Source organism: Urocitellus parryii, chromosome 4 (assembly GCF_045843805.1).
Source record: "Urocitellus parryii isolate mUroPar1 chromosome 4, mUroPar1.hap1, whole genome shotgun sequence".
Lineage (NCBI taxonomy): Eukaryota > Metazoa > Chordata > Mammalia > Rodentia > Sciuridae > Urocitellus > Urocitellus parryii.
Window position 1 is genome coordinate 8,497,381 of NC_135534.1, and position 120,700 is coordinate 8,618,080.

The 120,700-nt window shown below is 57.2% G+C and overlaps 7 protein-coding genes across 8 annotated transcripts; 1 reads left to right on the forward strand and 6 right to left on the reverse strand.

Annotated features, from left to right (window-relative positions):
- Positions 1 to 56,526: 56,526 nt before the first annotated feature.
- On the reverse strand, positions 56,527 to 67,008 carry Rps6ka4 (ribosomal protein S6 kinase A4). 2 transcript variants are annotated; one of them, XM_026414441.2, is made up of 17 exons: positions 66,883 to 67,008; positions 66,724 to 66,795; positions 65,832 to 66,050; positions 65,626 to 65,741; positions 64,946 to 65,053; positions 64,640 to 64,720; positions 64,443 to 64,546; positions 64,187 to 64,337; positions 61,507 to 61,671; positions 59,860 to 59,988; positions 59,538 to 59,671; positions 59,344 to 59,437; positions 58,715 to 58,888; positions 58,444 to 58,638; positions 57,945 to 58,104; positions 57,590 to 57,753; positions 56,527 to 57,377 (listed from the first exon to the last, which is right to left on the reverse strand). In XM_026414441.2, the coding sequence occupies exons 1-17, from the start codon at positions 66,935 to 66,937 to the stop codon at positions 57,183 to 57,185; spliced, it is 2,316 nt and encodes a 771-aa protein (XP_026270226.2). In that variant the 5' UTR covers positions 66,938 to 67,008; the 3' UTR covers positions 56,527 to 57,182. The 2 variants fall into 2 exon arrangements, with proteins under 2 accessions (XP_026270226.2, XP_026270227.2); XM_026414442.2 differs by having other exon boundaries at positions 66,770 to 66,795; positions 66,883 to 66,941.
- A 1,634-nt stretch (positions 67,009 to 68,642) lies between these two features.
- Positions 68,643 to 82,168, reverse strand: Ccdc88b (coiled-coil and HOOK domain protein 88B). The gene is made up of 27 exons (XM_026414467.2): positions 82,109 to 82,168; positions 81,677 to 81,837; positions 81,395 to 81,506; positions 81,243 to 81,312; positions 81,106 to 81,164; positions 80,935 to 81,018; positions 80,700 to 80,843; positions 80,359 to 80,504; positions 80,125 to 80,206; positions 79,844 to 80,002; positions 79,161 to 79,307; positions 78,881 to 78,989; positions 78,580 to 78,716; positions 77,349 to 78,503; positions 74,295 to 74,422; positions 74,089 to 74,206; positions 73,745 to 73,840; positions 73,533 to 73,673; positions 72,804 to 73,060; positions 72,326 to 72,469; positions 71,977 to 72,163; positions 71,719 to 71,864; positions 71,428 to 71,526; positions 71,073 to 71,239; positions 70,377 to 70,583; positions 70,180 to 70,248; positions 68,643 to 69,091 (listed from the first exon to the last, which is right to left on the reverse strand). Exons 1-27 carry the CDS (start codon positions 82,166 to 82,168, stop codon positions 69,036 to 69,038), a joined length of 4,440 nt encoding a protein of 1,479 aa, XP_026270252.2. The 3' UTR covers positions 68,643 to 69,035.
- A 13,495-nt stretch (positions 82,169 to 95,663) lies between these two features.
- On the reverse strand, positions 95,664 to 98,407 carry Prdx5 (peroxiredoxin 5). The gene is made up of 6 exons (XM_026414400.1): positions 98,137 to 98,407; positions 96,892 to 97,026; positions 96,309 to 96,440; positions 96,191 to 96,229; positions 96,004 to 96,065; positions 95,664 to 95,895 (listed from the first exon to the last, which is right to left on the reverse strand). Exons 1-6 carry the CDS (start codon positions 98,308 to 98,310, stop codon positions 95,790 to 95,792), a joined length of 648 nt encoding a protein of 215 aa, XP_026270185.1. The 5' UTR covers positions 98,311 to 98,407; the 3' UTR covers positions 95,664 to 95,789.
- A 358-nt stretch (positions 98,408 to 98,765) lies between these two features.
- Trmt112 (tRNA methyltransferase activator subunit 11-2) lies at positions 98,766 to 100,217 on the forward strand. Its single transcript, XM_026414401.2, has 4 exons — positions 98,766 to 99,086; positions 99,174 to 99,275; positions 99,415 to 99,504; positions 99,584 to 100,217. Exons 1-4 carry the CDS (start codon positions 99,009 to 99,011, stop codon positions 99,689 to 99,691), a joined length of 378 nt encoding a protein of 125 aa, XP_026270186.1. The 5' UTR covers positions 98,766 to 99,008; the 3' UTR covers positions 99,692 to 100,217.
- Positions 99,799 to 107,767, reverse strand: Esrra (estrogen related receptor alpha). The gene is made up of 7 exons (XM_026414399.2): positions 107,565 to 107,767; positions 105,843 to 106,179; positions 102,456 to 102,572; positions 102,185 to 102,313; positions 101,640 to 101,807; positions 101,275 to 101,544; positions 99,799 to 100,845 (listed from the first exon to the last, which is right to left on the reverse strand). Exons 2-7 carry the CDS (start codon positions 106,165 to 106,167, stop codon positions 100,586 to 100,588), a joined length of 1,269 nt encoding a protein of 422 aa, XP_026270184.1. The 5' UTR covers positions 106,168 to 106,179; positions 107,565 to 107,767; the 3' UTR covers positions 99,799 to 100,585.
- Positions 107,768 to 108,118: 351 nt separating this feature from the next.
- Positions 108,119 to 111,659, reverse strand: Catsperz (catsper channel auxiliary subunit zeta). The gene is made up of 5 exons (XM_026414468.2): positions 111,639 to 111,659; positions 111,094 to 111,412; positions 109,632 to 109,711; positions 109,371 to 109,437; positions 108,119 to 108,723 (listed from the first exon to the last, which is right to left on the reverse strand). The coding sequence occupies exons 1-5, from the start codon at positions 111,657 to 111,659 to the stop codon at positions 108,614 to 108,616; spliced, it is 597 nt and encodes a 198-aa protein (XP_026270253.1). The 3' UTR covers positions 108,119 to 108,613.
- A 660-nt stretch (positions 111,660 to 112,319) lies between these two features.
- Kcnk4 (potassium two pore domain channel subfamily K member 4) lies at positions 112,320 to 118,158 on the reverse strand. The gene is made up of 6 exons (XM_026414464.2): positions 117,955 to 118,158; positions 115,006 to 115,129; positions 114,718 to 114,878; positions 114,359 to 114,545; positions 113,618 to 113,757; positions 112,320 to 112,700 (listed from the first exon to the last, which is right to left on the reverse strand). Exons 1-6 carry the CDS (start codon positions 118,141 to 118,143, stop codon positions 112,320 to 112,322), a joined length of 1,182 nt encoding a protein of 393 aa, XP_026270249.2. The 5' UTR covers positions 118,144 to 118,158.
- Positions 118,159 to 120,700: the final 2,542 nt, after the last annotated feature.

A 120,700-nucleotide genomic window follows, 5' to 3' on the forward strand; every position in this document is an offset into this window, starting at 1 on the left:
TCCCGATGGGCCAGTGCCCTTCCTGGACCTCCTTGTTCCCAAGCCCCCAATCGTGCCCTTTCTGGACTGACTGATGGAGGGACGGAGCACTGCCCGAGAGCCCTGTGTATCCTGACTCAGGTCAGTTCTCTCTTCTCACAGAGCAGATGGCAGGTGTCCCACCCAAAGCTACGCCCACGGCTTTTAGGACCCCCCACGATGCCCCAGCAAATTCAATTCAGCTCCCGGCAGCTTACCAAGGCGACAGGAGGCACCAACGCTGTCAGCTGGTCGCAGGGAAACCCCACGGTGGCGGGAGCTGAGGAGAGGCCTTCGCGTGACAGTGGCCCTGATCTGTTCAGGCCTCTGGCTCATGCCCTTGACCTCTGGGGCCCGTCCCTGACGTGCTGGTTCCGTCTTGTGACGAGAGCCCGGTCCTGTGATTTGGTGGGTAGCTTATGGGTTCATGATGTGAAGTTGTGGCCACTTGGCCACTCAGTGTCCCCTGGGCCGGTCAGGAGTCCTCGGCTGCAGATGGCATGGCCTTGCTCCAGCACCCTCTGGACTCCGCCTGGTGGCTTTCCTGTTGGCGCTTGCCAAAGACGCCACATGGTGACCTTTCAGCTACAGGAACCCCCAGCACCATCGGGCCTGGCCGGTCACGTGTCCCAAGCTGTCACTTATGTGACTGCGGCTCCACATGAGCGGCCTTCTGTCCTGCCCAGTGAGTGGCCAAAGCAGGTCCCAGGTGCGGACAGCGCTGCTGCTCCCCCAAAGACACCCGCCCCTCAGAAGTGGTGGGTCACGCCCCCCTCTCGTCGTGGGAGAAGGGACGAGGGGTGCGGCCCACCCTTATGTTGGAGGGGAGGGTCGGATGTGCCAGGCCACTGGACCCTTCAAGGAAACCCCAGCAGGCAGCTGCTGAGCCTTTCCCTTACCTCCCACCTCTGGGCCTCAGGGTCTCCGGAAGCTCCCATGTGCCTGCTCCTTCCTGCTCTAGGGGTCTGTACCACGAGGCTGCGGCCAGAGCCGGCCAGTGCGGGGGACCAGACTGACCAGATGGGCTGGATTGTACTTTGGATTATTCTGAGATAGAAAGCAACAAAATCAGCCCAGCCCCGGGGGAAGGCCAGGAATTGCATGTGGCCAGGCCAAGGGCCAGCAGAGAGGCTAACTGGCTCTGGCCCGGACGCCCTGCCCTTCCCAGAAGCCACACCTGGGGCTCCTTGGTTGAGGTCAGTACAGCGATGGTAAAGGACTTGACCCCAGCATCCCCAAGTCTCTGCAGGTGACACTAGACTGTCACTGCTCCAGACATTCCACACGGGTTTTCTTTTTAGATGACATGACAGCAGGCTGTATTTGGACACACTCTACACACACGGAGTAGGACTCCCCGTTCTGTGGTGGACATGATGTGGAGTGTCCCTGGTGGTGGACTCATCTATGAGCCCAGGAAAGTCATGTCCGACTCCTTCTACTGTCTTTCCCACTCCCGTCCCCTCTCCCTTCCTTCATGCCCTTCGTCTCACCCAGTGGACTTCTGCTCCCCCCCTATTGGGTGTCAGCACCCACACATCAGAGAGAACACTCAGCCTCTGGATTGGGGACTGGCTTATTTCACTTAGCACCATGGTCTCCAGTTCCATCCATTCACCAGCAAACGCCACCGTTTCCTTGTCTTTATCAACACTGAGTTCGACTGACCCTCTTAGCAGAGTCAGGACAGCGGGGAGGGGGATGGAGGCCAGGTGACAGTGTCAGGGTCTTCCACTGGCCTTCCCTCACACAACGGCTCTGACTGCGCGCATGTCGAGGAACTGACACAAGGTCCTACTAAGTGCCAAGCACCTGGTTCCTCCTGTGTCCTCAGGAACTGGTAGAAGGACAGCCAGCAAGGCCCTGGACACAACAGTCCTATTGTAGGGCAGATCTAGGCCAGGACTCCATTGATGACCCGGTCCCCAGACATCCTCATTCCACTGTCACAGAATGGCCCCGGGGCCTGGGGATCGGTGTCAACGTGGCCTCTGTCACCAAGGGCCTCAAAAGATCTGGGTGAAGCCATGTGGCAGCTCTGGAGACCTGCCACTCAGCTCCCCCTTCCAGAGAGCGCCTGCCAAGGGGCAGTGGGTGGACGGCCTCCAGGGTGGGCCAGTGCTGAGCCAAGGCCGGGCCTCCTGAGCAGCTCCAGTGACCACACGCAGCAGGGACGGCCACATTTCCTTCCAGCGTGGGACTCCTCTGATGGACCGTCTTTGCTCTAGAGCCCCCTACCCCCCACCCGCCCACCCCAGGCTGCCCAAGACTCCTACCCACCCTCCTTCCTTCCCACTCTCCTTTTGTGGAGGGCAGACCCGCTTCAGGCCTGGAATCTTCGCCACCCCCCTCCGGATCCTTCTCCCCTTTATCTTTCCCAGGTGTGACCCTGATAAATCCCTCCTGACTCCACCTGCCCACTTTCCCGGGGACCTGAACCCACACACACCTTTTCCTGCTGTGGGTGACGAGAGCCAGTAGCCGAGGCTCCCTGTTCTGGGTTGAATTGTGTGTCCCTGGTAGATGTGGAGAGCCTCCCCCCTCCCCCTGTACCTGTGAATGCCACCTTCTTTGGGACTACGGTCTTTGGAGATGATAGAGCTGCAAGGAGGTCCTCAGGGTGGGCTCTAGTCCCACCCGACTGTGCCCTGATACAAAGAGGACATTTGGACAAGCTCACAGGGTGAACGTGGGAGAAGATGAAGGCGGAGGTCAAGGCCATGCCTGCAGGGGTCAAGGGTCAACCCAGATTCCAGGCAACTTCCAGCAGCTGCGCAGGAGCCTGGATCCCATCTTCCTCACTGTCCTCAGGAGCCACCCTGGGGACACCTTAATTTTGGACTTCTGGCTTCCAGGGCGGTGAGGCAGTGAATTCCTGCTTAGGCCACCCCACCTGTGGCCCTTTGTGTGGCGCCCCAGGAAACCCACGCGGTCCCTCTCAGGAAGGACGGAGGTTGCTCATGGGACCGGCCCTTGTTCAGCCGGTGGGCGCTGAGGCTGAGGTCAGGCTCCAGTTTGGAAACCAGGCGAGAGATCATCCATTCCGTTGGGGCAGCTGACCTTGGCTTCCTGCTTATCCATTCCTGACCACTGTCCATGACCTTGGCCTGGGAGCTGCCACGTCCTGTCAGCCACGGCCATGGGCTGTACACGTGGTGACCCCTGCCTGCAGTCCCCAGCTCATGTCCACTCCAGAGCCCTGTTGTCAGCCTCAGAGAAAAGAGGTCTGTTGTGGCTTAGGGTCATGGTCCAGGGGTAAAGGGGCCACATCTGGGGATGGCCTTCTGGTCAGTGCCAAGGCAGCGGAGGGCATCACATGGCGAGAGACGGGGAGATGGAGTGTAAGAGGCACCTAACCAACTGGCTTGAGCAGAACCACTTTCGGGGGAGGAGGAGTGTGGGGAGGGAACCCGGAGCTTTGCCCCGAGCTGCATCCAGGCTTCTTCTTTTTTTTTTTTTTTAATTCTAGGACAGACTCTCACTAAGCTGCTGAGGCTGGCCTCCGCCTCCCAGTCAGAGAGTACAGGTGTGTGCCGTGGTGCCCGCTCCTGTTTTGTTTCTGATTTTTCTGGACCAGGGATCAAACCCAGAGTTCACTCACGCTGGCCATGCGCTCGGCCACTGAGCTACATCCCAGCCCCAGCCGACCCGCCCTTGAGGTAACCCACTAACCCACATGAAGGGATTAATCCACTCGTGAGGGCAGAGCTCTGCTCACCTCTTAAGGGTCGCACTTCCTAACAGCTCATGACGGGGATTAGATTTCCACGTGAGTCTGGAGGGAACAAGCCACATTCGGACCGTGGCACCTGTCCTACCCTGGCTATGAGAGCGCTCAGTTCTATAGCAGGGTCGGGTCTCAAGCATCCCACCCTCCCCATCCTCCCTCTGCCAGGCCCTGCCCACCCAAGACAGCCACCCTGGGCTCCTGAACCACGCTGAAGGGTCCCCCAGAGTCCAGCCCTAATGCGGAAAGGCCTCAGTTCCTGGGAGTGGAGGCCTACCTACAAGCAAAGATGCACCCTGGCTAACCTACTTCTCTGAGTCCCTGAGTACCTTCCCCCAGCCTTGCTGACCTGCACACTGGCACTTTTTCCAAGCTTCCAGAACCCTCCAGCAACGCAGCAGAACCATCTCCCTGGGGTATTTTCAGGTGTCAAATCTGAGTCTTTCCACCCTGACAAATTCTCCACATGCAGCTCCTGTGTCAGCCTCCCTGGATCCGAAACCTTCGGCTGCATGCCTGGGAATAGCCTCCGGGTCCCCACCAGCCCCTGCTGGCCCGCCCTGCAGCTCCTTTGACACTGGGCTCCTCTCATCCCCTAGCACAAAGCACATCCCTGGTCAGGTCCTGCTGAGAGGGGGTCCTGGCTTTGAGTCTGGCAGCCAAGAGGGGAGAAAGGGACAGATTCTACGAGGGGAAGCCTTGTCTGAAAAGGCACCTTGCTTATTTGAAGCTTTGCAGTCTTTAAGCAAGATGGGGGAGGGGCTCTCTCAACAGAGGGGAGAGGACACCCCTGCAAACCAGTGGCTAGAGTCTGGGGGTTCAAGGTCCCCAAGAGCATCTTTCCAGATACCTCTATCTCAGGTCTCAAGGATCCCACCCTCCCCCATCTAGCCCCTCCCCATCTAGACCCTGATTCTGGGGTGGGGGGAGATGCCACTAATTGACTATGGTTTAATCCTCCCCCTAGTTTCATGTGTCAGGGCAAGAGACCATCCATTCCACTGGGGCACCTGAATGGTCCCCAGAGTGGTGACAAGAGAGGTGGTGGGACTGTTTAGAGGTGGGGTCTAATGGGAAGTCCTTAAGTCACTGGGACATGCCTTCAGAAGGGATTCATTTTTATTTTTATTTATTTTATTTATCTATTTTGGAATGCTGGGAATCGAACCCAGGGCCTCATTCACGCCAGGCAGGAACTCTTCCACCCAGGCTGCTCCTTGGTAATTTTCAAGAAGGGTTCTAATAGCCTGAGCTCACCCAGCTCGCTGGCTTCCGTGCGGGATGTGATCAGTTGCTCCCATGCATGATCCTGCCACTGCCTTCCACCAGGAGGTGACCCAGCCAAGGGGGCGCCTACCAGAGCCCACGCCATGATCTTTGGACTCTCAGCCTCCAGAACTCTTTGTTGTTGTTGTTGTTGTTTAATGTGTGATGGGGATTGAACCCAGGGCCACGAGCATGCTAGCAAGTACTTTACCACTGAGCTCTCTCCCCAGCCCACCGGAACTCTTTTCCTAATAGAGAAAGTTAACATGCTTCAGGTATTTCATTATGGTAACAGAAAACCCACTAATCCAGTACACTTCCCAAGGCTGGGAATTCAATCTTTGCTGAAATGCTGTGTCTTGTACAGGCAAGTCCTACACGGAGTCTTCAATCATCTGCCCCCTGGCTATAGAGAAGAAGGACTTCCTTAAAAGCTGCCAAGGAATCCTGATGGTGCTTTAAGTTGCTGATCTGTGACCTTGAACTTGTCATTTTCTCCCTTCAAAGCAACAGTGGTGTTCAGCAAGGACCTTCCCATTCTGCTGCCTTTATAACTGGTTTCCCCAACAGCACTCAAACACAGGGATGTCGCATGAGCCACGGAACCCCTGTCCACCTCAACCCTGTCTCCAGAGGGGCAGGTCCAAGCAGCTGCTCTGCCATCTCATGCCAGGAACTGCCAGCAATAGGTTCCTCATCACCAGCCGCTAGCCAGCAACTCAGAATCCCAGCCTTGGGTCAGCTTCCTGGGACTGCTCTGTGCTCCCCCCTCAGGTGGTCAGGAAGCAATAAGGACTTACTAGAGGAAGTGTGGTCCTGACCAGGGAGGGGCCACGGAGCAGAGCAGGGAAAGGAGAGGGTTCAGGAAATACTATGATTGATACATGGCTTGCCCCTTCCAGAACTCATGCTGAAATTTAATCCCCATTATGAGCTATTATGGGACCCTTAAGAGGTGAGAATTAATCCCTTCGTGTGATTAATGGACTCATGGGTTAATGGGTTATCTCAAGAGTGAATCTGCTATAAAAGCCAGTTTGGCTTTTAGATCTCAAACACTCCCCGGGTCTTGCTATATGATGCTCTGTCCACTTCAGGACTTTGCCAGCAAAAAGGCCATCATCAGATGAGGCCCCTTGACCTTGGACTGGAACCATGAGCCAAAAAAAAACCCTCTTTTCTCTATGGCTTGCCAAGCCTGGGGAACTGTATTATTAGCAACAGAAAATGGACAGAGACAGTAAGGACGTGGTCTCAGGGTAAGTGCAGCCCTGGCTAGACCCACAGAAGCTCTGGGGCATCAACATACCCTAGATTCACCATCTTGAGGTGAGGAGGAAACCTTTTGTAGCATGGGCTATGGGTTGTCCCCCCAAATTAGCAAGACATTGCAGCTCTGTCACCCTCAGGCAATTCTCCAGAGGGGGGGACAGGATGCCAGCAAGGGGGATGTGGTGAGGAGTGTGACAACAGCTGCCAGACAAGGCACGTATGTCCCGAACCACAGCCGTCTCCTCCGCTACCTCGGGCTGATCCACTAATCAATCACCATTCCACTGTCTCTGGTGCGTGTCAGTCACCATCCAGCGCGTCCCCCAAGCTACAGAGACAAAAATCAAGCTCTCGGAGCAGCTCGGTAGATGCCTCTCCATTATCTTGACATCAAAAGGGTGGGGGCACCGCAGACACCTCCACCTCCCCCAGAAGAGAATCCTGCAAATCCCAGTGCCACCTCTGGCGTCCCTGATAGGCTAGAGGTGGGTGGTCGTCCAGGAGCCCCGCGCCTGGTCCTGATGACCTGGTTTACAAGCCTCCTCGTGGGGATGTGGGGCTGGGGGCACCCGCTTCCTTAAAGACTCGGTCAAACAGCAGGCAGTGGAGTCTGAGGCGCATAAGACGCGTCTGATCTTGGCTCCCACGCCCTCCTGGGCCCTGCGCGGTGGCCCTCGGTCGGCCCCGCCCCGCGCAGCACAGCTCCGGCCCCGCCCCAGCCAGGAGGGAGGAACAGAGCGTGGACAGCGCCATCTAGCGGGCACCGGGCAAGCCGCTGGAAGGGTCTAGAGGGCCTGACAGCTGGTCCTGCAGGATGCATGACAAGCGAGGACTGGGCACGGTACCATCAAGGTACAGGGCAGCAAAGGACATGAAAGGAGAACTGGGAAGGCGGAGAGGCCGGGTGCTCCAGGGAGCCGCCTGGAGTCTCTCCCAAGCCTGCCTCTGCCCGCCGTGAGAGGCTGGTGGGGTCACCGGGGATGCATGATGTCCCATCTCTCCCCCCTCCTGACTCTTAGGGGGAAGTTCCTGTACCTTCTAAGAAACAGTCACTGAAAATCCATTTGAGTCTGGTGTCTACGTTACTCCAAGAAAAGGGGTAAGGAAAATTTCAGAGAGGGAAGGAGGTGTGCCCGCCTCCCTAGGGGCAGGGGGCCAGCGACCCACCCTCTGACCTTCAGGCTGTGAGGGGGGTTAGTGGGCGCCAGCTCTTACAGCATATTCCCAGAACACGTCTGCAGGAAGCTGCACCCAGCTGGTTCTCACTTCCCAGTTCATACACTTCCCCAAAATGTGGTGGGACCAGGAGTGAACGGCTCTTTCGGTTTTGACCTCTTTTGTGCCTTTTTAAGTTAAAATGCAATCAAGAAAGACTGGGCATGAAGTGCCTCCAAATGGAAGCTCACAGCATTGCTCCTGAAGAGCCATTCCAACACAGCAGGATGCAGCTCAGGGGCCACCGCGCAGGGCAATATACTTTTGAACCTTTTTTTCTTTGTTCAGTACTGAGATGGAATCCAGGGGAGCTCTGCACTGAGCTACAATCTCAGCCCTTTTAATGTTTTATTTTGAGACCAGGTTTCACTAAGTTGCCCAGCTGGCCTCAAACTTGCCATCCTCCTGCCTCAGCTTCCTGAGTAGCTGGGATGACTGCCGCATGGCCACGCCCAGCTTTTCTGAACATTTTTGATCTGTGGTTGGTAGAATGCCTGGGTGCAGAACCCGTGGACACAGAGGGCGGACTGTACGCAGTTTAAAAATCCAAACACTTGCACTATGACCTTTTTAATAGATGTTCCCTCTTTTTTAATTTTCTTTTTTTTTTTTCATTTTTAAATGAAATGGTTTACACTGTTCATTGCTGGTTTGGAGTTTCAGGCACCTCTTTACTGGTTACCAGGGAAAAGGAGGTTTTATTTTCTTACCATCTACTTCTGTCACCTGTCACTGCCAGCTCTTTTGTTGTGTGTAGGTCCCCTCGGTTTTTTTTCTTGGTTGTTGCAGATTATGTGTCAAGGAGACAGCTGGCCTGCTCAGCACCTAGTTTCCTGCAGTCTGGATTTTGCTGGCTGCATCCCCTTGACGTTGTTGGACATGCTCCTCTGTCCCCTGTATTTCCTGTAATTGGTGGTTGGATGGAGAACAGGGATCAGCAGGCATCTTCTGTAAAGAGCTGACATTAAGCTGGACGCTCTGGTGCAACCTGTTGTCCCAGGTGCATCTGACTTGAACATAAACAGACTTTTTCTCACAACAATGAGACAACTATTTACATTATACTAGGTATTATTAGGAACCTAGAGCTGATTTGGTGGGGGGGTACCAGGGATGGAATGCAGGGGCACTCAATCCTAGAGCCACATCTCCAGCCCTAATTTGTATTTTATTTAGAGACAGGGTCTCACTGAGTTGCTTAGGGCCTCGCTTTTGCCGAGGCTGGCTTTGAACTCGCAATCTTCCCACCTCAGCCTCCTGAGCCACTGGGATTACAGGCATGTGCCACTACACCAAGCCTAGAGCTGCTTTTTAACTATACAAGAGAATGTGCTAATTTTTGTGCAAATACCGTGACATTTTATATAACGGACTTAAAAAGCTGTGGATTTGGGTCTCTGTACCCCTCCTCCTGCAGATACCCTCCATCACTCCCCCACAGATAGACAGGGATGACTGTATATGTTTAAATAGGATATTTAAGTATAAATATTTAAGTCAAGTAATAACTTTAAAATGTTTAATTTAATATACAGGAGAACATTCTTATAATCCTGGATTATAGAAGGCCTTTCTGAACATGACCCGAACGTCAGATATAACAGAACAGTTGATCTACTTGGCCACATGAGAATCTAAAACTTCTCTGTAGGGAAGTTGCTATATATAGAAAGAGAGGTTGAAAGAAAAACTGATTTGTAACAGATGACACAAAAAGTTAACAATAGACTTTTTACTGCAAGCAAGAGAACAGAAACTGACCTTAGAGGATTTAATCCCCCACCTACTGTCCTATATGTAGGATACCTATAAAAACTTAAACTGAGAAATTTTACAGGTGTCCTATAGGCTTTTAAAGGTGTCCTATATGTAGGATGATGGAACATAATGGGTTAAGCAGAAAAGAGATTGATATCGAGTACCAGCCAGCTTTCAGGAAGGGCTGCAGAACCCCTGTAGATCTCCCAGACAGCGACAGCAACTGTGCCTCATCTGGTCCAGAAAAGACCCCACCCGCGCCTCCATGCTGGGTGCTGGGCACTGCCACAGATTGCCTACCGTGGCTTCCGTGCTTTCCAGAAGGGCTGCCAGTCCCCGCTGGCTCTGCTCATTGGCGTCCCTCATTTGAGGGCCTGCACCCTTGCTGCAAGGGAGGCTGGGAAAGCCACCTCCTAACATTTTCCACTATGCCTCAAACAGGAAGGGGATTCAGGTGCTGGGTAGACAACAATAACGGCAGCTGTACTTCACAATCCCCAACACATTAGAAGACCTTATAAGTCATTAAACAAAAGATGAAAAGCATGACCGATAACCAAGAACACAAAAGCAACCAAGGGAGCAGGTGGAATTAGCCAATAAATATATAAACTCTCCCACTAATAGAACAGCTGCTGGTGGTCGCCCACCCCAGCTCAACTCCTGCCTTCTTCCTTGTTAGCAGAATGCTGACGATTTCTGGATATCATTCCTACCTGCAAAGTACTCAGGGGAAACCGTGTGATTCAATAAATGAGCTATGAACAGGACAACCAGGCAATTCCTGGGAAGGACTTCTGTGTTAGCATAGGCTAGCTGCTGTAACAAACATGCCCAAATCTCTATAGCCTAATACAAGTTTATTTCTTTTTCCTGGGAGTCCAACATATTATTTCTTGGGAGTCCAACATATTATTTCTCTTGCAGACAGTCCCTCCCTTCCATCAAGGAGCTCTGCCATCCTCACCCGGTACCCCAGATTACCAGACACAGGAGAGTCAGGTAAAAGACATTGATTTTCTACTCTAACCTGATTGGACAAATCAGATCACATGGTCAGGAGGCCCACCAGCTGCAGGGGAAGCTGGGAAATGTAGTCCAGCTATGTGCCAGAAAGAAAATGAGCCAAATTTAATGACCACTGGGCACCGCCTTGCCAGAAAGCCCCTCTGGTCTATTCGTCCCACACAGAGGACACTCTCCTCGATTGGGTTCTGTTCTGTTAGCAAAATTACTTTTCGTTGCTCCTTGGACCACCAAGCAACGTGGCCACATCTGATGGGTCCTGGGGGTCAGACCCTCTCTGGAGTCTGGATGGCATTTCTGCTGTTTTTCTGCTTCCTGTTAAACCTGGGAGTACAAATTGCCCTCCTGAGACCCTCCTGAGGGTCCTCCGGGAAGACAAAGAAGAGCAGCAGCCCAGGGGGACCAGGGCCACCTCTGCTTTCAGGGTGAAGGGAAGAGGCCTGTATGACACAGGGCCTGTACCCTGCAGGGGACACCTGCGACACACAAAAAGAAGGCTTGCAAAAACTCAAACACAGAGACCAAATTTCCAGAATTCAAAATTCCATCGAGCCCGTGAAGGAAGGTGCATTCTGGAAGGTCACAGGGGAGAGCGGCTCAGAGTGAAGAGCAGAACACCAGGAAGGAGGGAAGGTCCCCTGAAAAGATAAAGGGCCGGGGACCCATCCTAGGGCCCTGCACTCTGGGCAGTCGCTTTCCTAAAGGAGAAGCGGTCGAGAGATGTGGATCCGGGCCTGAGAGGGCTCGGCCGGGGGAGTTGAGACTCGGACACTGCCAGCCTCCGGCCGCCCGCCCTGCCCGGTGGCCCTCCAGGAGGAAGACCAAGCCCCCGTGGGAGCTTCCAGAAAGCTCCCTGCCACAACACGGGCAGCTTCTCATTTGCATCCCTGGAAGTGAGAAGGGAGGAAACCAATTTGCAGACTGGAGAGAAGGCAGCGGAGCGAGAAGAGGAACTGAGGGAAACAGACCAGAAAACGCTCTTGCAAGTTGAAGATCAAATTGGAACAGAAGTCTCCGAAGAACGGGAGACAGCGAAGAGGAGAAGTTACAGCGGCAACAAAGCTCATTTACAGCTCCATTGTAATGGAGAATACCGCGCACCACGAGGAATGCAGTGTAATTAGGAGGGATTCTTCAGACTCTACGATCAGATCCGGAGACTGAAACTAACCGCTCTGACTACATCTGCGAGCCTCAGGGGTTGTCGGGGAGCGGCACCCCAGCAACAAAGGGGAAGTCAAAGTGTCTGGACTTCTCTTCTCGGGGAGGTGAAGCAGAAAGTAAGACCTCGGGGGTGGAATGCTTTTTAATATTTAACTTTGGATATGGCAAGAGAGAATCAAAGGCTTCAATAAGGTTCAGAGGCCAACGTTCAGCATCCTTCACTGGTCAAACCATGACTGGGACGTGCAGTCCTGGAGCCCCTGGCCAGGGCAGCTACACTGACCCCTGTGTCCAGCAGGGATGGTGTGGCCCTGGGCCAGTAGCTGGGGTGGGTGGCAGCTGAGTCCTCCACTTCCTGGTTGTGCTAGAAATAGTGGCTCCCTTTTGGGTCAGCTCCGTGGGTGGCTTGGACAGTCACTCCCAAAAGCTCAGCCCAAACCTGCTCCCTCAGCTTCTCTGACAATTTTGTAGGCACTGAACCTCTTGTATAAATTTCTCTCTGATTAAACCTGGGTTCTGTTACTTGCAAATGAACCGTAATCAATACAAAGTAAACGTAAATAAGATGGAAAGGAGAAAAACAAATACATCATTTGTCACAATAAATGGGAATGAGCTGCTGTGCATGGTGGGCATATGCCTGAAATCCCAGAGGCTCAGGAGGCTGAAGCAGGAGGATCGCCAGTTCAAAGCCAGCCTCAGGGGCTGGGGATATAGCTCAGTGGGTAGAGTGCTGGCCTTGCATGCACAACCCTGGGTTCAATCCCCAGCACCACAAAGACAGCACAAGTGAGGCACTAAGCAACTCAGCAAGACCATGTCTCTAAATAAAACCAAAATAGGGCCAGGGGATATGCCAGTCTAGTGCCACTGAGTTCAATCCCCAGTACCCCCCCCCCAAAAAAAATGTGAATTCCCCTATTATTTTTGAAGTTTCAATTGAGTGAGAGAGAAGGGGGAAAAAGAAAGAGAGGAAGGGCAGAGGAGAGAGAGAGAGAATCCCATCATATGTAATGACTCTGGAAAGCCATTTGGCCCTTTCTAGCCATTAGAGCTAAACATAGGTCCACCCTGTGATCCAGTCATTCCACTCCTAGGTAAATACCCAAGCAAAACGAATGTGTATCTCCACCAAAAAACACAATTGAGAACATTCATGGCAGCACTATTCAGTATAGCCCCAAACTAGAAACAACCCCATGTCCATCAACAGTAGAGCAGATAAATGATGGTCTTTTCATGTAATGGATGACTATAGAACCAAGAAATTGTCCCACACCACCACAGAGTCAAGAAATAAAATCAAAATGACTGTTACACACGAGATAGGGATGACGCTCACAGACATGCAGGAGAAAAAACTCCAGACCTGAAACAGCACATGTGATGGGATTTCATGTACATGATGTCTAAGAACCAACAATGACAATAGGAGTCAGAATAGGGGCTGGGGTGGTGGCTCAGGGGTACAGTGCCCACCTAGCACACGTGAGGCACGGGGTTCGATCCTCAGCACCACATAAAATAAATAAATAAAATGAAGTTATTTAAAAATGTATATCAGTTCTAAAAAAAAAAAAAAAAAAGTCAGAATGCAAGTTCCCAAGGGCCTCCCTGGGGACACAAGGTGCCCTGTCTTGGCCCGGGTGTGGGTTAAAAATAGATGTTTCTAGGGCTGGGGTGGTGGCTCAGTGGTGGAGCGTTTGCCTAGCATGTGGGAGGCACTGGGTTCAATTCTCAGCAACACCTATAAATTAATAAATAAGTAAAAGGTCCATCAACAACTAAAAAATATCTTTTTAAAATAGATGTGTCTAAAACAAAATGGAAACAAATGCTAAAAACAGATGAACTTGCTCTAGGAGAAAGAAAACTGAAGAAATACATTTTGAGGCCACTGATAGACCCCTTTTGTTACCAGCTCTTTTGGACAGGACCTGCAGTCTCTTGGGTAACCAGCACTTCCCTAAAAGATGGGGTGTCAAAGCCCCCAGGCCTCCACCCCCAGGCTTCTCCTTGCCAGGGAAAATTTCCTTCCCACAATCTTGGACAGAAGACACAATATAAGTTCCTTTATTGAGCACTGAGTAGGCACCTACTGCATGCACCACACTGCCTTAGTGTGTCCTCTCCTCTCCCCACCCCTCTACACGGAAACGCCAGCCCTAACCCTGGCTAATACACTATACTAGGGCTGCTTGGACCCCCGACCAGTGTCAGCTCTCTGCAGAGTGCCAGGATCATTAAGAAAGATCCTGCTCTGTGAGTCAGCCACTGCAGAGAGGCACTGGCCCAGAACAGACTGTGCCAGTCAACAGGGGATGTGCATCAGCCAGTTCTCCATCCCTTGCTGCATCCACTCCCTTGCTACTGCCTCCTTGCAGGTGAAGGGTCACTTCCTGCTCTTGACTCTGAAGTTGCCCATGGGATTGGCTTTGGCCAATGGTACCCAGCCAATGGCTACTTACTGAGTCCCAAGAAGCCTCACACCTCCCCCTCACTCACTGGTGTCTCTATCATTGCTGTAAGAGAAATGGGTCTCAATTCACCCACTTGTCCAAGGAGGGTGAGAGACACATGGAGCTGAGCTGCCCCAGCCACAGACCTGCAGTGAGAGACAAAGCAGCCCAAGCCCACTGCAGCCTGCAGCCCTGCCTGGATCAACTGAGCCCCAACCAAGCCACAAAATCATAGAATATATCATTATTCTTCTAAGTCACTGAGTTGTGAGATAATTTGTTACACGGCACCATTGGGCAATAGCTGACTGATACATCCTACCAACCAAGAATGTGTCAGGACTACATGAGGAGCACAATAGCCATTCAGAGGAGGGAGAGATCCATGTGGACAAATACAAGCCCCCATTGCTCCACAGTAGCAGGAGAATGGAAGGTCCCACCCACTTTTGTATTGGCCTCTGATATCCCACACTGGTTGCCAAGTTGTATCATTTAGGATACTCTCAAAAAATGGAAAAATGCAACCAAAAAGCCAGAGGTTCGTCGTAATCAATGTCACCAAAAGCCCCGCTATTTCTATCTCCCTGCTCTGTCTTGCAAGACATTGACTTCATCCGCCTCTCAGCCCTCCATGGTCAGAGGGTGGCCTGCAGCAGCTGGACTGTCAGGCTCCCAATCGTGGTTAGTGGGAGGGGACAGTGGTGCTCTGGAGAGCCAGCACCCTGGCGGGAGAAAAGCCCTGACGTGCAGCATCTGCCGATCCCTGTGGTGTAGATCCCCTGATATCCCACACCAGCTGCCAGTCAGCCTGGTGGCTGGTTCCAGGCTCCCACATGCTCAGCTGGAGAAGGATGCACACAGGGGACCCTGGAGCCAGCTCCAGCAAACCTCCAGGAGCACCCTCTCCGTGCTGGAAAAATCCCCAGGGAATGAAGGGGGAAGACCTGGATGTTGAGACCAATCAGGGCCCAGCCCTGAGCCGGTCAATGCCACAGACCCTGTGGCCGCTGCCCGGCAGGGGTGGGAGGAGGAGCCGTCGGAAGGCAGCCATGGAGGGGCGTGGGGCCCCTGCAGCCCCCTGGAGCTCCCTTCCCAATGGCCCTGCCCGGCCAGTGTCCTGGGGCTTCCAGCAACAATCCCAGGGCCCGTGTGACCCTAAGAGCAGGTCCCACCTGGAGGGTGAGTGGCCATGGCTCTTGGCTGCTCTGGGAGAAATGAGCCCTGAGCCTGGCAGCCAGGAGGACCTCAGGGGACATCAGGGGCAGCAAAATCCCTCATCTCATTACAAGTCCCAGTGACCAGTCCACAGGCCTTCGGCTCAGCTTGGTGGCAAGAGCCGCGCCTGGCGCCATCGCAGGCAAAGGGGGACAGGCAGGAACTTCACTCCCCAGTCTGGGTCCCCCGGTCCATCTCTGGGTCCCTTGGAGCAGGAGGCCAAGAGCTGCCTGTGTTCCTGAGCACCCCTGCCACACTTCTCATTTTCCTGACCAGCTGAGCCGGCGGCTTTGGGGAGACAGACAGCTTCATAAGACAGGCCACTGGCACCCAAGTGGGAGGTTCCCGCACCTGCGCTGAGGCCCGTGGCTTTGACAGGCCGCCTCCATCACCCGTACCCGGCCCAGAGCCACGCGGTGGGCACTGAGACACGCTTCCCGCATCATCTGTGCAGAAAGCCTGCTTCTTTTTGCTGCCAGCAGAGCTAATTGCCCAGTTAATTGGCCATGTGCTGTCAGGTGGGAAAGAGCAAGTTAGAAACCTGCGTGGATTGACATTCTTCTTGAGGAAATGGAAATAGGTGCATGAATGGCGGGGGAGGGGGTCTCTCTGTGAGAATGTCAAGGGACATAGAAGACAAGAAGAGCAGGGGAACTTGCTGGGCACAGTCCCCTCCCCCCAGGGACATTTGGAAACGTCTGGAGACATTTTTGGTTGTTGCATCTGAGGAGGAGCGAGCCACGGACACCCAGCAGATCAGGGGTGCTGTTGAACACCCTCTGTGGCACGGGACAGCCCCACACCAGACTCTCCCCTGGCCCCAACCTCAGCAGTGCGGGGGCTGAGGACCCTGACCTAAGCAGTGCTCCCAAAGCGGGGTCCTCAAACCAGCAGCAGCAGCAGCATCACCCCAGAAATGCATGAGAATGTAGATCTTAGCCTCCCCCAACCTGCTGACTCAGACACTCTGGGGGTGGGGCCCGGAAATGTGTCTTGCTAGAGCCACCAGCTAAGAATACCCACGTTCCATCTCTGGATGGGGAGACGGTGACTTTCGTGTTTTTCTTCTCTGTTTTCTAAAACCTCTGATTTAACTAGCTGTTACCTCTGTGATCAAAGTAGAATCCAAGGTCTTCATCCACCAGCCAAAGTCAGATTCCCCCACCAGCTGGGAAAAGGTCCTGGGGCTCCCAGACCAGAAAGTCAGTCCCGGCTTAGGGTCGGAAACCTGCCGTGTGACCTGCAATGTGAGCCCAGACCTGAGCCTCGGCTTTCTTTCCTGTGAAATGGGTGTCACGAGGGTCCCTGTCACTTGAGCCTACTGGGAGATGAAATGAAATCCCAGGCGAAAGTTCCCAGACCTCGGTGGGTTTGGGGGAGGCGGTCAGGAAGGGCCTGCAGCCTGCGGCAGGAAGAGGGCAGCTCCGAGGCTGCTGCTCGCAGGGAGGCTGGGAGCCAGAGGTGGCCCCAGGGCAGCTCTACAGTCCCCGCAGGCTGTGACGGAGGCTGGTGTCTGGTGCAGGAAACAGCACATCAAAAGTGGCAGGAAAGGGCCCTGGACCTCCCTCCCCAGGCCTGACCTGAGCCTGGCTCCCTTGGAGCTGAGGTGTGCAGCCACCAGCGCTGAGCACCGGGAGCCAGACAGCTCCCCGGCCACCAATGCAGGTCAGAAGAGCTTCCTCCTGGGTTTCCAGTTCCTGGGTCCCTTGGGGACAGCTGCGATTGGGCTGAAGTTTCCCTGGAGCTTCTCTCTTCCTGTCAAAACCCAAAGGAGTTGGGGCGGGGGACTGGGGCTCAGGGGTAGAGCACTTGCCTGGCAGGCGTGAGGGACCGGGTTCGATCCCCAGCACCAGGAACAATAAAATAAAATAAAGGTCCTGTGTCCATGAACAATTAAAAAAACATTTAAAAAAAAACACCTAAAGGCGTGGGGAGACGCTGGAGTCCTGGAGGAGAGAGGAGAGGAAAGGAAAGGTCCCCGGAGCCAGAGACGGGCAGCGTCCCCAGGGCCTCTGGGGAATGAGGTCCCAAAGTCCCTGACCCACCAAACCCAAAGAGGAGCCAGCCACGGCATCTCTAAAGAGGCGGGACTCTGCCCATGGGAGCCAGGAAACTGCACGGCAAAGGGCATCTCCGTGGAGACCACGGAGACCAGGGAATGGTCCAGAATGGCCCCAAAGCTGGGAGCTGGGCCTGGGGCCGCGGACTTGGGAGGAGAGCCCCCAGGTGACTGGGCTCAGTGCCCCCTCCCTGGAGTCGGACTGAACTGAACAGCAATTTAAGTTCAGGAAAATAAACGATACCTGTCAGCAAGCCAAGTAGGAATTCTTGTCCCCTTTCTACACATGACAAAGCGAACTCACACAGGCCGGTGACTTGCCTGAGCTCACACTTCAGACAGAGCAGCCTCCAGCCTCCAGGAGGCTCCACCTGGGGTGAGGCCTCATATTCCTGCCCCTCCGAACCCTGCCCACCCCAGGAGGCTCCCCACCAGTCCCCCCAGGAGCTCCATGCAGAGACGCGAAGACACAAAGGTGGTTCCGTAGGACTGCTCGGCCACACTCAGACTGCGTCCCCAGAAGAAAAACAGTGAAATCAGGAATTTCTGGGCACCAGAAGACATCCGTCCACCTTAAAGGAGAAGGGAGCGGGGAAGGTGGAGAACTAGCAGGATCAACCAGGTAGACCTTCCAAGGGAAGAAGGCACTAGGCAGGCCCAGGACCCCTTGTCCACCCTGTCCACCCCTTGTCCACCAGAAAAGCCCCCGCCTAATGCTAACCAGGCCACACACCGACTAGAACTCCCAGGCCACACAGCACTGACCCATGGCCTTCTAAAGAGGGCTCAGACATTGCCAGGGGTCAAGATGCCCACCCGCCCCCCGCGGGGTTGTTTGCTCAGGCAACACCGCACACATGTTCCCGTGTGTTCCGCCATTTCTTCTGATGAGGGCACATGGTGTTCAGGGGCATTTCCTACACGAGTCCTTTGAGGATTCCCTCAGACACTCATCTAGAACTAATGAGACCTGGCCCACACCAGGGGAAACGGGAAGACCCAGCCCCACCCACCACCTGAGCCGTTACTGCACCAGCACCCACCTGAGCCTGCACTATGTCGGACCAGTCCACCCAAGGCCGCCCAGCCCAGCAGAGCACAGGAATGCCTGTTCCACTGGCCCTCCCACCCAGAGGTCCAATGGAGTCAATGGTGGGTCACGGTTGGAGAGGTCGAGAATAAAAAAGGTTATGTCCATCGCAGCGGGAACAGACGTGGCCAGGACAGGCCTGAATCCCATCCTACAAGTGGAGAGCGGGGGGTGCCTTGGGTGACCTTGGACAAGTGACTTCAGCCTGCTGGGCCCCATTTCTGAATCTGTACAATACACACCCAGATCAGTGCTCGTTCCTTGCTGGCTCTCAACGGCCCCCACGAAGATCCTGCACTGCAGACATCAGAGCTCCAGGGTCACCTCTGATCACTAGACACACAGTCATTTCCTTCTTCAGGACTCCGAGATGCCACCCCTCCATCCCAGTACCTCCACCTTGACATTGTCACAGATGGAGGCCCAGGACAGAACTCCAAGCAAAGACGTCGTCTCAGTCCGTTTTCTGCAACTATAACGCAATACCCCAGACTGGGTACATGATAAACAATAGAAGCTTATTTGGCTAATGGCTCTAGAGGCTGGGAAGGCCAAGATCAAGGGGCCACGTCTGGTGCTGCATCACCACAGGACAGGTGGGCAAAAGGCGGACGAGACAGAGAGGAAAACCCGTCCAGACCCCTCACCTTTATCAGGAACGCCCACGATGGCAGCCGTAATCCATTTGTGACCTGATCACCTCTCAGAGGCCCCACCCCTTAACACTGTCCCAGGGATGAACTGGGATGGCACATCCAAACCACAGCAGATGCCCCGTCCCTTAGAGCTCCTGGGAAGAAACTTCTGTGTGCCCCTCTTTTCCCAGAACGAGGTGATTCTAGGAGCTTTGAGGAGAAGGGAGGCTGACAGGCCTGAGAGAGAGGAAGGGGCCCAGGGAGGGGGGACCGCCACCCCACGGGCTCCCAAGCCTTGTCTCCCCTGCTGGCCCAGGTCATTCGAGCTGGCTTAGAAGGTGACAGCATCTGGCTTTTAGCGGGACAAAGAACCAACGATCCTCAGAGGGGCCTGGTGACGGCTCTGTTTCCTAGGAAACCGAGTTCCCGGCTCACCTCGCCCGGCGTCTTCTCAGCCTCCATCTCCCTCTCCCGCCTTGATCTGGACCCGGGATGCAGATCAAGAAGGGCCAGGTCACTGCTTTAAACAGGGGTGGGGGGGGCATCAATGAGAAGGAAAGAAGCCCGCAGTGCCCCTTTCCTGCAGAGTAACCAGGAGGGAAAGGGTGCCTGGGAAGAAGTGTGGGGGGAAAGGCAGGATCAGAAGCCACCGCACCTGTAATACATGATTGGTTCCGTCAATGGTGGAAACATTTAGAGGCAAAGTTGATGCATGTCCAGTCAGTAGCCAGCCCCCCCCGAATGTGGTGACCAGACAATGATTTTGTTCAGAGTTGGCTGGGCTCAGCCTGCCGATCTCACTGGGCTCTCTCTGACAGGTGGGGTCAGATGGCAGCTGGGCTTGGAGTCCCTCCTGCAGGAGGGATAGCCTTGGTGGCACCATCACTCTCCAGGCTCCTGCCTCACCTGAGATGGCAGGGACAGTGGGCCCAGGCCGGCATCTCAGCAGCTCTCCTCGTGTCACATCCACGTGTGGCAGCTTGAGCTTCCTCGTGGCATGGAGGCCTCCCGGCAGTCCTTACATGCAGCTGACTCCACCCAGAGTAAAGTTCCAAAAGGCCAAGGGGGAAGCCATGGTCCAAAAGCAAGTCAGAGAGCCAGCCCAGCTTCCGGGGCGGCCATCTTTGGAGATGAGTTACCAAGTAAGGAATTTTACCGTGAAAGGGGTCAAACCCACAAAACCATTTCAGCATCACTCAATGAGAGACAAAGTGACCACATGTGCCTCCTTATTGGGTGCAGTTTCCTGCACTCAGCACCACCCACCGAGTGTTCTCATGAAAAGTTGAACCTAATTCTAACTGAACATCCAACGTGTGTGCCTCGGCTTTCTGTTACTATAACCAATACCTGAGACAGTCAACGTATAAAGAGAAAAGGTTTCCTTTGACTCAGAGTTTTGGAGATTTTGATCAATGAACAGTTGTCCCTGTTGGTTTGGGCAACAGCATCATGGCAAGAGCACACTGCTGGAGCAAAAACTCTCCCTCGTGGCTGGAAGGTGAAAGAGAAAGAGGAAGGGGCCAGGTCCCATGGTCCCCATGTGTCTTTAACCCTTGGGCCTTTGGGAGACATTCGAAACCCAAACTGTTGCGCAATGCTAACGTCCACTCACAAAAAAGCATCAGGGAGAGGAGTGGGTGAGAGTGCGAGGAGGCAAACAGAGGCGCCAACCCGAGGTCCACGGCATCCAGGGTAGAGGGGGAGCCCAGACTGGAAAGCTCCTAGGGGAGGAGCGACCAGGCTTTTCTGGATCCAGACTCCAGCAACCCAACGGCAGTTTAAAGAGACACTTCTGAGATCAACAGGGAGCGGGATTGCGGACGGCCCGAGACGCTCCCACCAGTCAGCACCCCTTTCCTTAGGGGCCATGTGGCTGGAGTTGATGCGAGACGATGGCTTCTTGTGAGAGGGAGAGAAATACAGAGAGGGGGAGTCCCGTGAGCTGAACCTGGAATAATTCAACAGAAAGAAAAATAGAGATGGGGGCACGGGGAAGGAGCGAGGGGGACAAGATCCTGCTGGTTCCCGAATCTGGGTGGGGGTGGGACGAGGCTCCGTGGTGCGCCCTCTCCCCGGGTGGGTGGAAACCGGGAGGGGACTTTGCAGGGGAGCCTTCTCCCCCCCACGACCGCTCCTGGCAGCGTGGCCTCGTGCTGGACTCATTTGTCACAGTGACGCTCAGCTGCCCAGCATCGTCAGGAACAAACGCAGCCCTGCAAGGTCACCTTTGATGAAGCCAGAGTCCCGTGTCTCCCCAGGGCCTTCCACGCCTCCGGTCAGCCAGGGCTAAGCAGCCGTGGGGACCCAGGGCCTGAGCAGGTGGGAGCCGGCAGCCCCAGTGGATCTCAGAGGGGCTGACGCAGACCCCCCGGGGGGAAAGGCCTGAAGAGGGCAGTTCCCTGGTCTGGGAGCCGCGGCAGCAGCCCCAGGGGAGTCCCAGCTTCCTGGCCTCCTCTCTGCGCCGGGAACAGAGGGACCAGACCTGAGCCAAGGCCCCTACCTCCGAGGTGGGAGGAAACTGGGCGCCGGTTCACCCAGGGCGCTAGTCGGCAGCACCTGGGGGTGCAGGAGTGTCGGGCAGCTGTGCGTTTCATTTCTCACAAGCAGGTCCCATCTTACGTCAGCCCCATTTCAAGGAGCATCCAGGCCAGGCCAGTGTCCACCCTGGAGACGCCATCTGAGCCCCAAGGCTCACCCGAGCCCACGAGATTGAGCTTTCTAAAGCCACATGGGTTCAGTGTGGGACAAGCACTGGGCTGTGTGCATCTGGGAAGGCCACGTGTCCCTCCTGAGATGCTCTCGGCCCCCAAAGAACTCTCCAGAACCACCAGGTACTCAGCGCACGCAGCCCAGGGGAGCCACCCAAGCCTAGTACACCTGTCCACCTTCCGGCTGGGGGACAACATAGGGACATAGAAAATGACTTTTGGTAGGTCCCATCTGCAATAAATCAGATGCCCTGCCCCACCCTCCCCTGCCCAGGCCCCCCTCTAGGGACTCTGCACACTGGTCTCTCATCAGGGAGGAAGGCGAGACACGTCCACAGACCAGCCGAGACCTATTATGCTGTGAAGTGGCACTGAACATACTGAGTCGCACAACCCAGTGTATGGTACTGGGATCAAGACTCAAAGGTGCCAGAATATTTTTCCTAGGGTTTGATTTCTTAATTTTTTTCTTAATTTTTTTATGTTTGTTAGTTTGGTTGGGTTGGGTTTGGAGATGGGGTCTTGCCATATTGCCCAGACTGGTCTCAAACCCGTAGGCCCAAGAAATACTCCTGCCTCAGCCTCCTGAGTAGCTGGTGACCAGGGGACAGAGACCAGGATATTGCGACTTAACATTCTTAGGTCTTTTTATTTTTATTTTTATTTTCCTGGTACCAGGATTGAACCCAGGGACACTTCACCATTGAGCCACATCCCCAGCCCCTTTTTATTTTTCGTTTTGAGACAGGGTTTCACTAAGTTTCTGAGGCTGGCTTTGAACTTGGGATCCTCCTGCCTCAGCTGGGATTTCGTGAGTAGCGCCGCCCTCAGCACTAACCTCAGTTCTTAAAACATGTGCTTTCCTGGGGAAGTCCTTCGGCATGGCAGGCCTAGAGGAGACTCCAGCCGTTCTTGGGGCTTCTCTGCCGACCCCCTGCCTACCTGTGCTTTCTGTTCCTTTCGCAGTGGCCAAGTCCAGCCCAGATCCAGAGACTTTGGCTCTCGGGTGTGGGGCCAAGTGACCCATTGCTGTGCATTTGGGGATGTTTTGCAATATCCAGGACTCCGTCCACTGGTCACCAGTGACATCCTCAAATTTGTGACAATCAAAAATGTCTGCAGACATGGCCGAATCTCACCGGGTGAGTAAAACCATCCGCAGTTGGGAAAACCTGGCCCAAGGTGAGAACAGAGTTAGAGCCAAAGGGAGACGGAGGAGGGGCGGCACTCACGGGTGTCCAGCATCTAACCCTCACAGGAATCGAGAAGGAGAAGGAGGCTCTGTGCTCCACAGATTCTTCCAAAGTATAGAAAAGACACCTGGCAACCCGTTCTATGGAGTCAGGATTTCTCTGAAACCAAAAGCAAAATCAACACAAGAAAACTGAAACCACCAGCAGGCCTAGTGGGGCACACCTTCATGCCAGCAACACGGAGGCTGAGGCAGGAGGATGGAAATTCGAGGACAGCCTCAGCAACTTAGTGAGGCTCTAAGCATCTCAGGGAGACCCTTGTCTCAAAATAAAAAATAAAAGGGGCTGAGATGTGGCAAAGCCCTCTTGGGTACCTCCTCTAGTACCAAAAACAAACAAGAAAAAAAAAAAAAAAACTACGAACCAGTATCTCTTATGAATACAGATGCAAAAGTCCTCCAGAAAATACTAATAAACCGAATCCAGCAGCATGTAAAGACCAAGCAGGATTTGCTCCAGAAACACTAAGATGCTTTAACACCCCAAAATCACTGAGTGAGCTGGGCATGGCACGCCCCAGCAATTCTGGAGGCTAAGGCAGGAGGATCAAAAGTTCAAAGCCAGGGCTGGGGCTGGGGCTCGGTGGCAGAGCACTTGCCTAGCGTGCGTGTGTGTGAGGCCCTGGGTTCGATTCTCACCATCACATATAAATAAACAAAATAAAGGTCCACTGACAACTAAAAATATTTAAAAAAAAAGTTCAAAACCAGACTCAAGAAGGAAGGAAGGAAAGCAGGGAACAGAACCCCCATGTCAATAAAGAGTAACAGGTTGCAATTATCGAGCACCTACTGTGTGCCCAGCACACATATCTATCTTTCTTGTAGTCCTCTAGCAATCCTAAAATGTTAGTGCATTTATAAATCTGCAGACCGTCTCCAACAACCTGGGGCCAGATTTCCTTCAGAAATCCAATGTCCTCAAATTCTAGAAAGGGAGTGGGCTTCCCTCTCCATACACGGTATGGTGCGACGCCACGGTGGGCCCGGGGCAGCAGCCTGAAGTCAAACATATTAATCTGTCCACCACGCGGTGTGGAAATCTTCACAGTGGGTGAAATAATTAGAGACTATAAATAGCCTCCCATTTGGCAGAGCTGAGAGTCTAACAAGGTCGGTCCGCTGTTTTTTCTCATGGTGCTGGGGAAGCTCAACCACTGAGCCACATCCTCAGCCCTTTTCATTTTTTATGTTGAGTCAGGGTCTTGCTAAGTTTCCCAGGCGAGGCTTGAACTCGCCATCCTCCTGCCTCGGCCTCCCAAGGCTGGAATCCCAGGTGGCGCCCCCACACCCAGCTAAGGTGGTTCTCTGAGGCCTCTGCCCTCACCCGGACCCCCCCCTCCCTACACACTCTCTGGAAACTTCAGCCACATCCTCTTCCCTTCACAACTTTCCACACAAGCCGTGGGCTGCGGCCCCATCCCATGTCCCTGACCCTGGAGAATTGGGAGGGTGGAGTCCATTTGTGACCTGGGAACTCTTCAAGCTCTGATCAGACCCTGTTCAGGCCAAGCCAGGGACGGAGTGGGCACCGTGGGGTATTATGAAAAAGGAAGGACCCTCTTTCCACCCATCTCTGGAAAAAGGCTCAGAGTTCCTGCCCCACCCAAAGTTCTACCTCTTCTGGGAAAACAGAGGCCAAACTGGACCGGAAAGGCCCTTTGCGGAGCCCGAGGCCTGCTGTCCATTCAGGACCTGCCGTGGCTCCCTGCTGCCCGTCGTCTCTGGCAGCCTCTTCCTCAGACCGGCCTCAGGAGAACTGGCTGCCTCCCAGGTGCGTCCTCTCTACCCGCCCAGGTGCCGCCTCAGAATTCCCTGAATCGTTAAGTTCAGCACCTGATTGACAACTGCCACACAGGAACTCCCCCAGGAAGTCGATTTCAGCAGTGAACCAGCTGACAAGACCTCTGCCCTCGGGAGCTTGCTTTCTGTCAGGGTGACAATAATAAACAAACAGACACATAGCGTGATCTCAGGTGACGAAAATACCACGAAGGGTCATGAAACAAGGGAAGGACGCACAGGAACACGGGGATCCTCTCTTAGGCTGAACATCCCAGGTGGCCTTTCTGACGAGGTGACATTTACGTGATGACCTGAATAAGAGAGTGAGTCAGGAAGAGACCTGGAAGACACTGCAGACAGACGGAAAGTCACTGCAGACAGACGGAAAGTCACTGCAGACAGACGGAAAGTCACTGCAGACAGACGGAAAGTCCCTCCCGAGGCCCTGGGGAGGAAACACGTTTGCATATTGGACAAGGGAGAGAAACCGAGTCACCAATGAGCCACTTGACAGCAATGTCAGTATCTGCATCTCCAGGACCTTCGATTGTTAGTTGAAGACGGGCGTTTCTGGGGAGGACTTAGAGGAAAATGAGGGAGGAGGGTACTGGAAACAGGGGGGTGGGGGGGAATCCTGTTATGGTGCCAGGAAGTTGCGCAGCACTGTCACCTTTGAAATGTGGAAAGTAGGAAATGTGCTTATTGCACCCTATGGTCCAGCAAAGGGGGACTCCAGGCAGAGTGAGGTCAGCGTCACCTCACCTCGATTCTTCTGGTTTTAGCAAAACGAGTTAGGAGGGAGATGCACTGAAGGGAGGGCTATTGAAGAGCAAGGTCTTCCTGGTTCTGAAAAGCCTCAGCTTCTCTCCATGTCAAATGATGCTAAAATTAAGAAGTCATTTCTGGGAAAAGATCAAATCCAGGATAATATCAGGAAAACATCCTCTGGCAATGAAGCTGGGGAAATGACTATAGCCACTCTTTTATGACAGTCTCAGAAAATGTAAAAGGTACTTCAGAAAATCACTCAGTTACTTCATAGATCTACTAAGAAGTTTAAAGATATTATCCCTCAGCAGTGACGGCAGAATACAAGGCAGAGAAGGGTTTATCTCAAAAGAGATTTGTCTTGTGAAGCCAGCATCAATAAGATTCATAGGAGACCCAAAAGAATTTTATAGGGAATTGTACCAGTAGAAATGCTGCTAGTGTGGACTGAAAGGGGCAGAGACAAAACAAAAATAAACAAATAAATAACTTCCTCAAACTTCTACAGGAAGAAGAAAGCTGAGAAAACCAATAAATAACTAAAATAAGCTACTTTTCTTGGGGTAGGATAAGCGACTCAGGAGGGCAAACCAGCAGTACATAGGACAGAGCCAAGAACCATAGAAATTAGTTCTAGCCCTTAAGTCACAATAAAGTAACTTGCAAGGTGTTTCCTGCTACATTTCAGAACTACTATGAAACAGTGACTTCTGGGTACCTCCTTTCTTGGAGTGGGAGTGTCGATAATGGTGATTGTATGTTTTGCACACCATGGTATGTTGGGGATGCCTGGAGGGACTGGTAACTGGGTCTTAGATACAAAGAAATCATTCTGAAAGAGCTGCACGTGGGAAACTTTCCCAAGTGTCCCCGGGAGGCGCTCGGGCTTCCTGCTGACGGCCTGCCCCAGCCCTGTCCAGCCCACAGGTGACTGCAGTCCTGCAAATCTTGGCTCATGAGAAACTTCAAATCTGAGGCACCCGCTGAGCGAACTCCTGAATCCGTGACCCACAGAAACGATGAGCTAAGTGCTGGTCACTGCTGTAAGCCACCCCCATTTTAATTTTAATGCAGCGACAGATGACGAATACAAACGAACTTCCGTCTTTTGCCTCCACCCTCCCGGCTCAGGGAGTTCACTTAGTCATGATCCCGAAGCGTGTACTCTGCAGCTCCAGCCACCACCCTCCTGCGGGGGCATTCTCTCTCCCCACCCCTACTGAGGACGCCTGGGTCCCGTGACTTTCTTGGACAAGTAAAACGTGAGCAGAGCGACCTCAGCTCTGCTGTCCTGCCGCTGACCCTTCCAGGAACAGAAGTTTCCCACACTTGATCGGTAGCTGTTGGTGGTTTCTCGTCAGCTACCCCAGCAGAGGCTGTACCCTCAAAATGTGACTCTCGGGGTTCCACACAGCGAGGGAGCAGCCCAGGGCACAGCGGCCTTTTCACTCCCAGATCTGGGTGCTCCACAAGTGCTCCACAGCTCCCTGAAGCCAGGGAACCCGCTCTCCAGCGTCCTCACAGTCGAACACGGCAACCTCCCGCACGTCACTGGAGAAGACATCATAACTCCATGCTCTGAAGCTTGGGAACTTGCCCCTCAGGACGGCCTTCCAACCTCCTCAGAGCCTAATTAAACTTCTCAACCTGTGGTCTTAGAGCTTGGTGACGCGGTGGCCGACTCCACCAGATTCAAAGTGCAAATTAGAGATGCAGGGAAAGGCCGGGTCATCGGGCAGAGTCAAGGGACGCTTGAAGGCTGAGTGCCGTGGGGCACCGGCCTCTCACTCTGCAAGAGAGGCACTCGTGTGCCCACTGTACAGGACGGGATCCTCACCTGCCAGATTCACAACCTTATCAACTAGGACTCAAACCGGCCGGGCACGGCGGTGCACAGCAGTGATCCCAGCTGCTGGGGAGGCTGAGGCAGGAGGATTTCCAGATCAAGGCCAACCTGGGGAACTTAGTGAGACCCTGTCTCACAATAAAACATAAGAAAGACTAGAGGTGTAGCTCAGCAGTAGAGCACCCCTGGGTTCAGCACACACACACACACACACACACACACACACACACACTCACACACACTCACACAAGCGCTCAAACAGCAGATGGTTTTGGTTTTGGTGTTTCTTGTAAAGCAGGGAAGAACCCGAGGGAGGGAAAGACCACGAGACGCCACAGTTGGGAGATGGGAGTGGACGAGGTCCCAGGTAGACAGGGGGTGAGCCCGGGGTGCGGAGGAGCCGGCCTGGGAGGAGGGGCACCCGAGAGCCTCCACCCCCACCTCGGGGAGGCCTTCCCCACAGCAGGCTGCTCCTCACTGCCCCCCAGAGCCCCCCTGGCCCAGGCCTGGCCCACACGCCCTGGTCTGGGCTAGCACAGGCTGGGTGCCCTTGGGACGGCGCGCTGGGAGCCAGGCCTGTGACCGAGGGGTGTGTGTGTGGACCAGGATGGACTCTGGCACTGGCTTTGTTGCTGGCAGAGGCCGGCTGGAGAGCTCCTGCCATTCCCCCCGCCGACGCCAACCTGGACTTGTCAGTAAGGTCCAGGCATCGGGCTGGACAACCGTGGGCCACCAAGGAGGGGTGAAGCCTGAAGAAGGGACGGCCCTTGAGGGACAGACACAAGAAGCTGGGGACCCTGCTCCAGAGACGTTCTCCCGTCTCGGCAATCACCCGAGTGCCCTGGGCCTCCAAGGAGAGGACAGAGAAGAGTCCCAGGAGTTCCCCAGGGAGGCCTAGTGGAGCACGTCCCCTGAGGACAGGAGACCCGGAGCAGCAAGTCCTCGCCCAACACTGCCGGTGGCCAGACAGACCAGCCGTGGCCAGACACCCTGGCCGAGACCAGAGCCCCCTGGTGAATCTGGAATCCTTGATAGACCAACAGGTTCTCTCTCCAGGATTGATTCAAATTACCTTTTTTTTTAGGGGGGGGGGGCGCGAGAGCAGGGATTGAACCCCGGGGGCACTCAGCCTCTGAGCCACATCCCCAGCCCTATTTTACATTTTATTTAGAGACAGGGTCTCACTGAGTGGCTTAGCACCTCTCCATTGCTGAGGCTGGCTCTGAGCTCACTAAATGACCAAAGGACACTAGAAGATGCTCGGCACCACGAGTCACCAGGGAATGGGAATCGGCACCCCAGTGAGATGCCACCTCACTCCCGCTAGATGGCTGTTATTCGAAAAAAGAAACAATAACAAGTGTTGGTGAGGCTGCAGAGAAGCCTCCTGGGATTATAGGCATGTGTCACTGCACCCAGCTCAAATTACCTTTAGAAATTATTTTATTCTGATAAAATATAAGTAAGATTGACAACTTGAACCATTTTAAGAGCCCAGCTCAGCGGTATTAAGTACATTCATATTGCCAGGCTACTGAGGTGCGCCAATAATCCCAGCAACTCAGAAGGCTGAGGCAGGAGGATGGCAAGTTCAAGGCCAGCCTCAACAACTTAGCGAGGCCCTAAGTAACTTAGCAAGACCCTGTCTCCAAATAAAAAATAAAAAGGACTGGGGATGTGGCTCAGTGGGGAAGTGGCCTGGGCTCCATCCCTGGCTGGTGCCAATAAATAAATAAATTTAATTGTGAAGTAGTCCTTTCCTGGGGGGTAGGTAAGGCTCAAACCCAGGGCTTCCCACACGCCAAGCACACGATCTACCATGGAGCCTGCCCGCAGCCTCCATTTGTGCCTGTGCTTCTGACGTCATGTCCGAGAAGTCGTCACCGGGTCCAACGTCACGAGGCTCTTCTCCTACATTCTCTTCTCAGAGTCTTGTCGTTCCAGGTCTCTGTTAAGGTCTTTGATCCGTTTTGAGTTGACTTCTGGGTGGAAGGTAAAGGTTCGGTTTCATGCTTTCCCATGGGCATGTCCGGTTTCCCAGCAACATTTGTTGAATGAATTACTTTTCTAATTTACTTAAATATGGACAAACACAAAAGCCATGTTTGTCGTTCTTACAGAACCATAAACCAAAACAAATACACAAATCAAACACGGGCAGAGCCGATGGCCGAGAAGCTCACGCAGCATGAGGTGAGCAGGAGGGTGAGCTTCATTTTGCTGAAACTCAAGGACCGGTTGCTCGGCAAAGGCACAGTGGGTCTGTTGGTCGTCGCACTGCGGTTCTCCACTGGGACCGTGGCCCGGACGAGTCTGCCTATGTGCGCTGTGACATTTAGTACACCAGTGTCGTCACCCACACAAGCCTGTGTGACCCCGAAACCCCCTGTGGCCATCCAGGAGGGCCAGAAAAGAGTGTGAACCCCTCAAACACAAGAAATCTTGTAAAGAACTTGTGCACCCTGAAAATACATCGGGGTTCCCCAGGGAGCCCCCCCTTAGAAAGCCTGAGTCAGGCAGACGGGTACCCTGTCTTCCAGAATGGACGTCATAGCGGTGGTTTCCCAATGTACCGCGGCGGCGCCCTGCGTCCCTGCAGACCTGGGGCTGACCTCCAGGGGGCGGGCTCACTGCCCAGCAAACAGGCCTCAGGCCCAGCACCCCCTTCCTCCTCCGCCACCTGGAGCCTCCTCCAGGCACCCCAAACCCTGCCTCCCTCTGCACCCCCCTCTCAGCCTTGGTCACCAGGGCTGCCTCGGCCCCGCCCACAGCAGGCTGAGCCCAGCTGGGCCTTGAGCACTCCTAGGCCTTGAGAGAAGCGTCCAAGATGTTTCCCAAAACACAGAAGGAAACGGCCGTGGCCCCGAACCGAATTCCTTACGCCCTCACATGCACCCCAACGTCCACCTCCTCGCTGCAGACAGACTGGGAGAACACCCCTTTGTCTCGCTGTCCTTCTCGAGGACACGGAGCACCATGTCCCCCGCATAGGTGCTCCCAACGGCTCCCCTGACCTTGCCCTCTTCTCTCCCGGGCACCCCATCTGGCCGGGCGGAGGCAGTTGGAGCTGCTCCCTTGTGGTAATTCCCTGGCTCTTACTTTGGGGGTGACTCCACCCCCAGGTTCCTCAAGTCACCCCCAGATCACACCTCTTGATCCCTCTATTCCACGCCACCCGCTGAACCCCTAATTCAGCCAACTGCCACTCGACCTCTCCACTGAGGGACATCTAACGTCACATGCCAAACAGAGCCCTCTCCTGCCCCGTCCCCGGCTCACTGACTGACAACCCCATCCTCTGCTCAGGTCAAGTACCTCTGCTCCCTAAATGACCGAAGGACATGAGACGATGCTCGGCACCACGGGTCACTAGGGAGATGGGAATCTACACCCCAGTGAGATGCCACCCCACTCCCGCCAGATGGCTGTTATTTGAAAAATGAAACCATAACAAATGTTGGTGAGGCCCGGAGAAGTGGGAACCAAGACGGCGCTGCCACTGTGGGTGACGGCTCCTCAGAAACAGCGGAGGGCTCCCCTGGGACCTGCACTTCCACTCCTGGGGGGACACACCCCAAAGCTGAAACCAGCGTCCAGACCAAAACATGGACCTGAGCGTCCTTAGCAGCACCGTCCACCACTGTCCAGAGGCAGAAGAGACCCGAACGTCCATCTGCAGCTGGACACACACAGTGTCTGGAAGGAAATTCAGGTCCTGAAGGAAACTGCGACACACTCTATGTGGGTGACCCCCAGGACGTCCACTCAGGGTGGGGAGCAGGTCACGCGGAAGGTCAGACAGGGACATCACAGAGACAGGGAGACGGGAGGCCCCAGGGGCTGGCGGGGAGGAAGTGACTGCTGGGTGAGTCCGGGTGTCCTGGGGTAATGGCAGTGGTCGGGGGGACCCCGAAGGCTGTCATTGCACCAAACACACCCAGCGCCCCACTGCTAAAGGCTTAGCTGATGGAATGTGAACTTCATCTCAACAAATAGACAGCAGACCCCAGCTCCTCCCCCTCGGCTCCCCACGTCCCCCGGCAAGTCCCCTCCCTGTTCCCAGCGCCTCGCGGCTGCCCCCTGCTCCTCCCCAGAGGACTCGGGAGCCTTTCCCTGCCGTCCTCGACGGGTGGGACGGTGCTCAGCAAGAGAACTCCCAGTCAATCCTCAACACAGGCTTGGGGACCAAGCTGTGACAGTCCCACCTGTCCCCAGCCTGTGTGGCACAGCCTGCAGAGGGAGCAGGGCTCCGGGGCAGCGTCATCCTGCGGTAGGCAGGGCCTGAGCCAGGACCAGGACCTCAGTGGCCACAGCTTGCTCCTGGTCTCTCCCCAGGCGCACTGTGCTGCTCACGGGGACCGGGCTAGTGTCCACCGGCCTCAGGGTCACCGTGCGCCTCCCCCGGGAGTCGTCTTTGTGGACAGCTTTTCCCGGTGGCAGCTTTAGGAGCCCGTGTTTCTCAGGCGGCTGGTCCACCCCCTCCCCTGACCGGCAGCAGCCTTGGCGCCTGTGGCAGGGAGAGCTGATCACCGGCTCGGCCAGTCCGAGTGGCTGCAATGTCACTGTCCAGCTCTCAAGAGCATCCGGCCCCTCCCAGGTCATTCCAGATGGGACCTGAGGGGGCTCCACGAGGACTATGAAAACAAAAGATGACACCATAAATCACAAAGAGGGGGAAGAGAGGAAGGGGAGCCACGGAGAGGGGCCAGAGGGGGGCGAGGCCCAGGGGGGATTCAGAGGACGGGCCTCCCTCTCAGACCCCTGAGGGCTAGCAGGAGTTGACAGGCCAGAGCTGGAGGAAGGAGCCTCTAGGCAGGAGGACTGGAGGCAAAGGAATAGGACAGACAGACAGACAGACAGGCAGATGGGCAGATGGACAGGCAGACAGGCAGATGGACAGGCAGACAGGCAGACAGACGGACAGGCAGGCATGCAGACAGGCAGGCATGCAGACAGGCAGGCATGCAGACAGACAGGCAGACAGGCAGATGGACAGGCAGACAGGCAGGCATGCAGGTGGACAGACAGGCGGACAGACAGGCAGACAGGCAGATGGACAGGCAGACAGGCAGACAGGCAGGCGGACAGGCAGATGGACAGGCAGACAGGCAGAAAGGCAGGCGGACAGGCAGATGGACAGGCAGGCAGGCAGGCAGATGGACAGGCAGGCAGGCAGACAAGCAGGCAGATGGACAGGCAGACAGGCAGACAGGCAGACAGGCAGGCATGCAGGTGGACAGACAGGCAGACAGACAGGCAGACAGGCAGATGGACAGGCAGACAGGCAGACAGGCAGGCGGACAGGCAGATGGACAGGCAGACAGGCAGGCATGCAGGTGGACAGACAGATGGACAGGCAGGCAGGCAGACGGACAGGCAGACAGGCAGGCGGAGAGCACTCTCAATGGGGAAGGGGGACTTTTCCCCACAAACGCCTCGGCCATGGTTGAGAGGATCCCCGCCCCTCCCCTGAGGTCTGGGGGCGTCCCTGTCCCCACGGACTGGTGCTCCTGCCCTTCCTTTGGCAAACAGAGGAGTCTGGCTGCAGGGTGGCTCCCTGGGGGCCAGGTGGCCCTGGATGTCCAGGGCCTGCTGCGCCTGCGCCCTGGCTGCCTGTGCACGCGAGCGGCCGCCGGAGCCCTGGACCTGCCGGTGAGTCTGATGCTCAGGCTGCGGGACCCAGCTTCCCCTTAGCTGCGACCCTCATTTAGGTCCTGGGGCTGGCCCAGGTGGGCGTGGGGGACAATGCTGAGTGGTCCTCTGTCCTCCCTGGCTCCTGGGGCAGTGGCTGAGAAGCCCTTTGAGCACCCTGGCAAGGACCTGGCGTGGGGGGGTCTGAATACTCCACAAAAGGGCCGCTGTGCCAGGGCTCCGCAGAGCCGGGGTGAGCGGCGTTCACTGCAGGCCTGCGGGGGCTGAAGGGCGGTCAGCAGCACTCAGGAGGCGTGGGGAAGGATTTAGAGGAAAGGAGGAAAACACCGCTCAAGGGAGAATCCAAGAGTCACCTAGGACAAGCCAAGACTCGGCCGGGAGTCCAAACCACACAGGCACAGACAGGACCCTGAGCCAGGGTGGGGTTCCGGCTTGGCCAGGTGACCGCTGATCTCCAGGGAGGGCTTTGTGCAGCCGTAGGCCCAGGCGGCCCTGGAACCTGTTGATTTCCACTTCTGTTCCTTCTCTCTCTTAGTTTCTCAACTGACTCAGCAAGCACCAATTTTTATTTTTTCTTCTTTCTGAGGCGATGGGGACTGACCCCAGGGCCTTGCACGTACGTGCTAGGCAAGTCTCGACCACCAAACCACAGGCTGACTTCAGCCTTGGGCAGGGACAGGGTTTACCCCAAAGCCATGGGCTCCTCTCTGGAGAATCCCCCTCCAAAGGCCAGGGAGCCAGGTTTTGTGGTGCCTGAGCCCAATTCAACAGGAGGCTGGCCGCTCTTCAGAAAGAGGATGCAAGTGTGAAGGTGCATGGCTGAGGTCTGACCCTGCACCCTGGGCCCGGGCAGAACGGGGCCCAGGGCAGGAGGCCCTCACCCTGGGGCTCATGTGGGTGCTGACCAGCCACGCATGCACCTGGGTCATGGGGTGGATTTCTGAGAGGCACGCTGGGCTCTGTCACAGAGCTGGGGGGCAGGTTACAGGTGAACAGCAAAAAAGGACTGGGGGACCTGAGTCTGGAGGTCCCAGGAATAAATACCCTTGGCGTTGATGACTCCCTAGGAGGGTCACAGACCTCAGAACAGCCGCTGAACTCACGCTTTATCACAGAAAAAGATGCAGATTTAAATCAACAAGGAAAAAAGGCACCCAGGCCCAGCCCAGCCGAGAGCCTGGGTGCAGACTCCCCCGTCCCTCCCCTCAGCACCCCACAGACCATGTGTGATTTTCCCTACAGTGACACAGCCACACCAATGTTCACAGCCGCTCAATTCACAATAGCTAAGCTGTGGAACCAACCTCGGTGCCCTTCAACAGAGGAATGGATAAGGAAAACTTGGTACCTCTACACAGTGGAATATTACCCAGCCATAAAGAAGAATGGAACTAGGGAATTTGCTAGTAAGTGGGTGGGTGGAACTGGAGACTATCATGCTAAGTGAAAGAAGCCAATCCCCCAAAAACATGTTCTCTCTGGTATGTGGACGCTGACTCACAATAAGCAGCACAGAGGGAAGAATAGGAATTCAGAGGATTAGCCAAAGGGGAGTGAGAGGAAGGAAGCGGGGACAGGAACACGAAAGACAGTGGAGTGACTCAGACCCAAGTTTCCTAAGTTCCTGTATGAATTCACAACCAGTAAAACTCACACCGTGTGCGACCACATGAATGGAATCCTAATTGGAATAAGTTACACTCCATGTAGGAAGAATATGTCCGAATGCACTCTACTGTCATTGATAGCTAGAAAGAACACATTTTTAAAAAGAGCATGTGTGTCCTGGTCAGTTTGGATTCTATCACAAAAACACCCCAGCCCGGTGGCTAAACAACAAACACGGATTTCCCATAGCCCCGGGGCCTGCTGGCTGACCCTCTGCTGCCCAGGGGCCCTTCTGTGTGAGTGCAGCTATGCAGGCTCAGATATCATTCTTGAAAACCCCTCCGGAAGGTGCTGTTCTGGAACCCTCTTCTCTCAGGAAGGTGGGCACAGCCGGGCTTCCTTCCAGGCTGCCGCTGCCCCACACCGAGGCCACCTGGGTGGATCGTGCAGCCCACAAACCCTGTGCTGGCTCTCAGCTGGCGAGAACTGGGCCTGGGGTCACCCTCTGCAGCTGGATCCCCGAGGGGCCTCTCTCCCCACTTTAGGGCTCAGCAGTAGGACATGATCCCCAGGAGACCTGCCGTCATCTGAAGAGCCAAATGTGTGCCCGATGGGCCTCCTCTGGAACAGAGCCCTGATCTTGGGGTGAGGGACAGAGCAGTCACAAGCCATGCACGCGGGTGCTTCCTTGGCCTGAGTGCTCCCAGGATGCCGCTGTGGTGGGGTGGCGCGTCATCTGCACTCCACCGATGAGGACCCGGCCTGGTGAGCCACAGAGTGTGCCCAAAGTCACGGTGGGCAGAAGGGCCGGTGGTTCAAACCAAGGCCGTCTGGCTCTAGGGTCCATCTCAAGCACCATCTTGTCTTCTCCTGGTCCCCGAAAGACAACAGTGAAATCATTGTGAACCCCAAAACTAAGACCGAGACGTTAAAGTGCTCCTGCCAGACTCCGTCCCCAGCCACTCGCCCTGCTGACAGACTCAGGGTCAAACACAGGTCTGACAGAAGCTGAGAGAAAGTGAAAGAAAAATTAAGGAAGGCCCGCAGCCGACCGACCCGGAGGAAGAGCTGGATTCCTTAGGAGGAGGGTGAGGCCAGGGAGGCAGACAGAACGGCAAAGAAGGGCTTCGACTCCCACCTCCTGCAGGTCGGGCCCAGGGGACGAGCAGGAGAGGGCTGCTCAGTTGTCACTGGGGAAGGGAGGGGACTTGGAGATAAGGACCCGTGGGGAGTCAAGTGGATTGGCCAGGCCAGGAGAGTCCAGGGCAGGTGACCGTCTCAGGCCATCCCCCGGGAAGCTGCTGTGAGGAGTCCCCCCTTCAAGGAGCCACCCGCAAGAGGTAAGGACATGTTGCCACGTCTTCTGAGGCAGGAGGTACCCACAGAAAGAAATCTGGACCCTGAGCTTCACCGGTGACCCTGGGACCTTAGCTGGGTGACAGGTGTGGTCCAAACCCTGAGGCAGGGAGTCAGACCATCGTGGGAGCCAGGATCGGAGAGGAGCGGAAAAACGGATGGGTCAGGATTGGTGAGGTGCTGGCAAAATCCGACCCTGGTGACTTCCTGTCTGTCGCCAAGAGGAATCCCAGGGCAGAATCTGCGGCATTCCAGGCCTGAGCAGCTACGGTCCCAAAGGGAGACAGAAGCCACGCGCTATTTCAACAGAGGAAACTCAATATAAAGAATCAGCCCAGTGCAGTGGCACACGCCTGCGATCCCAGAGCCTCAGGAGGCCGAGGCAGGAGGATCACAAGTTCCAGGCCAGACTTGGCAACTTTAAGAGACTCTATCTTTACAAAAGTAAAAATGAACTAGGCATTTGCGATGGTTAAAATAGCGTTTCGATGTGTCCCCAGGTTCAGCCTCCGTTATGAGGCCTTAGGAAAGTGGAACCTAATTCAACTATGGTGTTCAGAGATGAGGCCGTGGGGAGGTGACGAAAATTACATCAGGTCATCGGAGCAGAGCCCTGTGGTGGAGTGGTGGTGGCTCTGTGAGAAGAGAGAGACCAGAAGACACACACACAGGTGCTCCCACCTTTCCATGGGATGCCGCACACCACCACGGGCCTCAGCCAGGAGGGAGCTCACCAGATAAAACCCGAGACCTTGGGCCTCCAGAACCATGAGCCAAAGGAACCTCTTTTGTGTCAGCCTTGGGAGGCTGAGGCAGGAGGATCAAAAGTCAAGGCCAGCCCAGATTACACAGGGAGACCCCATCTCAAAATAAATAAGTAGATAAACCTCTCTCCTCTATAAGTTCTTGAACCTCAGGTATTTCGTTATAATAATGGAAAACGGACCAAAGTGTCACATTGAAGAAGAGAAAGGAAGACTTGGGCATCAGGGAGGTGGCCCCTTAGGAAGTGGCACCCACCCCTGAGGCTGGGGGCTAGATAACTGAAACCGGGAAGCTTGGAACACAGAGCTCTAAGGAGCAGGGCCACCAGCAGGTGCTGATGTGTCTCAGAGAACATGAGGGAGGTGCTCTACCTGCTGAAAAACACAAACTGAACCCCGCCAAGCTGGGAGGACAGAGCTGCTGGCAGTACAGCAGCCCTGCTGGTCCACGGGAGGCAGACAGGGAACATCAAGGCCCTCCCTCCTCCAGGCCTGTGTGGCTCCCTCTGGTGTCCCCTGTGGTCAGAGCCCAGCAGGGAGACAGTGGGCACAGCAGAATCAGGGTGTGTGGCATCCCAGCTCCGGCCTCCCAACGCTGGATGGAGGGGGGCTTGGAGCTGAGAGTCCCTAATCCACACCTCTGGCGCTTGGCATTCATCCACGCCCTTCTGCCTACATTTCTGAACTTCTGCACAACAAAAACAACTCAGAGGGCCGGGGCTCGGCTCAGTGGTAGAGTGTGTGCTCGGTGTGCACCAGGCCCTGCGTTCCGTCCCCAGCACCACAAAAGAATAATACAATAAAATCCCTCTGTCTGTGCATCCCGGGATGAACCATCCTTGACTCCAAGGAGGACGCGCACCCGCGTCAGTCCACCTGGGCTGCCCTAACAAAATGCAGCAGACCGGGTGACAGTGAGATTCATCGTCTCGCCGTTCCGGAAACCAGGGGTTCAAGATCAAGGTGCTGTCGGGGTAGATTTCTCAAGGGATGGGCCCTTTCTCCTGCCTCATAAATTATCGCCTTCTCGCTGTGCAGAGAAAGAGACCGAGGAGGAGAAAGAGAGTGAATTATTAGATCAGAAGTAATGTTGTCGGCGGGGCTGAGGCTGTAGCTTAGTGGTGGAAGGCTTGTCTAGCACCAGCCAGGCCTGGGTGAAGCCCCAGCACTGCAAAATTTAAAAATAAATTAATTAAATTAAATTTAAAAGTCTGTTCTGTCAGCCAGGCTTGATGGTGGCACACGCCTCTAATCCCAGCCACCCAGGAGGCCGAGTCAGGAGGATCACAAATTGGAGGCCAGCCTCGGCAACTTAGCAAGACCCAGTCTCAAGATAAAAAATGAAGGACTGGGGGATGCAATGCATTAGTAGAGGACCCCTGGGTTCAACCCTTAGTGCCCCTAAAAATATATTTTTTTAAAGAATTAATGTTGGTGACAATGACGAAGGTACTCAAAGTCTACAGAGAATGTGCTGGCAGAAGCCTCCGAGTCCTGGTCTCTCCCCTGAGGAAGGAGTGCAGAAGATGGACCCTGGTCCCCAGGCGGTGCTGTCCTGGGCTCCGAGCTGGTCTCTGCTCCTCCCAGCAGTGGCGTGATCCAGATCAGCTCAGGAGCGCTGGCCGCGGAGCCCTGGGCCGTCTCTGCCACCTCAGCACCTTGGACATGGACTCACCGCAGCGCTGGGCTCCCCCCCTTCCTCAGCTGTGTCCTCACCTGCAAGAGCCTCCTGGCAGCGATCCTTCCAAGGCCCCCCCGCTGGGAGCCCCGGCCCCTGATCCCTCGCCCCTCGCCCAGCCCTGCCCCTTCCAAACCCCTGACCCTCCGCTCCACGGCCGGCTGGCCAGCCCTCCCTGCACGCTCACCACTATGTCGGCCTCGTGGGCCTGAGTTCTCCATCAAAACTGCAACTCGGCTGCAGACAGATGGGCCTGGCCGGGTGCCAACGAGAGGTGGGGTTTGGTGCTGGTTTGGTTTGGTTTGTTGTCCTGCAGCTGCAGCCGTGGGTGGAACCCAGGGCCTTTGCCAGACCCACACTCTGCCCCTGAGTTACACCCCAGCCCCCAACAAAACCTTCCACCTACAGAATCAGGCCGTGGCCAGGTTCGGCCCGGGGGCCATGGTCTGCCAGCCCTGGAGCTAAACCTTCAGCCACCGCATGAGCCACTGTAGGTCCGCGGATCTGGCCTCCAAACCCAGGGGGACCCCTGAGCTCTGCCTGAGCACCGACCTGCCCTTTGCTAAAGTCTTTCAGGCTGAGCCCGACTGAGACAGTAAAGCTACAGACATCCACCTCCGGTCGGCACCAAGTCCACACGAGAATCATCTGGAAACCAGGCCCAACATGGTTTCTCCCAAATCCAACGTCCCTCCTGCCCCAGGAGAGGATCAGAGGGGGCCGCAGACAGCGTCCTTGGGCCTGAGCCCTCTACCCCTGCAACTGAAGCCTGAGCGATTCCCACGTGACAGTCACTGCACACACACTGGCCTCCGCGGTCTCAGAACACCCGGTGTCTGATGGATGCGCCACAGGATGCCGAGGTGACCCAGGAGGACCGGCGCTGCCCACACAGCTGAGCCGCCTCGGCCGGCCTCTGAGGCACAGAGCTGCCCCACGCACAGAGTAAGCCCGCCCAGAGGAAGCCTGCACCCCCCGTTGGTCCACCCTGGGGATGTGGCTGAAGGGTGGACCCAGGTGCAGAGTGCCCACGGCCATGGCTGGCCCTTCCTTCTACTGCAACTAGAGGGAGACGTGTCGTCTCCCTGCGTCTCCCACTTGCATTTCCCAGGAAGCCTCGTGCCCACGAACCTCCACCCCAAGTCTCTTCCTGGGAACCAGGCGTGAGGGGGAAGCTCAGACACGTGGGCACTTGGTGTCCAGGGTGAGTCTCCGCCAGGGCCCAGCCGCAGGCCAGGGCAGTTTATCTAAAGGAGGCTCGGAGTTCCAGGGAGGGCTCGGAGGCGCTCCCCGGCCCAGCGGCCGCGCAGCAGAAGCCCCAGGAACCTATGGGGACTGCGAGGGCACACGGCCTGCGCCCCTGCAGAACCTGCGCTTGATCTGGCCCCTGCGGAACCTGCGCTTGATCTGGTCCCACGCGAAACAGGCCCCTTAGGGGCGACTCCGTCAGGGGTTGGAGGAACTCAGATGCGGGGTGCGAAACCTCCCTCCTTTGGACGGTAGGTGGTGTGGGGTGCGGCCGCGTCTCTTTTGCCTGGGAGGGGACCCTAGACTGAGATGGCAGGTCCTTGGACTCTGACGGGCGTCCCCATCCCGTTGGTATCTGTCCTACTGATGCATCTGAAAGCACCTGCTGCATCCTGCTTGTCGGGCCCGTTAGCCCCTTTTTTGTCACTGTCACAGAATACGCAGACCAGGAAATTCAAAAAGAGCGGAAATGTACCTCCTCGCAGCTCCAGAGCCTGGGAAGTCCAGGAGCCGATGCTGACACCGAGGAGGGCACTCCTGCCCGGTCATCCACGACAGGTCAGAGGGAGAGCGAGAGGGGACGCACCGCTTCCCCCGTGACCAGGTCACGCCTCCCAAGAGGCAAATAATCTTCAGCTCGAGTTAGGACAGACCTTCAACCAAGGCAGGGTCCACGTGTGGAAGGACACCCCGGTAGGACCCGGGGCTATTCTCAGTTTAGACATCAAGGCCTCTGCCACCACCACAGGGACAGAAAGCAGGACAGTTGGTGGCCCAGGGGCAAGTCTGTGACGGGGCCCGGTCAGGGCGAGGGGCAGGTGGCGGGCGGGCACCCTGGCTCCTGAGCCGACTGGACACCTGGAGCCCCAACTGTAGCTGCAGCCACCACTGGACAGCGGTCACAGCAACCAGAGAGAACAACAGGGCTTTTATGTGAAACTCCTAACTGGCCAGCGCCGTGGAGCCTCCTCTAGCCCCAGCCGCCCGGAGGCTGAGGCAGGGGGATGGCTTCAGCACAAGGGTTCAAGGCCCATCTCAAGAAACCGAGGGGCTGCTGGGAGAGCCCAAGTTCTAATCTCCTTGTTCTAATCATCTGGGGCCTGGGCTCAGACGTGGACGCTCGGCCCTGCCCCACGCCGGCCCTGAGTCAAGTCGTCAAGGCATCGAGGGGCATCTTCCCAGTGGAGTTGAAGTCCGGGGGCTGGGATTCTCAGTCCCCGGTGAAGCTGAGACGCGTCCTGGCTTGACCCTGGAGCGCGCTGAGCAGCGGGGTATCTGTGAGGGCCTCAGCGGGGGAGGAGTCAGGGGGGACATGAGCACACCAGCCTGACACCCTGCCGCAGGGGCAGAGCCGCGGAAATGACAGATGACGCAAGTCCCCCCAGGAAAGCCCAGACCCGGTGGAGAGAGACAGAGTGGCCCGGGCCTCTGGGGACACGGGCGTGGGGAGCGTGCACAGCTGCGTGGGATCAGGCACTGAGGCACCTCTGGACGTAGGGTGCTCAGGTCTGGGGACTCCTGAGCCGGCACGTCTGCTAAGGCTCCGTCCGCACAGATCTCACTGCGACCAGGAACTTGGGGGGCAGCTCAGAGCAGGAGCTGCTGAACCGTGGGACGGGACCTTCTCACCAAGAATCCAGAGCTTTCGGCCACACAAGAGGAACAAAGGTCAGAGGAGGAGGGTGCAGGGAGCCTAAGGAAGGTTCTGCAGACAAGAAGTGGCTTCAGGGCAAATTATTTTTTTCTCTTTGGGTGGCACTGAGGATGGACCCTGGGGCGCTCTGCCCCGAGCTGCCTCCCCAGCCCTTTCTAATTTTTATTTTAAGGGTCTCACTAAGTTGCCAAGACTAGCCTAGAACCTGGGATCCTCCCGCCTCAGCCTCCTGAGTACCTGGGTGTGTGTGGTGTGCGCGGCTCACTGAAAATTAACTTTGTCACGCAGACAGACATCTCCAGAGTCGCTCTGAGAGGAGGCGGTGAGCCTGGGTGGCCGCGGCATCTCCCCCAGTGGAGGGTGCTCGCGGCTCACGGGCTCCCCCCCACCCCCGCGTGCTCTGTCCTCCTCCAGCCAGCGCCTGTCCCCCGGCCACGGCTGACCACCGCAGCGCGTGCTGGACTGGATTCTGGAACACACATTGCTGGGTGTCCTGGCTTTTTCTGGGCTGCAACTCAAAGACCCACCCAGAACAATCGTAGAGGCGGAAAAGTTTATCTGGGGGCTCACGGTTTCAGAGGTCTCGGTCCACAGACGCAGGCTCCATTCCTGGGGGCTCCAGGTGAGGCTGACACCGTGGCGGAAGAGTGGCAGCGGGAGGCAGCTCTCGTGCTGATCGGGAAGCAGAGAGACTCCACTGGCCAGATACAAATACATACCCCGGAGCCACGCCCCAGGGCCCACCTCCTGCAGCCACACCCCACCTGCCCCCAGTTACCTGTCAGCTGACCGCTCCGGTGATTAACTCACTGGTTGGGTCAAGATCCTCACAGCCCAGTCGCTTCCCCCTGAACCGTCTCCATGGTCTCACCCACGAGCTTCTGGGGACACCTCGCATCCAAACCACAACCCTGGGCCTCGGGCCTGGTGATGGAGTCCCAGCTTGGTGTGACTGCCTGTTCTATTTGTGGGTGTGGGGCTGGCGCTGGGATGTCCCACCTGTCCCAGGAACTGTGACCATTTGGGACAGGAGGAACCTAGAACTGAACCAAGTTAACTCTGAAAATGGGAAAGACTGTGTCCAGGGCCACCTCCCAGTGAAGCCCCACTCCCCCCGGGGCCCTTGGGGAGGGCCAGGCACGGGGTACACTGCAGTGGGAGGTTCCCTGTGCTGGTCCATCAGGGACTTGCTCCAGGAGGGGAGAGGGGCTGGATTTGGGGGCTTTGATAACGGAGGTTCTGATTCACACTTTGTGGGTTTGTGGTGTGCTGCGGGTTCTAATGCGGTTCTCAGCCTTTAAACCCCCCTGGGCGCTCTGCTGGACCATCCCCTTTCTCCAGAGAAAATGTACCCGTGGCTAATCCGCATATGAAAGGAAGCTCAACTTCCCGGGCCATCGGGGAGGGCTCACCTGCTCACCAAGACCACAGTGAAGTGCCACCCACACCAACAGGACACGTGTCAGCCAGGATGCAGAGAAATGGAAACGGTCCCTCATTGCTCACAGAAATGCAAAATGGTACAGCCACCGTGGAAAACACTGGGACTGTTAGTTTTGGGGTTTTTTTTTTTTTTTTTTTTAAGAGAGAGTGAGAGAGAATTTTTAATATTTATTTTTTAGTTCTCCGCGGACACAACATCTTTGTTGGTATGTGGTGCTGAGGATCGAACCCGGGCCGCACGCATGCCAGGCGAGCGCGCTACCGCTTGAGCCACATCCCCAGCCCCAGTTTTGTTTCTTGAGTGCTGGGGATGGAACCCAGGGCCTCGCATACACTGGGCAAGTGCTTCACCACTGAGCCACACCCGCAGTCCTGACAGACCCTGTGGGACCTGACCATGTGACCCAGCGGTTCCACTCCCCGGTATACACCCGCGAGAAATGACAGCCCTCATCCACACAAAAACTTGTGCATGAATATTCCTAGCGACATTATTAGTAATGAACCAAAAAGTAGGAGACCGCCCGCAGTTGGTGGACTGTTGACAGATCGATTAAACTGGAATGTTCTTCCACCACCCAAAGGAGTGAAGAGTCGACAGGCGCTGATCCTGAAGACGTCCCGTAAGTCAGAGAAGCCAGTCGCTAAAGGACCTTTCTGGGCATGATCGTGATCCCGGGGACTGAACCCCGGGGCGTCCTACCATGGAGTCACATCCCCGGCCCTTTTTATTTTATTTTGAGACAGGGTCTTGCAAAGTTGCCCAGGCTGGCCTTGAATTTGGGATCCTCCTGCCTCGGCCTCCCGAGCAGCTGGGATTATAGGGTCCGGGTCCACCTTCCCCGTCTCCCCCCAGGCCCCGGGTCATGGCAGGAAGGAAGGCTCCCGGGTTGGATGAATGACAGACTCTTTGGAAGCAGAAATCATCCAGGAGGAGGTGACCCAGAGGGTCTGCCTGGGTCCATTTTGTGTTGCTGTGACAAAGTACTTGAGGCTGGAATTTATAAAGAACACTCTTGATTTGGCTCACGGGTCTAGAGGCTGGGAAGCCGGAACATCTGGGGCCTCCTTGCCTCCTGACCCGACGGAGCGTCACATGGCGGGACAAAGGCAGCGGGCTAGCTGGGGTTTCTCTTCCTCTTATAAAGCCACAGTGCCACTGAGAGGATTCTGAGATGTCCTAAATTAAGTCACAGAACAGAGGGAAGAGGGGAGCCCTTTCAACCCCCAGCTCCACGCTGAATCAACAAAGAGAAGCCCTGCTCTGCGTCCCCTTCCCCATGGGTGCTGCTTGTGAACCCACCAACCGAGGAGTAAGACCTTCTCTGAGGACCAGCCTCCCTCCCAGGGCTTGGCCCACTGGTGCCACAGCAAGGCAGGTTCAGCGCACGTGATTCCTGCTTCCTCTCCAGAAGTTTACCAGGAAGAGTGCCGGCCCCTCAGGGCTGCAGGACACTTTTCCACCCGCCATCTGTCCACGCTGCTGGTGGTCTAAGGAGCTTGCCCCTGGACCGGTCCTGCACCTCTGGGCTGGCATCTGCACAACTCGACAAACCCTTTGTTTTCAGAGTCTCCAGTCGGACTTCCCACCATCCCGGCGTCCGCCCCCATGGCCTCCTCTGATGCCATCATTTGCCCCACCTCCAAGTACCATCAACAAATGAATTTGGGGACTAAATCCCCAAAACATGGCATCTGGGGGACCACCTTCAAACCTCAGCAGGCCCCACCCTGCAGGGAAATCGAGAGACGGGGTCTTCGGAGGATGGGCCTCCCTGGTCCCCAGTGGTGCCCAGCCACCTGGAGGCCACTCTCAGGACCCTCCCCAGAAGAGAAATCAGGACCTAGACCTGGGGCAGGACTCCCGAGGTTGTCCATCATTCAGTGAGGGGCAGAGACCACCCAGGAGGGGAGGGTCACGGCCCAAGAGCGTCCCTCCCGGGGAGAGACCCTAAGAGGCAGAGCTGTGCCATCAAGGGACAGGCTGACATGAAGGAAATCCCGACATCCCCTGCGACGTGGACAAACCTGGAGCACACCGTGTTTCGTGACACGGAAAGACAACGTGATCTCCCTCCTACACCACGGGGTCTCCCTGGTTACCCAGGCTGCCCTGGAACCTGGCCTCCAGAGACCCTCCTGCCTCAGCCTCCTGAGCCGCCAGGTCTAGGTACAGGTGCTGGCGCTGTGCGTGGGGAAAGAGGGTTTTGAATGTTGCACCACACAGAGACAATAAAGGCTCGAGGTGATGGAGATGTTAATTACCGTGATCTGATAATTACAGAGTGGATAAATGTCTCAAAACAGCACATTGCCCTCCATCAATCTGTGCAATTTAAAAATAAAATGTCAGACTGAGTTCCCGGCAGGGAAGGAGAGGAGCCAGGGGGCCAGCCCAGGTCTGAGTGCTCAGGATGGGGCTAGGCCAAGGCTCCAGGGTCCACCCAAAGTTGGCTTGAGCCTCCACCGTGGCCTGCCTGGTCCTCGGTTGTCTCTGCTCTAAGTGGCACTCCAGTGGGACCCGCCAGGGAGGGCCCCTTTAAGGCTTAAAGAGGACGATACCCGCCAGGTGCTCCCGGCCAGCGGCCAGCATGTGGACACCAGGTCCTCAACCCCTGGCTCCTCCTGGGGCCCCCATCCACTCTGAGCACTCGGTGGCTGGCCTCCTGATTCAGGAGATGCTGCCGGGGACCCGTGGCTGCTGTGGATTCGCTGAAGGAATCCCATCGGCCTTCAGCTGGGGGGTCGCCTCCTTGACAGGGGGGCTGCTCCCCAAGAATGTCCAGCTCAGGGCCAGCCACAGCCACAGCAGGTCCCCAGCCAGGTTCGGGGACATTCCACAGGTGCTCGCGGGCAGGCTGGGGACTGGTACCCAGTGGGTGTAGCCCTGCGGGGCTCCTGGGGGACCTGGATGCTCCAAGGGCTTCGTGATTGTCCGGGAGGCAGCCAGCGGATGGCACCGAGCTTTGACAGCACAGCTGTGGCCACCTTGGAAACTCCGGAATGTGGCGTGCTCGCCAGGGGTCCCTGTGACCTTCCAGCTGCACACAGAGGCCCCACCTCGTGGGTAATGGCCTCACCATCTGGCGGGGGCGGTGGCTGCCTGTCCTGCCCCCTGGGGGTCCGCACACAGCACGAGCCTCCCTCCTGGGGGAACGGTGGCAAGATTCAGGCCTGGGCTGTGCGTGGCCAAGCCACCGCCTCCTCCTGGGGACCCTCTTTTTGTTACCCTGTGTCTCCACTGAGGCCACCAGGGCCCAGAGCCGTAGGGTCCTCTGCTGAGCCAAAGATGCCTTCCCATTCTTGCCCTGGCTCTCATGGACCCTCAGAAGCTGCAGAGAGGTCCTGGTATCCCCCCCTGACCTGTTGTCACATCTGAAGAATGACGAGGTACAGGGAACGAGATGGTGAAGGGAGGTGCTGCCTGGATTCAGCAAAGTCCAGCCACAGGGAGGACTTCAGGTTTGGTGGAATCCAGCAGCTCTGCTGCATCCTCAGAACTTGATTTCCTCCCTCTCTGTCATCCACAGATTCAGCTGGACCCCAAGGGACATTCCCTCAGGGTCACAGGTAGCTGCCACCTGTTTCCAAGGCCATGTGCATCGGTGACCGCGGCCAGCAGAGAAGAGTGAGCGTGTCCCCAGTATTCCATAGTTCACAAATTTGACCCAGGAGTGACCGAGAATGTGCTGGAGAAACAGTGGATACTGCAAGAAAATCTGGAGTTTTTAAGCAAATGTAAATGGGAGGATTTGGAGGCTGCTCTGCCAACCCTCATCCCAGATCAAAGCCCTGGGCCCCGAGCCAGGCTAACACCAGCCTGCACTTTCATTCTACTCAAATATGTGGGCTCAACAGGAGCCATCTTCCCTCAGGGCTGATGGCTGCAGAGGGGTGGTGCTGACAGAGACCCTGGATCATGCACCATTGCTTGTCACCATCCCAGGCCACCTCAGAGTCTCCGCTGTGAACAGGGTTGAGATCTCTCTGCCTCACGAGCCAGATGGCTCTTTGTAACTGCGGAGGAGCCTCCCATCCCCCTTCTGATCCCCAAGGCAGGTGTCACATCTGGATTGTGACCACTGGTTTGACAAAGGGATATTTCTGAGAACTCGGTCCCTTGGAAGATGGTGGTCCAGAGAGCTGTCAAACTGAAGGAGAAGCTTTGCTTTTTTACAAAAGAAGGAAGGAAGGAAAGAGGGAGGGAGGGAGGGAGGGAAGGAGGAAGGAGGGAGGGAGGGAGGGAGGGAGGGAAGGAGGAGGGAGGGAGGGAGGGAAGGAGGAAAGAGGGAGAGAGGGAGGGAGGAAGGAGGGAGGGAAGGAGGAGGGAGGGAAGGAGGAGGGAGGGAAGGAGGAGGGAGGGAGGGAGGAGGGAGGGAAGGAGGAGGGAGGGAAGGAGGAGGGAGGGAGGGAGGAGGAGGAAGGAGGGAAGGAGGGAGGGAGGAAGGAGGGGGGAAAGGAGGAGGGAGGAGGGAGGAGGGAGGAGGGAGGAAGTTGGCTGTACTTGCCTTTAGATGCACAGGCCAGATTGCTGATTCAATAAGCAAACGTGGAACAGACTGAGAAAATGCGGAGTGAGCTACAAGACTTGGCATTGAGGGCCATGAACTTGAACTTGGGGGTGTTTATGGAGCAGTTGCTGAGTGCAGCGCTCCGTGGGTGGCTCTCTGCAGGGGGAGGGCTGGGGATTTACGATGTTAATTAAGCTCATCGATGCCAGCTCCCGGGTAATCTGAGTGTCCTACTTGGCCATCGGGCGCAGATGAGGGCTCCAGCTACACAGCCAAGGTTCTGGCACCCGGCCACCACACCAGCCAGCCCTGCACCAGCACCCAGGGACCCTGGGTGCCCTCTGGAGCGGCTCACGGTGCTCTGTACAGGTCCAGCGTCTCCGCCTGGCCGCGCCTCCCTGCAGCCTCTGCTGGGCCACCCTCAGGACAGCAGCCTTGGGTCGCAGGCCCTGGAAGGTCCAGGTGAGGCTGGGCTGGGGCAGAAGCACAAGGTCTGCGTCCTCCCATGGCTGCACTGTCCACTGTCACCCAGGCCTGGGAGGGCCGCTGCCCAAGCCCAGAAGCTCACCACCCCTCCTAGAAACAGCTCCGCGGGACAGGCCCCAGCCTCCCCCCACAGCACCCTCGGCCATCCTCGCCCCCTCTCCTCCTCCCTGGGCACCTCTGCACCGGGCCCAGGAGGAGAAACCCGCATGGGCGTCCCTTCCCGCAAATGGGACTGAGCCCACACCAGGCCCCCGCCCTAAAGAGCAGCGTGAGAGTCCACTTTCTGCTGCTGTAACAGAATACCTGAGCCCGGGGCTCACAGAGGACAGAGAGTTCTTCCTTGCAGTTCTGGATGCTGGGAAATCCCAGAGTGGGGCACCAGGTCCTGCCAGGGCCTCCCTGCGGCATCCTCCCCAGGTGGGGGCATCACGTGGAGGCAGAAAGAGGACGGGAGGAGGCTGAGCTCACAGCACACCCACTCTCAAGATGGCCAGCCCGCGTCCTCAGCCCTTGTTCTTATTTTTTATTTGAGTCAGGGTCTTGCTGAGTTGCTTTAGGGCCTCACTGAGTTGCTGAGGCTGGGTTTGAACTTGCAGTCCTCCCGCCTCAGCCTCCCCGTCTGGGCTTTGCGGCCACCTCGCCCAGCAACCTGGTCACCTCCCAAGGCCCCACCTCTGTTCCGTGACAACAGCAGTTAAGTTCCAGGTGAGTTTTGGAGCCAGGGCAAGCAGGCTCTCCTCCCAGCAGGCCCTTCAGGGACACAGGCTTCCTCCGGATCAAACTTCTTATTCATCACAGAGATAAGAAATGAGGCATCCCAGGACCCAAAACCCTTTGCCATCACTTAAAAATCACACAAGTTATAGAGAAGCAAAGTAAGTGGCTGGAACCCAATGGAGGCTAAGTGTTTATCTCATGTGAACAGGAAGTCTAGGGGTAACCAATGGGGATTAATACAGCAGCTGCATGGCCATCAGTGAGCCAAACTCCTTCTTTCTTGTTCCTCATCATGATTGACATGAAGATTCCATCTTTGAGGTCACCTCATCTTCCCAAAATAGCTACTGTAGCTCCAGACATTGCATCCATGTTTCAGGCAGCAGGGAGTAAGAAGGAACAAGGGCAAAAAAAAAGACATGCCTTCCAGCTGAGTCAGCCTCCTTTGAAGAGCTTTCCCAGAAACACCACCCCGTAACTTTTGCTCGCATCTCATTGGCCTCTTTCTGAGAAACCAGGGAATGTGGTGTTATAAAAAGCTCCTTGACACACCCAGCTCTATAGGTTTTCTGTTGCTCAGGGAGACGGGGTGGGGCCGCAGCCTTGGCCACACCTTCTTGAGAGCTGAATGAGATTAGAACTTCAAGCCACCTCCTCTCCTGGGTCCTTGTCAGGGCCAAAGGGTTGGAATAGTAGAAGTCCAGGAACAGTGATGGTGGCCAAGTCCCAGGTGTCCTTGACCCACTCTGTACCTGAAGTTTGGCACCTTCTTGTGACCTTCGCCTCAGCCAGTCTTCTCCGATAGCCCCTGCTTCCCCTTTGTGTTTCCTTTGGTCCTTTTCTGTTGGTAAAGCCAGACTCTTCTGCTCAGCTCACTGACTCACTAGCTCTGTTATGAAGGGCCGACCGATTGGAGAATAAAAATAAAATAAACGATTCAGCTGGGCTCAGACGCGCAGCCTGTGATCCCAGCTACTCGGGAGGCTAAGACAGGAGGATCACAAGTTCAAGGTCAGCCTCAGCAATTTAGCAAGACCTGTCTCAAAATAAAAAGGGCCAGGGAACTAGCTCGGGGGTAAAGCATCCCTGGGCTTAGTAGAAAGAAAGGAAAGGGGGGAGGGGGAGAGAGAGAGAGAGAGAAGGAAGGAAAGAAGGAAGAGTTAGGGGGAGGGAGGGAGGGAGGGGAAAGGAAAGAGAAAGAAAGAAAGAACCAATTACTATCTTCAAATTAAGTTGGCTGCAATTTCATCCTTTGATGGAGGTATTAAAACAGCAGCTGAGTGATGCTCGGCTGGTGGTCCCCTGAGACCGCAGGGTCTGGTATGCCTTCCGGAGCTTGCCCCTCCTGGCCCATCTGTGTGTTGTTTCCCCTCCAAACGATTTGTTTCTAGTTGTTCCAGAACAGCCTTCACATCCCGGTCCCCAGTTGTTGACCTGAATGGAAAGCTGGGCCAGGATGAGGGACAGGGCAGCTGATCTGAAGACGGCTCTCGGAGGGCCCAACGTCCCCCCCTGGCGCCTCGGGCTCTGGAGTCGGGGGAGGCCCAGGCCCACACCTGGGGGAGGAGCCCGGGCAGGCAGGGGGCTGGGGGCAGCAGGTCACAGCGTGGGGAGGCCGGTCCAGGGCCTTCTGTGACTTGGGACCACCCACCTCTGCGGGCCTCGTCTTCCACCCGTGAAACAAGGACAACCCATAGCAACGCCCGCGGGCTGGGCCTGGCGCCTGCCCTCTAGCACGGCCATGCCAACTGTCAGGGTCACCGTGATCTGACACGGTGGCGGTGATGACAGTGTGACTCGGGTCCCCCGGCACCCGGCCCGCGCACAGCGAGGCCCATCAGCTGGCTCAGCAACCTGCTGTCTTTGCCGGGACTGAGAGGCCATCGGGACAGTGCTGCCTCCCTCCAGGCTCCACGGCACCTTCCCTGGACTGAGCTGCCAGCGGGGGCCAGGGGCCAAGGGGGGGAGGCCCAGCCAGGAGCCTAGACCTCGACGCCTGCCTCCCTGCTCCTGGGCCGTCGCCCCTCCCTCCCTGCCCAGAGCCTGCCCAGGGTCTGCAGGGACCTCTGAAGACACAGAGGCCCCCGTGAGGGGCAGCAGACAGCCTCCCCCCTCAGCCCTGCCCCCCCCCCACAGCGCTGACCTCTCAGGCTCCTGGGGTAGGCCACCTCCTTGTCGTGTGTGGCCCCAGGGGAGGGAGCCCAGGCAGGTGCAGAGGTGGCTCTGGCTGCTCTGGGTGCCGCTCTCCCTGGCGGGAAGGAGTAAGGAGATCATGTACTCCCTGTGACTTGGGAGGCTGAGGCAGGAGGATGGCACGTTTGAGCCACTTAGCAAGACCCTAAGCTGCTTGGTGAGGCCCCATCTGAAAAAGTACAAAAGGCTGGGGACGTGGCTCCGGCTCAGTCCCCAGGCCTCAAAAAAAAAAAAAAGGCAGATTCATGGATCCCATCCCCAGAAACTCTGATTCAGTGGGAACCCAGGAGCCCATGGGGGACTCAGTTCCCCTGGTGGCCACCCAGGGAGTGCCACGGTCTCCAAGCCCCAAAGACAGTCCGAGGCAAGAGCCTCGGGGTAGTGTCCCCCACGCTCGGCATCTATCACCCCATCTTATCCTCACCACAACCCACGAGGCAGGCAGAGAAGTTTCCCGAGGCACAAAGGTTCAGAACTTGCCCAAGGTTGCCCAGCTGAGCACTGGTGGAGCCAAGCTCTGCTGAGCTCTGGGACTCACATCCTCTTCCGGCTGAGGGACTCGCGTACTTTCGGCAGAGAGCCCTTTCTCAGGGGGAATCTTGCATTCAGTCCCAGTACAGGAGGTAAAAGCAGAGACCTGGAGGAGAGGGACCATCTGGCCCCATTCCCTGCCCAGAGAGACGTCCTCAGAGCACAAGGACTCTGTAGAACCAGATCTAAGATAAAGAAGGGAGCCAGAGAGGGTATGTGGCTTGCCCAAGGTCACACAGCATGCAGGTGTCAGAATTGCTGTGATAGTAGCAGCATTCAGACAGACAAGACCCGCTGGGCAGCTTGGGGTCAGGCCCCATCCACTGGGTGGGTCCACCCTGAGCACCTATTGTTGGGGTCAGCTGTTGCCATCAGGGTCTACCCTGGGAAGGGGGCTTAAGTGGGATTTTTAAAACTCTACTGAGGAGTCGCTAGGGATGCCCGACCCACAGATGTGCTCATTCATTCACTCATCAAACACTCACTGAGCACCTGCCACAGACCAGGTGTGATGTGGCACCCAGGGACGTGGTGAGCGATGTGGACAGTCCTGCCCCTCCCCCACGCTCACAGCCTGGAGGAGGAAGAAACTGACCACCACACAAGACCACCACCCGGGGCGGCTGCTTGGGTGGGACCTGCCCTGCTGCGGGAGCCCAGGGTCTCCTGGGCTGCTCTCCGGATGCGGGATGTGTCTGGAGAAGCCGCTCCCAGTGGAGCCTGAGGAAGGCCCAGCAGCAGCCTGGCCCAGAGAAGGAACCGCGTGCCCCAGAACAGGGGGCTGGACACAGTGAGGAGCTGGGAGGGCCTGGGCGGCCGGGGAAGGCGTGGCCTGTGCTCCCTTTTGACTCTCTGGCTCCCAAGGGGCGGGGCGTGGTGCCAGGGCCACCTGATGTGCCCAGCAGGGAGGACCAGCATGGACAGTCCTCCAGGGTCCCAGCGGCCCCTCTCAGTCAGAGGGGGAGGGGCAGATGACGAGTCTGGCCAGTGACACAGGCAGCAGCAATGGACACCACGTCCAGAATGTCCCCACGCCCTGCCTCGTCCCGTCCCCACTGGATGGCAATGCCAGGTGGCCCTGGGAGTACCACTGGACCCACCTGTCCCTCTGCCTGCCGCCACCCCAGGCCCCTCCCTCCCCGCAGCCTGGCCCTGCCCAGCGTCCCCCTCCTATCCCCCCCCACTGTGACCAGCCCCCCCATAAGGACCCTCTCCTGAGAGGAGCCCCCAGAGGCTGGGAGGAACCCCCCACCATGGCCTTCACGCCCCGTGCGCCTGACCACTCTCTGGGCCATTGACCGCGTTTTGCCCCTCGCATCCCCTTCCCTGTCTCCACCTGCCACCCACCCAGACGGGAGCCGTCACAGCAGCCCGCTGGCAAGGACCAGGGCCCAGGGAGCAACAGGCGCTGGGGCCTCTCAAGAAGGGGACCAGGGGTCCCGCCCGTGTCCTCTGCCCCAAGCGAGCAGATAGCTTGAAGGCTGGGCCGTGGCTGGGGCCTCCCAGCCCCGGGCTCTGTCCGCAGGTTCCTGCCTCTATGGCGGGGCGGGCAGGGTGGGCTTCTGCCCTGGCCAGCTCGGGCCAGCCCAGGTCCCTCCAGGAAGACGCGCTCCAGCCGCTGGGGCTTCAGGGAGGAGGGGTTGGCCCCACGTGCAGGCCAGGGGCTCCCGGCTGACCCAGGCCCCACAGGCAGCCTCGGCCACTCCTGCCCCCCAGGTCCGCTGCCCCCTCCCGCAGCCCCTTCTCCCCTCTCAGGACACGGCTTCCCCACCCGCCCTTGTCCTCACCCCAGCCACAGTCAGAGGCCGCCTGCCCACGCCCACCCCTGCAGCCCCAGGCCCACCCCCTTGGGTGCAGGGTCACTGTCCTGGCCTGGGGCTGGGGCAGGGGAAGGAGCCCGGAGAATAAAGGGTTTGCTGCGAAGCTTCGGGGGCACTGCACTCCCTGGTGGGGGAGGGGGGCACCCACCACCACGCACGCACGCACGCAGCCTCTTACACACTCACAAGTGCACATACTCTACGTTTGGATTTTTTTTGGGGGGTGCTGAAATAGAACCCAGGGGTGCTCTACCACCAAGCGACACCCCAGCCCTTTTTATTTCGTTTTAAGACAGGGTCTCCCCAAGTTGCTGAGGCTGGCCTCAAACTTGTAGGTCCCGCTCTTACCATTCCCCTCTCATGGCCACCACCCCCCACACACCGGGGCCCAGCCACACCAGGGCAGGGAGGGCTCCTGGGCACAGCAACCTCCGGGAGAGTGGCCAGAGGAAGAGCCGGGCAGAGGCACCATCTCACCTTAAAGGAGACAGCGCTCCTTGGTCCTCGCCCACGTGACTGCAAGTCACAGAAAATGGCAGGGTTTTCCTGAAGACCCTTGGAGCTAATTCATCCAAAGCCCTCCAAAGCTGCACGCAGGGGCATATCCTCTAGCCCATTAATTCCACTTCCAGGAGATGTGTCCCGAGGAAATATTTGGACAGGTGAGTAAAGAGGCGGATCCAAGGATGCTCGCTGCGGCACCAGGGAGAAGAGCCAGGAAGGGAGGGGGTCCGCCGAGCCGCAGACAGACAGCACAGAAAGGAATCCTGGCGTTCCGTACACAGATCCGGGATGGCTACGAGAAAACTGCAAAATATCATCATTGACACAGAAAGAGAATCACAGTCGATTGCTGAGTTTGAGACAGGCTAGGAGACTCCACCTATCGATGCCATTTCAATTAAAATCTGTGTTGATAAAGAGAAATCTGAAAGTGCATACATCAAAATGTCAAGGGACAAAGATCAGCTATGGGGAGAAAGCCAGATGATTTTTCATTTTCCTCTCTTTTGTATTTTTCTGACAAATACAAAATCAGTCGATTAAGGTTCAATTAATGTGTGGGGCGCGCGTGCATGCATGTGTGTGTGTGTGTGTGTGTGTGTGTGTGTGTGTGTGTGTGTCTGGAGATGGAACTGAAGGTGTCCCGTGGCCAGGCGAGGGCTCTTCCACTGAGTCACGTCCCAGTCCCTGCTGGACTACACTGCAAGGCCACGTGGGACTGCTGGCATTAGCTGCTTCTAGGAACAGGGAACTGGTGGCTGAGGGTCAGGACACTGGGCAGTTTTTCTCTGTGCCTTCTTTGTGTGCCCTTTGGATTTCGGATCACCTCAACTTCTTTTCTTTTCACGGATATAAATAAATTCACATTTTGTGGGCTGGGGATATGGCTCAGTTGCTAGAGTGGGCACAAGGCCCTGGGTTCCATCTCCAGCACCAGAAAAATTCATTAATCAATTAGTTAATTAAATTTACCTTTTGAAACAAAAGAAAAACATTTCGGGGCATCTTTGATACCTTACAACTTCCATTTCTGTACAGCAGAGTCACAAACTCAAATAGCTAGAGGCATGAGGGAGATCCATGAAGGACAGCGCCAGTGTGAGCAATAGGGAGGAGTGGGGACTGTGGCCCGCTGGAAAGCAGAGGCCCGTCTCTGGGGCAGCGTGATTCTGCTGGGGCTGATTAGATCACACAGGAAGGCTGCCCGGGCTGCCAGCCCTTGTGGTTGATCAATAAAAGCCGCCCAAACTTCCCTGTGCATGCCCTTGTCGTAAACCACACACTGCCTACCCCCGAAACACAAGCCTCTGCTGCCTGGTACAGGCCTGTCTGCAGGTCCTTCATTAGTGCAGAATATTCTTATTTAGAACCCCTCAGAACACTAAGAGAAGACCTTGCCCCGAGCCCTCCAGGTCCACACCCTGGCCAGCCTGGAGCCCCACACACCCATCTGCAGGATCCCAGCCACGCGGGGTCAAGGCGAGGTTCAGTCAAGGCTGACTCGTCCCTTGGAGTCCTGCTCTGCCCTCTTAGCCAGCTCCCTCCTCGGGGCCACTTCCCAGTTACTTCACCTTCGAAATGAAGCTGAGGTCCCCTTTCACAGAGTGGCTGTGAATGACAGGGGGTGGGAGGTGAAGAAGTTGCAGGTGAGAGACGGCTCTACTCTTCCAACAGGCAAAGAACTTAAACGGCCACAGCTGGTGCTCGTGATCGAGTGGGGGGACATGGGATGTTGTCGTGCCCTTAAATGCGACTGCCCTGTACAGTGCGAGGGGGGGCTTCTGCACATCACAAGACTCCCTAAATCCCAACGCGCCCTCTGGGTGCTGAGCGCCTGCACTCACAGCTGTTAGTACTGGAGTTCCTCCCGATGACAGATGGGGAGGCCCAGGGCTATGAGGTGACCTGCTCATGTGGCACTCAGGAGTGCCAGAACTCAGGAGTCAGAATTCGAGACGTCTCCCCTCCCCTCCTCCTGGAAGCCTGGTCCCGGGTCCCTCCCTGCCTTCTCAGATCGACAGGATGGGACTTGGCTGGGCACCCCTCGACCCCCAACGGATCCACTTCCACGGGGCGCCACCTGCCCACCAGCCAGCAACGGTTGCTCCCGAGGTCCCCCTGGCTTGGCCCTGACTTTGGCACCTCTGGGGCCCCAGCTCGGATCCTCAAGTCTCCAGGTACCTTTTTGTCCAAGCAGCAAATCTCAGGCCCAAAGAGGAAGCTCCCTGGTGAAATGGTCCCAGGAGGTCGCTAAGTGGGGAGGAGCCACAGGGAGACAAACTGGGGTGCTATCCAGGCAGGCCCTGGGGTGCGGGCCGGCAGGACAGCCACATTATATGGACAAAGGACCCTGACCTGGGACACCAGCAAAGGTGCTCAGGCCACCATTGCCCTGGGGCCACAAGGGCCAGCAAGGGTCACCCAGCAAGGAGTCCCAGACACTCCCTGAGAGGGAACCATGTTTTGACGCTGTGGTCACTGTGAGATCCACAGTGGCCAGCCTGGCTCAACCGACCTCCCCTCAGCCCACCCATTCAGTCAGCTTCTCAAGGGGAAGGCCACCGTCCAGCTCTAACAGCCAATTAGCACCTGGCATCTCTGGCCAAAGCGATTGGCTCACGGTGGGCACGTGACCTAAAGGAGATCCAATCATATCCAATCCAAGCCCTGAAACCCGGTGATCAGAGACAGGCGATCTAGGCAAAGTCTGCTTTTCAATCATAGACTCTGGAGCACCTGGCACCCCTCGAAGGGCCACAAGGAGAGTCCTTCTGTCCAGAGCATCGCCAAGGGCGCAGAATGAAGAGGTAGGGCTGGGAAAGAGAGTCCTGACCACGTTTTTTATTCTGGATCAGGCCTCACCTGAAGTTACAGTTAAAAGAGCCTAAGAATGCCTGTGTGCTGCTTAAGCAAGTTTAGGTTCGGTTTTCTATTACCTACAACCAAGAGAATCCTAAATACCTGGCAGAGCTGTACAGGTACCCAAGATGAAAGTCGGCGTTGCTGTTCATAAGATCTGCCTGTCCCTCCCACCCACCCCCAGGTCCTACACCCTGTCCCAGGAACAAACACAGGCACAGGTGCCACACACAGCACTGGGTGGACTTTTATTTTAAAGTCAAAGGCACAGCCTGGATGGGCTGAGGCAGTGACGGTGGATGCCCAGCCCACACGGCCCCACCCTCGGCCAGGAGCAGCTGTGCCAAAGGGGAAAGGGTGGGTGAGAAAGGGGCCTCCCCTCTAAGGGTCGCCTACCTCCTTCCTTAGCCCCAATAGGGGAGAAGCAGGTGAAGTGAGGCAGAAGTACTTCAGGGGGCCCCAGGGTCTCTCCCTCAATCCCCCCAACACAGGTCTTTGGTGGACATAATTGCACAGACAGTCCATAAAGTGACAGCTTGAGGAGTGTCCCCTCCCAGAAGCCACGCCTCAAGGGAGAACAGGGAGGGGTCCCAGTTTCTCGCCGGTGACCACCCAGCGTGTAGGAGCAGCCCCTGGGCGGGACCTTCCGCCAGGTGAGGCAGTGTCTGGGAGAGGGCGGCGACCCGCCCTCCCGGCAGCCCCTCCTTCCCTGCATCCCTAACTCTATCTGGTAAGACATAAAAAATTCTCTGCTTATAAAAATACTTCTGCTCTGTCTGGGAGTGGGGTGCGGGAGAGTGAGGAAGGGGCGATTCCCGGGGACGGGGTGGAGCTGCTGGCAGAAGCCAGGTCCCAGCTCCTCCGGGGAAGGGGTCACAGTGGTGTGGGGCTAGGAGGGGGGCAGGGGGCCGTTGGCTCGGCGGGAGGCTCCCTTGGCGGCAGGGGCCCGGCCCGGGGCGGCAGGCGCGGGGGAGCCGCGGCGGGAGGCGGCTGCGCTCCGCAGCTTCTGCTTGCGCCGCTTGGCGAGGGGCGCGTTCTCCACGCTCTTCAGGAAGAAGCCCTCCCGCTTGCCGCGATTGAACGCCTGGTGGGAAGGCAGGGTGAGGCCCGATCCCAGCTGGCCCTCCCCCTACCAGGTCTTGACCTGCCGGCCCTCACCCCAGCCTCCCAAAGGTGAGGACCCCAAAGGGCCGGAGGCCAGGCTTGGTTGACCCGGCCTTTCCAGGCTCGGGCTCCGCCGCCTCCCCCCGCCCACCCAGATCGAGGCTCCGCCCACCCCGCCGGCCCCGCCCTTACCATGAAGGTGGCGTTGAGCCCCGAGCGCACCGCTGGCCCCGAGGACTCCAGCACGTCCGGCGTCCGCAGTGGGGGCGAGGAGCGCGCGCTGCCGTCCTGCAGCCAAGAGCTACCCCGCAGCCCCTCGAGCTTCAGCCGCTTGGCGGGGTCCACAGTCAGCAGCCCTGGAGGAGGGACAGGGAAGTGTGAAAAAGGGGTCATGAGGAGGCTGCACCCAGAGATCCAAACAGCCCCACTCTCCTCCTTATCCATCCCCCAACGAGGACACCGGACCCAGTGACCATGGCTGCCCCAGAATAAGTAACCGTATGACCTCCCCGTCCCCAACCATGGATTGCGACCTCCAGCTCCGCACCTCGGACCAGCTCCTTGGCTTCCTCTGACACGCCCTGCCAGGCCTCCCCGTCAAGGGAGAAGCGCCCCTCGCGGATCTTGCACATGATTTCGGCTGCCTGGCTCTGCCCGCCCTGGCCTGAGGCCCCCTGGAAGGGCACCTGCCCCGACAGCATCATGTACTAGGAGAAGGTGGGCGGGGGTAGAGTGAGACCTTACAGGCTGCAGGGCCCAGGCTGACCCGGAAGCCCACCCACAGAACCATTCGCCTCTACCCTGGGCTGACTCCTGAGACCCTAGCATGATGAACCCTGATTTCTACCCCTAGTACAGGATGCCTCAACCCCAACATCACAGCGACGCCCTGTATTTAGGAAGACCCCCGATCTCAGTCTTAGATGCAAACCAGCCATCCCCACTAAAACGACCTGGTCCCCCGCCTCGTGTTACTCCCCAACCAGGAAGACCTCCAACCCAGGCTTGGGCCAACCTGAAACCTTCTTGGGGACCACGATTCCTACCAGAATGACGCCCAGGCTCCAAAGGTCGCAGGACTCGTCGTAACCTTGCTGCGCCAGCAGCTCGGGGGCCGCATACTGCAGCGTGAAGCAGGGCGTCTGCATGGGCCCGGCGGGGCTCTGCGGCCGCAGTCGCGCGAACCCGAAGTCGATGATCTTGACCGGCGCCCCGGGCGTGTCATCCGCGTACAGGATGTTCTATAGGGACAGCGGCCCGCGGTCAGAGGCGGCCTCGCGCGCCCACCCCTGCCCAGCGCCGAGGTCCCTCGCCCACCTCGGGCTTGAGGTCGCGGTGCACCACGCCCGCCTCCTCGTGCATGAAGCTCACGGCTGACACGAGGCTGCGCAGGATCTGGCTCGCCTCTGACTCGCTGAAGTGCCGCTTCTTGCGGATGTGCTCCAGTAGCTCCCCGCCCTGCAGCAGCTCCAGGACCAGGTATGTGTGCAGCTGCGGGTGGCGCGGAGGGCCACGGTCACCACGCCTCCACTGACGGAACCCAGCCAGGCGCACACAGCGGCCAGGCCCGTCCCCAGTCCTCCGACCCCTCACGTTCCAGCCCTGACCTTAATACCACCCGCAAGAGCCACGCATAGGCCTCACCTCCAGTCCTCAGATGCTATCCCTCCCAGGACCCGCTTCTTTGGCCACTTTAAAGCCCCGCCCCCGTAAATCCTAACACCTTACACGCCCTCCGCAAAGTCCGTCTCCTAGGCCATCCTCCGGCCCGCCCTACTACAGTCCTCGGGACTACTGCCCTCAAATCCCACCTCTCGGCCTCCTGGGTCCTCTCAGGACCCCAAGGACACCACATCCGATCCTACGCCCCGCCCATGGCCCTCAGGCCCCTCCTCCTGATCTCTTCTTGGTGTCCCTGCAGTCCACCTCAGCCTGGAAGCAGTCACCTGGTCGTGATGAACCTCATGCAGATTCACCACGTTGGGGTGCGACTGGCACAGCCTCAGGGCGGCCACTTCGCGCTGCGTGTTCGCCTCAAGCCTGGGGAATGGAGCAGGCGCGTTTAGAGTGGCCCTCTGGGATTAGAGTGGCCCTCTGCCAGCCTCGCCACCCAGGCCAATTGGCTGGGGGTCGCTCCCACCTGCGACTGAGGATCTTGACTGCAAACTCCTGACCGCTCTGGCGCTGGCGGCAGCGACGACACACAGAGAAGCTGCCCTGACCCAGAGCTGGCTCCCGAAGGTCCAGCTCGTACTGCTGGAAGAATGGCGAGTCCTGGAGGCAAAGGGGGCGCATCAGAGGCCCACCCTGGAGACCCATGGCCACACCACACCACGACCCACCTCAAAAAGGCTCAGGACCTCATCAAAGACACTGGGGACGCCTGGTGCACCCAGGCCGTACTCCGCAGCCCAGACCCCTCACACCCAAAGTTAGTATTTCCCCAGCCCAGCCCAGCCCACCTGCATCATGGCACTCCTGGCCACCGCTGCCCGGCCAGGCCGGTCTCCAGCGCTGGGGGCTTCCAGCGCGTCAATCATCACAGCATTGTTGTGATCAAACAGGATGGATGGCGCCACAAAAGAGTATCCCTGCAAGGCGCGGTCAGGGGCACATAGGCATGGGGGTCAGGGGTGCGGGTGAGGAACCCTGGAAAGCCTACGCCAGAGGGTGGGGGAGGCAGAAGGAAGACCTGGGCAAAGGGACTGTGGGGGACGTCCCCATTGCATCCTGGTGCAGAGGGGATGGTGGACACATTCTGTTCCACCTGGCTTCATAATGGCTCGGAGCCCTGTCAGTCCCCCACCAGTCTCTGACCCCACCTTCCTCAACACAATGAGGTCCCTCCCAAAGTACCTGGCACATGCTAGTGACCAAGAAAAGGACAGGCAAAAGCATGAAAGCACTGTGGCCTGACATCACACACATTTGGCTCATGAGAAGTCAACGCTACTGAGGGGGAAAAAATCCTTCCCTTTCAAACCAGAATTTGGCCCCCTTGGCAAGGTGGAGCCACCGAGGACGTGCGGAGAGAAGCCAGAGTTAATTCTTTGGCTCTCCTGGGGCCCCATGTGCCAGCAATTCCAGAGAGTTTCAAGGGTAACTTTAACTGTGTGCTGCTCTCCCCTGAAAACCTAGCCCCACTGTGCACTATAATGCAAGCTGCTCAGAGGCAGGACTTCCCTCTGTTAGGTTCACTGATACATCCCGGGTGCCCGGATGAGTGCCTGGTATTCCATACACATTTCTGAATTGTTACATAAATGAATGGAAATTAACCGACCGTTAACAAAAACCAACTTTCTCATCAGACTGGGACAGTGCAGTGAGGGGCGTTGGAGCAGAGTTGTCAATCCTGGAGTTTCACACAGGGACTGACCCATCCATCCTTGATACTGGTCTATTCTTATTGACTACGTATGGACCGTCTTACAGGCCGGGCCTCAGAGCTGGGCCTCGGGACACAAGGACTGAACACACGGTCCCACCTCTTGGGGGCATCCGGACCAGTCGGGATACAACAGGTCAAACTGCCCAGTAGAAGGTGCCATCTGCAGAGGGCTGGTGCTCAGGGAAAGGGTGACCCTGGGGGCCTGGTGAGTGGTTGAGGAGGAGCCGGTGAATGGGGGCTTGCCAGGGGACTACTGTGGCAGGACACTGCAGGTAGAGGGCACAGCGTGCCCAAAGACACAGAGGTGCATCCTGGAGCCTCTGGGCACTGGTGTGGTGCCCCCGACGCATGGGGGGGGGGTGCTAGTGAAGAGCAAGCTGCACAGTGACAGGGGCCTGCAGAGCCACGGGATAAATGTGGCACCTCCTGGATGCCCACATAAGCACGTGAGTAATTCAAAAACAGTATTTTTTTATAACGAGGGGATGATGGACTAGAAGGGAAATTAACACAAAGTTTAAACCGTGAGCCATCAAACACGTGCCCTGCTGCACTGTCTCCATAACCGACAGCCCCAGGCGTCTGTAAGTGGGGAGGCCTGGAGGAGAGGCTGCGTCCTGACCGGGACCCGGGGCCTGTGTGGTGCCCACAGCCGGCCAGGGCAGGGGCGGACCGAAGCTCCCTCCTCTTCTGAGTCTGCGGATCCAGGAGTTCTCACCTGAAAGATTCGGGGGTCCCCAGCCGGGGGGCTGCCAGCGGGTGAGTAGATAGGCTCCAGCCGAGTAAATTCCTCAGCAAAGTTGCCCACATCCAGCTCTGAGCGGATCTGGGGCCGGAATGGGGCCGGGATCTTCCTGGCAGCCAGAGCAGCCCAGTCTAGACCCTGGGGAAAAGGAATCATCAGAGATTAGGGGTCCAAGGGCAGGTACTGGAGACCCCACTTCACTGGAGTCACCCCCATGGGCAGCTCCCCAACAAGGCAAGGGTCTACCTGGCCTCTGGGACGGGCAGCTGTTCTACCTACCTCCCAGTTCCCGCCTCCCTCCCTCTGGTAACAGAGCCCCTATTCCCCTCCGAGAACCGCCCTCCATCACACTTCACCGGTTCTGGAGCTGGTAACAGAGTTGTCATGACAAATAAGTAAATCTATCCCACTGGGAGGAGGTGGGTCTGGAACTGCTGAGGACCAGGACCCTCCTGAGGCTTCATGATGAAGTCCCCATGCAGAAAAGCAGAACCAGGAAGTTTCAGCACCTGTAACCAGCCTGGCCTGAAGCCAGACCCCTTTTCTTTGGACTTTTCACTCATTGGAGTATAAATATGTTCTTTGGTGTGTAAGCTAATGTGGAGGAATCTGTTTATTGCCTATCCAATATCTACTCTCCCTGTCTTTCTTAGCACTGAAGTCACAATTTTACTCCAGGAGAAAATGTACAGAACTAAAATACAATATTTCACCCTCTCTTGATGTTAGGGATGCCCAAAAACTTATAAGCAAAAATTGCCAGGTAGGAGTGCAGGGAAAGATCCTCAGGAAGGAAAGGGGAGCCAGGCATGGTGGTGCACACCGATAAGCCCAGCGGTTTGGGAGGCTGAGACAAGAGGATCACAAGTTCAAGCCCAGCCTCAGCAACTTCACGAGTTTAACTTAGCAAGACCCTGTCTCAAAAATAAATAAATAAAAATAAAAAGGGCTGAGGGTGCAGCTCCGTGGTCCAGCATCCCTGGGTTCAAGAGCTTCAGCAGCCAGCCTGGGCCACGAAGCAACCCTCAGGTTGGAGGCTACGTGCTAAGAATAAGAGAACCCAAAGAAGAGACGAGAAGAGCTTAGATTCCTGAAGACACCTTGGCACCATGGAGACACCACGCACCCGTGGCCTGCCAACCTCTGCACTTCTTTCGTGTGAGAACAAAGCTAAAGAAAGCACTGACTTTTTAGGTCACTGTCCATCCTGATCTCTGGTGCTAGCCGCCAATTCTGTCCCAGTGGACGCCACCATTCTGAGTTGGACTTTGATCAATGGCAGACAAGAGGCTTGAAGGCCCCCATTCTGCCATCGGGGAGCTGAGCACTGCTGTCACCAGAAAGACTGTGCAGAGGGCAGAAGGAAGGGAGCCCTCCTTCCAAGCTTTGGGCCCAAAGACCTGGGGGGCCTCTGCAGCTTGGCTCGTCAGCCGCTCCCAGACCCATCAGGCACCAGCCAGCTTCAGGAATTTATGACCTTCTTCTTCTTCTTCTTTGAAGCGCTGGGGATTGAACCCAGGAATGCTCTTCCACGGAAGTACGTCCCCAGCCCTTTTTATTTTATTTTGAGACAGGGTCCTGCTGAGTTTCCTCGGCCAGCTTCAAGCTGGCCATCCTCTTGCCACGGGGCTGGAAGAGTTCACTGAAGGAAACTGACCCTGCTGTCACCTCCTCTTCCCCACCCCCACCCCCGAACTTCACCTCCGAGCATCTCAGGGCCGCCCTCTAGGCTGGCACGGCTAGGAAGGTCCAGGGTCAGCATTCACAGTATGGCTGGCAGAGTCCCTGACCACCGTGAGGGTCCAGAGTGGGTGGCCCTGTGACCACGTCAGATAAGTGGCAAATCGGATCCCACATGTAAAAGAAGACTCTGGCAGCCGAGACACGGGCATTCAGGGCCACTGGCCCTGGGTTTGAATCTGGCTCCATCACTGCCTGGTTTGGTGGCACCGGGCCAATGACTGAACTTTTCTGAACCTCAGCTTCTGCGTGTGGAAAGATGGGGACCCTCAGAGGGTTCCAAAAGTAACATATGAGCAAAGGGCCACCCTGCCAGGGGTGTTCACCGTCACAGGGTTCTGGCAGGTGACGCCAGGGCCACGTGCAGTGCCTGAGTTAACCAGGTCTCACGAGGCACAGTTCACTGTGTGCCACTCTCTAACGTGCATGTGCTCTTGACAAGGGAACAAGAGCCCACGTGGCCTGATCCACGGTCCACCTGAGATACAGGCACAAGGACCAGTAGCAACAAAGAGCAGAACACCTGTGTGGATGCTGTCAGCCCTGAGTGTCACTTGCAGTTCCCGTCTGGGCCATAAGAGACCCATCCACAGCAGGGATCTGCTCCCAACTCCCCACCATTCCCGCGCCATCTTGGGCAGGACACCAGCCCTCTGTGGCTCTGTCCTCTGAAAACACTGGCCAGTCCATTCCCAGGTGCGACTGTGATGAGCCTGGTGTTCCTCCCTCCTGGAACACACCTGCCCAGCTTCTGTGGAAACGGCGTGAGCCCAGCCCCTAACATGCACACCGGCCTTGTCCATCTGAGGGTTTCTGGATAAAGTAGATCTGGCCCGGCTCAGACTGTCCCTCCAGGGTCCCCCCATCCAGAGCAGCAGCCTGGCCTGGGAATGTCCAAGGTCAGAAGCCTCACCTGGAAGAAGGGATGGTTCTTGACCTCCTGTGCCCCCTGGGTACCCGCACCCAATCGCTTCTTAGGGTCCTTGCACAGCAGCTGCTGCAGCAGGTCCTGCGCCACGGGCCCAATCCGGGGGGGGAAGGGAGGGGAGCACTTCAGGATCCGTCTGGGAGGATGGGTGGGGCGTCAGGGGCAGCGAGCCCCCCCCCCACAGCCCAGCCCAGGCAGGCCCTGCAGCCCCTCGGCCGCCCCCCGCCACCAGCCCACTCACCGGGACACCTCAGCCTGCGTGTTCCTCTCGCCCTCCAGTGTGAAGGGCGAGGCACCCGTCAGCAGCTCGAAGAGCAGGATGCCCAGGCTCCACCAGTCCACCGCCTGCCGAGGCGGGGCAGGGGTGAGGGTGGTGAGGGCCTGTGGGCTCCCACCTTACGCCCCGCCACTACCACCCCAGCCTCCCCACCAACCCACCTTGCCATGCCCCGTCTTGCTACGAATGATCTCCGGGGCCATGTATTCAATGGTGCCACAGAAGGAGAAGGTCCGCTCTTTCTAGAAGATCAAGAGGACCCATTCGTTCATCCACTCCTCTCTCGCACCCCAGTGGCCTCCAAGGCTCAGAGCAGGACTTGCTCAACTTGCAAGGCCGAGGGTGAAATGGGGGAAACTCCTGGGTCTGTTGACTCTGCACCCCCAGAATGCAGACAGGGAGCAGGAAGAGACGGGCAGGGAAAGGCCTGAATGAGGGAAGCTCAGCGGAGACTACACCCCGCTCACCTCTTCCGTCAGGAACTCTTTGCTCAGGCCGAAGTCCGTGAGGACGATGTGGCCCTCGGAATCCAGCAGCACATTCTCCAGCTTCAGGTCTCGGTAGATGATGCCCAGCTGGCGGGAGCAAGAGGGGAACTAAGGCTCCCTCCACAAGACCCTCCCCAGCTCCTACCGCTGGTCTGGTCTCTGCACCAGGTCCCTTGCTCAGAGTCAGGAGAGCCCCAGAGAAGATCATCCACCTGCCAAGGCATCCCTAGGGCAAGAAGGGGCCCAGGGTGCAGCTGCACCATTAGATTAAAAAGAAGCCACTGAAGATCAAAGGAAATCAAGGAGGGAGGGGGCCCCCGCAGGACAGGCTCTGAGGTCCCCAAGAAAGGAGGCCGTGTGAAGAGCCCAGGCCTCGGGAGACAAGTCAGAAGTCTCCGTTTGAGGAAGTTCTTGAAGGCAGCCCGGAGTTCCTGGTGAGAGGAAAGCCCCTTCCAGGAGGCACCAGGGGAGGGGACCCCACCAAGCAGCACTGAGGCTTCCTGCCAGGAGGCCTGGGGAAGCAGCTCTGGTCCCCACCAAGGCCACCACCCCACCCCCCGGAAGCCCAGGGTGTGAAATGAGACTGCCTCTTTGGAGGCCCCTCATTCAACCAGACCCAGTTCCTATGACAGCAGCCGGGAAGCTGGGTTCTCACCCACCTTGTGCAGGTGTTCCAAAGCCAGCACGATCTCACCCCCATACACGCGCACCTCGGCCTCCTTGAAGTACTGGCGCTGGTAGAGGTGGGTGAACATCTCACCGCCACTCACGTAGTCTGAAGGTGCACTTGGTGGTTAGACTCGGCCCCCTCAGGTGGCCTCACCGGCCCCCATTCCCCCAAGTTGGTATGTGGCCGTGCCCTCACCCAGAATGAGGTGCAGCTTGGCATCGGTTTGGAAGGCGTAGTGCAGCGTGACCAGGAAGGGCGCCTGGCGCACCAGCTCCAACACAGAGCGCTCGGTGCGCGTGTGCTCCTGCGTCTTGGCGCGCTGTACCAGCGCCGCCTTCCGCAGCACCTTCATGGCATACAGCTTCCCCGCGTCGTGCCCGCCCGCCTTTCGCACCAGGAACACCTTCCCGTAGGCTGTGGGAGCAGCGAGTGGGTGGAGGGTGGGCTGTGAGTGGGAGGGCGGTGCAGACTGGTGGGAATGGGGGTGATGCCAACCCAGAAGGGTGTGCACGCTGCGGCACGTGTGCCAAAGGCTGGCAAAGCCTTCTAAGGAAAAGGTGTGCACATCTCCGGAGGGTGCTCAGCAACACCAGAGAAGGGACATGCAAACCAGCCTGGGGCAAGAGCAACTCCAGGGGCTGGGGGTGGGGTGGGGCACATGCAAACCTGCCAAGCTCAGAGGGATGGAAAGGGATGCAAGTGGAGGAAGGGCAGCAGAGGTGCACTCCTGGCCAGAGGAGGGAGGTGCACACCAAGATAAGGAGTTTGCAAAATGTGGGCCGGTGCTGTCACAGAGGGGAGGAGCTGTGCAAATCACTTGGGATGGGTGCATGATCCCAGGGAGGCTGGCGAGTGGCAGCAGGGGGCATGCACACGCAGGATCTTGCAGGGAGTAATGATGTCAACGTGGAGCGCCCTAGAAGTGGGCATGAAACCCTGGCACAGTAGGGTGGGGCTGGCAGGGAGAGCTGTGCCGGGAAAGGGTGGGGGGCCTTCCCGGTGGCCTGGCCCAGGCCCAGGCGGGAGTGCGGGCTGGAGGCACAAGGCACTATGCCTGGGGCACCTGCAAGGTGGCCAGGGTCCTCACCTCCCGTGCCCAGCACCTTGAGCAGCTCGAAGTTCTCCACGCTCACCTTCTCCTCGTGTCCGGTCAGGTTGGCTGCGGGCACAGGGGGCGAATGAGCCCAGTCGGCCCCTGACCCCTCATCGCCTGCCCAGGGCAGCCACCACCAGGCCCCGCACCCACCTTCGATGATCTGCAGTTCTACCGCGCAGCCCTCGTCCTCATCCTCGTCCCCCATGGCGGGCGGGTCGCTGGGGCCCGCGCGGCTCGGGCTCCGGGCGGCGCCGGTTACATGGCGGCTCCCGCCGGGGCGGGCGCTTCCTGGTGCCGCCTCCGGGGCCGAGCGGGCGCCGGCACCGCCTCCCGGCTCCCCGCCCCGCTCGGCCTAAGTCAGGCGGCTGGAACGTGACAGCGCAGGGCTGCGGGTGGGCAGCCAGCGGAGGTGGCCCTGTGTCCCCAGCCTGGGGCAGGCGCCGGGGCGGCGCGCTCTTGAGTCCCACTCGACCTGCCCCGGGGAACTGAAATGGCCCAGTGTGGCTGCTGGGGCCTGGCCCCCAAGCCAAGTGCTCATTCAGGATGCCCCCTGCAGCCAGTGGTGTCCAGAGCCCTGGGGAGGGGTGCCCACACAACCTCCCTTCCACCAGTGCCAGCCCCGAGGGCAGAGGAGCCACTCTGTTCAATTCTCTCCATACCCAGCAAGAGTGAGCCACTTAACAGGGGTTAACCCACCACCTCCTCACCCTTTTTTTCTCTCCATGCTGGGGATTGAACCCCAGGAAACTCAGCCACTGAACTACATCTCCCACCCCCTTTATATTTTTTATCCTGAGACAGTTTCACTCATTTGCCCAGGGTGGACTTGAACTTGCCACCCTCCACAGGCCTGCAAGGATGCGCTCAGAAGCTTCCCTTTTGGTCACTCCTTGACTGTTTACCTGAGAGACCAGCAGGCCGAGGCCAGCTGCTGCCTGCCCAGCCTCAGACAGCTCCTGTCCCTCCAGGGGTCCTCTGGCTCTGGATGCCAGGAAGGCCAAGAGAGTGTTGGACCTGGGCCTCAGGAAGGAATACCTGGCTGGGGCATGGCTCACTGGCCAGCACTCACCTGGCATGCACGAGCCCTGGGTTCAGTCCCCAGCACCAAAGCCACACAGGGGAAGTCCCCTCTCCCACCAGGCCCAGAGCCCCTGGCTGGCCTGGCCTCCAGAGACCACCAAGCAGGGCTGGGCAGCCACAAGAGCCCCTAACCCTAAGACCTCCAGGAGGGGTCCCTCAGCTCTTCTGTCCACCGGAGGGCAGCGGCCTGCCCTGACTCCACCCTCCTGTGGAGAGGAGGGAGGAGCCACGCCTCCCAGCTCAACCTGCCCCCAGATTCAGCCTGCCTCAGGTCAGCCCCCGGCAGCCCCGCCTTCCCCGGGGTGGCTCCAGGTACACTGACTCACATCCTGTCACCAGCCTAATTGCCTCCTTCTCAGGTGTCATCCTGGAGGTCCTGATCAGAGTCCCAGTGTCCCTCCCACCACTGGTGGCAGCTCCTGGTTCTAGATGACACTCCACCTAGTGAGCTGTGAGCTACCCAAGAAAGGCCTCAACCCAAAGGGGTGGGGGAAAGATGAGGGGGCCAGAAGACATGAGGGGAGAGGAGGGGGCCCCGGGGAGGGCGGGCAGGGCCACGGGGAGCACACTACCCTGCGGCCCAGAACCCGGGCCCAGGCCCCAGCCACAGCTGGCTGCCCAGCACACCCCACCCTTCACACCCATCGGCACCTCCAGGCTTTGGCAAGCCTGACTGGCTACATCCCAGTGCCCTTTGCTGCCCTGTCCACCCAGGGCCATCCGGCCGCAGATCCGCAGAAGGACTGGACCTAAAGGTGTTCCTGGAACCTCCAGCTCGTGGATGCAGCCAACAGAAGGCACAGACTCGGATGGTCACAGCCCAGCTTTATTCTCATGTCCCCCCAACCCAGGCTCAGAGATCAGCCCAGGTCACAGTCCCCAGGGAGTGGGCCTTGGCTCCCCGTCTGGACCTGGCAGGGGGTTCTCTTGCCCACTCCTGAGAGTCTCCTTCAGCTGAGGGATCCCCCAGAGACCGCCTCCTCAGTGATGACCGCAGGGCCGCACTCGGGGCCACTCGTGGGCCGTCCCCAATACCCACCAGCTTGTCCCAACCCCATCTAGGGGCTCCAGGGCAGGCCGTGGGGAATTCAGGGACCCAGGCCTCTTTGTGCAAAGACTGCCCTGGGGTGCCCTGGCTCCCGGAGCTCGGGGACGGTCCCGGAACCCCACTGACACTCCAGCGGCGAGTAGAATGGTCTCGCGAGCTGACTGTCCCCGAGTTGTCACTCGCTGAGGGAAGGGGTGAGGGGATGTTTCTCCGGCTCCGGCTCCTCAAGGCCTGGAAGAAAATGCTCAGCTCAGGCCTGCCTCCCTCGGGAGGATGCCCAGACTCCCGGGGACCACAGGGGCCCCACACCTTCTGCCCACCCTGGGTCTCCTCCAGACAGGCCGCACTGGCCAGCCCTGGAACAGGCCAGGCCTTCCTTCAAGCTGTACTCTCGCTAGTCCCCAAGCACACTGTCACCTCCAAGTCTGCTCCAACCTCTCCTCTCCGAGGCCACTGCATTCCTCATGGAAGCCACAGGTGGCCTCTCGCACCCCCCATTTCTCCCATGCCCCACTTCCTTCCCTGAGCATTGTCACCTCGACATTCTAGGGTGACATGGTCTGAGGGGCTGGGGCTGAACTCCATGTGCATCCAAGGGAAATACCCACTGGACTTCAAAGACTCGGGAGGAAGAAATAATGTCAATGTCTCACGGTGACCTTCTATAGGACTACATGTTGAAATGGCAACATTCAGGCATATTGAGTTCAATAAGGTCACGTTATTTTTTTATAATATTTACCTCTTCAGTTTTTAGGTGGATGCAGCATCTTTATTTCACATTTATGTGGTGCTGAGAGTCGAACCCAGTGCCTCACGCATGCTAGGCGAGCGCGCACCACTTGAGCCACATCCCCAGCCCCCAAGATAATGTTATTAAAATTCATTTTACCTGTCTCTTTTTACAGGTGATGAAGCTATTAGAAAAGTAAAAACTGCTCATGTGGCTCCTATCCTTCCATTGGGCAGGACTGTTGTAGATAATAATGATTTTTTTTCGGGGCAGATTGGCGGGGAGTGCCGGGGAATAACTCAGGGACACTCGACCACTGAGCCACATCCCCAGCCCTATTTTGTGTTTTATTTAGAGACAGGGTCTCACTGAGCTGCTTAGCACCTCTCCATTGCTGAGGCTGGCTTTGAACTTGGCATGCATCTTGTTTCTGTCTGCCTTCCTACACCAGAAAGTCCCTTGCTATATCGGCAGTAGCACACCACCTGGCACTTTGTCATGGATCCTTGTCAGATGAGAAAATGAATGAATGAAGTCCATCTCCCAGGGGCCCAGCGAGACAGACCCCCGATCCTTCCCCACTCACCCTCTCGGCTGGCGTCGGCTTCATGTTCCTGGAGTGTCTTATTGGGACCATCCCATTCCACGACAGGTCCTGGGGGACACAAGGCAGCCGCTGCGCCCATGGGGCCAAGACAGAGGACAGGAAAGAAGTCCCCTCTGCCAAGGCGGTGGGCACACAGGGAGTTGGGGGCTCATGGGGACAAGGATCTTTCCCCTCACCTTTGCCATGGGCACTGGGTGCTCCCAGGGGGCCTGGACGGCGCTGGCGGAATCGCTCCCGGGGGGTGTCCCCTGGGCTGAATGACTCGGAGCTTCGCCCCACAGGGAACCGCGAGCTGAGTTTCCGCCGCTGTCCCCCTGCCAGGGTCTCCTCACGTAGGCAGAGGGAGCTCTGGGCCCGGCGCATGGGTGCCGGTGAAGGGGACCCTGTGAAAGGCACAGCAGGGAGGTGTCAGGGAAGTGCAGGGGTGCCAGGCGCGCAAAGGCGGCCGTGGGTGAGGCTGCCCAGGACCAGGGAGACAGGCGACAGCGCAGAGCAGGGGACAGGCGGACGAGGTGGCCACAGGAGGCCCCGGGCTGGCTTGGAGCTGACTCGCTGCCTCACCTTGGGCAAGGGACCTCCCTCCCTGGGCCTCAGTGTCCTCTATCTAGGATAAATGACCTCTCTCTAAAAAGACCCTGCCACCGCAAGGTCCTAGGATGGGGTAGGACTGGGTGGGTGACAGCAGACAGGAGGAAGGGCCAGCAAGAGGAACCCCGAGAGCCCAGGACAAAAAGTGGCTGGAAGCATCTGGACAGGTGGGGGTGGGCAGCAGGGAAGGCCAGCAGGGACATGGGTACAGGCAGGCAGTAAGGCAGGCACCATTAGGGGGACATGGGGTAGGGACCTCCTGGTCACCTGGCCCCCAGACCCACCTGTCCCATCCGCCTCCCTGCCCTCGGGGAGCTCCGTCTCCGGGGGGCCCCCCAGGCTCTCGGTGCTGCCAGCCCCATCGGCCCCCAGGCGTGGCCCCCCATGGGGGACCCCCTCCCTCCGGGGCCGCATCAGCCTCTTCACCTTGTCTGCCAGCCAGCTGCCCTTCCTGGGGGCAAGAGGGCACAAGAGGGCGTAAGGACGGGAGGCAGGAGGGAAGGCGGGTGGTCAGGGATGGCAAAGGCCAGGCTAACCCTCACTAGGGCCTGCCCCTGAGCTGGGCCAGGGGTTGGAGGACAGGGCAGGCAGGGGCCCAGGTGGCAGGACCCCAGCCCCAGGGAGGCGAGGGGGCCTCACTTGGTCCGGGGCAGGGGCCCAGGCTCTAGCACGCGGTACTGGTCCATGATCTTCTCCACCAGCTTCTGCTTCTCCCGGCGCAGGGCATTAAGCTGGTCCCTGGGAGGAGTGGGGGGCGGGGGGATGAGGCCCTGGAAGGCCCAGGTAGGAGCTAAGCTCAGTAGAAGGTGCCCGCGTGCAAGTGTGCTGGTGAGACTAAGCCTGGGTGCTGGGTCTGGCTCTTTTCCTGGGACCTCCCGGGCTCCCCATGCAGCCCCCCAGGAGTGCCGCGTGCCGCCAGTGCCTGCTCACAGGTACTCCCGCTGCTCGCGGTGCAGGTGGTCCCGGCTCTCCAGGCTGCGCTCCAGGAGCTCCCTGTTCTCCCGGCTCAGGGCCTGCACCTCGGCCAGCAGCTGCCGGTTCTCCTCTTCCTGGGCACTCCGGAGCTCGGTCAGCAGCTGGCAGGTGGTGGCACTGGTCAGGAATGACTGTGGTGCAGGGCGGCCTGGTGGGCCCTCCCAGCCACCCTGCAGGCTGGCCACCCGGGGCCGCTGCCACCGCCCACCACACCTCACACTGCGTGGTCAGCCGGCAGGCGCTCAGGTCCAGCTGCTGGTTGGACTCACGCAGCTGCTGGCTCTGCATCTCCAGCTGCGCCCGCTCCAGCTCCAGCCGGGCCAGACGACCCCGCAGTTCCCCACGCTCGCCCTGCAGCTCCCCTCGCTCCCGGGACACCTCTGCCAGCAGCATCTGGGCTCTTTGGAGGCAAAGAGAGCTGCTTTCCAAGGGCCAGAGGGTCCAGGCTGGGAAGAGGCAAAGCAGGCCCACAGGGACAGTGACCACCCACTGGGGACCACTTCACAGAGGGGAACCCTGAGCCCAGATTGTGCAGGGGAGGGCAAGAGGCCCAGGCTGGTACCTCTCATGCTCACTCTGCAGCCTCCGCAGCTCTTCCTCCAGGCCCCGCTGTCGATGGCCATCCTGCATCAGGCGGTCACGCTCCGCCTGCAGGGCCACCTCCTGAGCCTCCACATTGGCCCTCTGGGCCTGCAGCTGTTCATGCCTGAATGGACAAGGGACTGAGAGGACTGTGGAGCCCTGGGGCCATGGCAAGTGGGTGCTGACTTGTCTTGACCTGGGGTCTGTCGTCTCCCAGGCATTGGTAACCAGATAAAGCCACAGGGCACGACGCCATTTGGGGGTGCCACCACTCCCAGCAGAGGAGCCCAGCCATGTGGGAAGCCCATGCCCCCAAGAGGGCACAGCAGCAGCTAAGGACATCAGAGGACAAAGGTGGGGAACAGGTGTGGCTTCCTGGTGGGTCAGACTTGCCAGGAACCTGCTCTGGGTAAGGGGGGGGAGCTGGAGGGAGGAGCCACGTCCTCAGGGGTGCGCACCGGCCCTGCAGCTCCCGGTGGGCCAGCTCCAGCGCCCGCATGTTGGCCTTGAGGTCTCGGTGCCGTGCCAGCAATCCCTCCAGCTCTGTCTCCTGCCGCCGCTGCAGCTCTGCCAGCGCCTCATGGTCCCGCAGCAGAGCCTGCTGCTGCCCGCGGGTCTCCTCCTGGGACCGCCGCGCCTCCCGCACCTCTTCCTCCAGCACCCCCAGCTTCCTGTGCAGCTCCTGGCCCTGCATTGCCAGCATTGACTTCTCGGCCTAGGACCAAGGAAGGAAGGAGCCTTGTGGTGGAACCCCAGGCCTAGTAGGGGGTACAGGAAAGGGGCCAAGGGCAGAGGACTGGGGCGGGGACAGCTGAAGGCCAACTAAAGAGGTTAATGGGCCAGAAGAGGACAGAGGCATCCTGGGGACTGGGTGGCGCCAGATTGTGCAGGGGAGGGCAAGAGGCCCAGGCAGAGATGGGATAGAGGGGGGCCAGCGTAGGCCACGGGGGAAGGAGTGAGGATAAGGGCTGGCTGCAGAGGAGAGGGTAGAGATGGGAAACGACAGGGTGAAACGGGTGCAGCTGTCGGGGCTGGGGACTGGGACGGGGAAGAGTGCAGAACAGAGCAATGTAGGCATAAACGAACTAGGGAATGGCAGCCAGCTAGTTCCCTGGGGGAGTGGGGAGGGAAAGGGGCATAAAATAATACCAAAGGGCGGGAGCCAGGGTCAACCCGGCCGCGCCCACCTGCAGGCGGTTGCTGTGCTCCTGGGCCCTCTGACTCTGCAGCAGCAGCTCCTGGGCCTGGCCCTGCAGACTTCCCAGCTGCCTCTCCAGGTGCTGGAGGTGCCCCTGCAGAGCCACCTTCTCTGCCACCAGTGTCGCATTCTGCCCCGAAAGGAAAGTTAGAGGTGGCCACAGAGCTGACCCCCCACCCGCACCCTAAGACCCACACTCACGCTGCGCTCCACCTCGATGAGCCGCCCGCTGTGTGTCCTTGTGATCGGAAGCTCAGCACGCTCCTCCGTCTCCAGACCCCCAGAGTCCTGGCGCAGCTGTAAGGCAGTGGGGACGGTCATGCAAGTGGGCTCACTGGAAGGTGGCGGAGCCCAGGCCAGACAAGCACAGCAGCCATTTCAAGCAGGGGTTCCATCCACTTGAGGAACAGGGGAGACAGGCCCCAAAAAGGCCTCACAGCCGCCTGACTCCCAGTCCAGTGCTGCTTGCCAAGAAGCCAGGGAAGGCCAGGGGCAGCAGCCCTGGATGATGGCTGGCAAGGCCCGGTCCCTGGGCCTGGCCTCACCCGGAACAGCTCCTCTTGCAGTTGCAGGGTCCGGTTCTTGAGCTCCATCAATGCTTCCTCCTTGCTGGTGGCCGCCGCCTGCAGCTCAGCTTCCAGCCGCTGCTCCAGGCCCCGGTACCTGCCAGGAGAGGCCTTGGCACCCAGCCTGTGGCTCTGCCCTTCCCCATGCCCCTGCCTGCCCTCCTACCCCCAGGCGCCACCCCCACCTCTGCTGCTGGTTCTCCTGTTCCTGAAGAAACTCCTGGCGCTCCAGCGCTGCCCGCTCCAGGTCCTGCTGCAGGTGCTCCAGCCGGGCCCCCAGCTCGCGGCCCCGCATCATGGCCTTCTCCAGCTCCTGAGGGCAGGGGAAGGCTCAGGGGGCAGAGGCGTGGGGCCTGACCCAGGGCAGAGGAGGGCTGGGGTGAGGCATGGGAGTGGGAGGGCTGCTTTCTGCCCTGGCTCTGCCACTCGGGGCAGATGTCCCCAACCCTTTGGGTCTCTGTCTCTGCTCCCCCATCTGTAAAACAGGAGCCAAGTCTGGCGGCCTGTAGGGTGCACATGAAGGAGCTGGGGGTTGCTCGCCCGGAGAGGGAGACGCGAGCTGCGCCAAGTCTTCACCTCTCGCAGCCCGTGGTTCTTTCTCGTGTACACAGGGAGAGGGGCATGTGCCCTGCGCAGCCTCACACCAGCCATGTGAAGGCAACAGGGACTCGGCACAGGCCTGGAGCACGCCTTCCACCACAGGGGGATGGCCACAGAGGGCTGGCAGGACGAGAACTTGGGGGTTCCCAGGCCTAACCACAGTGGAGGCCTCAAGGGTGGGTCAGGGCCTGTGATCTTTGGCGGTTGGGCCGCACCATTTCAGGGGGAGCGGGTGGGAGGCCTCTTCTGGCCTGCGGGCCCCAGAGGGATGTCGGCCAAACCATTCTGACACATGGGGGGACAGGCAGGCAAGAGTCCACACTGACGGGTCACCTGCTACAACCTGCTGCTAGAAACCAACCCTGCAGCCTCTGCTGCTGGTCCTGGCCTAACAACCCACCCAGGCCCCAGAGGGGGCACTGCACTTCCCCCCATCGGTGGCCATGGCCTCTTTCTAAAAAAAACTACAAGTCCCACAAGGCACTGCTGCCTGGCCAGCCACCAGTGACCTCTAGGGCCCAAGTACCGCTGGCTGGGAGAGAGGGGATGTGAGGCCCATAGCCTCAGCCCTGGCCCCAGCCTGAGAGGCTTCTACACCCATGTGGACCACCCCAGAGGCCCCTGGTCCCCTGCCTTCCCCAGCCAGACGCTCCTCCTGGGCCACACCCAGGTAGCACCAGGAACTGCTCCAACCAGGAAATCACAAAATTCCCTGCGCCCAGCGGCTTCCACCCTCTAGGTCCTCCGAGCCAGCACTCTCAGCCCACCAGGCTTACCCCACCCTCCCTGCCCCACTATGGGCTCCCTCTTCCTGTCCTGATGAAGCACACAGTGGGGACCAGGCCCTACCCCAAGCTCTGGGTCCATTATAAGATCCTGCATGTCCGGTAAAGTTCTATTCCAGTTTTACAAGTGAAGAAACGAAGGCTCAGAGAGGCAAAGTACCCTGTCCCAAGCCACACAGCTGAAAAGCAGGGATTTGGGGATATGATGCAGTTCCTGTGGCCTGACAGAATCTCTTGGTGACACCCCGCAGAGTCCACTCCAGAGACAGCCTCTCCACACCCATCCTCCCATTCCCAACACCCCTCAGGGAGCAGCTGCCCTGCCTAAGCCCGAACTCCAGTCCACCCAAGGGTCACCCAGAAGGACATGAGCAATGACGCCTCCTCTCTGGATCTCAGGTCCCCGTCTGTGCGGCAGAACGGACTGGACGCTCTTCACGGCAGAACTCCCAATTCCTCCCCCGAGCGCCCCCAGCGCGGGCACCTATGGGCCCAACTGCCCTCCCCATGGCCCTGTGGTGCCCTCTTTCCCTGAACAACCTCTCAATGGGCACTGACCACTTTGCCCATCTGACACCTCCAGTGGCGGCCCACTCCCTGGAGGGGAAAATGCCAACCTCTTCCTTAGCTGGGAAAGAACCTAAACCCCAACCAGCAGGACCCTGCTCGGCCCCTCTCCACCTCACCTCTCCACCCGCCTTCCCCCCTCCCACAACTGGGCCTGCCCTTCGCCCTCCTCCTCCAGGAAGCCTTCCCGGATGTGGCCCTCCCAAGTCCCGGCTGCGGGCTGGACTCCATGGCTCTGCCACCTGGCATGTAAACATAGCCATGCCAGCTGCCCGGTCACCACTGTGTGCCCACACCTGGTACGGTCTGGCACCACACAGATGCTGCTAAAACATGTATAAACGAACAAATGCAACTTTTTCCAGGCCTTCCTTCTCTCTCCTCTGTCCCTGTCCCTGTGCCAGCCACCTGCAACCCTGCTACTGCCTCCGGATGGCCCAGACCAACTGAGGTGACCCTCCTCAAACAGAACCCCACACTCTCACCCTTGAGCGGTTTTCCCTGCTGAGGATGGAGTAGCAACACCTTCCAAGCTGACCCCAGGCCCCTGCTCCTGGAGGGCCCCTGAGCATCCTGAAGGCTTTAAAGTCCTGCACCTTTGTAACCTCAGTGATTCAAAGGCTGAGGCAGAGGACCACACGTTCAAGGATGGACTAAGCAATTTAGCAAGACCCTCTCTCAAAAAAAAAATAAAAAGGGTTCCTCCCTGAAGATTCTTCTTTTTTTTTTTTTTTTTGGTACTGGGGACTGAAGCCAGGGATGCTTTGTCACTGAGCCACATCCCCAGCTCTTTTTAGTTTTTATTTTGAGACAGGGCCTTGCTAAGTTTCTGAGGCTGGCCTCAAACTTGAGATCCTCCTGCCTCAGCCTCCTCACTGGGATAACAGGCGTGCCCACCACGCCCAGCTGAATAACCATTTCTTGGTCACTTTCAACATGCCTTGACCCAGCAGGAACTGGGTCTCTACACCATATCTCAGCCTTTCAAAGATGGGCTGAGACAACAAGGACTAGACCCCCGTTACAGGAGGAGGCACTGGTGTGGAGGTGAGAAAACTGCTGTAGCCCAAGCACAGTGATGGTACCCAGAGACTCACCCCTCCTGCAGCCACCCCATCATTGGCACAGCCTCCAACTGTGTCCTGGGAGGGGGGCGGGGGTGGACCTGGCCTTTCTGTCTCAAGCCCCAGTTTGGTGCTGGGCACTCAGTGAAATCTATAACCCAAACCCCAGCAACCAGCCTGGAGCCCGTTTTTCTACCCCGGCCGTGAGCCCTGACGGACGTACCTCACTGAGGGCCTGCTTTTCCCGACGCTCCCTCTCGACGTCCTCCAGGTAGCCGCGGCCCTGGCTCTCCAGCACCTGCACGCGCTCTTCAGCAGCCTCAGCCCTGGCCCGCAGCCTGGGTCCCTCGCGCTCCCACTGCCTCCGCTCTCGGCCTATGGCCGCCAGGGCTTCCGCCAGAGCCTCCCGCTCCCTCAACGCAGCCTCCAGCTCCTGGCCAGATGCCTCCACTGCCTCCCGCAGCCGGGCTTGCTCCTGGGCTTGGGCCTCTGCCTCCCGGTGGGCCTCAGCCTCTGCCCTCCGTGCTTGGGCCAGCTCCTCAGAGATCTGGGCAGCCTCCAAGACTCGGGCCTCCAGCCTTCGGGCCTGGGCCTCCAGCTCAGCCCTAAGGGCCACAACCTCTGTCCTCAGCTGCATCACCTCCTCCCCGAAGGCCTCCTGCTCTGGGATACTACTGGCCAGGACCTCCCCTGGGGTCAGTCCCTCCCAGGGCTGGACATCAGGAGCCCCTTCCAACTTCTGCATTGGTTTTTGAGGAGCCAGTTCCCTGACTGCTCTCTCCAGCCTCTGTTCATGCCCTCCGTCCTCTGTTTGTGGCTTGGATAGGTCCAACCCCTTGCCCAGGGTCTCCTGCTCCTCTAGCAGCACACAGAGGTTGAGCTCTGAGGATCCCCGCTTCTGTTCAGGGCCCTCCTGTTGCAGATCCTGGGCCTCAGCCCCCGACCCGCCCTGGGGAGCCCCTCTCCCCCCAGTCTCTCCTTCCAGCAACTGCTGCGTGTCAAGTTTGATCTCTGGTTCCTGAAGAGGGACCACAGAGATGGGACTCCGGAGACAGACTCCAGGGTCATCTTTCTCCAAGGACCCCCGTGTCTCCACAGTAGGGTCTGATTCTTGGGCAGCCACGTCGGAGGTCTGGGGGGCCGTGGCAGCCACAGGGAGGGGCCTCTCTGTCACTTCTAGGTCTGAATCTGATGCCTGGAGACACTCAGCTGACCCTCTGAAAGCTGAGTCCGATGTCAGGGGAGCCAACTGGGGACCTTGATGCCTGACCTGGCAAACCAAACCCTGGGAGCTGTAGTCTGAGGCCAAGGGAGTCCTGGGAGCTGCATCCAGCACAGGAAGCACAGGGTCCTGGCTCTGCTCCTCCAGCAGGGGGCGCTGAGAGCATAGGAGAGAGTCAGCCAGCCCCAAGGAGGACAAGGTGGGGCCAGCTAGGACGGTGGGGGGGACTCACCTGGCCACCTAGCTGTCCCTGCAGCACCTGAAGCAAGCCTCGAAGCTCCTGATTCTCCCTCTGGAGGGTCCGCAGCTGACCAGCCTCAACCTCCCTCATCTCATCTTGCAGGGAAGGGGCAGCTCCTTGCAGGGGTGCTAGGAGGGTGGGACAAAGTCAGGACTCCACCCAATTCCCCAGCTCCTCACACAAACCCCATAAAGACCTGGAGGAAAGAGGGGCATAAAGGCAGAACCCCTCCCATTACAGCTGCAGAAAACACAGGCAGCCCCCCCATCCCTCACTTCGTGGCACCCCTCACCTTCCACAGGGGACCCGGGGATTGGTTCCAGCTTCCTCTGAAGCTCCAGCTCCAGTTCCACATTCTCCTCTGCCAGCTGGTCCACCTGATGTCGCAAGGAGTCCACCTCCTAGGGGTGGAGGGGACAGAGTCAGACCAGCCTCCCCCACCACGGACAGACCAAGTGTGGGGGCTGCAGCATTGCTAGAGGGTGCACCAAGAGTAGGGGTCACAGGGATCCTGCGGTCACAGGGAGAAGAGCAACAGGTCAACCCAGCAGGGATCATTCAGGCAACCTCACCGACAGGGCCTCGCCCAGCCGGGTGTGCAGCAGCAGATTCTCCCGTTGGGTGTGGTGCAACCGGGCACAGCGGTCTTTGGCGGCCTCCAGGTGTTCTTCCAGCAGAACCTTGGAAGCCTCCAGGGCCCCTGAGAGCACCCGTGCTTCCTGGTAGGGGACACAGAAGTCAATGGTGGGATGCAGCCCCATGCACTTGGGACCTGGAGGATCCCAACCCCTTTCCCCTGGGCTCACCATAGACCCTGGGACCCTCCCTTGCCTCGCGTCCCTGCCGGTCCAACTCCCTCCAAGGTCTCCCCAGGCACCGTTCCCAAGCACACGGCCAGGCCCATTGGTGCAGGCCCAGTAACTTGCCCCTAGAACCGCCATTCAGCATCTTTCTGGGTCCTACTCTTCAGTCCCCCCAACTGCCAGGGTCTCATTCCAGACCCACCCCCCTACCCCTGTCCCCACCTTCGTCTCAGGACCCCCTACCCTTACACAGCCCCCATCTCTCCCCTCCGTTGGCTCATCTTCAAGTGGGCTTGCCCCAGACCACCCCCTGCTGGTGTCCTCACCCACCGCCCCTCGCTGTGATGGTCACACACCCCCAATCGCAATAAAGCCCGCCCCTCTTCCCCCCACCGGCCCAATCTCGCCCCGCCCCAGACTCCGCCCCCGGCGGGCCCCGCCCCGCTCCTCACCTCCAACTGGCCCCTGCAGGCCTCGGCCGCCCGCAATCGTTCCCGGCAGCGCCGCAGCTCCTCCTGCAGGCGGGGCAGGCGGGCCACCCGCTCCCGCAGCGCCTCTGCCTCCTCGCGATACAGCTCCGCCCGCTTGGCCTGTCCCGACAGCGCCTGGGCCTGGGCCAGACGGTGCGGAGCTGGGACCAGCCAGGCGCAGACCAGAGAGAGGGACTGGGGACGCGAATGAGCGGGGCTGGAGAGGCCATGGGACTGGACTGGAGGGGAGCCTGGGAGCGCACCTCCTGGCGGAGCCTTCGAATTTCGGCCTCCAAGCCCTGCACCTCCTCCTGGGAGTCTAGCAGCACTTCGGCCTTCTCCTCCCTGAAAGCATGGGGCCATGGAGGGCATCTGAGAACCGCAACGCCCAGCCGGTCCCCAGCCCCGGCCCCTCCCATCCCCAGCGGAGCTGCGACCCCATCCAGGCCTCAGCGGGCCCCTCCTCTCTGGTCCCTCCCCAGCCTGCCGGCACGCACAGCTCTTGCCGCAGGCGCCGCAGCTGGGCCTTGGCATTGGCCAGTTGCAGCGCCAGATGGTGCGAGGAACCCTCCACAGGAGCCTTTGTAGGAGCTTCAGGCAGCAAGGGGGCCCGCTCCCGCTCCAGCATCAGTTCTGCCAGCCTCTGTAGGAGGTCAAGGGTTAAGGGTCAGGAATAACCATCCCATGCCTCCCCACATCTGTTCCCAGCCACCACCACAAGATGAGTCCAGCTGTGACACTGTAATAACCAAGGACCCCAGGCCCTACCCCCAAACCTGGGCCCCAAAACCCACTCCCCTTACACAGCTGTGTCCATGGAGCTCCTGCTGCCCCCTACCTGGGCCCCCAGGTCACGCTCCCTGGCCAGCCTGGACAGCGCCCCCATCAGGCTCCGGGACAGCATCTCCAACTCCGAAGGCGCCAGCTCCCCAGGCTCAGGCCCAGATAGCGCAAGCACTACACCGGCCCCAGGTTGGGTCACCTAGGGGCGCATAGAGGGTGGTTCAGCAGAAGAAGGAGGGTGGCGAGGATGTCCCGGGTGTCAGTTCCAGCCTGTCGACCTGCCCCGGTACCTCCTGGATGGCTGCGGCCAGCTCGCTCTGGACCTCGAGGCTGAGGCCCTGGATGTGGCGGATGAAGAGCTCCCGGTGGTCACACTGCGCAGACAACGCAGCGGGTTGGACGATGCAGGGTCTCCCTCCTCGGCGCCAAAGCTCCACCCTGCCCTTCCCGCCCCTCCTCACCTGCACTGACGCCCCCAACAATAGCCGAAGGAGGCCTTGCAGCTCCTCCACCGCCTCCTCTGCAGGGCAAAGGGACCAGGATTAGGGGGGGGGGTGCAGAGTGGGGGTAGAGGCAGGGGGCATGGGGGAGAGAGCACCTGAGAAGGGGTCAAACCCCAATGTCTGGAGGTCTGGGGGTGGTGACAGGATCAGCAGCTGCAGCTCCTCCTGGAGTGGGGACAGGGATATGAGAGGCGCCTTCCCACAGGGCACCCCCCTCCCGGCTCCGCCTTCCTTTCCGACCCCTCACCTGGTAGAAGTCCCTCAGTCGGACCCACAGGTGGTTCAGGTTCCAGACTCTCCAGGCCGCGGGTCCTTCCTGGCCCCTGACCATTCGAGGTCCCCCTCGGGAACTGGGGGAACTGTGGACACAGGTGGCAATGCCGGGAGGTGGGAGAGCGGGAGGTGAGCTTAGGGACCCACCTTCCCAGGAGCAGGCTCCACCTATCATCCTCAGGGTCCTCCCACCAGCCCAGCCGGCCCCCTCCCTGCAGATCCCTTGGCGGCGCCACCAGTCCCTGATGGCCCTTACATGATGCCCAGCACCCGGAGGAGCAGAGCCCCATCGCTGAGCCGCAGAAACCTCTTCTCTGGGCAAAGGGACCCTCTTTCCTCCTCCTCCTCCTCCTCTGCCTCCTCCTCCTCTCCGACTGGCTCCTCCACCTCCCCCACCAGCCCTGCTAGTCCCAGGGCCTGTGGGGAACAGAGGAGTCAGAAGGACTGGCAGGAGAGCCCCAGCAGCAGAGTGAATCCTGGACCCCTCTAACCTGCCCCCAAAGAGCCCCAGGACCCCTCCTCCTCGATGTTCTATCCTCCCCATCCTCCCATCAGCACGTTTTAGACCCGGTTCCAGTGACCGGCCCCCTGGACTTCCCTCGACCGCAGCCACACGCTCGGTGCAGCCCCAGTGCCTGCCGGCGGCTCTCACTTCCCCTCCCTAGCCCCGCTCCCACCTGCCCCTCACCCAGGTGGCCAGACTCCCATTCAGGAAGTCTCTGAGTCTGGGCCCCTTGCCCCCCTCCATGCCAGGGTCAGGGAGCCCTCCTGCTGTGGCAGCTACACCTGCCCTGAGAGGAAGAGGAAGTCCCCGACAAGGGGATCCCAGGCCCGGCCACAGACACCCTGTGCAGCTTCCTCCTTCCGGGTTCAGACAGCCAGGAGCCCCTGGAGTCCTGCTATAGTTCCCCCCACACCGCACAGGCCACTAGCCTCCTCCCAGCGACTCAGCCAGGGCTGACCCCAAGGTTAGCCAGGGGAAGGTCCACAGTGCTCCTGGCTCCTGGCCGGTGATGGAGTCCTCTGCATCTCTGGGCCTAATTTCTCCAGAGAGGTAACCTTAGTCGGGCACCCTCCAGGGTCATAAAGGGACTCTGGGCTTTGCCTTGGTGTCCTCTGATATGCCAAGACTCGTTCACTAGAACCTACTTCTTCCCCTCCTGATGTTCCTCAACTTTACCCAGATCATCTGCCAAATGCTTCAGCCTGGTTCAGACCCCATCCCTCCCCAAAACAGCCTCCTCTGAACTCCGGATGGGAGTGGGCACCTCTTTTCTTGACCCTGCCCCACCCCCATGCTGTATACACTGGACTGAGACAGAGCTGTGGCAGATGACCGCCACCGGCCAGGCCTGTTTCCCATCTAGAAAGCAAGCAGATTGGACAGGCCACGCCGCACTAGGATCAGTGGCACGTGTCTCCGAGATAAAGAGGCTCAGAGGACATTCCAGTTCCCCCACTGCTCATTGTGTGGCCTCTGGTCATTCTTCCCCTCCCCCTCTCCATGCTGGACACTGTGCTGGCTGCTGGGATGCAAGGAGCCACACAGTCCCAGTTCCAGGGGATGAACAGGACAATGGGGACCCAGCTGCCACTCAAAAAAGCAACACTGCAGCCATACTAGGGGCTTTGAAGCAGAGTGGACATGACCCTGGTGGTGTGGTCAGGGAAGGCATCCCAGGAGAGGCTTGAGATGGGCATAACTGGGTGGAGTGGGCAAAGTGGTGGGGAGGAAGGGGATTCCAGCAGCTGGAACACAGTGGACCAGGACTGACTGTGAGGCAGCTGGGAGGTGGGGCCACGGGGAGGGTCAAAATCACCACGTCCTGTGGACTCCAAGACCTTCTGCTCTTCCCAGGTGATGGCTCTGAAGTCTGCCACGGTGGCTGGCTGACTGGCCGCTGTCCTGAAGCTGCTGTCATTAATGGCACATGCCCACACTTCTAAAACCCCACATGAAATGCTGGAGAGCGGGTGTCAGCAGCTTGAAGAGACCCCCAGAGGCTCTGTGCTGCCTTATCCTGGCATCCAAATGGGGGGAGCAGGCAGGGGAAGGGCCGGCTCCGGGCAGCCCAGGCAAAAGTGTGTAGGATGGTAAAACTGGCTGCGGGTCCCTGGCCACCTGCGGGTGTTTGCTGGGTTGTCTGAAGGAGGGCTGTTCCCTCCAGCCTCCTCGAGGGCTCAGAGGAGGAGTTGGCCTGGAAATGCACCAGCGCAATGACTCTCCTGCCAGAAGTGATTTGCAGAGCTGCACTCTCAATGCGAAGCCACAGGGAACACAGTAGTCACCCATTTATTTTAATTCTGTTATCCGTTTTATGTGTGCATCATTATTATATATGATGAGAATGTACATCGAAGTCAAACAGAGATCTTACGGGAAATATAAAATAAAAATTCAAGTGACGAAAGAGACAGGTGACTCGGTTAACTGGCAGCATCCTTTTTTTCATCGGTGACATATTTTACAATTGATGACACCTTAGAGTTGGTAAAATATGGGGTGATTATAACAGTAACTATATCAAGCACAGGCCTACCACAAGCCAGACATGATTATAATTATTTACACTCATTAATTTATTTGCTCTGGAGTAGTCTTTGAAATGAGGACTTCAGGTTATTTCCACTTTACAGAGGAAGACACCAAGGCACAGAGAGGTTAAGAAACTTGCCTAAGAACACACTGCTATTAAGTGGCAGAACCAGCTGAGAGGAGATTGTGGGGCCAGGGTGCAAAGAGTAAGGGGCACAGTGGCCCAGGTGAACTGGGTAGACCAGGCAACAGGAGTTCACCCATTAGAAGAGAAGCACCTCTGGTGAACCTTGTATATGAACCTGAAAATGGGGATAAACTTCTCAGGAAGTTTCGGACTCTAGGAGCTGGTACCCAGGACAACCATCCATTAAATGGTCCCTGATTGGTCATTACCATTAGGTTTGGGGAGTTTTTAAAATTTATTTTAAGTTGTTGACGGACACAATACCACAATACCTTTATTTTATTTATTTTTGTGTGGTGCTGAGGATCAAACCCAGGGCCTCACACCTGCTAGGCAAGTGCTCTACCTCTGAGCCCCAGCCCCAGCCCGGGGAGTTTGGTTTGGTTGGTCCTGGGAATTGAAATCTGAGGTGCTTTACCACTGAGCCACATTTCCAGTGCTTTCTATTTTTTTATTTTGAGACAAGGTCTCGCTGAGTTACTTAGGGCCTCGCTAAGTTGTTGAGGCTGGACCCCAAGTTGACATCCTCCTGCCTCAGCCTCGCCAGCCACTGGGATTACAGGCGTCCAGCCAGATTTGACCCTCTGTGAATCTCATTCCAATTTGCATCCCCCAAGGGCTCCCCCCAGGAATTTCTTAGGAGCTCCCTTGCTGTGTCAGCCCAGCAGGTCTCCAGGGCCCCCAGGTGAGGGGACTGGGGCTTACCTCCTGCGGCAGAGGGAGGCTCCCTGCCTTGCTCAGTCTCTCTGAGTCATGTGCTTCCCGGAGCCTCCGAGGCAGGGCCGTGGCGTGGCGCAGATGGCTCTCACCTCCGCCCCTCCGCCCCTCCACACCGGCCAGGCTGCATTTCTGGCTTGGCTGACTCAGGCAGCTGAGGGGAGAGGGGGAAGCTGGGGGTGCCCTGGTCGCTCGTACTGGGATCCTGGGATTCTCTGAGCTTCAGTTACCTGTTGGCCACTCAGAGGTTCCCGACTTGGGCCAGATTTTTCCTTCAAACATTTTCAGATAAGTGCACTTGATCAAAACATGTTAAGTTGACCAGACACGGTGGTGCACACCTGTAATCCCTGTGACTCAGAAGGCTGAGGCAGGAGGATTGCAAGTTTGAGGCCAGCCTCAGCAACTTAGTGAGATCCTATCTCAAAAGGAAAAAAAAGAAAGAAAGAAAGAAAGAGAGAGAGAGGCTGGGAATGTGGCTCAGTGATTAAGCACCCGGGATCCATCCCCAGTACCATATGTGTGTGTGTGTGTGTGTGTGTGTGTGTGTGTGTGTGTATACATATAAAGAAGCCGAGAGCGACAGTGTGCACCTGTAGTCCCAGCTTCTCAAGAGGCAGCAGGAGGAGAATCCCTTGAGTTCATGAGTTCAAGGCCAGCCTGGGCAACATAGCGAGACCCCAGATTTATTTAAAAAATTATTAAATAAAACTGTCAGGAGTGCCTGAAGGAGCTGGGGGTGTGGCTCAGTGGTAGAGCACTTGCCTCATGCACAGGAGACCCTGGGTTCCATCGCCTGCACTGCAAAAAAAAAAAAAAAAGATACAGAGCTGGGTGCAGTCAAGAGGCTGAGACAGGAGGATTGTGAGTTCAAAGCCAGCCTCAGCAATTTATCAAGGCCCTAAGCAACTCAGTGAGACCCTGACACTAAATAAAATACAAAAAATAAAAAGGCTGAGATGTGGCTCAGTGGTTCAGTGCCCCAGGGTTCCATTTCTAGTACACCAAAAAAAAAAAAATGTATAAAGAAAAACTCAAAACCCATCACCCCCACTCCCCAGCCAGAGGCCACCACTGGTAGCATTTTCTATGTCCTTCCTGTGGACACAGTGAGCTGGCAAGAAGTGGTTGTGACCACATACGTGGCGCACGCCTTCCTCCCTTCGTAATGAGTTTTGCAATCTCTCTCTCCTTTTTTCTTTTCTTGTGGTGCTGGGGTTGGAACCCAGGGCCTCACACTCTGCCACTGAACTACACCCCAAGCCCCATTAAATTTATTTTTTAATTGACCATTAAAAGTCTACAAATTAGCTGGCACTGTGGCACACGCCTGTAGTCCCAGAGACTTGGCAGGATAAAGCATAAGGATCACAAGTTCAAGGCCAGGCTGGGCAATTTAGCAAGACCCTGTCTCAAATATTTAAAAAGTCTGGGCATGTCTCAGTGGTAAAGAGCCTCCGGGTTCAAACTCCACTACCAAAAAGAATCATGCAAAAATGAGGCACCATGGGATGTTTCAGTACGTGGATATATGGTGTGTTTCTGGCAGTTGTTAAGAGGGCTCTGTGCACTCAGCTGTGAACATGGGAACCAGGAGGAGGGCAACAAGCAGAGGACAACAGACAGACAGACGGACAGAGTCAGCACTGTGGCCTCCCCTCTCGGGCTCAGCTTCTTCCCCTCAGGGCAGCCTGCCCCCCAGGTCTCTTCCAGTTTCTGGATAGCCTGGTCCAACCCCAAAGACCAGAAGCGGGAGGGCCCTGGCTTCCGGGTAGATGGGGGCAGGTCTAGCCAGAGGCCAGGGCTGACCAGGGCTCTCTCGCGGCTCCAGGGCCCAGCCTGGCACCCAGCTCTCTAAGCAGATGGTTCAGGGCCCAGGTTCAAAAACTAAAGCAAAGTAGCCTCCAGGGCCCGCTGGGCACCTGGTCCCCTGGGGTGGGGACTCCCTCCTTTCACAGGTCTTGGAGAGAGGTCAATTCCCCACCCCTGTGTGGCACAGCAAAGGGTGCAGACAGGCTGCCCAGCGAAGGCCATGTGAAGCCAGAGGCAGGAAGGGTGGGGCCTGGGCCTTCTGCCCAGTTCCTCCCAGGTGCCCAGTGCCAGAGTGCCGCCAGGAGGGCTGGGACCCCAGCAGCTGAAGAGCACAAGGTGCAGCCCCGCCCTGCCCATGCCACAGCTAGCTCCGCCTGGCAGGCAAGTGTCTGCCTTCCTGCTCTCCCCAGCCCCACGCTCCTGGGATGCCCTAGAGAGAGGGGCCCAGCTCACCTCCTCCCTTCTCTCCCCACTCCCTGCTGGTTCCTGGTCTCCCCCACCCTCTAGCCACCATCCCACCTGCTGATCTTGCTCAGGCCCTTTCTCACAAAAGACTCCCACACACCGGCTCCCTTGGGTCATGGCCCTCAGCTTCCATGTTTGCTTCACCTACTCCCCACTGGGGGGGAAGCTGACCTGGGGTCCCTCATGCCTGCAGTGCCTGCATGGCATGGTCACCAAGAATGTGCGGACGTTTTGCTGACCACTCGACCACTTGTCCGTGCCGGTTAGCTCCAAGCACGCACCTGTATTGGTACCTTCATTCCCTCCACAAACACAGAACACAGGCGCTACTGTTGGTCCCACTCAACTATGAAGAAAATAATGCACAGAGGGGCTGAACCACTTGCTTAAGGCTGCAGAGCCAGAAAGTACGAAGCCAAGAGACAGAAAGCGGCCAAATTAATAATTCTGAACAAGTGAATTCCTATTACAGTCACTTAAAAAAAAACAAAACAAAACAAAAAAAAAAAACAGTGAGGCTCAGCTGGGTCAGTGGCGTACGCCTGTAATCCCAGTGACTTGAGTCGGGGACAGGAGGATGGCAAGTTCAAGGCCAACGGGGGCAACTTGGCAAGACCCCCCTCTTTTTTTTTTTAATATTTATTTTTTATTTGTACACAAATACATTTATTCATTTTTATGTGGTGCTGAGGATCGAACCCAGGACCTCGAACATGCTAGGCGAGCACTCTACCGCTGAGCCACAACCCCAGCCCCAAGACCCTGTCTTAAAAAAAAAAAGTGGGTGGGGCTGCAGCTGGCAAAACTCTCCTGGGTTCAGCCCCCAGGACACACACACACACACACACACACACACACACACACACAAAGCAAGGCTCAGGACAAGGGCTCAGGCCTGTACTGAGCTAGTTGAGAGGCTGAGCTGGCCAGAGCTGAGCCCAGGAATTCAAGACCAGCCTGAGCAACACAGTGACCCCCTGTGCGCAAAACAAAACAAAACAAGAAAGTGAAGTTCAGAGGGGGAGGGGTAAGTAGGGCAGCAGCGGGTAAAACCAAGTCCTGGGGTGGGGCTCGGAGGGCTCCCCAGGTCCCCAAGCCAGCTCCACTGCCTGCGCTGAGTGTGAGAGGCCAAGCCTGGGGCCCAGCCCCTCGGGCCATCCAGGCAAAACCCAGGGTCAAGCCCTGAGGCTGTCAGCCACCCTCCAAATTAAAGATATGCGCATTAAATTCTGCTCCAAGTTACCATTAAGTGTCCATTAAGCTAGGAAAAATAAATCCAGATGGTCAAAGGCGATGGCATTCTGTGGGGAGAGAACCCAGCACACATCACAGCGGAACTTAAGGTGGCCTCAGAGTTTCCAGAAACCAATAAAATGGCCCAACCCCTGGGACCCAACACCGGCATTTGGGAACACGCCCTGAGGAAGGAGCCCAAAAGGAAACAAATAATGTGTCTGAAGTTGCCTCCCGCTAAATACTGGAGACACCCATGTCACCAAGAGGATCCAGCTGAACCAGGGCAAGATCGTGGGCAAGATCCCATTTCTGTTCTCGCTGAGGCTCAGTCCAGACCTCCCTCACCCTCCTCCCCTTTAGGCCTTGGCCTAGGCTGTTCCTACCACCTAGAACACCCTTCCCATATGGCACTGCAGATTCCAGGCCTGGAGGACACACCGTATGACCCTAGAGCCCAGCATAGTGCAGGGCACCCAGATGACTCAGCAGTGTGACTGTGAGGGACCACGGTGGTGAGAGAGTACAACCCCCAGACATCTGATCTTGCCTCTCATAACCATGTAAGGATTGCAATACTCAGAAACAAGGCAGCTTCATCTTGGGAGAAGTCACTGAGACTAAAAATCCATCTTTGTATGGATTTGTATATTGATGGTTGCACAGCTTGGCGAATATACTAAAACCCAGCAGGACACACCTGTAATCCCAGCAGTTTGGAGGCTGAGGCAGGAGGATCCCAAGTTCAAAGCCACCCTCAGCAACTTAGTAAGGCCCTAAGTAACTTAGTGAGATCCTGTCTCAAAGTAAAAAAAAGAGCTAGGGATGTACCCTTGGAATCAATTCCCAGTACAAAAAGAATAAGAAAAGCCAGGCGCAGGGCACAAGACTGTAATCCCAACAGCTGAGGAGGCCCAGACAGGAGGATCGTGAGTTCAAAGCTAGCCTTAGCAAAAGTGCGGCGCAAAGCAACTCAGTGAGACCCTGTCTCTAAATAAAATACAAAATAGGGCTGGGGATGTTGCTCAGTGGTTAAGTGGTTAAGCACCCCTGGGTTTGATCCTAGATACCAAAAATAAATAAAAAATACAAACCACTGAACCGTACTTTTTTTTTTTTTTTTTTTGTTACCAGGGGTGCTTAACCACTGAGCCACAACCCCAGCTCTTTCTATTTTTATTCTGAGACAGGTCTTGCTCAGTTGCTCTGCTCCTTGCTAAGTTGCTGAGGCTGGCTTTGAACGCGCAATCCTCCTGCCTCAGACTCCCGAGCCGCTGGGATTATAGGCGTGGGCCACGGCACCGGCTTGAACTGTACATACCCTTAAAGGGTGAATTTTATGAAACATGAATTATATGTTAATTTGAGAACTCCATCTTTAATAAAGTTGAGCTGTGTGGCCCAGTCCCCACATGGACTAATGCAGAGCAGGAACCAGAAATGAGGGCTGCTGTCCTCACCAAATGGGCGACTCAGGGGCTTGAAGATTAGCAGGGTTTGGACAGAGGAGGCTGGGGGGGTCCCATGTAGGAGGTGACTACTGTCTAGGAGATGCGAGGACCCACCTGGGGAGTCAGGGTGACTGTGGGGGCCAAAGTTGAAGGGGATGGAGACAGAGACCTGCAGAAGCAGCATCCTGGGGAGAGAAGGAGGCCATAGAGAAGTCGGAACAGCTCAGGACATGCCTCTTACAAAGCCCACGGGAAAGCAGGGAAGTGACTCATGGGAGGCCATGGAGTCCCCAAAGGTCCCTCTTCTCAGAGGTGACCCCAGTGCCCACACTGCTCATTGTTCACCCCATGTCCTTCCTCCCCCTCTGCCTAGTAACCGAGCCCCCCAGAGCGCCCCCCTCCAGTTAAACACAAGTCTCCCTGGAATAAAGCTGGTGTCACCGGGCAGCTACCATGTGACTAAGTCACGTCCAATGAGATGTAAGTGGAAGAGACACCCTGTAGGCCCCGTACCCAAGGTCTCCCTTTCTACAGCTTCAGCTGTGAGCGGTGAACCATGGTCTGAAAATAGTAAATGGAAAACTCCAGAAATTAACCATTCACGTTTTAAGCTGGGTGCCATTCTGAGGAGCATGGTGAATCTGGTCCTGCTCCACCCCTCCACCCCGCCTAGCATGTCCACATTGTGCAAGCTGCCCTCTGTTGGTAACTAAGTTGCTGTCTTGGTTCTCAGATGAACTATCATAGTGTCAGGGGCTTGTGTTCCAAGAGTCCTTCCTTAGTTTCCTTCAGAAAGTGCAGGAGCAGTGAGGCTGGCCACTTTGTTACTGTGCAGTACATTGTTATAATCCTCCTGTTCTATTATGAGCTACTGTTGTTCCTCTCTCCTTGTGTGTTGGCGAAACAACCCAAGTGTCCTGTTCTCCTCTGCTGTCAGACCACTAAAGTCAACACAGATGTTTGACACCAGATCTGGGGGAGGGGGTTACCCCACTGGCAAGTGACCCATGCTTCAGCAGTGGACATCTGCCGCAGTCTGGCTGGGCACAAAATCACGAGCCACTCACACCTTGTAGATTCAAACAGCAACTCTTTTATTCTCGAACTGTCACGGGCACTCTACACACGTTCTGGGGAAATCCACACCTCCACTGGGCTCTGTATCCCAAAATACTCTCTGAATCCCGGGAGAATTCAATGGGAACTCATGGAGCTGGCTCGCCTGAGGCAGCAGGATACGCCCTATTCCCAGCAGGGTACACCTTAAACCTGGAACCGCCCTAAACCCAAGGAGCCCCCTAAACCCTGATCCGCCCTGGTCCTTGAGCAAGGTCACCTTACATGCAATGTTACTGCAAATGACCTGGGTCATGCCATGCGTCATTCCTACTTGGCAATGGCTCTCAGCAGACATCAGCTGGGGGTCCTCTAATCCAATTCAGCTTTGACTCCACCTGAGAGAGCTGCCCAATTCAGAGGCCAGCTGCAAGCCCAGCCCTTTTACCTGTTTCTGCCTGACTGGACATAAACTGGGGACCCCACCACTCTCCTTCTTGGGTTCAATTAATTTGCTCAAGTGGCTCACAGAACTCAGGTAACCCTTAAGTTTACAGGTTCTTTTTCTTTTTCCTTTTGTTGTAATTGTGGATGGACTGCATGTCTTTATTTTGTTTATTTTTTTTATGTGGTACTAAGGATCGAACCCAGTGCCTCACAAATGCAGGCAAGCGCTATACCACTGAGCCCCGGCCCCTGCTTACTGGTTTAATAAAGAATATTACTGGGCTGGGGATGTAGCTCAGTGGTGGAGCACTGACCTAGTATGCACAGGGCCCAGCACTACAAGAAAAAAAGAAGAAAAACAAGAATATTCTAAAGGAGAAGATGGAGATATGCAGGGCGCAAGGCGCGAGAAGAGGGGCCTGGAGCCTCCACGGCCTCTGGGCGCCTCAACCTACAGGAACCTCCACATTCTTGGAAGCTCGGAAACCCTGCTCATGCTCTTCCAAAGCCCACGGGAACAGGGGTTCACGGAGACCCCACTGCACAGGCACGGCTGAAGCAGCACAGCAGCGGGAGGGTGTGACTGAACAGAAAGGGAAGGGGCTAATGCTAGTAGCCTGGGCCAGGAGCCCAGCAAGGTCTGTCTGTCCAGATTCCCAGCATCTGTGTGCTGTGTCCCTCCAGGATACGGGCCAGACCCCTCTGGGACGAGGAGGGTCTTATGACCTACTATGGGACAGGGTAAATCAGAAAATTTCTTCTTCACACTTTTTAAAATTTATTTATTGTTTTTTTAATTGTAGTTGGACACAATACCTTTATTTTATTTTTATGTGGTGCCGAGGATCAAACTCAGCGCCTCACACGTGTGAGGCGAGCGCTCTACCACTGAGCCACAACCCCAGCCCCAGAGAATTTCTTCTTGGCCCGCTCCAAGACAGAAAGGCTCAAAGATCAGAATTTCTATGACCTACTGTAGGGAAGAGAAATTCCTTCTGTGGCTGCCTTGGGTGGGGAGGGAGAAGCCAGGAACTGGGATCAAAAAACAAAATATGTAGCACTTGTTTGTGGTTTTGTTCAACTTGTGGACAAAGATTTATAGATTTATTTTTTTGGTATTGGAGATTGAACTGGGGAGGGGGAGACACTGAGTCACATCCCCAGCCCTATTTTGTATTTTATTTAGAGACAGGTTCTTACTGAGTTGCTTAGTGCCTCGCCATTGCCGAGGCTGGCTTTGAACTTGCGATCCTCCCGCCTCAGTCTCCTGAGCCACTGGGATTACAGAAGTACGCCACAGCGCCCAGCTAAAAATCCTCTTTTAAAACCTGCAAATCACCGTTCAGAGGAGCTTTGATACATGTAAGCAGGAATATTATACCTAAGTCAGCTTAAAGTGATGGGATAATGGTTAACTAAAGTTTGGTTTTAAGGCTAATGAGTTGATTATCAAAAAACAAAGGTCATGAGAGAAATCTCAACTGTACTGATTGAATACTCCAGTTTTCAGCTAAAGGCCCTCCCCAGATATAGTCCCTTGACCTTGGATTCCCCAAATTCCAGAACTGTAAGAAATAAACTTCCATTTCTTATAAATCACTCAGCCTCAGCCGTCCTGTTGCAGCAGCAGCAGCCAAGTTGACAGCACATACTGATGGAGGTTTCAGGTTATTTTGTTCACTTGTTTACTTTCTTATTTTTGGTACTAGGGATCCAACCCAGGGCACTCTACCATTGAGCTATACCCTAGTCCTTTTTTTAAATTTTGAGACAGAGTCTCACTGAGTTGCTTAGGGCCTTGCTAAATTGCTGAGACTGGCCTCAGACTTGTGATCCTCCTGCCTCAGCCTCCCCAGTCACTGGAATTTCAGGCATGTGGCACCTTGCCTGGCTGGTTTTTTCTTTTTGTTGTTGTTTTAAAGTTGGCCCTTTGGCCATCAAAAGTTGGGGAAGGCCACACCCACCCCTCCTCTCTGCTCCAGGCCTTTCTGTCCCGCAGATAGAACTCTGCCGGATCCTCTTTTTTTTTTTTTTTTAAGAGAGAGAGAGAACTTTTTAATATTTATTTTTTAGTTTCCGGCGGACACAACATCTTTGTTTGTATGTGGTGCTGAGGATCGAACCCGGGCCGCACGCATGCCAGGCGAGCGCGCTACCGCTTGAGCCACATTCCCAGCCCACTGCAGGATCCTCTTGCCAGGTGCTGTTTAATCTCAGGCCCTCAAGGGCCCAATCTCCAGAACTGAAGACGTCCCCACCAGTCACCCCGCATCCCAGGAAGCTAAGTGACAACATTTAGCAGCCAATGCTACCCAGTCCCCACCACATTGTCCCTAGGGGCCACCCAGTGGCAAGACTCTAGAGAGAACCTTCCTCTGAGGCCTTGCTGGACCTCAACCAGCTCAGATAAAAAGCCCAAGAGTGGAGGAAACAGAGGTGGCTAGAGTGACAGAAATGGAGATTGGGCTTCCCCTGGTGGCAGGAGCTGCCAGATGCCATGAAGCCTCAGAAGAGGAAAAGGGCGCCCGGCTGAGGGTGGGCTCTCTCACCACCCCACCTAGTGCTGCAGGAGGCCCTAAGCCTCAGTTCCCTCTTTTGCACCAAAAAAGACTAAGGGACATGGCGTCAGAGACCCTGGTGGCGCACAGGTGTACCCCCAGCGCCTCGGAGGCTGAGGCAGGAAGAACTCAAGTTTAAGGCTGGCTGTGGCACCTCAGCAAGATTCTGTCTCAAAATAAAAAACAAAAAGGGTTGGGGATATGGCTTGGTGGCAAAGTGACTCTGGGTTCAGGCCCCAGCACCTAAGGGCCAAGGAAAATATTGAAGCACCTGCCGTGACCTTCGCAAGTCCTTGGTAATGCCTTCTCCTGGTTTGGCTCAGGGAGCTCAGCCATTCACTATCTGGGGCTGTCACCCCCTCCCTTCAGGCATCTGGCCAGTCTTGGGGTGGGGGGTGAAGTCCGTGAGGGGTCCCGAGGTCATGCAGGTTGTTAGAAGGGAGCCAGCGGTGTCCCAACCTGTTTCAGGAAGCCCACTGGGACTGACTTCGGAGTCTCACCCACGGAGGACACGGCCCTGGCTAAGTGACTTCAGGTTTCCCTGAATCCCCCAGGTACTGGGGCCCAGAATTTGACAAGAGGTGGAGAGTTTGGGGCAAGAACCACAGAGACCAAGGAGGGAGTGCTGGGCGCTCAGGAGGCTGAGCACCGGGGCCCACGCAAGGTGGCTGGTGTCCCCTGACTGAGAGCCCCACCCACAGACCCCACCACTGCCACCAGCCCTGCCTACTGCTGCCATGGCCCCAACACACAGGGGTCCTCCTCCCTGAGCCACGTCACTAGACTGTGGAGCCTTCCCTTCAACGCCCTGCTGGTGCCACCCCCACCCCCAGGGCTATTCACAAACTTCCAATGGCCCCAGGTGCCCACAGGGCAGGGACAGGCTGCTACCAGCTTCCTAGATCCCAAGACCAGCCTCTCCCAGCAACCCCACCCACTTTGCTGCTGGGTACTACACAGCCTAGAGCTGTCCCACCCTCCACTCTATCCCAGGCTCTTCTCTGCCATTTCTGCCACCACAAGGTCCTCTAAGAGGTCCTTCCCTGACCCTCTCCCTGGCCTCCCCGACTATGGCCTGCTCTAGAGCCATGGACTAGGCAGAGCTCACTGCAGGCGACAAGAGCACATGGCCAGCCTGCTCAAATCCAGATCCCCTAAGAGGTTCAGGGCAATGTTCAGACCCAAAGGTAGGGCCCACAATGGCCCCAGGCCCAAACGCTGCTGGGGCCCCTGGCTCTTGCCCACCCATCCCTGGTCAGGCTCCACCTACAGCCTCCTCGTCCAGGGAGCCCTCCTGGCTGACAGCGGTGTGCACTGAAGGGGGCCTTCCTGGTCCTGGTGCTTGAGAAGGGGCTGAAGTCACCCTGATGTAGAAGCCTAGAGCCAAGGTTCCAACACTGGGGTTTCTGGAATAAATTAAACTGACCAACACCCAGCACGCGCACACGCACATGCACACACACACAGGTTGGTCAGGGTATGCACCAAGCTCGCATCTGCTGGGGACTTTCCCTTGGTGCCTCTCCTGCCCTAGACACTGGCTCTTTCTCAGCTTCCAGGAGGAAGGTTCAGGGGGTATTCCCAGGGGCTGGCATGGAGCTCAGAGGTACGGCATTTGCCAAGCATGTGGAAGGCCCTGGATTCCACCCCAGAACTCAGCAAATAAAATTAGAAAACAAGCAAATAAAGAGGCCTTCAGCCCTGTCCTCACAGCCTCAGCTTAACTATGACTAAGGAATGAGCCCCACCCTCAGCAAACCAGTGTCTGCACACCAAGGAGACACACTTGAGCCAGGAGAGTTTAATGGCGGAAATCTGGCCAAGGTTCCAGCAGGGTGGCCCCAGCTGGGGTAGAGCTGGGCAGGTGAGCCAGGAGAGGGCAGAGGGAGTGTGTCCAGGCTAGGGCCTCAAAGCTGCGAGAGGATGTTGGGGGCCAAGCTGCAGGTCAGGCCTGTGCCATCGGGTTCCACATTAAGGGCCTTCACTCTGCCATCCTCTGTCACCATGGAGAACCTGAGGGAAAGAGGGGCCAAGCAGCTGCATCAGCCCAGGCCTGGAGACCGGAGGGAACAAGGAGCCAGGGCTCCAGGGAAGGCCCCTGCAGAACTCTCCCCCTTTTACCTCTTGAGCCGGCGATTCCCAAAAAGGTGCACCAATGAATCATCTAGTAATAAATCTGTCTCCTAAGAGGAAAGACAAGAAATGCATCAGGAACCCCCAGAACAGGCCAAGGGCTGCTCCCCACACCTCAGGTTCTGCCTTCCAGGCTCCCCACAGGAACTTCTCCGGAGCAGGGGGGCAGACTCACCTTCCCAAAGGCCCCAGTCGGGTCAGCCAGGAGCCGAACCTGAAGGGACAGGAGAGTAAAGGTCACAAGAAAAACCTCCTAGGGCCTGGCCCATACCCCTGCCAGCTCCTCATCTTACCTTGCCTTCTGCATTGTGGGCTCGTCCCCACTCTCCAGTCACAAACACATCGTTCACAGTTAGACATGCCACCACCTGCACCCCCTTGGCCTTTAGAGCCCCAGACTGCTCCACAAACCCGGGCAGGTGGGTCTAGGAGGGGAAACAAAGAGTCAGCCAAGGGATCACATTGTGGGGCCTCAGCCCACCCTCACCTCCAGGCTTCGCCCCTCCCTGATCCAGTGTCTTGGATCAGGCAAGGACAGCCGTGTGAACAACTCTCTTTTTGACTTCACCACTCAGAAGCTCAGACTTAAATGTTCTGTGGTCAAGACCTTGAACTTCCCATGGGCAGGATTATTTGCCTGAGTCCCAAATATCTTGTGCAGTGCCTGTCACGCAGCAGGCGTGTTAAGAGGTGTTGGATTAAGTGCAGCCCCTTCCTCCCACCTCTGAAGGCTAGTACTTTCTGGACACTGAAAAGCCCTTTTAGTTGTGGCATCATTTACAGACTCTTGTAGCAAAATGCCCTGGGGCAACACACAAAACTTCAGAACAATTCAAAAGATCCCACTCCCAGACCCCAGGAAGGGGAGGGTCTCACCTTAGAACAGCCAGGGGTAAACGCCCCAGGGACTCCGAAAAGTACACCCTTCTTGCCCTTGAACAGCTCGGCCAGGTTCACCTTGTTCCCAGGCTCCCCTTCAAACACCTCCACAGAGGGGAGAGCATCTCCCACCTGGATAAAAGGACTTTGAGGTCAAAGGGGAGGTGTGGGGGGGGTGCAGCAAACCAGAACCAAAGGGAATGCAGAGCGCTGCTGGCAATCAGCTAGTTCAGAAAACCAGGAGTCACTCCGGATCCCCTCCCCCATACCACCTAGTTACCCAACATCCTCCCGCTTTCCAGGTGGCCCTGCTCTGCTTATTGGCCTTTGGTAACAAAGGAAAGAAAGTTCTTTCCAAATGTTGCAAAATTGTGAAAATGAGCAGCTGGAATACAGTGGGGGAGGGGGCAGAGAGGTGCATTTGAGGATGAGGAGGAAGTCCTGATAAGCGGGAGGGAGAAGGCCTGGTCACTCAGACGAAGAGGGGTGGAAGAGTTAGGGAAGATATCCAGGCCCCCCACACACACCCATGGGGATAGAGAAGAGGAAGGGTGGGTTCTCCACGTGGGGGTGGGTGAGGGATTCCTGGAGCCAGAGGAGGCAAAGGCAAGATTCAGAAGTTGGGGAGTCTGAGGACCCCAGAGGTTGGAGTAGGATGAAGTAGAAGATGGAGAGGGTCTCAGCAGAGGTCAGACAGAGGGGATAGGTCAGAGGAGCTGGGTTGGTTCCAGAAGATGAGTGAAAGACAGTGAAGGGTAGGAATCAGCCATGGAGAGGGGGAGGGGGAATCGAGGAGACATGGCTGGGCTCCGAGGGACCACAGTTATTTCAGAAGATGGGGTGAAGGGGTGCCAGCACTCTCACAAAAGTGTGGGGCAGGGGAAGTGAAGGACACTTAGAAGCTGAAAAGGGGCCCAGCCGCGAAGATGGAAGAATGTGAGAGATGCCATGGTATTCAAACCCCTGAAAACGACCGTGACATGTCACTGGGTGTCGCACGGTGCCTGTGGAGGATTACAAGGGGAGGGCTCGAGGGCCTGGGGGAATGTCTCAGGGGATTAGGGTCGAGGCTCCAAATTGAGGGGGAGCTGAGGGGTCTTGCTGGGGGGATGAAAGGAATAGATGGCAGGAGGGTCCCCGAGGACGGCGGAGGAGGGGGGTACGAAGGGCAAAAGACACGGTCACCCCAGATAAGGGGGACTGGGATCGGGCTTAGGGACGGGGAAAAGGGCCAACGGTCACCTTGATCGGGGCCATGGCTGCGGCGGTGCTGCTGAAACTGCGGACCCCTCCACGCGCCCAACCTCCTCCTTCCAGCCGCCGTCTTGCTGTAGCTGCCGCGGACTCTGCAACAGCCGCGCTGGTGACTACCAAGCAGGCTCGGCGTCGCAGCACGCCCAGGTTCGCCGGCCCCATGCCCGCCCTAAGACCCTACAGCCGCCCCGCCCTCCTGCCCCAGACATCACACGAGGCGGGGCCTGGAGCCTGCGCCACCCCGGACCCTCCTGGAGGCGGTGCCTCAGGCGCCCCGCCCCGGCGGCCGCCCCTGCAGCGCAGCCCTGGGCGCCGGCGCGAGGATAGGAGCTCCAGGACTCCGGGCTCGCGTGCGTCAGGGGCTGGGCCATGACGCAGTGTAAGTGGGGCGGAGCACTCATCGTTCGCGCAGCTAATTTGCATGCAAGGAAGAGCTACTGCTGTTTTAATGGACCTGATTTACTGATACAGTGTGTCCGTTCCTTACCCGAAAGCAAGGTGCAGGAAGTGATAGTATCAGGGGCCTGTGGAGGCCTAAAACATGTTTATGTTACATTCAACGAGAGCCTCTGCGCTGCAGCTGCTTTCCATATGATTTGCATGTTACATATGATTTGTGGCTAGTGGAGTTTGCTGTGCGTCGCAGCAGCAACTTCCCGCCGAGACGCTTCCGGTAGCAGCGCGTGACCGGACCAGATTTTTCAAGTACCTCTGCTCCTGCAAGCACGAAAAGGTTCAGCAAGTTCGTCACTTCCGCTCCTCGGGCCGTCCAATAGTTCAAAAGACCCGGCGACCCCAGAAGTACGTGAACTCCGAGTGGCCTCTTTCCGGTTCCGGAGCGGAGGATCCCTGGTAGAAACATGAAGCTGCTCACCCACAATCTACTGAGCTCACATGTGCGGGGGGTGGGGCCTCGTGGCTTCCCCCTGCGCCTCCAGGTACGAGCCCGGGGTCTTGCCCCTCTTCCGGCGGGATAGAGAAACTCGGGTTCGGCCCCGGCCTCATTAGACCTCCCCGCCCCGCAGGCGACCGAAGTCCGAATCAATCCCGTGGAGTTCAACCCAGACTTCGTGGCGCGGATGATACCCAAGGTGGAGTGGGCGGCGCTTCTGGAGGCGGCTGACACCGTGAGCACCTGTCCCCGTGGTCCCTGCCTCGGAAGGGGGGCGGCTTACCGCGGCCCCCGGTACCCTCCCGCAGCCCTGCGTCTGGCCGGGCGTGGGGAGGGTTTCATGCCCAGGGATGATTAAGGCTTCTTGCCCGCAGTTGCACCTGGTGGAGGTGCCAAAAGAGCCTACTGAGGGCTACGTGAACGACGAGACATTTCTGAGAAAGATGCATCACGTGTTGCTGGAGGTGAGAAGCGACCCTCGCCTTCTGTTCCCTCCCCGCCCTTGAGGCTGCCAGTGCTGAGCCCTCTCCCACCCTTCCACAGGTGGATGTGCTGGAGGGCACCCTGCAATGCCCGGAGTCAGGACGTGTGTTCCCCATCAGCCGCGGGATTCCCAACATGCTGCTGAATGATGAGGAAACCGAGACTTAACCGTGTCCAGCATCAGTTTTACGTTTTGTGACCGTGTGTATTTTTGTTAACATATATTCTGTTTGTTAGTTCTACAGTGTGTAGTCCCAGCCCTTGACCCAATGACACACTGACCACAGTGGTTTTGAGCTCCATAGTATATCTTTTTTTTTTTTCTCATTAAAGGTTCAAAACCAAAAGCGGTTTCTCTTTGCAGCAAATATACATTAAAATAGAGTCTCTGTACAGCCAAAGGCTCTGGGCCCTGGCTTGCCCCATGTCCCTGCGCCTCCCTGGCCAAACCCAAAAATAAATATAGTGTTATTGCTCTGCAGGGCATAGAGGCAGTGCTCTCCCCACCCCCTGAGGAGGCTGGGTGGGAGCTGATGGGGGGCCCTGGCCACCCCAGGGTCCAGGGGCTGGAGCCTGCTTGGAGTTATTGCTTCAAGGGGGGGCATTAATGCCCAATGCAAATGAGGAGGAGCGAAGGGGGCAGGGGCCTTTGCTCTCCAAATACCCCTCTAGTCTGGAGAGGGGATCGGATTAAGCAGCAGCAAAAGCATCACCCATTGGGAGACTGTGGCCTCCATCCCCTTCCCTCCCTGAGATCAGGCTTCTGCCTCCCACATCCCCTGCAGCCCCCTATGGCTTCCGCAAGGCCCCCTACACTCTTGGGGGCACATTATGGCTTGCAAGGGACAACGCTGTGCCCAGACTCTGGGCATTCACATTCCCAGCTTTACACCCCCTTAAGAGGGGGAGAGGAGGGCATGGGGCCTGCTCCCAGGGACTGATAGCATTGCCCTGGCCCTGCCAGCAGGCTGTGGCACTGCCCAGACCCCAGCTCTGCCCCCTTGGGGCTGACCCCATGCTGGGCAGTTCCTGCCAGCACCCCCACCCTTCCCACCCCATGCCTCAGTCCATCATGGCCTCGAGCATCTCCAAGAACAACTTGTGCATGGGCACCTTGCCCTCCAGCTTCACCCCATAGAAATGGGCCAGCACTTTGCCCGCTGTCTGGCGGAGGAGTGGTAGGGTGAGCAGCAGTCTGCCTGCCCGCCGCCTCTCAGCACCTCCTCCGGGGCCGGCCCGGCCGGCTTCATACTCCAGCAGGGCCTCATGCAGGGCTTCTCGCAGCTGTTCCACAGCCTCAGCATCCTCGATGTGCACTGAGTCTACAAGGAGGGGGAGAGGGCTATTGGCCTGGGCTGCCTCTGGAAAAGGCGAACCCACATCTGCTGGGGCACTGCTGGATGGGCCTAAGGAAGGGCCAAATGGATTAGCTGATTGGCTGACTAAGGGGCACCACTCACTGCTCCTACCCAATAACCACCCTTTCTCCCTCAACTATGGCCACCTCTTATCCTCCCCACCTTCCCTCCCACTAAACTGTTTACCTTTCCAGATTAGCACGGCACTAGGGCTCAAAATCCTGTGTGCAGTTCAGGGCCTGCCCTTGGCTTGCTTTGTGACTTTGAATAAGTCATTGGTCTTCCCTAAGCCTCAGTTTTCCTTATCTGCAAAATGGGACTGTGCCACCATCATGGAGTTAACAGTTGGAGGGCCTCATGGAGATTCCTGTTGGATGCCTGCTCTGGACTCACCCGAATTGGCAAGGGCCAAGGCCTTCAGCAGGACATACTCTTCTCGTTCCAGCCGCAGGGCCTGTAGCCGCCGCACCAGTTGCAGCAGGGCCGCCCCCAGCTCTCCCAGGCCAGCAGCCCGGGCTCCCTCTTCATCCAGGACCAAGTCCTCAGCAAAGGCCAGTTCATCCTGCAGTGGTAGTGAGCGCTGGGCCACACCCAGCACCAGCACCTCCATCCATACGCTCTGCAGTACTGACATCTGGTCAGACAGCGATAGTGATGAGAAGCCTGGGGGGCAGTGGAGAGCAGGCCCGGCTAAGCGAGTGACCCCAGCCAAACATGGCCTGGCCTCAGGGGAGTCCCAGGTCTCTTGGGCCCTTTACCTGGGATGCTCTTGGCCCAGCTGATAGTGACCACAATCTCTCGGTCAAAGAGGTCGCAGAGGGTAGCCACAGCTGGGAGGTGTCCGTCAGGGCCCGCTGGGTCAGGCATGGCATACAGCTTCTCAGGCTCTACCACCAGCAGGTGAGATACCAGTGCATTCACCGGGGCTGCAGTGACAGGTGGAGGGCTGTCAGGAGCACTCCCATCCAGCAGGCCTTAGAGGCCCCTTGAGATTGCATCTCCCTAGGTAGTCCCCCTGTGGCCTTCCTTGAGAGCCACTAGCCAGAAGGGAGATAGCTCTCTCCAGGGAAGCATGCTCACCACCTCCCCAGGCGACTCGGTCTTGAACAGACTGAGATTAAACCTCTCCCTGGACCCAGCTACATTACTTGGTTCTCGACACATGAAAAGTTACTTTACAAATATTCCTTGGGGAAATGAATAAGTGAGTGAAAGTGGAATCCGGGTCCAGTGTCCGTAATGATGCTGACAGGCCCTTGGGGGCAACTTGCCCCAGAGCCCTAGGGCTCCACCGTGCCCTCACCTGTCTTCCGGGGGCCTCCAGTCACTGCTAGAGGGCCAGCAGGGAAGGAGCCTGGGAAGGGCAGCGGGTCCACCTCTGGCCGTCGCTTGTATTTCTGTCGCCCACCTCGGACACGGTCCAGGCGCACCCCTTGAATTGTAGGACAGGGTTGCGGTTATGGGGCTGAGGCAGGTTTGCCCTGCAGAGCTGTCCTCCCCAGCCCATTCACTTGAACTTCCCAGGCCTTGCCCCCAGCCCCAATCCCCAGCCCAAGCCCCTGCCCAACGCTCACCCTCCTTGAGCATGCCCACCCGCAGGCACTTGGTGAAGCGGCAGGCCTGGCAGGCCTTGCGTCTCCGCTTGGTGATCTCACACTCGTTGGAAGCTGGACAGCTGTACTCGATGCTTCCTGCCAGGAAGAGGCAGGGCTCCAGTGGCGGCCTCCCAGGGCCAGGAGTGGGCCCAGCGGCCAGGAGAGCCCTCACTCACCCGGGGCAAGCACAGGTCTGGGGGTACGGGGAGGAAAGGGGAGAGCAGGAGGCCATGAGCAGGGCAGGGCAGGGAACTGCCACTGGGTGGGGTCCCTGCTTGGGCAATGGAGGGGCTGGGCACAGGCAATCAGGCTGCCACTCTGACCCAAACCCCTGGTCAGGTCACACCTCTGGGCCACACTGCCTTCATCTGGGCCCATCAAGGGCCACTATGACCTTTAGGGTGCTCAATTCATTGGTCAGTTCTCAATCCTCATCTTACTTGCCTAAGAGGAGCATCTAACAGTCTGGGTCTCGGTGCTAGAAACTCTCCTACACTCTGCTTTTGCTTCTAGGACTTCACTCGCTCCTCTGCCTCCCACCTCTCGTGGTTTCTGTGAATCTCCCGAGCTCCTTCCACTGAACAGCCCAGGGCTGGCCTTCCTCAGCCTCACTTACCACCCACTCCCATCTTGGGGCTTACACCTGCCCTGAGCTCTAGACTCATATCCAGCGGCCCCCTGACATCCTGCACGTCTAGGAGGCTTCTCAACCCTAACATGTCCCAAATGGCCCCCGGACTCCCAAGCCTGCAACTGCATTCATCCGGTTGCTCAGGCAGAAGGCTGGGCAGCACCCTCAACTCCCTTGCACCCACGTCCAACCTACTGGCAAATCCTGCGGGGGGCCTGACCTTACCCATCCAGAATCAAACTCCTGCCCTCAGCTACTGTTTTTCCACCCTTGACACCAGTCACTGTCCCCTCATCTCACTGGCCTCCTGCTCGATGCCTAAGGGATCCTGTTAGACCTGTGTCAGCTCCTGTCCCTCCTCTGCTCAAACCCAATGACTTCCTTGAGTAAAAGCCCAAGTGAACCTGTGGCCTTCACAGGGATTGCCTCAAGCTCTGGTCCTAATGGCACACAGCCTCCCCTACCTCCTCCCTGTCACCTCAGGAAGGCCTTCCCTGGCCACTTATGACAATACCAAATCCCACCTCTGCAGGCACTTCCAGCCTGAGCCCTGCTGTAAAGATTCCTCTCAGCACTTGGGGCCACCTCAGATGCTACAGAGCAACCTATTTATGTATTACCTCTCTCACTTCAGTGTCAGTTCCACTAGGGCCTCGAATGTCCCCAGTGCTACTAACACTGAAGATGCTGATAGCTTGTCGCTCTCCCAGTCTCGCAGGGCCACCACTAACCAGCCAACAGGCCATTAGTACATTAGCCCTGCTAGGGCTTCACCTGGCTCAGGACCTGTCCTCAGGGAGGCCCTCTGGAGCCCCAGACTCAGACCAGGCTTCCCGTCCACATCCTGTTCCTGGCCTTCCAACACGTGCCACGGTGTAACAGGGCAGTTCTGGGCAATTCATTGTTTCTGCCTCAGTCCCAGGACCTGGAACACTGGTTTGTAAAGAGCAAAGTGTTCTGGGGGCTACCTTGGTCTAGCCCAACACTACCCCTTACCAACTGTGTGACCTTGGGCAAGTCCCAGATCTAACACCTGGAACTCTCAATTCAAGTTCCCAGCCATCAAATTGGCATGAAAAAAACCTCATACTTGGGGTTGGGGGGTGTAGCTCAGTACTAAGTGCACATGCTTAGCATATACGAGACCCTGGGTTCCATCCCCAGCACCAAATGAAAAAAAAAATCATACTTGTTGTAAAGGCAGGTTGTAAGAATTAAAGAAGATAATCCATGTAAAAATATTTAGCATAATTCACAGCACTTAAGTGCTCAGTAAGTGACTATATCGATAGCTAACAAATATGTGTCCACAGTCAGGATGAAAGATTCCAAGGTGACACCTAGACCTAGGTCTGCAGCCTCACTGGTCCTCAGAGTTAGCAGGGAGCCCAGAGTTTTATGGCCAACATGTTTTAGCCATGTTCAGACTCACTGGCATATCACAATCAGTGGTCCAAAGTCCAGTTATTACTAATAAGTAGAACAGCAATCTGGCATTTGAGAGCCAGCTCAGGACCCACATCAAATCCTAGTTCTGCCATTTTCTACTTGTAAGACTTGAACAAAGCTTCAAAAATCTCTGTAGGGTTGGGCTGGGGCTAGGGCTCAGTGGCAGAGCGCTTGCCTAGCACAATGTGAGGCACCAGATTCGATCCTCAGCACCCCTTAAAAATTAATGAAGGTCTGTGTCCAACTAAAAACATTTAAAAAAAAAAAAATCTCTGTAGGCCTCAACTATGGACAACACTGACACCTCATAGGGTTGGTTGGGAGCCGAAAAAAAGAGCAAAAGGGCAGGGTGCCTGGTATAGCCCCAAAGTAACCAATTATCACATAAATCACATAGCAACTTAACTAGCAGGCCCATTCATCCCAGGTAATGTTTACATCAGCGTCCTACTCCCTGGAGTTCCCGCCTGTCTGGGGCTTGAACCCAGGTCCCTGCACACACTTGGCAAGTATTCTACCACTGAGCTATACTACCATTCCTCTGAATTTTTGTATGCTATATCCCCAGTACTTCCAAATTTTTATTTTGAGACAGAGTCTCACTAAGTTGCAGAGGTTGGCCTCAAACTTATGATCCTCCTGCCTCAGCCTCCTGAGTAACTGGGATTACAGGCATGTGCCACCATGTCCCCCAAAGCCAGTGACTTTTAAATGCCTGATCGTGTTTATGTGGTGATATATATATAAATATTCTCCACACACACAACCCTCAGTACTGGGAATGAAAGCCAGGGCCTCTCACTTGCTAGGCAAGTGTTCTACCACTGAGCCATACCCCACACTCCCTAACAATCTTTTAAGTCAGGAGCTAAAATACAATGTGGCCTCTCTCAGGTATCTAGAAAAATCTACCTTGCACTGGTGCTGCTTCGGAAAAACTGAGAAAAGGGGGCCATGTTCTCTGCTGGGTAGAAGCTACCTGAAGCAGGAACCAAGTCAAGAACAAAGTTTCAGAACAGGCAGAGGCTGCCTTGGAATTTTTCAGAGTCACTGTTGAAGGTGCTGGGCCTACAGCACTCAGAAACCTAGGCCATGTCCTCTAACATCCCATTCCAGTACGCCACACATGCTGCTGCCTTTATTTCATTTCTAAGAGGAGCCCTGCCAGATGCCAACTTCACAGTGTCTGGCAGTCTCAGGACCTACTGCACCTAGCCGTGTACCAATTGGGAGGTGCCAGGCCAGGGCAAAGGGCAAAAGCATGCAGAAGCGGGGTGGGGGCTCACCCTGGATGGTCCTCTTGAAGAAAGCTTTGCAGGCCTCACAAGATGCCACACCGTAGTGGTAGCCGGAGGCCACATCCCCACAGACCAGACAGAGGCGTTTGGGCAGGGAGCTGAGCACCAGCTTCCCACTGCCCTGCTCACCAGGCCCAGCCCCCTCCCCATCCTCCTCCTCCTTGTGCCCGGGGAGGCAGCGGGCAGGAGCTGGACCAGGAGCCAGGGTCACGGGGGGTTCAGTCTCGGTCTCCGAAGAACCCTTTGGACTGTCAGGACTGGCTGGCTCTGCCTTGATGTAGAGAGGCTCAATGCCCACCACCTGGCTGGACATGGCGTTGGTCACCTGCAGTGAGAGACCGTCAGGTCACAGAGAGGCACCCTGCCACACACGTTGCCTAACCCTGGGCCTGGGCCAGACTTCCAGGCTCGTCCTGGGGAGGGAGGAGGGCAGAGTCCAAGGAAAGGTTACTCAAGAAAAGCCCCCCCAGCTGTTGCCATGGGAACAGAGTCTCCAGAGCCTCCAGGACCAGTAACTGACAGCAGGTACCCTCTTGGGAACCTGGAAGAGGCTTGGAAAGCCCTACTCCCACCCTAATCAGGGGGCAGAGGAACCTCCGTCCCCAGGCAACTGTCAACCCCCCTTGGAATCCACAGCCACCAGAAGAGGGACACCTCCATTCTTTTCTTCAGATATAGCAGGACCTCAGAGGTCTCCCCTCATATGGCTGTCCACTGAGGCACACAAGCCCAAAGGCGTGGATATATGTCCACACTCTCACCTGGGTTCTCAGGTGTCACCACATGCCCACACATGCTTTCTCTGTTGGGGACTTTCACACACATGGCCCTTTCCAAACCCCAGCCCTCACTCAATCTCACACTTGTCTCACACTCTTCCCAAAGGACACACGACACAAACTCACACTCAAGCCCGATATCACACATACACACACCAGTTCCTCACAATCACACACGCAGGTACAGATCTGTGAGAAAGAACACCCCTGACACACCGCCCCCTTCCTGCCCCAGCATGCCCGTCCCAGGCTCACAGTCGGGCGCGGCTCCACCCCCTTGCACCCTAGGCCTGCACACTCACTCTCACACTCCAGCTGCCGCAGAGTCCACCACCTTTCGGGCCGCCCCGCCCCCGTAAACCTGCGCACACCTCAGGGAAGTTGCCTAAAGTTGCTAGTCTCCCCTCCCCCTCCGCCCGCGGGGAACCTCTATCAGGTTATCAGGAAGTAAATGAGGAGAGCCGAGGAGGAAGAAGTTCTCCCCCGCCGGTGCGATGACCTTTGACCCAGAGAAGAGGGTGGCCCTAGGCCCCTTCGAGCGCCCCCACGTGGTCTTCAGAGCCCCTTCTGTGACAGAGAACCCTCCCCATCTTCCACTCAGCCCGCCCCAGGGACTTCGGCATTCTCCAAGTGCCGGACTGAACCCTGCCCTGGGGCTGGATCTGAGGCCCAAGACTGACCGGGCCCAGGACCAGCAGCCCAAATCAGAGACAGACCCTGACCCAAAGAGCCCACCAGGACCCGGACGCCGGATCCCATCAGACCCTGACCCCAGTCTAGCTCTCGACCAGGTTCCGGTCGTGAACAGGGCCGGCACCGGAGCCGGCACCCGCCGGAGCCCGCCCCCCGCCCGCCTCCCTGCCGCGCTCGCACATGGCCCCCGCGCCCCGCCCGCCCACCCCCGCCACAGTGCTCCCCTTCGCCCCCGGACCTGGGGCTCCGGCAGGGCGGGCGGGCAGGCATGGGGGCCGAGAGGCCCGGAACGCCGGGGTGAGCCGGGGGCCGCGGGCGGCCACTCCTCCGCCTCCTTCTCGGGCCGCGCCGCCCCGCCGCGCCGCGTCCCCTCACTCGGCGGCGCCGCTGGCTGCTTGTAGGACACAAAAGGACATCGCGGCCGCTTCCTACTCGGCTTCCTCCAGCTGACAGCGGGGGCGGGGCCGGCCGTGCGCATGCAAAACAGGGGGCGGGGCCCGGCGCCCTATGCTAATCAGACAAGTGAGGCGGGCAGCGCCTGCGTACCGGGAGGGGTCGGGGGCGGAGCTGGCGGAGCCAGTAGGCGGGCCTTCACAGAGGTCTCGCCCACCACCGAACCTCAGCAGCGCACATGCCTACGGGGCCGCCTAGAGGGCGGGGCCAGAGATGCGGACGAACTTCAGGGATTAGAGCCCGGTGGGGGTGGGCCTGGAGCGCCCTTTCGTAACGAAGGAGGCGGGGCGCGCTTTGCGCGGAAGGAGTGGGCGAGGTTGATCAGTGGCCGCAGCTGCCGTGGGAGACGAAATCCTTATGAAAATGAGAAGGCGGGACGAACGGAGAGGTTGGGGTATCTGCATATGCATGAGGGGTGGAACCTAGAACAGCGACGGGGGCGCTGCCCCTTTTTCTTTTTCCCCTTCCCCCAAGATAACGCCTGCTGGGCACTTGAACCGCACACTCAATATCCCCATAAAGCTGCGGAACCCAGGGTGGGAGAAGCTGACCTTAAACATGCAAGTATCCCTGGACTATGAGTCCCTGGAAGGCGGGGCCGTTAAGACCCGGACACAGAAAACTCAAGGTCACTGCGGTGACCGAATGAAGGTCACCGGGAAGGGCGGGGCCACGTGCGTCCGCCTCACGCGGGAAGCCACGCACTGACTCACAAAGCACGTATAGACTCTTTTAATTTCTCTAGGGCTAAAATTCCACGCGGATGGGGTTGGGTCTGGGGACAGGACAGGGCAGGGCAAGGGTTAGAGTCAGGCGGCTGCTGGAGTCGGGAGTTCACTGAAAAGTGCAGTACAGCCTCTTATTCCTGCGCCTCCTGAGCCCCTCGACGTATCGCTGCAGCTCTTTAGTCATGAAATGGTCCCTGCCGATCACGGACCGGTAGCCTTGGAGGAGGGCAGAACTGGCTCAGTTCTGTGAGCTCCAGCAAGGCCCCCCCACTAGCAGGCGCCTCATGTGTGATTCGAGGAACTGGGAACTTTGGATCTCCCCGGTACTGAGTGTTAAGGCTGGAGAATTAGCTGCAGGCCAGAACCAGAGAGATGGGAGCCTGCAGCTTGGTGGACACCTGGACCGCCTACTGTAATTAAACGTCTTGACCCTTCTTCCAGCTGCACGTTCATATCATAAACAGGAGAAGTTTACCCAAATAATCCACTGAGTCCTCACAGCTCCCCCACCTGGCAGGGAGCCAGAGTCACAGAAAAGCTGTCATTCTCTTGGCCAGATAGAGAAACCGCCTTGTAAAACCGGACTAGCTAAAAAGAGGGCTCCATTAAATGGAGCTCCACTAAATGGTCACCCCATGCCTTCCTCCTTGGGTATTCTTGTATCTGGCTTCTCAACTTTTAACTTTTGAAGGGCCCTTCGGGTATTTTTGAGTGCTAAGAGGATCTGCCAGCGTATACACATCCTGGAACCCCACTCCCACAGACCTAAACCCTGTAAAATCCACCAGGATCTTGTGTGTGTGTGTGTGTGTGTGTGTGTGTGTGTGTGTGTGTCTGGAAGTCGTCAGGGGAGGGGAGCTCACTCTTGAGGGCTTTGGTGAGGATTTCCAGAGCTTCATTCTCCATGAGTTCCATCAGGGGCAGCGGAAGCTGGAAAAGCAGTGATAGGCTCAGGCATTCTGAGGACCCTAGTTCTGCCCACAGCTGAAATGCCCCCCATCCTTGCAGCCCCAAGACCCCTGACCAACCTGCCAGCCACCCCCACCCTTTCACAGCTGCAGCCCTCAACTTATCCATCCTCCACCCCATAACACCCCCTACCCCTTTCCCTGGGCCCCTCCAACCCTGTTCTGTTGCTCTGCCCAGTAGGCTCGATGGGGCATGTGCTTCGAGAAACTGATCACTGATACTGAGGAAGAGCTTTCTGGGAAAAGAAAAAAGAGGGTCAATTATCCACAGACTCCTGGGTTTCCCTGGAGCAGAGATGTATGGGTAGGCATGTGGTGAGAGGAAGTGGGGTTCAAAGACCAGCTCCATGGGCTACATTAATTGGAGATAGTATGGGACAATGGTTATATCCTAGGCTTTAAGAATCCCACCCACATGGGTTTCATTCTTACTGCCCCACTCTGTGAGACTTAAAGCCAGTGACTAAACTTTCTGGGCCTCATTTTCTTCATCTGTAAAATGGTGTCATAAGAGTGGACTGCAGGAGCGGGGGTTATGGCTCAGTGATTGAGTGCTTGCCTAGCATGTGTGAGGCATTGGGTTCCAGTCTCAGTATCACATGTAAATAAATAAAATCAAGGTCCACAACTAAAAAAAAAAAAAAGAAGATGAAAAAGAAAAGAGTGGTTTTTAGCCCAACATGGTGGCACTCACTTATAACACCAGTGACTCAGGAGGCTGAGGCAGAAGGATGGCAAGTTTGAGGCCAGCCTTGGCAATTTAGTGAGACTCTGTCTCAAAGTAAAAAAAAAAAAAAAAAAGGACTGGGGGTGTATCTCAGTTATACAGCACCCTGGGTTCAATCCCCAATACAGAAATAAATATATAAAGCAAGCCTCTATGGAGATCATGAAGTTTAAAGGTGACAATACAAGCAAAGTCCTGTGTTTGGCACAGAGCCAGGACTCAGTATGTATTAATTCTTATGTTATATTCTTGGTTCTAATTCCATGATCAAAGTAGAAAGGGTAAAGTGCAGAGGTCAGAGGCAAATCCCAAATAGTATCTGGCATGTGCTAGATGCTTAAAATTGTAACCAATGCCCAGACAGAGTGATGCACACCTGTAATTCCAGCTATGGGAAGGCTGAGGCTCAAGATTAGTAAGTTTGAGGCCAAACTGGGCAATTTAGGGAGATCCTGTCTCAAAATAAAAAGGACTGAGGATGTAGTTCAGTGGTAGAGCGCTAGAGTTCAATTCCTAGTGCCTTGGGGCAGGGGTGAGGGTTGGGGGTTGGAGGGGAGGTAGTGATGTATTTGGTGGCAGAGTGCTTGCCCAGAATGCTTGAAAGTCTTGGGTTGGATCCTCAGTACCCAAAAAATTTTAAAAGATGGTACAAGTCTGACTTGGAACTTTTTGGTGCAGTCTCTAGAGCTGCGTTTGGTAAGATGCCTTCCCGGTAGGGGGCGCTCCAGGAATGTTTGGTTGATTTAAAGTCGTCCTGGCGCCCCTCCCAGGCAATCCTGGAAAGTTGGATCCTCTCAGCTTACCCCCACCCCCATTTTATAGCAAGGGAAATTGGGGCCTTGGCCAGTTCCTGCCCTGGGGGCACCCACAACCTGGCGAGGCCACACTGACCTAACTCGGAATTGGTATTCTCATCCACATGGTTTTGCTGGGAGGTGCCAGAGCTCAATTCCATATTCTCTGTCTTGAAGCTGACCTTGTCCCTCAGAGAAAGGGACTCTCCATCGTCCTTCCAGCGGCCCTTCAAGCTGGCCCGCCGGCGAGTTTTGTCGCCCGGGACTGTGACCTCCTCATAGTATTTGTTGCAGACCTGGGACAGCGGCACGTTCATTTGTGTCTCGGACAGCGAGGCCATGGTCCACAAATTCCGAATGTCGGGGTGGGGGCTCAGCTTCTCGGAGCCGCGGCGTTGTGAAGACTTGGACGACGCCTGTGGGCCACACACAACGAGGGAAGCCAAGGGTGGCGGGGAGCCGGGCGGGGAGGGAGGGCAGGCTGGGGCGGGGACATTGAGTGGACCCGGTTGGGACTCTGTGGGATCTGGGGATGGGTGGGAGCAGCTCGGAGCCTGGGCTGAGAGTGACACCAGGGGCCTGGATGGGACCTAGGGTGAACTTGGGGGGGGCTGACGGGTAGGGGTCCGGGAAAGTCCTTACTTTTAAAGGCCTTTCCTCCATGGTTCAGCCCTAACGGACACTGTCGCCACAGGCCTCAGGGCGGGGAGGAGGGGGTCACGCTCCAGGAGGGGGGAGGGGTAGCGGGTCTCTTGCCGGAGACTCCAGACCACAGCCCTCCACTCCAGATGCCCCACCGCTCCCCCATCCCTCCCCACCCACCCCTCTTCCAGGTGCTGAGGTTGGAGACTCCAGCTGGTCTCGGTGGGTTCCCACGCCGGACCCTACCCGGTCTCCTCCAGGAAGGACTGGAGCCTAAGTGCAACCCAATTTGTCCGAAGTGATGGCCCGGGGTCCTCAGCCCGGGGCCACGGGAGGGCCACGGGAGGCCCCACGGTGGCCCGAGGAAAGCACTGCCACACCCACCCGCATGCCCGAGCGCACGCCCGCGGCGGTGCAGACTGATGTTTATTGATGCAGGCTTTGAGGCACAGTCGTGAGGTGTTGTGAGGGACAGGCCCGGCCAGAGCAGCGAGACAGAAAAGGCTTGGGGGTCTGGAAATGGATGGAGGTGAGGAAGGGGCCAGGGCGAGAGGTCGCTGGCAACCGGTAGCCTCCTCCCAGGCTTCAGTCCCATTGAAAGAGGGCTCTTTGGTCAAACAAGCCAAGCATGCCGGGGACACAGCAGGAACAAAGTCCTTTGAGAGGCCAGGGATCCTGCCCCTATACTGGCACGGCTTTGTCTCGGGGACGTCCGGGCCCCCGGGGTCGCGCTGGCTTCCTGGGTGGGTTGGGACGGCGACGACCCCGCTGCGCTCGAGGAAGCGCGCAGCCGCGCTCGCTCTGCGTGTCCGAGGACTCGTCGATGAAGGCCAGATTCTCGCTGGGGTAGTCCAGGGCGGAGGCTGTCGGCGGGGAAGGCGTTTGGACCTTCTCCGGGGGTGAAGGGGATTGAGGTTTGAGGACTGGCTGCGCTGGACAGGGCGGTGGGGGCAGGAGTGGCGGCTCCTTCTCTTGCAGTGGTGCAGTGGGCCCGGCTCGCTGGGTCACCCGCGCAGTCACTGTGCCAGTCCAGCTGGCAGCCTGCGCCGTGAGGCCACCCATCTGCGCGGGGAGGAAAAGTCATCCTCGACCAGGGGTCCTTGACCTGCTCTACAACCCCGGGGGCCTGTCCCTTCTCCAACCAGCCATCGGGATTCCTTTTGCCCCGTCCTCCAGACTCAGCAGGTGGAGGATCGGGCTCCTCGCCTAGGCTTCATGCTCTCCCCTCTGGCACAGCCCCGAATCACCTTTTAGAAAACCCCATGTTTATTTCAGAATCCCCTCCAGTACTGGGAGAGCTTTGCACCACTGTCCTGCTGGTTGCTCTCAGTAGGGTTGCAAAACACAAGTTAAATGTGTGTGTGTGTGTGTGTGTGTGTGTGTGTTCAGTTGTAGATGGACACGATACCTTTATTTATTTATCTTCATGTGGTGCTGAGGATCGAATCCAGTGCCTCACAGAAGCTAGGCAAGTGCTCTACCCCTGAGTCACAACCCCAGCCCCTTAAATGTATATTTTAGATAAATAGCAAATAAATTTTTAGAATAGTATATCTCTTGCAATTTTTTAGACATATAGTAAAATTTTGTTACTGAACAAATGCCAAGTCCTCACATGTGCTAGGGAAGTGCTCTACCACTGAGGTACTCCCCAGCCTTTCTTATTTCATTTTGGGACAAGGTCTTGGCTAAATCGTCCAGGCTTCCTCCTGCCTCAGCCTTCTCAACAGCCTCCTTAAAACCCATGACTTTCTCCATGTTTATTTGCAGAAATCTGCCAACCCTTTCCATGAGGGCAGAGAGCTAGTAAACTCAAATCTGAGTTTACCGCTCTGCTTCCAGCAGGACACATATGGGGTCTCAGTCTGTGCCTGAAAGACCTAGTGTGAAGAAACCACACTCTAGAAGGGAGAGAGACTGGCCAACGAGCTACTGGAGTGCAATGCACACTAGTGCTACACCAACCCAAGAGCTCGTACCTCTGCCCGAGTGCGGCGGGACACCACTCGCAACCAGTTTCCGATGGTGGTGAGCACCGAGGCAAAGTAGGCCAGGCCGAGCAAGATCCAGAACCACACCAGTGGCTGGTAGGCTGGAGAGTCCTGTCTGGGGTCAGCGCCTGGAATAGCCCCAGGGAAGAAGGAAAGAAGTTGATTTGGGGGCAAGCCTGTGAGCCCAGGTTCACTGCTGGGCTTCAATGCCTGGGTTCGAAGCTCCTTGAGAGAGCACGCCCTCCTAGGAGAAAGGGGATCTGCTAGAGTGTGTGACTGTGTGCAGGAAGATCAGCGTGTACAAGCTGAAGGCATGCAAGGTAACACCATGCAAGCAGCACTGATCTCATGCAAGAACATGATGTGGGCAAGGTGCACTATTTGTATGAGGATACATGGGACCCACACATGCAGGGTTGTCAATGTGCATGTTAATGTGTCGCATGAGTGGAAGACTGTGATGGTGCATTCCTGATGGATTTAGGAGTAGAAGCAAATGTGTCTCCTGGAATTCAGAGAGGGGAGAGTGCAGAGCTCTTTGACAAGAAGAAAGTGGATAGGGAAAGGCAGCCTCGGGCTGGGGTTGTGGCTCAGCGGTAGTGCGCTTGCCTAGCATGCGTGAGGCACTGAGTTCGATTCTCAGCACCACATACAAATAAATAAAATAAAGGTCCATCAACAAATAAAAACTATTTAAAAAAAAAAAGAAAGAAAGAAAGGCAGCCTCACCGGCCACATAATCACCGAAGCCCACGGTGGTGAGCGTCACTATGACAAAGTAGATGGCCTCCAGCTTGCTCCAGTCCTCCATATAGCAGAACACGAATGTGGGCGTGAGGACAAAGAGCAGGCAGCCGATCAGCAGGAAGAGCATCGCAGAGAGCACTCGCACCAGCTCTGGTGGCACATGCCACTTCTGCAGGGAGGGGCGGTAGGCAGGACCACAGAGACACCAACAACCTCTACGCCCATCCCCCCGCCCCAGCCCCAGGAGCTTGTGCCATCTGAGGGTGTGTGCTCCCGGGCAGGTACCTAAGGAAGGCAATCCCAGATCAGCATGAGGGTAGGAAGGATGTGGAGTAGCTCACCAGGAAGATTGCTTCGATGTGACCAATGCCGTGGCGCAAGGAGGAGCCCAGTCGATCCCCGACCCCTGCCAGCAAGATCCCAAACAACGGGATCCCCACCAGCGCATAGAAGATGCAGAAGAGGCGCCCAGCATCTGTGCGCAGGGCTGCATTGCCGTAGCCTGGGCAGAGAGGTGGTGCAAGGAGTCTAGGTGCTGTCGGCGGCCCCCTCTGCCTCTCCCTGCATCTTCCCCCATAAGGAAATTCCTTGCCCCTGCCCCCCTCCACATGCTGCATCTCCTCCCCCACCGATGGTGGTGATGATGGTCCCCGAGAAAAAGAAGGCGCTGCCCAGGTTCCATGCTGAGTGGCTGCTGTTACTGGTCGAGTTGGTGTCTGGGTCTGCACCCCCTCCCAGGGCATTAGCCACATCCTGCAGGACAAGGCACAGAAGGAGGAACCTCAGTCCTTCCTTCCTATCTGGGCCAAATCCCTGCACCACCAGCCTCTAGGGTAGTATCCCCCACCACGCCTCTCCCCTTCCCTCTCATCTCCTTGAATATGGTCCCTTACAGCCAAGGATGCAAATTGGGTAGCTAATCCACCTGCAGGCAAGTCTGTGGGACCTCCACAATGTTTCAGGAACATTCGAGTCACCAGACTCCTAGTTTCACACAATAGATTGCTAATTTTACAGTCAGAAATAGAAACCCTGGGACCAGACTCCCTGGGTTCAAATCTTGGAGCTGTGCAACCTTGGGCAAGTTGACCCTCTGTGCCTCCATTTCTGCATCTATCAACTGGTGATGATTACAGTACCAACCTTACAGATTTGTCCCCAAGAGTTAAAGCACTTAGAACAGAGTAAGCCTGGTGTATTTGTTGGATAACTTCCCACGTGGCAATCTCATCCTGTGATTTCCAGATTTCCACAGACCCCACCACTCCCACTGCCCCTGTGGAGACTCAGTTTGAGTCCCTTGGCTTAGATAATTAAAGAAAGTTAGGGACTTTCCCTCCAAAAATGTTCTTATACTGGCAAATTTTGCTTCCAATATTAGGATGTTCACACATGCACACCACACTGAAGTTATATACCAGGTGCTCAATAAACATTAGAGAATGAATGAAGTGTCCATTTGTCTGCCCCTCTTGCTAGCCTGCAGATTCGCTGGACAGGGTCTGTGTTCTGAGAGCGCTTGCCCTAGATGATGGGAGGTCAGAGCATAAGGAGGTAGCTGTGCAGAGGGACCTTCCCCAAGGAGCACAAGGGCAGTGTCTGGCATATGCCATCTCTTTTCTCCCTGACTACAGTTCTCATTAGCAAGACCCTTTCCAAATTCATCTTACTAAAGTAACAGCTTCTGTTAGAATAGAGCCTAGATTCTCCAGATCAGCACACAAACCCCTTTTCAAGCTGGTCCCAATCACCCTCTTTCCCCAGTCTTCTCTCCTGGGACTCTGATTTGTCACCCCACGTTACAGCAGCCTTCCCCCCAGATTCTCTAAGATTATTCCATTTCCTTTAATGATGATTTTAAAATAAAAGCAAGAGGTGAAATACTAATTAAAAGTGATTTAACTTTTATTTTGCAACACTTTTCCAATAAATTAACCACTTAGGGGGAAAAAGTCCTTCGTCATCCTGTGTTCTAATTTCTACTTCAAATGACTAGGCATCTGCTAACTTCAGGTTCTGCAAAACCCTCCAGAGCTTTCCAGCTTCCACGCCCTTGCCCATGCTGTTCAACTGGGAGTGATTTGTCCCCAGTCGCTAAACTCTATCCCTCTCACCTGGCTCTGTTCATGTGCCAACTATCCCCAAGGCCCCTGAATCTCTCTTCTCACCCCCTTGCACCCAGCCCAGAATGAGTGCTTAAAAAAGGAGAGGATGCTCCATTTCCATGCACTGTACAGTGACCGGTCTGTCCTTGGACCTCTCTCCTCACCTAGATGTGGCGTTTTCCAAGGCAGAGTCTGCATATACTCCACCCCCAGATCCACTCTCCTGCCCAACACAACCCATGCTAGCACACAGTAGGTGTCCAATTGCTGCACAACTGACTAATTCAGAGAGTTAACTCTTATAGTGGAAAAGAAGTAAAGCAGTTGCCACCACCCTCCCTTCTGGGTGGGTCCTGCCCCTCCTTTTCTTCTTTCTTATCCAGGAAAAAAGCAGTTCCATTGTGCAAATAAAATAGGTCAGATTCCCTCCCTCCCTCTGCCCTGTGGTCTGGCCAGACACACTCTCTGCCGCCCAGGCCTCTCAGCCTTGTCCTGCTTTCTGGAAGTGTCAAAGGCATGTCAGGCCACCTGGGTCCTGGCTGGCCCCTCCCCACCTCATCTCTACCCTGGTTCCTGCCACTTTGGGAATGTGCTGGAATGCTGAGGCTCCCCAACAGAAGCCCCTCCCTCAACAAAGAACAGGCTGGGAACAGGGGTGCTCATCAGTAAAGTAATAATTATTAATTTATTAAAGTTAAATCATAGATTGTCATATGACAGTGACTCAGAAATCAGAGAAAGGAGAGGAGCTCCTCAACTGAACCCAGAAAGCTGAAGCTCAGAGCTTTCCTTAATGATGGAGGTTGACCAAAGTGCCTCAGGGAAGCTGAGCTCTGGCCCTACCCACTTGTCTGCTATGGTAAGCCTGTGTCTTGGGGGAAGGGGTCCCTAACCCCTCTCCCCAGTGCCAGAACAGGAATACTCCAGAATCATCCGTGTATGCTTCTATGCACACTTGGGGGATGGAGAGAAGTGTTCACAGTGTTCTTGGGCTTCTCTAAGGCATCTGTGACTCCAAAAATGTATAGAAGCCAGTGGAGGAGGGTTGCCAGCTTTAGGAAGTAAAAATATTACATGGGACATACTTATATTAAAATGGCATTGGTTGTTTAGCTGAAATTCACGTGGAACTGGGCCTGTTGGATTTTAACTGGCAACCTAATGGGATGAATTGACCAGAGCAAAAGTAACACCCCATGTGCTCCAGCCATTTATTCATTCATTTTTCCTTCATTCAATTACCCACGAACACTCAAGAAGACATTCCAGGAGCACAGCAAGGTGCCAGGCACCGCCAGCAAAACAAAGGACCCGGTGGGCGCCATATTGAAAACCGAGATCTGGATCCCAGTCTCTGCCAAGCACCCCCCACCCCAGCTGTACCCAGTCTTTAGGGGTACGCATCTGGAAGCAGCACCCCAGCACAGGGACCTAGTGGGGGTCTGTTGAAGGGGCCCTGGCCCCCCCACGCACCTTGATGAAGTCCCCCAGCTCCCGCTCATTCACACATGGATGGGCCCTCAGGAACTTCTCTCGGACCTCCCCCAGGTCCCTCTGGGCCTGCTGCTCGTGCGGCTGCTCCAGGGCCCGGAACACCAGGGCACCCGACACCAAGTAGAGCAGGACCAACGCCAGCAGTGCCAGTAGTGTGGTGCTGCGCATGGCACGCCCAGGGGCAGTGCCAGCTCCGCTGCCCGCCTGGGGAGGTGGGGCAGGGGGCTCCTGGGGAGCGGCGGTCACTGCGGGCAGAACCAGGGATGCCAGGGTCAATAAACTGGCCTGATAACCCACACCCTCCTTCTTGATCCTCTACATACCCAAGGTCCTCAAAACCTCCAGCTTTTCTATACATGGCTGTACCCCTCAAATCCGACTAGTAGGAAGGAACACCCAGCCCTCCCACCTCCACCCTCCCTCTTACCTCCACTGCCTGGCCCTCAGCCCCTGTCCAGGGGCTCCAGGGTGTGAGAAAAGGAGGGCATCAGGAAGGGAGAAGGTAGGAGAGACAGCCTGCCTCGGGAGAGAATGGGTGTTGAGGAATGCCGAAGGCCTGGGGCGGGGGCGTAGGGAACCGGCTTTCCCAGGAAGGCAGAGGGGGAGGCGAGGCTGGGTGCGCAGGGCGGGGACGCGGATGGTCCATGCACGGCTCGCCCGCTGTGGCTGCGGCAGCATCTCCGCTGCGCCTCCCTCTCTTCCCGCCTCTCTTGGCTCCCAGGGTAGCTGCGACGGGCCAGGCAGGGAGCCTCTAGGGTCCCCTCCAGCACCCCTCCAGACTTTCGAGGAACCCAGGGGCGGGTCCCGGCCGCAGCGCAGTGGAGAGGCTGAGAGCCAGGAGAGGGAGGGTTCCTGGAAGGGACCAGGCGCGGGGCGGGAAGGGCCTGACCGATGCAGCAGCCCCCGAAAGCTGACAGCTCCCGGGACAGCAGGAGGCGGCGCCCACACACACGCACACACTCGCCCTGACATGCTCCACCACACGCGGGCACAAAGACCCGCGCTCCCACGCTTCACCCTGCGGCTCCAGCCCGCCGCACTGCCCAGGCTGCACGCGTACTCCGCGGGCACACACCCGTCGCCCCTGGGCACACTGGACTCCCTTGGGAGAGCTCGCCCGTGCCTCGGTACCCCAGAAGGTCCACGCACAAGTGCGCACACACACCGACGAGGGCCACCGCGCAGCGCCCTCCACCCCACACGCTGCACTCCCGCAGCTTGCTCCCACCGCCTCCCCCGCGTCCTCCCGCCAACGCCTCGGAGCGTGACGGGCGGCGCGACACGCGGAAGCACCCCTCCCGGAGGTGTCCACCCGCCGGAGGTGGGCGTCCAGCGGGCCTGTCACGCGCCCCCTCCGGGCACCGATCCCCAGGAGTCCTCCCTGCATCCCTGCGCCCGCCCCGCACTTACTGTCGGCCCCTCTGCGGCTGCAGCCGGGGCTCCCGCGCCGCCTCGCCGGTGCCGGCTGGGCCGCGGAGGCGGCGGCGGCAGCAGGGGCGGAGCGGGCGGCCGCCCGGGCTGGGACCCCCTCCCTTCCCGCCTGAAGCCCCCTCCTCCCGCTTTTAACCCCTCCAGCGCCGCTCCTCTCTTCAGTGCCGCGCCCTAGCCACCGGCACTCCCCGCCACCACTCTCGCACTAAACCCTGTACCTGCGGCCGCCTGGCTCCCAGATCTTCGCTAGCCGGCGACAGTGGATGGCAGAAAAGCCTGAGAAGGGTCGCTCTGGGTCCAACCCTCTAATCTCAGACAAGAGCCCAGGGTGGCCAGTGGCCGCCCTGGCCTGGGCATCAGTTGGCCCACAGGAACCACGCTAATCTCCTGGCGTCCTCCAAGACCATTACAGGATTGGGAAGGGCCCTGGTCTATATCCCTGGGGACAGCCTGTCCCTTGAGCTCAGTGGATTTGGCCATGAGGCCACCTGAATTTGGCCAATGATGGGGGTTGGGCCCCAGCTGAGAAGTCACTGCAGTGGGCCTTCTCCTACTCCTCTTCTCCTTTCCCCAGCCCTTGGTTTCCAAGGCCATGCCCAGGAGTCAGCCCCAGGGGCCTAAGCTGCAGGTGCCAGTATTATCTTCCATCTGTCTGAACAGCCAAGGGCGGGGTGGGGGGTAGGGGGGTCTTGAACCTTCCCTTACCCTGCTCTCACCCGCTTCTTTACAACCTCTGGGCTCACCCAAGACCCTCCTCTTGCCTCCTGGGGTCCTCTGCTCTCATGGTGAGTGATTTTAGACCTGGGCTTTAAGGCCCACTGCCCCCTACTGGTAGGGCCTTGGATAGGTTAGCAAGCTCTCTGGAGTGTCCCTGTTCACACTTTCAGAAAAAGGATAATTAATTATCACTTCAGGTGCTGTTCAGGGCTTGGAGAGGTCAGCGTTTATAAATGCTCAAAACAGAGCCTGGCCGCCCAATCAAGTGTCCTAGAAATGTCAGCAACTTTCCTTTCAATGCAAAGTGATTGTCCAACTTCCATCTAATTCTCTGGTTCTCAGAGGAGCTCTGCAGGGGCCCTGCAGGCCTGGCCCCCAGAACAACCCTAAGCACAAGGTTTCAAGGCAAGCTAGTGCTAGACCCTGGGGATTCTGAGGAGCTGGAACCCTCAAGAATCAGACCTCTAATAACTCCCAGCTACCGGACAGATCTGCCAGGGAGGCAGGAACAGAGCAGGGATTATGCTATTAGGGCAGCCAGAGAAGGGGATCCTCCAGGCAGCCCACCTATGTTGGC

What these genes read in the sequence shown, in the direction of transcription:
- Rps6ka4 (XM_026414441.2), bottom strand. Translation starts at nt 66,937, where the DNA reads ATGGGGGACGAGGATGAGGACGAGGGCTGCGCGGTAGAACTGCAGATC. An exon ending in CAAGCTGCACCTCATTCTGG is followed by an intron (nt 65,742 to 65,831) that starts GTGAGGGCACGG and finishes GTGCACCTTCAG; the next exon opens with ACTACGTGAGTGGCGGTGAG. An exon ending in CTTTGGAACACCTGCACAAG is followed by an intron (nt 65,054 to 65,625) that starts GTGGGTGAGAAC and finishes TGCTCCCGCCAG; the next exon opens with CTGGGCATCATCTACCGAGA.
- Ccdc88b (XM_026414467.2), bottom strand. Translation starts at nt 82,168, where the DNA reads ATGGAGGGGGGCAAGGGGCCCAGACTCAGAGACTTCCTGAATGGGAGT. An exon ending in TCATCGAGGTGGAGCGCAGC is followed by an intron (nt 73,674 to 73,744) that starts GTGAGTGTGGGT and finishes CTTTCGGGGCAG; the next exon opens with AATGCGACACTGGTGGCAGA. An exon ending in AGCCGACGCCAGCCGAGAGG is followed by an intron (nt 69,092 to 70,179) that starts GTGAGTGGGGAA and finishes ATTTTCTTCCAG; the next exon opens with GCCTTGAGGAGCCGGAGCCG.
- Prdx5 (XM_026414400.1), bottom strand. Translation starts at nt 98,310, where the DNA reads ATGGGGCCGGCGAACCTGGGCGTGCTGCGACGCCGAGCCTGCTTGGTA. An exon ending in TTACCCCTGGCTGTTCTAAG is followed by an intron (nt 96,441 to 96,891) that starts GTGAGACCCTCC and finishes TTCCCCTCCTAG; the next exon opens with ACCCACCTGCCCGGGTTTGT. An exon ending in CCCACAATGCAGAAGGCAAG is followed by an intron (nt 96,230 to 96,308) that starts GTAAGATGAGGA and finishes CTGTCCCTTCAG; the next exon opens with GTTCGGCTCCTGGCTGACCC.
- Trmt112 (XM_026414401.2), top strand. Translation starts at nt 99,009, where the DNA reads ATGAAGCTGCTCACCCACAATCTACTGAGCTCACATGTGCGGGGGGTG. An exon ending in TTCTGGAGGCGGCTGACACC is followed by an intron (nt 99,276 to 99,414) that starts GTGAGCACCTGT and finishes TCTTGCCCGCAG; the next exon opens with TTGCACCTGGTGGAGGTGCC. An exon ending in TGCATCACGTGTTGCTGGAG is followed by an intron (nt 99,505 to 99,583) that starts GTGAGAAGCGAC and finishes ACCCTTCCACAG; the next exon opens with GTGGATGTGCTGGAGGGCAC.
- Esrra (XM_026414399.2), bottom strand. Translation starts at nt 106,167, where the DNA reads ATGTCCAGCCAGGTGGTGGGCATTGAGCCTCTCTACATCAAGGCAGAG. An exon ending in CTTCAAGAGGACCATCCAGG is followed by an intron (nt 102,573 to 105,842) that starts GTGAGCCCCCAC and finishes TCTTCCTGGCAG; the next exon opens with GAAGCATCGAGTACAGCTGT. An exon ending in CTGGGCCAAGAGCATCCCAG is followed by an intron (nt 101,545 to 101,639) that starts GTAAAGGGCCCA and finishes ACTGCCCCCCAG; the next exon opens with GCTTCTCATCACTATCGCTG.
- Catsperz (XM_026414468.2), bottom strand. Translation starts at nt 111,659, where the DNA reads ATGGAGGAAAGGCCTTTAAAA. An exon ending in TGGAGGAAAGGCCTTTAAAA is followed by an intron (nt 111,413 to 111,638) that starts GTAAGGACTTTC and finishes TGTGGCCCACAG; the next exon opens with GCGTCGTCCAAGTCTTCACA. An exon ending in GAATACCAATTCCGAGTTAG is followed by an intron (nt 109,712 to 111,093) that starts GTCAGTGTGGCC and finishes TTCTTTTCCCAG; the next exon opens with AAAGCTCTTCCTCAGTATCA.
- Kcnk4 (XM_026414464.2), bottom strand. Translation starts at nt 118,143, where the DNA reads ATGCGCAGCACCACACTACTGGCACTGCTGGCGTTGGTCCTGCTCTAC. An exon ending in CTTCGGTGATTATGTGGCCG is followed by an intron (nt 113,758 to 114,358) that starts GTGAGGCTGCCT and finishes GGGCTATTCCAG; the next exon opens with GCGCTGACCCCAGACAGGAC. An exon ending in CCCGCCGCACTCGGGCAGAG is followed by an intron (nt 112,701 to 113,617) that starts GTACGAGCTCTT and finishes CTCCCCGCGCAG; the next exon opens with ATGGGTGGCCTCACGGCGCA.